The sequence below is a fragment of the Camellia sinensis genome, chromosome 6 (assembly GCF_055761805.1).
Source record: "Camellia sinensis isolate YWXY chromosome 6, ASM5576180v1, whole genome shotgun sequence".
Lineage (NCBI taxonomy): Eukaryota > Viridiplantae > Streptophyta > Magnoliopsida > Ericales > Theaceae > Camellia > Camellia sinensis.
The window spans coordinates 143,846,980-143,991,158 of NC_138966.1; the positions used below are offsets into that span (position 1 = coordinate 143,846,980).

The window sequence follows — 144,179 nt, forward strand, 5'->3', positions numbered from 1 at the left end:
TTAATTATCTTAGTGCACATCTTTTTTCAACACACGCTTATGAATTTGATTATTAATTAATTTTCTCAATCCACATATTTAAAATTACAATTATACCCTTCACTCATAATCATTGTACACACATCGCTCAACTCTCTTTTCCACACACTTGTTCAGTGACCCTACTTCCAGATTTGTAGACCCATGTGAAGACTATTCAAGACTACAGTGTAAAGTGAAGTGAAGACAAAGTCCTCCATTGAAGACCCTATTGAACCTCCATTAAAAACGCTATTGAAAACTTTTCAAAATATTGTTGAAGATGAAGTATCTTTTTATTTTGTTATTGCATTTACCATTTTCACATCTCTATGTACTCCATTGCCATAAAATCTTCATTTTTTTTTAAAAAAAAAATAATGTTTTTTGGTTTGGAAATTTCAGTACTTGTTTTCTGAAATTATACATTTAATTTGAAACTTAACTTCCGAATAAAATTGATTAGTTCGACAAATTTGTTTTGAAAAAAAAAATTTTAAAAAAAACTTTCGGCAGTTGATGTCCAAATATAATGAAATAATTCGGCAATTGATGTTCAAATATAATGAAATAATTTGGCACCGGTTGTTTGACTGAAAAAAAAAATTAAAAAAATTAAAAAAATCTATGCACAAAACAACTAACATTTTCATTACTAATAGAGTATAAATCTAGAGATTGAAGAAATATGAGAGTCATTATGAAAGTATTGTTTTGCAAGTAATAGAGAAGTATAGAGTGTTTAGCAAATAAAATGACAATAATAAAAAAATTAGGGTTTAGTTTTTTTTTACTCAAAAGGTGTACATTTAGAATTTTTTTTTTTTTAAAAGATGAATATAGAAAATATTTTCATATAATATTATGGGTGTTAGTGGATGTGAATGATAATCATTTTAGTTTAGAGTATAATTATTATTAAAATAATATTTCATTAAAGTATGTGCACTGAGATAATTAGGTGCGTGTGAAAATAGAATTTTCCATACTATTTATTTCAATATGAGTTAGCTTCATTTGGTAAAGTTCATTTTCTGATTTTTTTTAGCTTAAGTTTTAATAACTTGTGCTGTTTGTTGTATTTTGATAATGAAGAATGTTTGGCAAAACTTTTTAGCCCAAATAATCTCAAAAATTTAAAATTTTAAAATATGAGTTTAGCACCTTTATTATTATTATTGTTGGTTGTTGTGTTTCACACATGGTAGGATGTTAGTAGAGTTCAATTATTGTAGCAGACTAATACCACAGCATTGATCTGAACCTAATATCTCCCTTTACTGACTTAAATAATTGTACTTTCTAATTTTTTATAAAAACAAATATAAAAAAGTAGAGAGATAATGTGACAAAAAAAAAATGTACTTATATAGTGTATCCCAAACCAAGATATTTACCTTCTAGATGCGTGATGAGTAGTTTGGGCTCAACCATGTTTGACTTCGCAGTATGTTTATGCGTAAATAGTTCACAAACAATCAATTGATACTCTGGTTGGGGGATTTGAGAAATGATTTGGAAAGGAAAAGAGAAAATGAAGGTGAAATGTGAATAAAATATACTTATATTTTACTTAATTTCACACAACTTTTCTCTTTTCTTTTCTAAATCCCTTCTCAAATCTCCTAACCAAACACACCATTCATTTGAGAAAGTCACAGGCCTAATCAGTAATCTCACAATTTGGCGAAAAAATGATTGAGCTGCAAGACATGCAATCAAGCTCAAGCATGAAGGATTTTCCACTATCACGATAATTTTATTTGTTAAATCAATCTCAAGAACAATATCAAATTTGTCTATACTCTTGCTAATTGTGAGCAAAAGCATTGGTTTATTGGCCTCTCTATTAAAATGAAATATACTAGTCATGGTTGGCAGGCCAGTTTAATTATATAAATAAAATAAAAAAAAAATCAACCTCAAGTTATTTGCTTTAATAAACATCCTTGTTAAGCCTAGATTGAACTCTTTATTTATTTGCATTATGATATATAATTAATAAGAATAACATATGCAGACAATATGTGGTGGTGTCTATTATAAATTATAATGGACCACTTGATTGGGAATAAATATCTTACATACTTTATTATTATGAGCAAAAGAAGTTTTGAGAGCAAAGACAACTCTCCAATGATTGGAAGGATTGGAGATACAAGGATGAGTTTCTTTTAGTTTGTCTTCTTGTTTAATTTTTTAGCATGGAATAAACTAAATTTGATACCTTTTATGATAAATAAACATTTGTTTAATTAATTTATTAATTAATATTTGGTTACTAATTTATTTTAGAAACTCAAACCCCAATTAACACGCCGGAGATGAATAAGTCCATTTATTTAGTTTTACATTCCTTGCACTTATTGTATATATATTTACTTAGATATAAACTTCGATTTATATTAATTAGAATCGGCTAATTGGCGTTGGATTGGTGTTATATGCTAATATTGTTATGCAAGAGAAAAGTGTGTCTGTAGAAATGCATTTAACTAAACAAATATCTTGAGTGTTGTTTGGTCTATAATGAGAATATGATCACATGAGTATCTTTTTTGTGGGTCTGCATAATTTTTTAGTTTTGCTAGGAACAGTGTGTTACACTTGTGCCCTGTTTATTTCAACGAAAAATATTTACCTGTGAAATTTTTTTTAAAGAAAATATTTTCTATATTTGATTGCAATTTTAAAATTAATATGTAAGTAGTTGCATTAGTAGTGGTGGGGTGCCAATGGTGATACGGCAGCGGTGGTGATGGCAATGGCGATGGTAGTGTGGGTAAGATTTCAATTTAGAAAATGTTTTTTACCTTTCAAAAGCGAAAGGCATTATGCGTCCAATTAAGCTATTTTTTTTGTAATTTGGTATACATTTTCCATTAACTCTGTTGTTTTCTTTGTACCAAATCCAGAAGCTGTGTGAATCATTTTCGTGGTGTTTATTTCTGAACCCATGTTTACTTCACTTCAAAAAATATATATATATATATTCCTCTTTCATTAAGCAACATGCTAATACTCTGATCTAAGACATAATGCAAACCAAAACTTGGCAGTTTCCCAGCTAATAACATTTTGGGATTTTTGTTGTTGCGAAAAATTGTGACAGTCGGGGGACTGAAGGGGGAGATTTCACAAATCACTAATGTTAAGAATCATGAAAAAAAATATTACGAAACGCATCATGAAGATTTTTCATCATTTAATTAGTATGTGATGTTTTATTGTATATGTAATATAAAGATGGAGAATCTTTCATGATCATTTTCATGATATTTCTTTCATGATCTCTAGCATTACTCTTCCCAAATCAAGTATAGCATTGGATCCTCAGTCTTTAAAACATTTGTTACCGTCTTTAATGCACTTTTAACTATACGAGATTCGTATATTCTAAGAAATTCTCATCTTATCATATAGTTGAAAGTGTATTAAGAACAAAGAGATGATTTTGAGGAGATTGGATCCCTTCTATGTATTACGACAATTTATTGTGTAATGACACAAATATCTAAGAAGCTTCATAAATTACTTGTGAGCTTTGATATTATAGAGAATGAAAATAATAAAATTATCTATAATCTATATTTTTAGCTGAGATAGCTAACAATTTGACTTGAAATTTTAAGCCTTAAATCAAGATAATTGAGAAGTTGAGATGGATTTTGAATTATCGCCAGTATTATTGAGGCGTACAAACATGACAAAAGACATATTGTGATGTTGAATATATATAGTCATGCACGAAAGTGATTAGTGTTTGGTAAACAAAACCAGTTTATAGTGACAGGTTTAAAAAACGATGATTTTATATTAAGGGCTGAGCTGTGTTGAATCCATTAGAAGTTCTTGAGTATTCAACTTGACTACCCATGACATGATGTTGTTGTTGTTTTTATTTATTTATTTATTTATCTATAAATAATATGATGTTGTTGATGTGTTATTTGACTGCAAAAAGTTGATGTAAGTAGCAGCAAATTATATTAGTAGTACCAGAAAAAGGAGTACTCCCTCCGTCCCAAAATATTGGTCCTTTTTGGGGAATTCAACTTTTTTTGGTAGTACACTTATTGCATTTGAAAAAAGTTAGTTTTCCAAAATTACCCTTTTGATAGTACATTTTTTGGGAATATCAATGTCATAATTGTACTTTTTAAATTGTTTATTAATTAAAAAGAAGGGCAAAATAGGAAATTTACATTATTTTTGTACTTGATTTATAAAGAGGGACTAATATTTTGGGACAATGAAAAATGGAATAAGGGACTAATATTTTGGGACGGAGGGAGTACTAGAAATTACTTCTTTTTTCTTTCTTTCTGATAGTGAGGATACAAGAGTTACCACTACCAATAGCCATGTATGTGGTTGTAATAGTTTGCTTTTAAAGCTCAGTTGGCTCAAAAAAAGAAAATGTTTGACGTATATCCCATGCCATAAACAATCATTGGACAACATTAACATTGTATTTGAATTATAAATTTAGATAAGAATTTAAAAAGAAAAATAGATAATGTGTGGGTGAATTTATGGCTATATCTTGAATTTATGGCTATACCTTGAACTTCTATACTTTCTCACCATTCTCTTTTGCCACTGTTCTTGATTCTTTTTCCTTCCCTGTATCTCTATTGTTTCTGAGTGCTATACCTCTGTTCTTGAATCTGAAACTTCGTCTTTGTTTTCTCTTTTTTGTATCTGCCCCAGATCTGTGCCTTCAATCTTGATCTTCATAGTTCTTAGGTTTGGGATTTGTGCGTAGAACCTTCCAATTTAGGGAAAACTGAAATAAGCCTTATCAGCCATTTCTTTGATCTTTACCGAGGTTCTTGTAACCCTTCCTAAAAACGCCCATCTTCTGAAACATATTCTAAATTGACATAATGGGTATGTGGAGGCACAAGGTAAATACCCCAACAAAACTTGAATACTTTAGGCAGGAATTCTCTATCCCAGCCGATGTTCATCTTAAACCGGCTGGGGACAGTGATACCATCATGCCCACAGACCATACGATGCCCTTCCCTATAGTAGCTTTCACCGAATGTGGACTCCGGCTTCCACTTCATCCCCTTTTCCGTCATGTTCTTTATTTCTATAAGCTGAACCCCATGCAACTTACTATTAACTCCTATAGGGTGATCAATGGTATTATAGCCTTAGCTAGGCAAGAGAACCTTAGAATTACCCTGGCCGACCTTCAATACTGCTATACCATGTGCCCTCTTGACCTGAAGGATAGGGGTTTCGTTTATTACCTTAAACCGAGATCTACTCAGTACAAAATCGTAGCCGACCTCCCAGACTCCAACAAGGGGGCTGGAGATGATTTTCTCATCGCTTCTGGAAATTGGGAATTTGGCCCAGATGAAGATGTCCACCTCTACCCTCTTCCTCGAACAATTACAGAGGGCAAGAGTAAGAGCCCTGAGTCAACACTTAGTTGTTTTTATTTAAGTCCTTAATACTTTTTTGTTTCTGACGTCTGTTTCTTTGTCCTGCAGATCTTCATCAGCCACCGAAAAATTTTCGTCAATCCTTCTTCCCAGGAACAGATCTAAAAACACTCCTCAACCTTCCAATCCATAAACGAAAGGCCCCACTGTTACTAAACTTCATCCCCACATACAAATCCACTTTACCCGACGTCCCAAGAAAAAGAAAGAAGAGTCTTTCTCCACCCACAGCCACAACCTTAACTGCTTCTACATCCCGAACGGATCAAGAGTCCACATCTGACCCAGCCGATCTTCCATCAACCTCGGCCCCCTACTTAATACCAATTCCTGAACGTAAACGTCGACGAAGGCTTGTAAAGACTGCCGAAATGGTTCGTCCAAGGCCTGTTGTTCAAGACCTTCTCGCCGACCTTCCAACTGACTCCGAAGCCGCACCAACGCAATCAATGCTCCCACCCAACCAAAGAGAGTAAAAAAGGCTCAGCCTAAGGCCAAGGCTACAGATGCCGAGGCTGAGGATGCTTTGCCGATTTCTAAACTAGCAGAAAGCAAAAAATCAGCCTCTACTTCAACCAAGAGGTCTGCTGAGGGCCAACCCTTGGGGTCTACACAAACAAAGAGGCCAAGGTCATCGTCTGCGACGACCTCGGCGTCAAAGAAGCCCGATGTTCCATGGGCTCCTGAACTAACCCTGGAGGACAGGCCTATCATGGCCAGTGAAAGTGCCGACGATATTAACGTTGGTGTCGCCCTTAGCACAGCTCTCCTCCTTCCAAATGATTTGGAGCGAAATGCTAAACTTAGTGAGTATGAGAATTATGCTCTCATGCTCCAACATTCTGTTCATGTAAGTATTTCTGTTTGTATTTGTGTTTTTTCCTTCTGTTTCTTTCTGAGAAAATTTTCTGACACTTCTGTTTTCATTCAGGCTATCTAACACGCCCATTCATTTTCAATGCAATCCTTTGAAAATCGTCAAAGATTGGTTGATATGAAGAGGGAAGCATCTTCAATGAAGAGAGAGATAAAGGCCCTTGAAGCAAAAATGAAAAAACTGGAGGATCAGGCCGAGGCTGCAACGAAAGTCCAAACTTTAGCTCTTGAGAAGGCCGAGGCTGCTGAAGCCGTTAAAAAAGTAGCTGAAGCCGAGAAAAGAGAGGCTGAGGCTAGGAAGGCTCAAGCGGAGAAAGAACTCCAGCAGGCTCTGGCCACCAAAGAGGCCGAAGTCAAAGAGGCCGATGAAAAGGCCTATGCTCAAGGCATGGCCGACGTCGCAGAAGACTACAAGCTTCAAGTCAGGCAGGCATGCAACAGGGGATTTTCCCTTGGTTGGATGTCCTTGATAAAGAAGCTTGATCTTCCTGCTGACTCGCCATTGCATCAGGCCAACGCTATTCCTTTACCATTTCCTCCACCTCCTCCTGAAGGTGAATCAGAGTCTGAGGCCGATGCCGTAGATGAAGATGAAGAAAAAGATGATGGTGAGGCCTTGGTGAGAAAACCCAAGGATGTTGCCGAAGCCAAGTCTCCTCCTCCGGCTGAGCAGGTTATGGACTTAACTTTGGATGAGGAGGGTGATGAGGTTGAGGGGGTACCCAAGGAGACTACCACTGGGCAGTTATCGTCTAATCTTCTCTTGGTAGAAAGAAGTGTTGAGTCAACAATCGCAGAGATTGATGCCGAGATACAAGCGGAAAAAGTGGCCGACGAGGTACCACCAGAGTCGTCCGAGGTCCCAGTCCCTGCAGTGGCTAACACTGAAGAATCTTGAAAAAATTGCCCTTTTTACTTTTTTCCTTCTTTTTCTGTTTTTTGTGCTTTGTACTTTTTTACTTTCTGGATAATGCAAAACTCTTTCTTTTGGCCGATGTGGTTTCTTCAATATGTAACTGCAACAGTTCTTCCTCTGGATGTTTTAATCCTGTGATATTCTGTTGACTGCTTCTGCATAGTCTTGTACTTAGAAAATTTTTTTTGCATGTTTCTTCATGTTGCTTCCTTTGTGCAATCTTCTCGGGATTACATATCTCGGGTATAACCGTAAGACTTTTACTTTGGCAAGATACTAACCTGCAAACTTTTCATAAATTTCAACAAGTATAGAACATATATTTCGGAATGTAAACTTTGCAAGCTTCTTCTCAATTCTTAACAAGTACTGAATGGTAATCTTAGTCTAACCTACTTGTAAATTGCTACAAATTTCAACAAGTAATGAACAATATACTTAGCCTTTATTTTAACCTGTAACTTTCTGTATACCTCAGCGGGTGGTCATATGTCGGCTTAACTCCAACTTGTAAATTGCTACAAATTTCAACAAGTGTTAAGCATCTTTCCTAGGGTTTAAACAACCCACATATTGCTATGAGAACTTTAAGCAATAACCTCGGCCTATCTTCGACTTGTAAATTGCTACAAATTTCAACAAGTGAAGATAAGGAATCAGCTTAATTCCAACTTGTAAATTGCTACAAATTTCAACAAGTGAATTAAGGAATAATCTCGGCTTAACTTCAACTTGTAAATTGCTACAAATTTCAACAAGTGAAGATAAGGAATCAGCTTAATTCCAACTTGTAAATTGCTACAAATTTCAACAAGTGAATTAAGGAATAATATCGGCTTAACTTCAACTTGTAAATTGCTACAAATTTCAACAAGTGAAGATAAGGAATCAGCTTAATTCCAACTTGTAAATTGCTACAAATTTCAACAAGTGAATTAAGGAATAACATCGGCTTAACTTCAACTTGTAAATTGCTACAAATTTCAACAAGTGAAGATAAGGAATCAGCTTAATTCCAACTTGTAAATTGCTACAAATTTCAACAAGTGAATTAAGGAATACCATCGGCTTAACTTCAACTTGTAAATTGCTACAAATTTCAACAAGTGAAGATAAGGAATCAGCTTAATTCCAACTTGTAAATTGCTACAAATTTCAACAAGTGAATTAAGGAATACCATCGGCTTAACTTCAACTTGTAAATTGCTACAAATTTCAACAAGTGAAGATAAGGAATCAGCTTAATTCCAACTTGTAAATTGCTACAAATTTCAACAAGTGAATTAAGGAATAACATCGGCCTAGCTTTGCTTGAGTTTGATATGTCTTTAATAAACATCCATGCGTAACTTTATCAATCATACATGTTGAAAGGATTCTGAAAAGACTTTATTGATGATACCGGCCAAACAATGATGTTTATCTAATGATAGAAAAATTTCAAATTACAAGTATTCCAAGGTCTGGGCAATGCTTTGCCCTCATTGTCCTCAAGCCGATATGCTCCATTGCCTAACACTGAAGTAATTCTGTAGGGTCCTTCCCAGTTTGGGCCAAGCTTGCCCTCCCTGGGATCCTTTTTGTTCCCGACGACTTTTCTTAGGACTAGGTCGCCAACTTGAAAATCTCTTGGATTAACCTTCTTGTTGTAAGCTCTGGCAAGCTGTTGCTGGTATGCTGCGAGCTGAATTGCAGCTTTCTCTCTTCGTTCTTCTAATAAATCCAGGTCTCGGGCTAAGAGTATGTCATTAGTGCCATTCTCTACTCCCTGGGTTCTGATCCCTGGGATGCCGATCTCCAATGGGATGACTGCTTCTGTGCCATAGGCCATGGCAAAGGGGGATTCTCCTGTTGATCTTCTCGGCGTAGTCCGGTATGCCCAAAGTACGTTGGGCAACTCGTCCACCCACTTTCCTTTTGCTGCCTGGAGCCTCTTCTTTATTCCATCTAGGATTACTTTGTTGGATGCCTCTGTTTGCCCATTGCTTTGAGGAAAACTCGGTGTTGAGAAGTAATTCTTGATCTTGAATTTTGCACAGAAGTTTTTGATAAGTTTGCTGTCGAACTGTGTTCCGTTGTCGGTAACTATTGCTCTTGGAATCCCAAATCTTGTGATAATGTTTCTCCATATAAAATTCTTGACGTCCACATCTCGGATTTTGGCAAGAGGTTCTGCCTCTATCCATTTTGTAAAGTAGTCTGTTGCTACCAGCAAGTATTTTCTCTGCCCAGTTGCCTGGGGAAGTTGTCCAACCAGATCCATGCCCCATTGGGCAAATGGCCAAGGGCTGGATACTGGGTTTAGGTCGGCAGCTGGCTGATGTATCAAAGGTGCAAACCTTTGACATTGTTCACACTTTTTTACATAGGCTTCGGCATCCTTTTGCATGTAGGGCCACCAATACCCCTGGGTAATGGCCCTGTGGGCTAACGATCTGCCCCCAGCATGGCTTCCACAAATTCCTTCATGAATCTCGTAAAGAAAATCTTCAACCTGCAAAGGGTGTACGCACCTTAAAAGTGGTCCAGTGAACGACCTCCTGTAGAGATGGCCTTCCGCTGTTAGACTGAATCTGGCCGATTTCAGCCTAATTTTATGTGCTTCTTTATGGTCTTCTGGCAGCTTCCCCTCTTTTAGGAATGCAATGATTGCATCCATCCAGCATGGTCCAAAGCCTACGCACATTGCTTCCTGTTCGGTGCTCTGTTTATCTATGCTCGGGGCCGACATGTAGTCGATCATAATTGTCCTCGTTTTTCCAGTTTGAATTGAGCTGGCCAGGTTGGCTAACGCGTCGGCGTGGGTGTTGTCATCTCGGCTAACTTGGAGTAATCTGCAGTTCTGGAATAGGGCTGCCAGTCGGATGACTTCCTTTGCATATGCCGACATTCTTTCGTCTCTGGCTGCAAATTCTCCTGTTGACTGGTTAACAATCAGTTGTGAATCACAAAAAACAATTACCTCGTCTGCCTCTGCTGCTGCTGCTAGTTTTAGCCCTGCAATTAATGCTTCATATTCTGCTTCATTATTGGAGGCTTTGAACCCCAGACGGATGGATTGTTCTACAATTTCTCCATCTGGAGATATCAGTAGTACTCCTGCTCCTGCTCCTTGGCGGTTTGAACTTCCATCCACGAATAGTCTGAATGAATCGCCGATGTAGATGCTGCATGGTCTGAGCTTTTCTTTCTCTTGCTTTTTTGTCTTTGACTGGGATTCTTTTTGCTTGTTGGGGCGATGCTCATCCTGGCTCGACGGAGCCCGAGGTGTGATGGCTTCAGGTGTGAGTTCTGCGACGAAGTCGGCCAAAACTTGGCCCTTTATTGCTGTTCTTGGCCTAAATTCTAGGCCAACTGGCCCAGTGTTACTGCCCATTTTGCTATCCTTCCTGTTAAGTCTCCTTGATGTAATAAGGACTTCAGTGGGTGCTCTGTTAGGACCACAATCTTGTGTGCCTGAAAGTAATGGCTCAATTTCTTTGAAGCCATTACCAAGGCTAGAATTAATTTTTCCAGTGGTAGGTATCTTGTTTCTGCGTCGGCCAAAGTCTTACTTACATAATAGACAGCCTTCTGCTCCCCTTTTTCCTCTCGGATTAGCACTGCACTGACTGCGTGTTCAGAGACTGCTAAGTACAAAAACAATTCTTCCCCTGGAATTGGGTTAGAAAGGACCGGGGTTGTGGTCAAGTACTTTTTTAGGTCGGCTAGGGCAGCTTCACATTTTTCTGTCCATAGGAAGTCTGTGGCTTTTTTCACCAGGTTAAAGAAGGGTCTGCACTTGTCTGAGCTTCTGCTGATGAATCGGTTTAGGGCTGCGGCCCTTCCAGTGAGTATTTGAACTTGCTTTGCCGATGTCGGACTCTGTAGTTCCAGGATGGCCTTGATTTGGTCTGGGCTGGCCTCAATGCCTTTTCTTGTTACCAGATATCCTAGAAATTTACCTGACCCAACTCCGAAGGCACACTTTGAGGCATTGAGTCGGAGCCGATATCTTTTGAGTATGTCAAAGACCTCTTTCAGGTCGGTAAGATGACCTTTTGATTCTTTGGTCTTTACGACCATGTCATCGATGTAAACTTCTACTGTTTTGCCAATCAGGTGTTTAAACATCTTTGTCACTAATATCTGATAGGTTGCTCCTGCGTTTTTCAGCCCAAAAGGCATTACCTTGTAACAGTACAGGCCTTTTGGGGTGATGAACGCGGTCTTCTCCTCATCTGGAGGGTACATAGCAATCTGGTGGTACCCTCTGTATGCGTCTAAAAAACTCATCCTTTCATGTCCCGAAGTGGCGTCTACTAGTTGGTCGATTTTGGGCAGAGGGAAGCTGTCTTTGGGGCAAGCTTTGTTGAGGCTGGTAAAGTCTACACAAACCCTCCACTTGCCATTCTTCTTTTTTACTACTACTGTGTTGGACAGCCATGTTGGGTACTGAACTTCTCGGATGGCCCTGGCTTCAAGGAGTCTGTCTACCTCTTCCTCTACTGCTTCGACGTGCATTAACGTCGGCCTTCTGGCTCGTTGAATCACTGGCTTTGCCGATCTGTCGACGTTCAGACTGTGGCAAGTGACCTCGGGGTCAATGCCAGGCATTTCATAGGGTGTCCAGGCGAACGCCTCCATGTTTGCCCTTAGAAAATCTTCTAGTTCTTTTTCCTCTTCTCTAGCTAAGCCTGAGCCGAGAAGAAAAAATCGTTCTTCGTCGCCCTCCTGGACGAGGATTTTCTTTAGTGCCTCTTCGCTCTTCTCGGCTGGTTCTTTCCCGACGTCTTCTAGGACTTCCATGTTTTCATCTTCAACTTCTGCTTTCTTTGGCTCCCGTATACTACAGGTGGACTTTATTGCTGCCATGGAGCAATTTTTGGCTTGTAGTTGATCCCCTCTGACTTCTTCAATCCCATGCTCTGTTGGGAACCGGAGTAGTTGATGCAACGTCGAGGGAACTGCCCCCATTGCATACAACCACGGTCTTCCCAAGATGATGTTGTATGGTGAAGGCATGTCAATTACCAGAAATTCCGTCCTGATCTTTTTAGTGCCGGCTTGTACTTCTAAACTTGTTGCACCTAGTGGCCATGTCGGTGTTCCATTAAAGCCGACCATCGGGCCGTTTGATTGTTCTAGGTCATCGGGGTGCAGGCCTAGCTCTTTGTAACATCTGACATACATGATGTCACAGGAGCTGCCTTGATTTTGTAGGATGCGTTTTACTTGGCACTCCCCAACCTGGAGGGATACTACCAAGGCATCATTATGCGGATGTTGGACCAGTTCTAAATCGGCTTCAGTAAAGGCTATCATTGGCCCTTGGCATTCTTCTGGCCGATGTCTCTTTTCCCCGACTTGGTAGATATGCTGTAAATGTCTTACCCTCTGGGTTTCTCCTCTGACTTCGTTTTCGTTGACCCTTGAGCGGATCACATTAACCACCATCGGTTCTCCTGCTTGTGGTAGCTGTGCTAGGGGAGGGGGTGCTGCTGGTGCTTGAGGCAACCTTGCCTGCTCTTCCCTTGTTCTGGCCTCATCGACCAGGTCCCTCAGAAGGCCTTGTCTTACTAGGTCCTCCAAGTGTGCTTTTAAGGCTCTGCAACCTTGAGTTGGATGCCCTTCTTCATTGTGGTAGACACAACGTCTACCAACGTTCCTTCCCATGAATTCCCCCGGTGCTCTTGCCGGTGCCCTGAAATATGGTTGATTTCGAATCCGATCTAAGATTTTATGGATTGGGATCCGGAATACCGTTGTTACCGCCTGTTTATTTCTTAATTCTATTTCTTGTTTGGTCGGCCCACTGTTGACTCGGCCTCACTTTGGCGAGCCGTTTCCCTTTTCTTGTTTCACCTCTTTGTTTCCCGATGTATCTTCCTCGGCCCTGGCGTATTTCTCAATTCTTGCCATGAGTTCTTCCATGCTTTTTGGCAATGTTTTTGCCAAAGACTTCCGTAGTGGGCAGTCATCTTTCAGGCCGTTCTTGAAAGACACAACTGCTACTTCCTGGTTGCATTCGGGTATTCGGTTGAATACCTCGTAGTACCTCTTCGCATAGGCCCTAAGGCCTTCTTCCTTGGTGATTCTTAGAGCCATCAAAGCATCAACCCTCAGGGGTTGCAGCTTGTTGGTCACGAACCTGGCCACAAACATCTCGGCCAAGCCTTCCCATGTCTTTATGCTTCCTTTTGATAACTTATGGAACCAATCAGATGCAATTTTCCCAAAGGATGAGGGGAATACTTTGCAGAGCAACGGCTCGTTCCCGCTATATAATGTCATTGAATTTAGGTATAGCCCAACATGAAAGTTTGGATCTGACTTACCATCATAGATTTGAAACCTCGGCATACTGAATCTCTTGGGCGGTTCGAATTTGTCCAGTTCCACCGAGAAGGCTGTCTTCGGTTTTACTGGGGAGTTTACCTCGGCTTCTGCATTCTGCTGCCTCCTCTTGAGGTAGTCCCTTAAGTCTTCTTTGCTCCTCCCTGGAGCTCGGCTGTCTTTAGATTTTAGTCTTTTTGGTACACTGCTTTCGGCCTCGTGGTGGGTTCGTTTGGATTTTTCTTCATGGGTTGTGTCAAAATGGAGTACTTGCCCCTGAACATGTCGATGTTCTTTGGGGTCTGGATTCTTCATGTGGTGTGTCCTTCGGGACTCTTCTTGCCTCGGTTTTTCCCGTCCGACTTCCCTGGAAGGCCGATGAGAATGCCTTCCGCTCCTGGTATGCTGAGGGACCTCGGGGATTGTTTTTCTTCCACCCTTCTGGGTGTTGGCTGCTGGCATCGGCGTATCTTGCAGCGGGTATGGTGGCTGCATAACATTATTCTGCATCATGAAGTTGACGACTGACTGAAGGTCTGACAACTTGTTCACCAGTTCTTTTACTTCCTCATCCCTCCGTAGGCATCTGTCCCTCCATACCTGGAGGTTATCTTCATTGTAGTACTTTCCTTGGTTTGCTCTTTTTGACGTGTCGCCTTCTGGGATGACGTCGTTCTCTCTGTGACCCTGGTCATGGGCTTCTGCATTGTGGTTATCTCCTTCAATGTCAAGGTCAATTGGTCTGCCACTCCCAGTGGGAGCGTCATCCCCAATATTTTCCTGCTGTCCGTTACTGGCCATCTATTCTTCCTTCGTTCCCACAGACGGCGCCAAATTGTGTGGGTGAAAATTTGACCACACTGCCCATTTAGTGATCAGCTGGAGAGCACAGGCAGAATAGATGGCTTGGGCAACCTGAAACAGAAAGAAAAAGCTCCGGCGGTGGTTCTTCCACCCGGGGGCACTCCGACGATCAAGTCAGTATATCTCTCAAAGATAATCAAGTACTAAACTGAATACTCAAAACATAAATTGCATACCTTAGACCCACGGGGGTGCCTCTCTTTTATAATATACTCAATCCAAGTCCCACTAGAAGTATGACTTCTATGAACTCTAATTTACTGTTTACTCTGGACTCTTTAAGAGATAGAGATAAAACTCCCTAAGAGTTTTATCCTTATCTTGGTTAAGTCCCCTTTTTGCCTTAGGACTCTTGCCCCTTATCTCGGATTCCGATATCTTCGGAGATGACCTCGGCTTCTCCAAGATTACCTCGGCTTAACTACCAGGGCACGTGGCACCTCGGCTGACACGTCGGCGTCACCATGCCACGTGTTGGTATTCAGAAAATATATCCCCACAGATAAAATGAAGAAAAAATTTAATTTATATTTCATTCACATTACTCGCATTTAAACACAGCTTAATAATAACAATAAAATGACATTTTAAAACCATGATCTATTCGGAGATGGGGTCCTTGCTGTCGGGGGGCATAACAGGCTATGCGGTTAAATGAGCCCATTTCGTGGTCCATTTTAATCTGAACTATTCATATTTTAGAGTACATTGAGTAGAACTTACCTATAAAAAATCATATTAATCAGATATCGTTAACCATTTTATTGAATAGCATTTGTATCTACAAAAATAAAGGACAATTGTAATTTGAAGTATAAAAATAAATAAAAAAGTGAGTGAATGAAAGGGTTAACGATATATGATTAGTTTGATTTTTTACAGATATGTTCTACTCGATGCATTCTAAAATGTAAACGTTCAGATAATCAAACATAAACTCCAAAATAAGCCCATTTAGCTACACAATAGTGCCCGCCACATTTCAATATTTCTATGTTAGATCATTTTTGTTATGTTTCTTTCATTTTCGTTTTGCTAGTTAGGGAACTACCTACTGTAGTTGTACCCTATAGGGTTGGGTCTATTTTTTTTCATAATAAATCATGGTAGTAAATCTTAAGGGAAGACAATTTTGATGATTAACATAATTTAAGTTTATATATATTTTTTAACTTTTGAGTGTTGGTCAATTGTTGAGAATATAATATAAATAATAAAGTTGTCTCTTTATCTCTAGTAGTTTAAGTTTTTAGATAAATTATAGTTAATAATTTAAAATGGTATCAAAACAACTAATTGATTTTGTGTTTGAACCTTACCACCCACTAAATAATAAAAAATACGAACAGTTACGGCTCTCTCTAATGACTTAAGCTAGGGCAATCTCTCGGATCGTTACCCTAGAAATTAACATAATTTATAGTTGAGATTAATATCTAATATTTATTTATATTTTAACATTTATTCGATGACTAAGCAAAAATATTTTTATATATCAACATTCCCATTACAGCAAGCACTTGTTCATATAATTAAGAATCGAATGAAGAAACAGATGAAACCTTTGGTTTAGATGAAATCTAAAATCTAATCGCCCGCCCTTGTACAGTAAAACTTATCTATCTCAAATAATATTATTGCTTTTATCGTCATCTCCTTGTTTGTATATGCTCAAAGGAAAAATATTTTGTTTTGTTAATTTCCTTGTACACGATTTTATTTGCTATTAAATAATGGAAATTCCATTGTGCATATATTTTTATCTCTAGGTATAAATGTTTTATTCTTTGCCAGACTCATTGTAATAAATATTTTAAATGGTGATATTGACATATTTAGTGTTCTCTTGGTTTATATTCTTGTCCTCTTTTTGGTTCCCCCTAAAGGTTGGGTGCATTGGAGTTACATGCTACCCACAGTCAACAATAATGACCATAGAAATAAAAATGAAACATAGGCCATCCAAATTTTGAGTTAAATTTGGGCTCAAACTCGGGTTTAGTCAAATCTCTCTACATTTTAGACTAAATCTAAATAGATTCTCAACTCGTTCAAGTTACATGAGAGATTCTCAACCCGTTTGTGTTACAACCCTTATGAAACATTGTTAACTAGAATTTTCAAAAGACTTTATTAGTGTGATTAGTGATTACATTTGGGTATAATTTAATGACACTAACCATTTTATGTAATAGCCTCACACAACACATGTTGTTAGTAATAATATCATTTTAAATGTCATATTAAAAAATACTTTTAAATTGTGATCGTCTTAACATTATCGATTTCAGATTTAATAGACTACGCAAACTAGTCTTATAAATCAAGACCCAAATGAAGATTATAAAATATAGTTCTTCATTTCTATCAATAGATATAGCTAGCTTGTGTTAGTTTTGGACATTGTACTATAGACCTATATATTTTATTACATATAAAAGCCTAAGAAAATTTTTATAGTCCATTTGTTATAGCATTTTAACACCATGAGTTTCATTTGTACCATCTATTTGTCAGTGTAGCCAACCTCACAAACATGAATATACATATATTATGTTTTCTTATTAAAGAAATACATTATTGTACTTTAAATATTTGCATGACAATGACCACATAATGCTTCTAAAACCATAGATTTGTTGTACATGCCCATTCCTCTCATTCTACTAGAAATTCAGATGGATTTGAGCCTGCAAAGGTGTTTGAGAACCAAGAGAGCTCCATAACCCATGGAGAGAACTCTCTTCACTCCAAGAGAAACACACTTTTCATTCTCCTCCAACCACCACATCATCCATGGTCATCCAAACATGCAAAGCACCAATAATCAGCCCCAAACTAGCCACACATCGACTAGTCGGTCTTCAGATTCCGGGGAGCCAAACACAGACGGAAAATGGGCTTCAAGGCTTCTTAGGGAGTGTGCGCGAGCAATCTCTGACAAGGACTCAACCAAAATCCATCACCTTCTATGGATGTTAAACGAGCTCGCCTCTCCCTATGGTGATTGCGATCAAAAGCTAGCATCTTATTTCTTACAAGCCCTCTTTTGTAAGGCAACTGAATCCGGCCTACGATGCTTCAAAACCCTAACTTCTGTTGCTGAAAAGAACCACTCCTTCGATTCAGCAAGGAAGTTGATACTCAAATTCCAAGAGGTAAGTCCATGGACAACTTTTGGTCATGTAGCATCAAATGGGGCTATATTAGAAGCCTTAGAAGGAGAGAGCAAACTTCATATAATTGACATAAGCAACACACTTTGCACTCAATGGCCTACTTTGCTAGAAGCCTTGGCCACAAGGAATGATGAGACACCGCGATTGAAGCTCACCGTTGTGGTAACTACTAGCATTGTAAGCTCAGTCATGAAGGAGATAGCCCAAAGAATGGAGAAGTTTGCGAGGTTAATGGGAGTACCCTTTGAATTTAACGTGATAACTGGTTTGAATCACTTGGGAGAGCTCACAAAGGAGGGACTAGGTGTCCAAGAAGACGAAGCTATAGCGGTGAATTGCATTGGGGCTTTGCGAAGAGTCGAAGTAGACGAAAGAGGGTCAGTGATACGGATGCTCCAATCCCTTCGTCCTCGTGTTGTGACTGTTGTTGAAGAAGAAGCTGATTTTTCTAGCTCTAGAAATGACTTTGTCAAGTGCTTTGAAGAGTGCCTTAGATTCTACACATTGTACTTTGAGATGCTAGAAGAGAGCTTTGTCCCAACTAGCAATGAGAGACTAATGCTAGAAAGGGAATGCTCAAGAAGCATAGTTAGGGTTTTGGCTTGTGATGACGAAAATGGTGTATTGGGAGATTGTGAGAGAAAGGAAAGAGGATGTCAATGGTCTTTGAGGCTCAAGGAGGCTTTTTCACCAGCTTCATTTAGCGACGATGTTGTTGATGATGTCAAGGCACTGCTAAAGCGATATAAAACCGGGTGGGCTCTTGTGCTACCGCAAGGAGATGACTCAGGACTATACTTGACATGGAAAGAAGAACCGGTAGTATGGGCTTCGGCGTGGAAACCCTAAAAAATGGTCAGATCACCATTACTACTACCCTATGTTCAAGCTTAGAATGACATTGTTGATTTATATTTGGAAGCCATGAACACATATAGACTACTAGTTGATGCATAATTGTAATTTTATTTTTCTATGGGTCCAGCTTTTCCCATGCTTTGTGCTTGGTAGTTTGTGCTGCTTTTTGTTTTTGCTTTTCTTCCATTGTAGTTGTTTGAAAGTGTTTGCACCTTGTGCTTGTGCCTCTTTTATAAAACTCCATATCACACTACATTTCTCATTTGGATTGCTTGATTTGATTCTATTATCCCTTCACTCATTATAAGGTTTTTGTTTCTAAATCATGGCATAGTTGTAAATGGCTAATTACACTTGTGGTGTAAATGGATTATCTTTCGCTTCACGAATCATCTTCTCCATAGATATAGATTGTTTGAAATGAAATCTGATGGCACATTCAGTTCACTAATACGGAAAATAGAAAATTTTGGTTCACAAAACTTCTGGTTAATTATGTAAACTTATTGCTGATGACATCTTTTTATTTTTTATTTTTTATTTTTTTTAGTGATTCATGCTAGGTATTTTACATACCATAGAAATGACTATCTAGTTCAATCATAAGGAATTTGATCTATTAGTATCAATTTGTGTCGCAGTTGCTAGTTTAGAAAATGGGCATGTGCACCCAAAAATTTAATAAAAAATTAAATTAAATTAAATGGGAGATAATTTTGGAACTAACAGTTGAAATCAGAACCTAAACATATTAAGCAAAATATAAAATTTGAGAGAACATTTAGGATATAATTGTGAATATTAAAGATAAATCTTTAGAAAAATGTCCAGATGAATATAAAGCTCCAGTAAAACGATTATCAAAAATCATCATTTTGATACTCTTTTGAACAAGTGATAAAATTTTTATTAAAAAGGGCGTCGGGGGGTTGGAAAAAAAATCCAAATATGAGCTATATTACTTAAGGAAAAGTCTACAATGTGCACCTTATAAAAGGGCATATGATATGCACTTATTCTATGGCCCATATCGTGCCACATCATAAACAATGACCCTGAATTTCAAATAAATGTCGTCATGAAGTTAAACAATTAAGTTTGAGAAACCAGAAAAAAGAAAAAAAAGAAAAAAAGAAGAAGGAAATAACACAACCCATGAAAATTGTAACTTAATGTGGATAATAGGTTTGTTGTAATTAGGGGTGCAACTCGATCGGGTTAGGAAGTTATCCAAACCCAGCTTAAGTTGTGCTGAGACTTGTCCAAACTCGAATTGTAACCTGATATTGTCTGCCTAAGTCTAACTTGAGTTAAATCCGAATTGCCCGAATTGTAAATAAATTTCAATTTTTTTTTTTTGTGTGTGTGTGTGCGCGCGCGCGCATCTACATTATTAAATTATTAAAATTTGACTCTATTTACATTTTTTTTTCTATAAAAGAACATTAATACCATTAAAATAAATAATTTATATAATATCAGCGAGATGCCGCTATAGTTATCTTTACAATTTATGAGTGAAAATAAAAAAAAAAAGTAAGATCTTATGTTATTTGTATATATAATATATATTCAATATGATTTAATAATCTAAATTACTTTAAAATCATGTAATGGCAAATAATTTATATGTATATTTAATATTTTTATATTTCTATACATGTATAATTCGAGTTTCGGGTTGCTCGGGTTGTTTGACGTCTTTACCCAAACCCACCCAAATTTAATCTGGGCTTTTGAAGTTTTGCCTAAACTCATACCGAATTTGAAAATATCTTCTCTAAATCCTAAAAAAATCAGGCTAGGTTTTGATTTGCTCGGGTTGAGCCCGTCCAAGTTGCGCCCCTAGTTGTAATTGAGTGACCGGCACCAATTTTAAAATGACTTATCTGGAATTTGTTTTTAAAAAAAATCATATGCATGAATTAGTAGTTCAATTATATGAATCTAGTCTTTAGTTTGTCATGCCTTTTTTTTTTGATCGGCAAAAGAAAACTTTATTGATGGAAAAGGAAAATTACATCAATAAAGTGAAGCTTGGAGCTAAAACAAGCTCCAACCTCCAAGTTGGTGAGAAACCAACGAGCAAAACACAACGGAGAAAAAAACCAGCAAAAACAGACAACTTAGTCACTACAATCACCAAAAAAGGCACAGATTTTCTGAGCTATATGCCATAAATTCTCACAGCTCAAACAAAGCATACCAAACACCTTGCCTTGAACAGCTGTTAAGATGCTTCAAATATGAACTCAATGCTTCGACCCACTCAACTCTAAAACAAGATCTTCTCCTTGGAGTAAATAGCAACAGCAGATCCACTATGTGTATCAAATCTCAGAACCAGCATGCAACAGCAGACCAATTTTGAAACTTCCTCCTCTGCACAGTCCAACCCAGAAACAGAATTATGCTACAAAATTCCAGCAAGATTCAACCTGGGATCTAAGAAGTCAAACTGATAGTAGCCACCATAAAGTAGGCCGAAAACCAGAACATTGAAACTGATAAGCCTCCCAATCAAAACAGCCCATGAACCAATTGCCTTCAGCCTTCCCACTATAGCAGACCATAACTCATCCATAGCAGACCAAAATTCAAACACAATTAGATCAACACAGCACATCCCCAGAAGGCACCATACCAGAACAACAAACTTCCAAAATTGCTAAGCCTAGTTACTCCACACAGCACAACCCTCAGATGGATTAGCCCCCAGCTGAATCAATTAACTACAGCAGCTGGCAGAAGAGGATGGGGAGACCACCTTACCTGTCCACAGCAAACCAGTGCACAGTCAACTGCTAACCACTACTACAACACCATTGGCTGAGATTGATCAACAAACCAATTCAGATCACCAATTCAAAACCACCTAATATGTGTTAGCCATCAGAAGCAATAACTCCAACTGCACTCCAGCCATACAGCATTCATAGCATAACATACTATTCTTCCTCCCACACAGATCAACCAGTAACATACCCTTTCATCACACCGGCAATTGAAACCTCCTCTGCTTTACCCCACCAAAGCTGCAGAAAGTCACAAAGATCCCATTCAAACTGCTGCAAAAACTCCTAAGCCAAGCATCTTCTAATCTGTTGCAAATTATGCACTAGGTCATTGACAGTGAAGTTCAGAGCTGGGACATAGGACTTAATCCACAAAGCAATTCGAACCTCAATAGATTCACACAAAGCTATAAAATTAGGCTCCACCCCATTGAACACAGAGTCATTCCTCTGTTTCCATATGGACCAGAAAATAGCATATGGAATTACACTCCATAGCTTCTTTTCCATTTTCCTCATGCTACAACCCGTCCACCACTGAATAACACTCTGAACAGAACCTGGTGAAGCCCATTGCCACCCCCACCTTCTGACAAAATAAGACCAGATCAGCCACACACGAGGGCAGTGAAGTAACACATGGTTAATAGTTTCCTCCTCTTCTTTGCAAAAAACACAACAAACATCAACATTGTCATTTAGGATACCAATTCTGCGCATATAACTAGCAGACTTGATTCTACCCTTCCCCACCAACCAACCAAAGAATTGTGCCCTTGGTGGAGCAGGAGCCTTCCACAAAACTCTAGAGATCAAACTATTAGACCCAAATCCCAATTCAAACCACTGATAAACAGATGAGACACTAAAACAACCAGCTGTATTTGCCTTCCAAGTCAAACAATCTGCCACATTAGCTCTAAGCAAAGGAGGCCTACTCAGAAGTACTAGTAATCTACTCAATTCTGCTTCCTCCCAAGCAAAAAGTGGCCTCCTAAAATTAAACACCCAATTCCCATATACATCTCTATTGTCATGCCTTGTGCTACCATATTTGGTCATGGTGACTAGTTTTGGAAGTGGAAGATGGTATTCGAAATGAAAGCTTATGTCAACCTTAAAAATAGAGCAAAAACAAGACAGTTTGGAGACAACTGAGAAATTTATAGATGAATCCATAGAGAAAATATTTTGAAGGATATATAGTTCAAAAGAAACCGATAACAAAGGCATATATATTCTCTGTCAAGATCAGTATATGACTCCTAAAATTCCAAATATATGAACTCAAAATACAAGTGCCTTGGTGTATGAAAATTCCGTAGAAAATCACTTTATGTTTTAAAATTTCATTTCAAATAAAGTGTATCCTAAGCTTTAAACAGCTTTCTGAAGAAAACTGAAAGAACTTGAGTTTTGGACAGTTCATATAATGCCATGCATACCTCTTTACATCTATAATTCTTCCTTAGAATCAAAGAAATTTTTAGCATTAATTACAAATAAATTCCCTAAGAGGGCATATATATTTATATATTGACGTGGGTCGGGTGTATTGAACTTGCATCTACCTTGGAAATATTTCATTTACTTTGGTTTAAGTTTAGGGTTGATTAGACCAAAAATTCCTCAACTATTTACAAAAATCATCTTGTCCCCCTCGCCTATGAACCTATGCATTTTGTCCTCTTTAACTATAAAAATGTATCACTTTGACTATCTCTTACCCCTTTCAAAATGGACATTTGTACAGTTTTTATAATTTAGTGAGTCAAAATGTACAAATTTATAGATGAGGAGTTAAAATAATATTTACTAACAATTAAAAGACTTTTAATATAATTAAACTTTAAGTTTACATATATGCATAAACTTACTAAAAAAATGTTAATAATAAAATATAAATAATACATGAAACTGTGGTTAAAACTGAGTCCCAAGGGAGAAGATAATATTATTAATTGCTTTCTTATTGATATGGCAAACTATATCATATATAATTAATATTAAAAAAATAAAAAGAAGCTATATCATTGAGAAGAAAACTTCATAGGCTATAGGTTATATAGAGTGTTGGAATGAAGTACAGAAAATTGACAGTCACAAAGACGAGAGAAAGAGGGACCCAAGAACAAAAAAGAAGGGGGCTTGGTGGCAAACAGAAGTAGTACCAACTAAATCCCATGGTTTCCTTTTTGTCTATTTGATAGGAATAGCATATTTGCCTTTGATTGCTACACACATTGCATGAAAGCAACCGACCTTATGCCCCAACATTACTAAGTGGAAAACAACTTTTCTAGATTTAGATAAGACTTATGCTATATACTATACAGTCCATTTACACTTTAGCTACTTTCTTTTTATCTTATCCTCTTGTTAGGAAATGGGTGTACTGCTACTTCATAATAATAAAAATTCCTTTGAATAAAGCTAAGACAGCCAAACAAGATGATTCAATATTTTGTGTTGTGTCACTTCATCCATTACATTGCAAAAAAAAATCAACCAACCCTTTCAATAATAAATGAATGGATAAGTGCCAAAAAATATACGAGGAAAATAGCTCAAAATGTAAATGAAGGATGTATTATTGGGTTTATGTTGGATTAAATTTAAATCACATATTGATTTTTATGAATAAATATTCTGAGGTTTTGTATTACGGTAAATGAATTTGTCTAAAAATTAATAGCGGGTAATGGGGACTATAAATTCTTACCCACTTAGATTCTCTTCATGAAATCCTTCCTTCTAGCTTTAACTACTCAAAGATATACAATAATTCTAAGTATCATATAAATTTATCAAAATCTTACATGAAATTAAAATGTAAGATATAAGTTTAAAGTTAATATATGATAGACCATATGCAAAATGAATCTTATTTACATATTTAAATTTTTGATAAAATTCAAATAACTTTTCTACGTAAAACAATCAAAGATATACTCTCATATGTCAAGTTTGAGGCCCAATGGGCATTTGCGTTGTTAAGTATAGTGGATGGGCTTTTCATTTTTTAGGCCCGGTATTGCTCAAGATTTATTTTTTTATTTTGCAGGAAGCTCAAGAATTTGTCGCATGCAATTTCTCAAAATATTTTCAAACAAAAATGTTATGAACTCATCTTACCAATTTATAATTTATCTCAAATGTATTTTTGTAACGGAGATTAAATTGATAAAGTGCGAGATTCATGAATAAAATAAATTTAAACTATTAATTTATTTTTTTGCAAGAATTTTGAGTTCATAAATTTAAATTTATAATGTTGTTGATTTTAAAGTTTTTTGCATATCTTTACAAGTAAGCCCACTTGATGTGCATTAATCCATTATTCCCGATATGGATAGGAGTGTAAAAATGGCCCGCGGTCCGTGGGCGGCTATGGTCTGGGATAGACCCAGCCTGTTTAGGCCCGTTTGGACCCAAGCCCGAGCTCAACCTACGCCCCAAAGCCTAGGCCTAAGCCATCATTTTGAAGCCTGGCCTATGGCCCAACCGACCGGCCCACTTGAGGCCCGGTCCGCCCGACGCCCAATGTTTTTTTTAGTAAAAAATAATAAACTTTTGGTAGAAAAAAATGGTCAGGCCCACCCAAGGCCCCCAGGCCCACCGAGCCAGCCTGCCTGAGACTCGAATACCCCTGGGCCTGGGCCTAATTTTTTGGACCGTGAGCCGGTCGGCCCAGCCTGAATTTTAGCGGGAGCCCGCAAGGCCTAACATGAGTCAGGCCGGCTGGACCAGGTCAGATTTACACCCCTAGATATGAGAAAGATCACTTGTCATTTTCTATTTAACTTCAAATAAAAATCAATTTAAAAAAAAAGTTAAAATATAAAAAGTCAAATATAAAAAATAAACAAATTGTTAGCAAGTATTTTAATATTATAATGTGTTATTGGTTTCCTTCCTGTCTTATCCTTTCAAGTCTTCCTAGTCTCCCCATTCTTATCCATCCAAATCTTCCAAGATAAGGTTTGCCAAGACTTATCCATTCAAGTCTTCCTAGATAAGCTTCTAAGGTCTTGGTCAAATCTCTTGTTATCTTATCCATAAAAAACCTTGCCTATTAAGTTTCCTTTCTATATATATTGAGCTTATCTCCTATCTTGACACGTACGAAAGAAGAAGTTTTGGTTATGTTGTTATGTCTTGAGTGAGATTATCAGGAAAATAAAAAGGGTATGTGTGATAAAGCTTTGGGTTCAACCAATTTTGCAGTATTGGTGAACCATACGACTTAGTCGGGCTGTTGTATCCTGGATGGGACAAGTCAAGGTTTTTTCTGTCGCACCGGTGTGAGGCTTTGCCTAACCGCAGAGGGCTTGAATCTCTTTAAAGAGAGCGAATTTCCCACGCCTCAGCCCTTATATTAGTTATTGTAACTTTTATTATTTGTATTTTCTGATGTGTTATCTGTAATTATCACCAACAATTTTAAGGAGATTCAACTAGCAAAAGTTCATGGAGCCAATACTGGAGAAGCCCAACGAGAATACCGGCGATCTCAACAAGCCCTTCCGGTTCAAAGGAGCTCATTTCAAGAGATGGAAATGCAAGGTGTTTTTCTACCTCAATCTCCTCAAGGTGGCTTATATCCTGACCGAGAAAAATTCGAACAAAGTCCCCACTGAAGAGATGACTGATGAGGAGTATGCTGCTCATTTTGAAAAACTCGAAAAATACAACACAGATGAGTATAAATGTCGATACTATCTTTTGAATTGTCTTTCAGATCAATTTTATAATTATTATGATACTACTTACACCACTACCAAGAAAATTTGGAAAGCCTTGCAGAACAAATATGACACTGAAGAGGCAGGAGCTAAAAAATATGCTGCAAGCCGTTTTTTCCGCTATCAGATGATAGATGAAAAATCAGTGGTGGAGCAAGTTCAAGATTTTCAGATGTTAGTAGCTGAAGTTAGATCTGAAGGCATCAAAATTGGAGACAATCTTGTTATAGCAGGTATTGTTGACAAACTTCCATCATCTTGGAGGGAGTTCCAGAAGTCAATGCGTCACAAGCAAAAAGAGACGTCATTGGAGACTCTAATCACACGGATTCGGGTGGAAGAAGAAGCACGAGGACAAGATGCGCTTATGACACAAGAGCATTCCACTGCAAAGGTAAATTTAACTTTTGGAAATACTTTACCTAGAGGTCGATTTCATAAAAATAGTCATTTGAAACTAGTTAAGAAAATTTGGAAAAATACTGGAAGGCCACAAAATAAAAATTACCCGAGGGAAAAGAAATGGAACCAAGAACCCCCTTCACAAGATCTGACAAATGTGACATGTTTTGTGTGTGGCAAAAGTGGGCATATTGCTCGAACTTGCAAATTTCGGAAACAACAGTCTCGACCACAGGCTAATGTTACCGAGGAACCATTTGTGGCTATGATCACAGATATTTTTATGGTTCAATCTGTAGAAGGGTGGTGGGCAGACTCTGGTGCCAATAGGCATGTCTGCTATGATAAAGATTGGTTTAAAGATTTCACTCCTTTTAATGAGGAGAGGACTGTTATGCTTGGTGACTCCAGTTTAACCAAGGTGCTCGGGTGTGGGGATGTTGAGCTGAATTTTACCTCTGAGCGTGTGCTTGTTTTAAAAGATGTGTTGTATACACCGTCCATGAGAAAAAATTTGATGTCAAGTTATTTGCTCAACAAAATTGGTTTCAAACAGACTATTGAATCTGACCAATATATAATCACTAAAAAAGGCATATTTGTGGGGAAAGGGTATGTCTGTGATGAAATGTTTGAATTAAATGTTGAGAATAAGAAAGCACATGTTTCTGTTTACACGTTGTCTTCTATGAATTTTTGGCATGCTCGTCTGTGTCATATTAATAGCCGATATGTGGGAGTCATGAGTAGTTTAGGATTAATTCCCAGACTAACAAATAAGTTTGAGAAATGTGAAGTTTGCAGTCAAGCAAAAATAACTAAAAGGCCTCATAAAAGTGTGGTGAGGAATACTGAATTGTTAGAATTAATTTACACTGATTTATGTGAATTTGAAAGAATTTTAACACGTGGTGGAAATAGATATTTTATCACTTTTATTGATGATTTTTCAAAATACACTTATGTATACTTGTTGAAAAATAAAAGTGATACTTTTGAAAAATTTAAAGAATTCCTTCTTGAAGTTGAAAATCAATTCGATAAAAAAATTAAAAGGTATAGGAGTGATAGAGGCCGGGAGTATGAATCTTTTGGATTCAACTCGTTTGCTCAGTCTTTGGGAATAATCGATGAAACTACTCCACCATATTCACCTGCATCCAATGGTGTAGTAGAAAGAAAAAATAGGACTTTAACTGATTTAACAAATGCTATGCTAATTGAAGTAGGTGCTTCTTCAAATTTGTGGGGAGAAGCAATTTTAACTGCATGTTATGTTATGAATAGAGTGCCACATAAAAAAACAAAAGATACACCTTTTGAGTTGTAGATAGGGCATAAGCCAAATTTGAAATATTTGAGGGTTTGGGGTTGTCTACCTTTTGTTAGACTTGTGGACCCTAAAAGACCTAAATTAGGTGTGAAAGCTGCCACTTGTGCTTTTCTTGGATCTGCAACAAATAGTACAGCCTATAGATTTTTTGATATTGAAAACAAAATAATTTTTGAATTAGGTGATGCAATTTTTCATGAAGAAAAATTTCCTTTTAAATCTAAAAATGGTGGGGGTCAAAATTATCAAGAAAATATTTTATCTGAAACCGGTTCCTCTACTCCTCTTTTACAAAACTAAGATACTGTAGTTTTTGAACCAAGAATGAGTAAAAGAGCCAGATTAGAAAAAGATTTTGGCCCTGATTATCATGTTTTTAATGTGGAGGAAACTCCATTAACTTTACAAGAAGCTTTGGCATCTTCTGACTCTGTTTTTTGGAACGAGATTGTAAATGATGAGATGGAATCATTATTATCCAATAAAACTTGGGAATTAGTAAATTTACCACCAGGTTATAAAACTATTGGCTGTAAATGGATTTTGAGAAAAAAACTTAAACTGGATGAAACTATTGATAAATATAAAGCATGGCCTGTTGCAAAAGGTTTTAAACAACAAGCAGATCTTGACTTTTTTGATACATTTTCTCCGGTTACTAGAGTTACATCCATTAGATTATTAATTGTAGTGGCTGCAATTCATGATCTAAAAATTCATCAAATGGATGTTAAAACAGCTTTTTTAAATGGAAACCTGGGTAAAGAAATTTATATGGATCAATCTGAGGGTTTTGTGGAACCCGGTCAAGAAAGCAAAGTGTGCAAGCTAGTTAAATCTCTATATGGCTTAAAACAGGCCCCTAAACAGTGGCATGAGAAATTTGATTCCTGCATGATTGAGAATGGCTATAAAACGAATGAATGTGATAAATGCATTTACTATAAATCTGAAGAAAATTCACATGCCATTATTAGCCTCTATGTAGATGATTTACTTATATTTGGCTCTAATTTGCATATCATCGTGGAAACTAAAAATATGTTTAGGCCCCGTTTGGGGACTTACCTTTTTAGCCAAAAAGTAAAAAAGTTACCTTTTTAGCCAAAAAGCCAACAATTCATACAAAAAAGTAAAAGATTTTCTTTTCTCTCTACTTTTTGCACATTTTTTCGTAATTAGCCAAAAAGTCATCCCAAACATATAAGTTTTTTTACCTATTTTTTTAGCCAAATAGTCAAAAAGTTACTAAATTAGCCTGTTCCCAAACGAGGACTTAGTAGCCATTTCGATATGAAAGATCTTGGTAAGGCTAATTATATTTTGGGAATGAAAATTACCAAAACCTGTGATGGTATATTTCTTGATCAGTCGTATTGTGTTGAGAAAATTTTGAGAAAATATAATTTTTATAACTGCAAGCATGTTCTTACTCCTTTTGATCCTCATGTGCGTTTATTTCCTGTTGAAAATGATGAGGATGTAATTAATCAAAAGGAATATGCTAGTATGATTGGTAGCTTGCGTTATGCGACTGACTGTACTAGATCTGACATTGCCTATGCAGTTGGAGTACTTAGCAGGTTTACTAGCAAGCCTGGCAGTGATCACTGGCTAGTTATTGAGCGTATTATGAAATATTTATCTGGTACTATGAAATATGGCTTGTTTTATAATAAGTATCCTACAATACTTGAAGGTTACAGTGATGCCGATTGGAATACCTTTTCAGGTGATTCATTATCAACCACTGGTTACTTATTTACATTGGGAGGTGGTGCTATAAGTTGGAAATCAAAAAAACAAACCATTATTGCTAATTCAACAATAGAGGCTGAGCTTATTGTTTTAGCTACAGCTAGTGAAGAAGCAAATTGGTTAAGAGATTTGTTAAATGAAATCTCTTGTTGGGAAAAACCGATTCCACCTATATTAATTCATTGTGATAGCACCGCAGCAATTGGTCGAATTAATAACCGTTATTATAACGGTAAATCCAGACCTATCAAAAGAAAACACAGTACTGTGAGATCTTATATGAATAATGGCATCATAAATGTGGATTATATTAAATCTGGTGATAATCTTGCAGATCCATTAACTAAGACCTTAGCAAGAGATAGAGTCTGGAATACATCGAGGGGGATGGGGTTGAAGCCCATTGAATATAGCAGGAGCCATGTATGAGGATACTCAACCCAGGGACCAGAGATCCTGTAACTGGGTTCAATGAGAAAAACGATCATATGGTGGCCGTGAGAAATGCACTAAATTACTTTTTTTCCATCCTTATGATGTAAGTGCATTTATCCTGTAACGTTGTAGAGGCTGAGTTATTAAAAAAAAAAAACTCTTAATGAATTTTTGTAGCTCTTATTGAGTGGGGTGTCATAGTTACAGGAGCACCCTTGACAGAATTCACCTATGTGAGTATGGTAGTGGGGCCGCTACCTATGAGATTTGAGCTAATTCTCAAACACACTCATGAATCCTGGGATCGCACAAGACCGTAATGAGCTAGCTTTTAAAGCTTATGTGAACACTTGGAATATTATGTGTGTGCAATAATTATTTATTTCCCTTAAGTAGTCATAGTTCAATGCTGAGCATACTATCGGCTCTGGAGTAAATATTATTGTTTCACTAATGGAGGTTCAATGCAGAGCACACCTACCATGATGCGTAATATCCTTATTTGCCTAATAATCTCAATTTTTGTTACCTATCATATTAAAATAGGCGGGGGAATGTTAGCAGGTATTTTAATATTATAATGTGTTATTCGTTTCCTTCATGTCTTATCCTTTCAAGTCTTCCTAGTCTCCCCATTCTTATCCATCCAAATCTTCCAAGATAAGGTTTGTCAAGACTTATCCATTCAAGTCTTCCTAGATAAGCTTCCAAGGTCTTGGTCAAGTCTCTTGTTATCTTATCCACCAAGAACCTTGCCTATTAAGTTTCCTTTCTATATATATTGAGCTTATCTCCTATCTTGACACGTACGAGAGAAGAAGTTTTGGTTGTGTTGTTATGTCTTGAGTAAGATTATCAGGCAAATAAAAAGGGTGTGTGTGATAAAGCTTTGGGTTCAACCAATTGTGCAGTATTGGTGAACCATACGACTTAGTCGGGCTGTTGTATTCTGGTGAGATAAGTCAAGGTTTTTTCTACTACACCGGTGTGAGGCTTTGCCTAGCCGCAGAGGGCTTGAATCTCCTTAAAGAGAGCGAATTTACTGCGCCTTAGTCCTTATATTAGTTATTGTAACTCTTATTATTTGTATTTTCTGGTGTGTTATCTGTAATTATCACCAACACAAATCAAGAAGGAAAGTAAAAAAATAGCCAGTGCATAGTAAATTTTACCTTTTTATTTTTGTAAATAACAAAAGAATTTTCAAGTATTTGTTAAACAAATTAATTAAGGAGAATTAAGACATTGTTTATGCTTAATGAAATGGCTCTTTCCTGTATTTGCATTGGAAAATATTTATATATAAAATTATTTCCAAGAAGGAAATCTCCATGCATATACAGAAAACATAAAATTTTTGGTATAATGAATTTGCTATCATTTAACCAAATAGCTATATTTTTAGCCTTGAATTGTATGGAAGTATGGTTGCCATCAATTCCAGTAATCAAAATTGAATGTTTCATTAATGTCCATTTTTCCTTTGGTATGGCATTCCATTTACATGAGCTAACGGTAGCTCCTGTGTCTATGAGAACACTGAGGCTATAGGGTTTATAACCTGCAAATTAAATGTTCCCAATACATATGTATATCTTCTTTTTCCCTGGCTAGGAGAAAAAATAATGTCATCATCTTTTGTTTGAAAATGATACATATATGCAGACTTAATATGTTCTAGTTTCCTTGTTCTTGAAAAAATAAGAATTTGAACATTGTTTGAAGTAATAGATTCTTGATTAGAATTATTACTTGATTCTCCAATGCTTAACTTTGAAAATGATTTGTTAGAAAAATCTTTTTCAAATACAGAAGTTGATCTTTTAATTTTTGGAACTGTATTTTCAATATATAAATTTTTTCCTGATGCCTGCATTTGTAATTGTGCAGGTTTTTTTGTGTTAGAAGATTCTCCTTGTCCCACCAGGTCTTGGATTAACCATTGTCGAGGGACTTCTAAATCGCTCCAATTCATTAGACGAGGTTGTATTACCGTGTCAAATGGTCTTGGTTCAAAGATTTCAACGATTTTATTATTGTTTGATCTTGTTTTTGTTTTAGGAAATTTGGTTAATTCGTGAATTATTTTCCAACGAATAGCCAAATCATGAGAATTTGATTTCATTCCTAATCCTTGTATTTTAATTCTTATTCTGACTGTATCTTCAAGATTAGGATCATATATGGAAATAAAGAAATTTGGTCGAACATTAAACCAAACTACTTCATTAGCCAAATTAGACTAATGATGAGCAAGGAAGCAAGAAATATCTCAAGAAGCAAATAGTATATCTCAAGATGAAATAACTATGGTGCAATATTTAACCCAAAAGGCATAACATTCCAGTGGTAATGTCCTCTAGGTGTACTGAAAGCTGTCAATTTTTTTGACTCTTTAGTCAATTGAATTTGCCAAAATCCACTTTTACAATCAAATTTGCTAAAGATTTTTGATCCTTTGGTTAAGTTAATCAAAACATCTTTTCGTGGAATAAAATATCCATCAAATTTTAAATTTTCATTTAGCCGTTTATAGTTGACTACCATTCGGGCTTTTCCTCTTTTAATTTCAGCATGGTTTCTTACCATAAAAGCTGGACTAGAGTGAAGGCTTCTAGTTTCTTCAATTAAGTTTTTGTCTAAAAGTTCCTGGAGTTGAATATCAAATTCATCTATATCATGTCTAGTATAGATCATTGGTCTTACTCTAATGATAACATTAGGGCCTTTCAATTTTAAACTACAATAACGTGGACTACGTTGCTATAGTTTTAATGGATGTTCACTAAAATTTTCTTCTAAAATTTTATAAATCCAATGTGATTTTACAATTTTTTTAATGTCACGACCCAAACCCGGCCCTATGGGTTTAGCACCGTAACCGGCCAGTAATCCGAGATTACCGAAGGCCTGCAGGACAGTAGTACAGTAAAACAGAGTACAGGGCCTGGCGGAAGCCAATACAGTAAATAAACAGTGCCCAATGAGCTGTGACAGTCTGTATGCAAAAAGACTTCTCATACATTTATACATAAACAGTATGCACAACATGTACAATCACACAGTACAGGGACTTAATCCCTGATAACAGTACAGTAAACAGTTGACAGTCTATACAGAACAGTAAGACAGTACAGAAGGGGAAAATCTAAAACACCCCTAAGCCTTAACGGTTAGGCTCGGAACCTCGCAGTGAGGCTCATAGGCTGGCTTGACAAAACTGGAGGAATCCCGACGCTCCTAGCCGCGGTCTGGTGCCTGTACACCTACATATATATATGAGCCGTGAGCTAAAGCCCAGTGAATAACATAATGCGTAAAGAGGTTAAGAATGAATGTCCTTACAGTATGAAAACAGTTCATTTCAATCAGTCATTCAGTTGTTCAGTACAGTAAACAGTCATATGTGGTACATCCGTTAGCATAACAGTAAACAGTAGGTCTAGAAGACCGAACAGTAATGATGGCCATCAGTCAGTAAACAGTAGTGGTTCCAACAAGGGAACCGACAGAGATCTCTGTAACAGTAACAGTAAACAGTAGGTGCTAAGGATGCCACAATACAGTTCAGAATATAGGACATACATTCATTCATTTAACAGTAATCAGTTCAGAAAACAGTACAGTTCAGTTGTTCAGAAAATAATCATTTGTGAACATATCTTTACACAATCGTTACTCACAGAGTTCGGCCTACAGTATGCTAGAGCGTGTCTCCCCAGTCGCCAACCCTACACAGTTAACAGATTGAACACACTAAGCTACACAGTTGGGAAAGATAACAATTTAATCCCTAATGCCTCGGTGTGTTCTACATCTATATCCTCAACAAGATGCCTTAAACTAGGCCTAAGAATGCCTAGAATGGGATGAGGATGCAAAGATGCACATTTAAAAGCATTTTCAAGATTTTCAGAAAAACAGAGTCCCGCTCGAGCGCAGGTTTCCCTGCTCGAGCGTACAGGCAAACAAAGGTACACGCTCGAGCTTAAACTTTCCCGCTCGAGCGTACTGTAAAAGTACTGGATGGGTGAAATCCCCGCTCGACGCCCGCTCGAGCTTGAGACATGACTCCGCTCGAGCGCCCAATCCTCCGCTCGAGCGGACTGTAAAACAGTGCAAGATGCTGGAAGCTCGATTTTCCCGCTCGAGCGGCACTTCCCCCCCCGCTCGAGCGGACGACTGAAATCTAGAAATCCCAAATTCGAGCTCCAGGTTCAAAACCAAGCTCAAAAACATCAAAACCAATCCTCTTGGGCCCATTTTCTGGAAAACATTTATAAACACATAGAATAACATGTTTCAAAGCTCAATTTTAAGAAATCAAAGCCCAAGGGTGTTTAATTCAAACTCAATTTAAACCATTTTTCAAGCACAAGATGAACATGCAAACATGCATGAATTCAAACCATTTCAAAGCTTCGATTTGATGCTCTAAAGAGCCAATTCTTTTCAAAACATGATGAAATCATGGACTACACTCAAGACATGAACATGCATGTAACATTTTGCCATGAAAACAACTCAAAATCCAACAATACTACCATGCATGCAAAGATTGGGCTTCAATTCACCATTAATGAACCAATTCATGACTTAGCTCTACAATTGGACATGAACCATGCATGAATCAACTTAAACACAAGTCAAAAGGATGAAATTCATACCTAGGTTCCTTGCATGCAGGTCTAGAGGTTCAAATTAACAATCCACACTTCAATCTTCAAGCAATTCTACCAATGAACTCAAGATCCACTCAATTCTCTCTCACTCTCTATCTTGGTCGGTTGAGTCTAAGGAATGAGCTGATGGAATGTGTATGAATGAGTGTAATGAGGCTCAAAGATGATTCAAGTAGTGGGCCACTTAAGTGGCATTAAGGTAATTAAGCCTAACTCTTTAATTAGCTTATTTTAATCTAATCTAATCATACCTAATCAATTTTCAAATAAATATACCATAAAATTACATTAATTATGGCACTCATAAAACATCAATCGGTTACTAATTCGGCCGCCGATAAGGCCTTCAATTAAACGCTCAAACATGAACAGATAAAATAAACAATCAACAGATAGAATGCAATTCAAACAGATGTATTCATTCAATTCAGTTTCAATTTCGATCAGTCAGTTCAGTACTTTAATCAGTTCAACTATCAGTCATAATCAGTCTCGGTTAACAGTAATTAGCAGTTAATCAGTCATTAATCGGTAAACAGCGTGAGGGTTGTTACATTTAAACACTTGTTGGTTTCTTTTTTCGAATATACTTTTTCTTTTTTGAAAAAGTTTTGTTCTTTTTCCATGGTTTCCATTTATATTTTCTATGCTTTTTGGAAAATCCTTTTCTTTTAGGAAATGTATTACAACCAATTTTCTTTTAGAATTTTATCACAACATTTTTGACCATACGGTGAGTTAGAAATTTGATTTTTCATTTGTTTTTTCGCCTTTGCTTCTATAGCGATCCCGGTTGTCCCTTTACTGTTCTGTTGTATTCCGGACTCAGTTCCGTGGAGTTGGAAGTTGTATCTATCTTGTTGTCGTCCTTTAATTCCATTTGTTTGAGTTTTAGGATGTGTTGGGCATGTTTCGAAAAGGTGGGTTGAACCTTGGTCTAAAATCCTGTTGCCAGGTTTTTGGTCGTTCCGCTCAAGCGGGCCTTGTTGCGCTCGAGCGGAGATTGCACACTCCCAGTTTTTCGTGTCCCTGCAAAACTTCTGCAGGTGTGATTTTTACACTCAAGCGAGTTTCTTTACGCTCGAGCGGTCGCGCTCGAGCGGTCGCGCTCGAGCGGGTACTCTGGCGCTCGAGCGGGTAGTACTTTTGGTGTAAGTTTTGGGAGGGGGAAATCTACGCTCGAGCGGACTGATTTTCGCGCTCGAGCGGATGTACTTTATTCTTGTGTCCTGGCGCTCGAGCGGGCCTTCTTGCGCTCCCCGCTCGAGCGTACCTAGTTTTTTGTTCTTGACGCTTGAGCGTTGTGTTCTCCGCTCGAGCGGGAATGTTGTATATCAGTTGGCAGCTGGGCATTTTAAAATCACTTTTTACATTCTCTCTCTCTCTTACTTTCTAAAAAGATATTTTGAGGGCTCCTCTCTCTAGAAACTTCATTCTCTCTAAGGTTTGATCTAGTTAGAGTGTCTTACTATCCTCCTGCCTTTGTAAAAAATGTGTGGATCGTCGAGAGCTTCATTTTGATCCGTGAATTTTTGAGTTTGAAGCATTTTGGTTTTCTTCAACTTCCCCGTTTGAGCTCTAACTTCAAGGTAGGGATATCCTACTCCTTCTCTTGAGTTTTGTCTTTGAATTTTAGGCCAAGTTTGGGAAGACTAAATAAGTGCACTTTTTGACTTTTTATAAAATATGGGTTGGGTTTGGGTTGGGTTTGAAGTGATGTGTTAGAGAGGTGATGTGACTTAAATAAGATGATATGACTTAAATAGGATAGTGACTTTTTGACTTTTTATCTTTTTTTAGTCATGCCAAACTTGGCCTTAGTATTTTGATGAGTTGGGGGTTGTTGGGTAATTGTGAGAAAGTTTGAGCCTTTGTGTAATTTTACAAAAGTTGGGGTTTTGTTCATATAAACTTATATACATGTTTGGCATAGAGAAATGAGATCAATATTGGTTTATTGGTGAAAATGGAACCTTAGGGTTGTGATGTTAATTATGGGAAATACTCTAATTACATTGATAAATTAATTGGTATAATTAATTTGAAGAAAAGAGGAATTAAATTGAGAATGTTAGAATTGGATGTGTATGGGATTAATAGGTGTAGTTAGATTCGTTCATCGCTCACCTAGTTGAAATGTTGATTATATATCCATTTTGTGCATTTATTTTCAGTATAAAAATAACTGCTTTGGGCTATCGTGGAGGACAGTCTTGATTGTTGTAGACAATGCATGATGATTAGACAAACTAAAACTAATCAATTAAGTAAGCCGTTGAATATGGTGGTCAGTACAATACAGCACTAAAATGTGTATTGATAGATTGAATTTGTATATGATAATTGTTTATATACATTGTATTGTGTGGGAGAAGAAAGGGGCTGTACTCCACGGTTTATTGGGAGAAAGGGGCTGGACCTCTAAACCGAATTTTGTGTGACAGTGATACAGCACTACAATGTGTATCAGGCTGCGAATTTGAAGTGTTTTTGTTTCATTAATACAGCACTACAATGTGTATTATTTGAGATTTATGGAAGTGTTTGAATTGATTCGATATAGCACTAAAATGTATATCGTTATCAATTGTAAAATATAGAAGTGACTTTATGTTATGTTGATACAGCACCGAAATGTGTATCTTTCGCAAAGTGTGAGAATGGTTTATGTGTTATTGATACAGCATTAAAATGTGTATCCCTCATGAATTTTGAAAGTGTTTTAAAGACGAGTCTAAACCTCATTAAATTATTTGGCTAGGTGTTGAGCCTTGTTTTCAAACTCAAAGTTGGAAAGGACATGGGAAATGGAATGTAACATGAACTTAATGTCATGAAATCAAAATGTGATATATGTGGATGTATCTGTGTTGACCATCTATCAACTGCTAATCTTTTAGTCATTATTCATGGCTGGTTTAGTGTATTTCTACTGGGCTGTGGCTCACCCTTTATGGGACATCATTTTCAGGTACAGGTAGCATGTCACCTCCAAGGACATAGCTTGGGAGGCTAGAGGCAGACAGACTGCTTTGTTATTTGCTTTCTTTTGATGTATTACATGTAAATTCAAGCTAAGGGCTTAATATGTATTGAGTTAGCACTCTTTTTTTTGTAACCAAGTGTTAACTTGGAAAGCTGTAAGCCCGTAAGGCATTTGCTTTTGTTGTTAACATGTAATACTTTACTAAGAACTACTCTGATAAATGGGAAGATGGTTGATTTCTTTTATGTCAATGCATGTCTAAAGTGACGGGTTTTATGTATTATTTTGAGGGCGTTACAACTTCTAGACACCGATCTGCTATCAGTCTTAGAACATAATTTATCCGAAAACCAAGATTATCATATTCTTCCTTCCCCATTTTTTTTGAGAAAATCAGGATATGTTTTAATACATAACTCATCCCATGGATTAGGGAGTTTATGAAAAAATTGATCTAACCAGGGTTGATTTGCTGGTGGATCAATAAGATAATAATATTTTTTAAAAGTTTGAAAATAATCTTCAAAAAGACAAATATTACATAATTCTAATTTAGTCAAAATATAATTTGCATCTGCTTGCAAATTAGTATCTCCTGCAAAACCACATAAATTTTCTTTTATGATTTTTGCAAATTCAGCTAAAATTGTGTCAAGTGTGAGAAAATTTGTTAACAAAGCCGTTTTTTGACTTTTTCCAACTTCAGATTTTTCCCACTGTCTTAACCATTGCAACACATCTCCCTAGAGAATTGCTGCAATAATTTTTCCTTTGACCAACTATTTTTATAATTGGTAATAATGATGGACAAGGATTGTGCCCAATCATCTATTGCTTGTGGTTGATCCTTAAATGGAACATGAGACAAGTCTAAAAAAGTACCATTTTGAGCAATTGGATACTTATGATTATTATCTTTGCTAGATATTACTGGCTCAGGTGTAGGATTGGAGGTACTTCTAATGTTAGTATCATTTTTAACTTCATTTGTTTGAATAAAGTCAAAATTTTCTCCATTTCCCCATGTGCCAAATAATTCGGGATCAATTGGCTCTTCTGCCTTTCTTTTCCCTTTATTTATTTCTGATGAAATATCTTAATCCATTATTTCTTCAGATTAGGATGATTGGCTGTCATCATCATTAGTTGACATATTAATATCATAATTAAAGTGTTGTAAAAGGGTTTCATTTTCTAGATAAGTTTCTCTTATCTGATCTAGTAGCCTATTTCTTTCATCAATACCTAAGTCTGGGTCTTTATATAATTTTCTCCAATAATCCAATATTTCAACAATATTTTCATATTCAGTTCTATCATAGGTATTGGTTTGAAGTACCATAATATCTTCTGTACCATAAAATAGCCTAGGGATATAACTATCTTCTGGACTATTCATTCCATCATTGTTTATGAAGGATATAGTTTCTAATTTTGTCACCAAATTATTTATTTGATTTTTTGCTTCTTTATTTAAGTCAATATTTATTATAGAACCCAAATTGTCTATTTTAGATTCTATAGACTCAACTTTAGTCTCTAGATAATTTTGATTTATTTTTTGATTTTTATCTAATTTGGAAAATCAAGAACACATAATATCAGTAATATTATTTAAACTATAACACACACTATTTATATTTGCAGACTCTTTAGTAATATGCAAACTATGATCATATTTATTATTAACATTATTTTTTGTATTTCCAAAGCATATTATATCGTCAGAATTAATTGCCATTTTAGATTGTTGTTGGTACCTAAGACCCTCATAGTATATTATCTGGTGCCTAAAACCTCTCTTTATGATCTTAAAGACTTAATTATGGCCAATAGTCAAAAGATCTTAACGAATATATGGGCTTTGACATACACTAAGTATATAGTTTTTACAACAACTATAAATGAAACAAATAATTATGAAGATATAAAATACAAAAGATACAAAAAAAAAACTTAGACAATTTTTTTTTATTTTTTTATAACATAAAACACACCATACAAACTTATATATGTATCAAAAATTTATACATAGATAGAATTACTTACATAGCTTGATCTTGCTTTCAAAAGCTTTTCACCAAGCTCTGATACCAATTACAAACAAAAATGGAAAGGAGCTTTTTACTATTTTTATTATGGAATTATGGTGGAGTTATGAAATTATGATAGAGAAGTTAGAGACAAAAGTGGAAGCACAAAGATGGAGAGAGTATGGAGAGAATTTACATGCTTCATTATGTTGGCATAAAGGCCAATATATAGACTACAAGAGGGTGAATACAAACAAAAATACAACTTAATGCATATCTAACATATCTAACTTGGCAAGACTTTACGGCCAAAATTTCTAACACCTTAGGCAGGCCTAGTCATAGGCTTTTTGAAAAGTCTTCAAAAAAAGTAAATACAAAGAGAAAAATAGTTAAAGGAAAAATTACAATTATTTGTTCTGTGCTACAGCTTTTACAATTATGTACACATTTGTAACGAAGAAGGTCACTATGTACCCGAATGCCCAAAAAGGAAAAAAAGTGCAAAGAAAATGATCAAAATCCTTGAAGAACAAGATTTTGAAATAATATATGGAGAAATTTTTTTTGATGAAGAATAAATCTTATATGAAATTTCTAGTGATGATAATCTTGGTTTTCGCATAAATTATGTTCTAAGACTGATAGCAGATCGGTGTCTAGAAGCAAAGGCAAAAAAACAAATAAAAAATCAAATTTCTAACTCACCGTATGGTCAAAAATGTTGTGATAAAATTTTAAAAGAAAATTGAAAAATTGGTTGTAATACATTTCCTAAAAGAAAACGATTTTCCAAAAAGCGTAGAAAATATAAATGAAAACCTTGGAAAAAGAACAAAACTTTTTCAAAAAAGAAAAAGTATATTCGAAAAAAGAAACCAACAAGTGTTTCAAAAAAGAAAACTTGTAAATGTTACATTTGTAACGAAGAAGGTCACAATGCACCCGAATACCCAAAAAGGGGAAAAAGTGCAAAGAAAATGATCAAAATCCTTGAAGAACAAGATTTTGAAATAATATATGGAGAAGAAATTTCTGATGAAGAAAAAATCTTATATGAAATTTCTAGTGATGAAGAAAGTTCAGATGAAGAACTAATCTTCATGATGACTAATAATAGTCAAGAAATATCTCAAGAAGCAAATATTATATCTCAAGAAGAATTACAGGCAATTCGACTTGGAGATATAATTGGAGAAGAAAAAACTTTTACCGACGAAGAATTAGCAAAATTTGAAAAAATGCAAGAAGTTGCTGTTCTAGAAATTTACAAACTTTCAAAATTTAACTTCTTTTCAGCAAGAGTGTTTGAACAATACAGTACTAACACTCAAGCAAAATGGTCAGAAGAAGGAAATATTGATATTCCTTTTTTTGAAAAGAAAAAGGTTGCAAGATGGAAAAAGAAATATCCTGAAATTCAATATATTCATATTGGATTAATTCAAGTAACCATAACAGCCTTATTTCGCCAAGGGATAGATACTCCTATTTTGGCAGTAATTCTTGACAAAAGATTTTTCAACCCAATGAAAGCAATCATTGAAGGAATTCAGTCTAATTTGGCTAATGGAGTAGTTTGGTTTAATGTTCGACCAAATTTCTTTATTTCCATAAATGATCCTAATCTTGAAGATACAGTCAGAATAAGAATTAAAACACAAGGATTAGGAATGCAATCAAATTCTCATGATTTGGCTATTCGTTAGAAAATAATTCACAAATTAACCAAATTTCCTGAAACAAAAACAAGATCAAACGATAATAAAATCGTTGAAATCTTTGAACCAAGACCATTTGACACGGTAATACAACCTCGTCTGATGAATTGGAGCGATTTAGAAGTCCCTCGACAATGGTTAATCCAAGACCTGGTGGGACAAGGAGAATCTTCTAACACAAAAAAACCTGCACAATTACAAATGCAGGCATCAGGAAAAAATTTATATATTGAAAATACAGTTCCAAAAATTAAAAAATCAACTTCTATATTTGCAAAAGATTTTTCTAACAAATCATTTTCAAAGTTAAGCATTGGAGAATCAAGTAATAATTCTAATCAAGAATCTATTACTTCAAACAATGTTCAGATTCCTATTTTTCCAGGAACAAGGAAACTTGAACATATTAAGTCTGCATATATGTATCATTTTCAAACAAAAAATGATGATATTATTTTTTCTCCTAGCCAGGGAAAAAGAAGATATACATATGTATTGGGAACATTTAATTTTGCAAGTTATAAACCCTATAGCCTCAGTGCTCTCATAGACACAGGAGCAACCGTTAGCTCATGTAAATGGAATGCCATACCAAAGGAAAAATGGACATTAATGAAACATCCAATTTTGGTTACTGGAATTGATGGTAACCATACTTCCATACAATTCAAGGCTAACAATATAGCTATTTGGTTAAATGTTAGCAAATTCATTATACCAAAAATTTTATGTTTTTCGTATATGTATGGAGATTTCCTTCTTGGAAATAATTTTATATATAAATATCTTCCAATGCAAATACAGGAAAGAGTCATTTCATTAAACATAAACAATGTCTTAATTCATATTCCCTTGTTAGAACAATATAAATATATTTGTGATACAGAGTTTGCGCTCGTGCCGCGTGGTGATTTAACTCCCATCAGCAAAACTATTGATGAATCACATTGGATTTATAAAATTTTAGAAGAAAATTTTAGTGAACATCCATTAAAACTATGGCAACGTAGTCCACGTTATTGTAGTTTAAAATTGAAAGACCTTAATGTTATCATTAGAGTAAGACCAATGATCTATACTAGACAAGATATAGATGAATTTGATATTCAACTCCAGGAACTTTTAGACAAAAAGTTAATTGAAAAAACTAGAAGCCCTCACTCTAGTCCAGCTTTTATGGTAAGAAACCATGTTGAAATTAAAAGAGGAAAAGCCCGAATGGTAGTCAACTATAAACAGCTAAATGAAAATTTAGAATTTGATGGATATTTTATTCCACAAAAAGATGTTTTGATTAACTTAACCAAATGATCAAAAATCTTTAACAAATTTGATTGTAAAAGTGGATTTTGGCAAATTCAATTAACTGAAGAGTTAAAAAAATTGATAGCTTTCAGTACACCTAGAGGACATTACCACTGGAATGTTATGCCTTTTGGGTTAAATATTGCACCACAGGTATTTCAACGGTGGATGGATACAATTTTTAAAGACCTTAAAGATTGTTGTGTAGTTTATATTGATGATATACTTATCTTCTCTAAAACCAAGGAGGAGCATTAGAAACATTTAAAATTACTTTGTGAAAAATTCCAAAAACATGGAATTATTTTGTCTCCAAAAAAGATTAAACTAGAAAAAGAATCAATTGAATTTTTTGAAATAATTTTAGACCAGAAAGGTTAAAATTACAAGAACATATTTTGTCAAAAGTACGAGATTTTTCTGATATTCTTGAAAATATAACACAATTACAAAGTTTATTAGGCATTTTAAATTATGGACGAAATTTTATCAAAAATCTTTCAAAAATAGAAATTCCTTGGTTAACCAAATTAAGGGAAAATGTTATTTTTGAATGGGCAGCAGAAGATGCTGCTTTAATTAAACAAATTAAAGAAAATGTTAAAACTTTACCGGATGTTTATCTTCCTAAAACAGGTAATAAATTAATTTTAGAAACAGACGCCTCAGAAGCATGCTGGGGATGTGTTCTTAAAGCTATACCCAGTAATTTATGGCATGATAAAGAGATACCTTTATCAGAAAATGGGATTAGACTAAGAAAAAGTTCAATACCTATAAAATTACAAAAAGAAAAATTAATTTGCGGATATAATTCTAGAACATTTAAACCAAATGAACAGAAATTTATTATTTTCGAAAAAGAATTACTTGCAATAAAATTAGCAATAAAGAGTTTTCATATTTATTTAGCCCCATAAAATTTTATTGTACGCACTGATAATAAGGCAGTAAGAGATTTCTTAATCAATAAAAAACCTATTGAACAAGGAAGAAGATTAGCCTGGTATAATAAAATTTCTGAATATACTTTTGAAGTAGAACATCTTAAAGGTACTAAAAATTTTCTTGCAATTTTCTTAGCAGAAATTGTTTCAGAAAATTAAATTGCTAAACAAGTAAATTTAATTTTTGCAGAAGACCTCTAGACCAAGAGGAAACAATGGATAAGGGTAAACAACCCGCTCAAGGAGATTGGGTGACAATTGCTAAAAAAGCAATCCCCAGAGAATAAAAAGTTTATGTTGCGTTTGCAAGAAGACAACTTGGAATTTACACAGACTGGAACGAAGCCAATCTGCAAGTTTGTGGATATTCAGGAGCGAGCTATAAAGCATATGATAGCATGACTAAAGCCAAAAAAGCTTTTTACAGTGCACCCGCTATGCCAGTTTATCAAAAGAATTTTTGTCAAATGAGAACTAACCCAGTTCCAGCTAATATTCAGACATCTAGACCAGATAAATCTGAAATAAAAGATTTTTTCAACCTTGGTATATCCAGAGAAATTTATACGGAACTCAATAGAGTTTGGAAAACTCACATTGTAGACAACAAAGTGAAATTTCGAAAATACATGGGAGTTCTAGCCAACAAATTAGCTAAGCAAACAGCTAAATTAAAAGATTTGCAAAATCTTTGTTTCAATATTCTTAAACAAATGAATTGGAATGAAGATTTTAATTTTGAAAAAATAAACAATTTTCTTCAACTATCAGACATCATATCAGATGAGTTTTCTGATCTAGTTGTTGAACAAATAAAAAGAATTTGTCTTTTTGAAAAAGCAAGAACTTTGCTTCCAAAAGAAATTTTTATGTTAATCAAAAATCGAGTTGAAGATCATCATGATAAGATTAGACAAATCTTAGAACGATCTTATGATAAATTAAATTTAAAAGATGGAATTCCCAAAATAACCATCATGGCAAACCATGACATGTGGTTTTTTGAGGATATAGATTGCGGAATAACTAATCAAGTTATTTTTCAAATTTTAGATCCAATCCAATGGATAGATTATCCAATGATCATCAAAGCAATGCTCTCATGGATAGTAAAAGGCTTTCGATGGAGCAAATATTTTACTTTCTGGATCTCCAGCACTCTTGGTTGGCGAGAACGAGAACATTTTTTCTAACCATACCAGATTTGATATCTTAAAGAAACTGAAGATTTTGAATTTGAAAATGATTATTTAGATGAAGATCACCGGAGAGAGCGATTGGAAAATATCAAAAAACTTTCTTTGACAGAATATTGGATAGACAGTCTAATATCTGTTTCACAAGCAGCGTCCAACATCCATGGCTCAACAAAATTGTCATTCATGGTTACAGATGGTCGAATATTATTTGTAACCCATTTTCCCATAACATATCAAAGATCTCCTACACAAATTAATGAGGCTCTTGACATGTTAATAAATCTCAAAAAGAGAAATAATTTGGATCTTCCGTTGGAACTAGCCATGATCGCGGATGATGCAGAATATTTCCGGAATGAGCAATACAGCCAAGATCCGGATTCCCCTCCATCAGAGACTGATGAAGAATATCACAATCTCATCAACAGGATAGAAGCATAGTGGACCCCACTATCAAATACAGTTGTCTTCTGATCGACTCCAACCTTATCTAGGACACGAGGAGCAATCTGTATTATTAGGTGGAAAGTGATCAGACACATCATTTCAGCCGACGCTACATGACAAAACAGCTCAGCCCAAGCTTATCTACAGCCGTCTATCTCTTTGAAAACCGAGGAGGGTAGACAGTGTGTATATAATTGTAAAAACTGTAGCATAGAGCAAATAATTGTAATTTTTCCTTTAACTATTTTGTCTCTTTGTATTTACTTTTTTGAAGACTTTTCAAAAAGCCTATGACTAGGCTTGTCTAAGGTGTTAGAAATTTTGGCCGTAAAGTCTTGCCAAGTTTAGATATGTTAGATATGCATTAAGTTGTATTTTTGTTTGTATTCACCCTCTTGTAGTCTATATATTGGCCTTTATGCCAACATAATGAAGCATGTAAATTCTCTCCATACTCTCTCCATCTTTGTGCTTCCACTTTTGTTTCTAACTTCTCTATCATAATTCCATAATTCCACCATAATTTCATAATAAAAATAGTAAAAAACTCCTTTCCATTTTTGTTTGTAATGGTATCAGAGCTTGGTGAAGAGCTTTTGAAAGCAAGATCAAGCTATGTAAGTAATTCTATCTATGTATAAATTTTTGATATATATATAAGTTTGTATGGTGTGTTTTATGTTAAAAAAAAAAAAAAATTGTCTAAGTTTTTTTTTTTTTTTTTTGTATCTTTTGTATTTTATATCTTCATAATTATTTGTTTCATTTATAGTTGTTGTAAAACCAACATGCTTAGTGTATGTCAAAGCCCATATACTCGTTAAGATCTTTTGACTATTGGCCATAATTAAGTCTTTAAGATCATAAAGAGAGGTTTTAGGCACCAGATAATACACTAGGAGGGTCTTAGGTACCAACAACAATCTAAAATGGTAATTAATTCTAACGATATAATATGCTTTGGAAATACAAAAAATAATGTTAATAATAAGGTCAAGTTTGGGAAGACTAAATAAGTGCACTTTTTGTCTTTTTAGACTAAAAAGTTGAGGTTGAAAATATGAATGTTTGGGTTAACTTTTTGACTTTTTATGGAAAAATATGTAATAAAAAATTGTAAAAATTAGTTTGTAGGGGAAAATTAGAATTGGGAATTGTGCAGCCGTAATTGTTGACTTTTGGTGAATAGTAATGACTTTTTAACTTTTTGAGTAACTTTTTGACTTTTTGGCTTTTTTTAAACTATCCAAACTTGGCCTAAATATGATCATAGTTTGCATATTACTAAAGAGTCGGCAAATATAAATAGTGTATGTTCTAATTTAAATGATATTACTGATATTTTGTGTTCTTGATTTTTCAAATTATATAAAAATCAAAAAATAAATCAAAATTATCTAGAGACTAAAGTTGAGTCTATAGAATCTAAAATAGACAATTTGGGTTCTATAATAAATATTGACTTAAATAAAGAAGTAAAAAATTAAATAAATAATTTGGTGACAAAATTAGAAACTATATCCTTCATAAACAATGATGGAATGAATAATCCAAGAGATAGTTACATCCCTAGGCTATTTTATGGTACAAAAGATATTATGGTACTTCAAATCAATACCTATAATAGAACTGAATATGAAAATATTGGATTATTAGAGAAAATTATATAAAGACTCAGACTTAGATATTGATGAAAGAAATAGACTACTAGATCAGATAAGAGAAACTTATCTAGAAAATGAAGCATTTTTACAACACTTTAATTATGATATTAATATGTCAACTAATGATGATGACAGCCAATCATCCTCATCTTAAGAAACAATGGATCAAGATATTTCATCAGAAATAAATAAAGGGTAAAGAAAGGCAGAAGAGCCAATTGATACCGAATTATTTGGCACATGGGGAAATGGAGAAAATATTGACTTTAATCAAACAAATGAAATTAAAAATGATACTAATATTAAAAGTACCTCCAATCCTACACCTGAGCCAGTAATATCTAGAAAAGATAATAATCATAAGTATCCAATATATCAAAATGATACTTATTTAGACTTGTTTCATGTTACATTTAAGAATCAACCACAAATAATAAATGATTGGATACAATCCTGGTTCATATTATTATTATCAATTATAAAAATAGTGTTAACATGGGTAAAACAGGTAAATCAAACAAAATAAAATTCTAGGGTTTTTACGACCTTCACCTTCTTCTGAGCTCCAAGGAACTAGGGTTTGGTTTGTGCCAACTTCAGCTTCACCAGAGAAGCTCTCAAAACCTGAAAAACAAAAATGGTACTTTCTCTTTCCACCCCGTCTCTTTCTCTCTCTCTCTCTCTCTCTCTCTCTCTCTCTGTATATATGTATATATTTGAGATCTCTATTTCTCGATCTAATGTTCAATAACTTCATATCTTTTTTTCGATTGAATTCATCAATTTTAAGCTAATTTGTGTGCTTCATTTCAAATTTTAATTTTTCTTCTCGATCAATGTAAGGATGATTCGCAAGTAGTGTTTTTGTTTATATACAAGTTGATTCAATGTTAAGTTAGTGTTAGAATTCTTTCATTTGAAGTTTGGTTGCTGATTTTGGAGCATTTTGTATGCATGTCTATTTGTGTGTGTTTTTACACCTGTATATCTGTATGTGTTAGTGAAGCTATGTGCTTGTGTTTGTGTTGGTTTGGGCGGAAAATATTTTTTGAAGAGAAAATTTTCGGATTCGTTTCTTCTTTTTCTTGTTGATCCAGGAAGTACAAATTCTTAGGACTTCTTTCGTACAAACAAGCAGGCATTTTTGCAATTTGTCTTCCACATTAATGGAATTTGTATCATATGCCATGTGCCATTTTTCGTCCCTTTACTTTTAGAACCTGTTTTAATTTTCTTGAGAAAAAGTATTTTCAGTGATATTTACTCTGGATTAGCCTACCTCGATAGAAATGCAATTCACCGTAACTGAATTTTTAACTTTTACTTTAGATTTGTCCAATATTAAGTTGCTAAGTTGCTTAAGGGATTAATCAAGTTCAGAACAATTCCTTTTAGACCTTCTATCATTATTGTGTTTACAGTTAGTGTCTTCCAACTGTTTGGATGCTCAAAACCGTTTTTTTTTTCTAGAAAATTTTCTACTTTTTGTTATGGTGTGTCTTTGTCTAGAAAATTAATCTGTTACTAATGAACAGTCTCTGCAGGATTCATATTGCAGTTTTGTATGATGGTTCTCTTTGTGCTCAAACCAGTTATTTATTTGCACCCTTAAAACTAGTTTTTGATGCAATTGAAGTTTCACATTTTCTGTGATAGTCGGGTCCAGCCTTTGACTAGAAAATTATTCTGTGATTTGGTTAGCCCAGATTTGTAGCTGATGCTTTTGCAAAGTGTCACCCAAATATGAGCTAGACCATTATGATTGATTTGTTCTGTGAGGTATCTGCATGGAGCTTGAAGCAGTGTTAGATCAAGTTCCAAATGATTGGCTCTTAGGTTCTTTTATTTTTCTTCAAGTTGTGTTGTACAGTTTTCAGTACTATATCCATGTAGACTGAGCTGTTTTGGTTTCCATTGTACATAGGGAAAAAATTTAGGTTGTTTTCTTTATTAATATTACTTATAAAAAAAATAAGTTGTTGCACTGTTACTAAGTAGTAAATAATTTGGATCCCACTATTTTAGAATCATTCCAGTTTAGTAGGATAAGAAGTTTTCTTTATCATGCAAGTTAAATGAGATTATGAAAGAAAGGAGGATTTTCTAGGGTCATTATTATGCAACAGCCACATTCTGTATTGCCCATTTTGAAGTTTCCTGATGACTATCGTTGTTCATGAATTAAATCTTGACCCCTTCTTCTTTGCATAAAGTTCTTGAATTTTTCCAACAAGTCATAACTTGCTCATGGCTGGTAGTTCATATATATATATATATATATATATTCACTATCAATGTGAAGAGTTTTGTAGTAAGGCTAACATTACTAAGTTTTTAAATTTTATAGAAGTTCTTTTGTGTTTTGACTGGAAGAGATTATATTCGATCTTATAATAGCTTTTACATCAAATCAAATCCTTGCTGCTTTTAGGAGCAGCTGGTTTGTAGTTTGTTTATCATTGTATATCCCAATTTTAATCAATATTTGGAAGCTCAGATATTACATTTGTTTACTGATTTTGCTTTATTTTGGATGTCTTTTTCTTGCTAACTCTCTCTCTCTCTCTCTCTCTCTCTCTCCATCTGTCTTTTCAATACACAGCCGAAGCAAATCCATGAGATCAAGGACTTCCTTCTAACTGCCAGAAGGAAGGATGCACGTTCTGTGAAAATCAAGAGGAGCAAAGATGTTGTCAAGTTCAAGGTTCGTTGTTCCAGGTACCTTTACACACTGTGTGTGTTTGACTCAGAGAAGGCTGACAAGTTGAAACAATCCCTTCCTCCAGGTTAGTTTTTAATTATATTTAAATTAATTGTATTTCTCTCTGTAATTATGTGATATGATATACTATCTTATTGATGTCCATATTGTTTGTTCATGGCATGTTGCACATTCATTGAGATACATTTATGTTTTTCGCTTCTCAACTGAAGTAAAAACATTCAGGGAAAGTGGCCCTAGCTAGGACTGGATTGATGTTTCAGATAATATTAAAACTATTATTTGAACAGTGTGAAACTCATCTAAATTGCTGCCCATAACCACAAGTGCTTATCTATCATAAACAATTGAAATAAAAACTAAAGAGTTGATCACAACTATGAAATTGCTTGAACGATGACGCATACAAAAAAGATTGTACATGCTTCAAACCCAAAGTAACAAAGAGGTTTTTTGGATTCCCCATGTTTCTCTAATTATCTCATATGTTTTCTTGTAACTGCAAGCTATCTTTGTGCCTATCATATATTATCTATTTTTTGTCTATGGACTGCAGTTCAATTAATTTAGTCTCCTTATTTATTTGGTCATTATTTTGCAGGTTTGAGTGTGCAAGACCTGTGAAGCAAGCTGAGACTGAGTTCAGAGAGTACCAATTTGAGGACCTTTTTTTTTAGTGTTGCTTGCAGTATTGGTAAAAAAAAATGTTTGTGATGGTTTTGTATTTTCTTCATTCAAACTACTGTTAAGCTGTGTTTTATTTTACCAGCTCTGGATATGTTGACCTGGTTCTTCCATGTTGCTGCAAATTTTTTTTTATTTTTTTATTGCTTAGGGGTTGATGTCTTATTTTATGTTTGTTTTTTCGAAATGAGGAAAAATTCCAAAAGCTAATACTAAAATAAAGGGTTAATTACAATTTACCCCGTGTGGTTTGGCTTTAAAATGCATAACCTCTTTGTGGTTCGGAGTAAAATACAAAATTAATGGAATCTATTTATGTTTGATGAATTTAGCATATGAAACTTATTCCTCCACCATGGTGCCCTCCCCTTGCTCTCATCTCTTCACACTCTCTCTTGATACACTTTACTCCAGGCACATCCAGCACCTTTTTCTCTGTCTCCTTGTTTTTCTTTCATGGATGCCCTAGGAGCCAACACAAGTTGCTCCACAACCTACAGCAGTATGTATATTGACAAAGCAAACTCACCTTTAAATCCAGGTAGCTGCTTTACGAATCTGGTGTTTGGAGGAAAAAGAAAATGCAGTATGTATATAAATTTTCTTTTAGAAATTTTAAATTCAATTGCAGTTTAAAAAAATTGCAATTGATCAAGTCAGGTCAAGTTGAATGAGTGTACCTTAGCCTGTAGGTCCTGAAGCAAGGTTAGAACATCCAGAGTGATATCTCATTGATGGCTTGAGCCCCTAGAAGGGAAACATAGATCTAATTTGTTTTTATTTTTTATTTTTTAGGGACTTTTGTAAGCAAACCTCATTTAGTAGCGGGGGGAGATGGGCATAAGGTGTCTAATGATCTAAAACTGTGATGCTAAAAGTCCAACCCAATTTGTTTAATCAATGGATGTCTAATCAAATCCGAGCTATTAATACCATGGAAGTTCTAAGTAACAAAACTTCATTATTTTTTCAAGTAGTACTATATGTATCAATTGATATATCAATTAGTATATTAACAGATGGTATAACATAATTTTAGAGGTTTTAGGTATTTGTAATTTGTATAATAGGTAAGGTCAATAATAATGTCATAACATATGTTGATACACTAATTGGTATATTAATTGGTGCACGTAATACTACTATATTTTTTCTTTGAAAAATTAAGTAAAAAGTATCATTTTTTGTTTGTAAAAAATGTTCATATAATCAAACCAAACACCATTGCATGTCCCAAGCAGCAGCAGCAGCAGCAGCAACAAAAAACAAAAATACATTAAGATCTTCCATTCAAAAAGTTGTCTGATAATATATGTCTGGACTGGAGCCCACGAAAATAGAGCCCAACAAGCTTGTTGTAATGGGCCTGTGCAGGCCTGCTTCTCAGGAGCCAACCAGCAGGGTTCCTGAGTCAGCCCATGGGTTTAGCCCATCCGTCTCACAGGTGATGATGATGACCTCCTTGGTACATAAGATTTTTACAGGGGTAAAATAGGCAAATAAAATATATGAAATTTTAGGGTTGAATTGAATGAGATTGAGCTCATGCTATATACATACATAAAGTCCTGATTCTCTTCCGAGGTTACAGACGGGGTTTGGATCATCCCAACTTCACCAGCGAGAGACCTCGAACCCTAAAAAACCAAAATGGTACTCTCTCTCTACTCTTGTGTAGCTATAACCCAATCAAGTTGGTTCATGCATTCTTTCGTTAATTGGTTCGTTTTGTAGTCAAGCTAAAGATTACTATTGCTGTTTTTTTTCTTTGAATTGTAATTGAAACATAAAAATAAAATCTTTGCTGCTTTTGGGGAATGTGGCTTGTTCATCATTATTTTATATATCCTGATTTTAATGAATATTTGGGGGACTCAGATTTTACATTTATTTGCTGATTATTCTTTTATTTATTTGAATCTTTTATATATGACAGCCTAAGCAAATCCATGAGATCAAGGACTTCCTTCTAACTGCCAGAAGGAAGGATGCACGTTCTGTGAAAATCAAGAGGAGCAAAGATGTTGTCAAGTTCAAGGTTCGTTGTGCCAGGTACCTCTACACACTTTGTGTGTTTGATTCTGAGAAGGCTGACAAGTTGAAGCAATCCCTTCCTCCAGGTTAGTTTTTAAATTAAATAAATTGCATTTCTTTCGCTAATTATGTGATATGAATGCCTTGTTGATGATGACCAATGGGTGTTTTTTTCTTTGTGAAAGTTTAGATAATGTTAGGATAACATTTGAACAGTTATTTCAATTGTTGCGGATAATTCTAAGTGCTAATTGGAAACAATTGAAATAAGAACTAAAGAACTGATCCCAAGTGCTTATTGTAAACAATTGAAATAAAAATTAAAGAAATGATCTTTATTACGTAATTGCTTGAACTATGCATGTCAAAATGATTATTATGTCCATGCTTCAAACCCTATATAACAAAGTCCCTTTTTTGCCACATGTATTTGAGGCCTTTTCTTTTTTCTTTTCCATGTAATATTTGTACATTTTGTTTTGTCATTTGTTACCCCCGAAGGAAAAAAGAAAAATTGAACACCTTTAGTTGCTTGGATTGTCATCTGGGGCAGTACCCCAATTATTTGATTGTGTTCATTTAAACACCCTTGATTTTTTTTTTTCTTTGGGCAAATTTTACGGTACCCCCTTGTGGTTTAGCTCAGGTGTAGATGACTCCTTTGTCAATTAAAAATAAGCACTTTACCCCTGTGGTTTGTGAGCCCCAAAGTGCATCATTAACTTCTGTTGACATCCCTTATAAATCACCTAAATACTTTCATCTTCTTCCTCTAAATTAAACCCTAATATATATATATATATATATATGTATGTCTATACAAATCAACTAACAATCACCATCATACCCTTCCCTACCACCACTACTTCCCTGCCGATCCCTAACCCAGCCAGCTGCAGCCCATTACCTCTATTTGGGTTTGCAAATTATGGCAGACAAAACCCGAATTCACCGGGCTTCTCACTAGGTGTCTCTCTTCTAGTGAAATGGAGCTTTCAGAGGACTATACTTGTGTGATTTCCCACAGCCCAAATCTGAGAACAACCTATATATTTGACAATTGCATAGTTGAGAGTTGTTGGATCTCTGCTGCGAGAAAGGAAGTTGGTTTTTATGTTTATCTAATCAATGAGCTATCCATCTGAGTGTTTTCTCAACTTCAATTACACTTGCAAGGATGTTGGAGAAGGGAATGGAAAAATGTCGTGTGATGATTGTGGAGAAATGGTCTGGAAATACTCTTCGATCCTGAAGGACGTTCCTAATCCTCAGATTGCCACCTGAAAAAGGGATTAACACTCCGGTCGGGGTGCCGGAATTAGTACTTCGACGGACAAGTTAGTATATATTCTCTCGTTTGCTTGTGTCTTAAGTTTCTTTAATCTGTTTTCACATACCTCTCTTTGGTTGATGCTCTTCTCATTTATACTCATCCCTGATCTCGGGACTCGAGCCCACTTTTAATCCAGCGCATAACTGCTCACTCGACCATTCTGTCGTGTGCCTATTCGCACTCGACTTCTTGTACGACTGATTCTATGGCCGATTTAGTTATTCGGTTTCAAGATCCCCCAGGGTGGAGCCGAATAGTTTATATCCTGATTGTCTTTAAATTCATTTGGCTTTCCTACATATAAGATTATTCGGCTCCCACAATTGCCCCCCAAATGTCCTACCAATACCAGTTAGTCGGCATGTTTGGTCTTGAACTTGGAGAGTCAAAAATACGGTGGTTACCCTCATTCCAACACAAACGTCAGAACGCTTATGCTTTTTAGGAATCATTATAATTTCTAGCCCCTTCGTACGCTTCATTCATTTAATGCGATTTGAAACTGTGTTGTCCCTTCAAATGTATGTTTTTTGAATACACAAAGCTTCTTGGTTGCCTGTCAGTATACCTCCCTCATTTTATGACTTCTGCAACTTCTTCCCGTTCTTCATTGTCCTCTCTACTCCTTGTAAGTTCTCATCTTCTCCATTTCGACTTCCATTTCCTTGTTTGTTTTTAGTTTAGCGTACTTCCTATGCTGGCCGGGATGGCGAAACATTTGAAAGCCCTTCTTTCTGCGGATTGAGTTTCTGGTTTTCGATGTCATTTTTTCACTCCTAACGACGTCCATCTGTCACTCGTAGCAGAAAGCGTAGTTGACATGGAGAGGACCGATGAGAGTACAATCATCTTTCCTCTCCTGTCAATCGCTGAGGGCGGAGTTCGTTTCCCCCTTCACTCGTTTTTGAGGGCCGTCCTTCACCACTAGGGTCTAATCCCTTCTTAGCCTAATGTAAACTTTTATCGAAGCATAATGGGAATTGTAGAATTAAACCGACGCCTTAGGCTCAATCTTGGAATCCCTACTATTCGGCATTGTTATGCCTTTGGCCAAATCTTCTAGCTGGCAGGGGCGCTACTTTTTCAGGGCTAAGGACACCGACCTTCATTTGGTGACTATCCTTGCCAGCTCTGGCAAGCGTGTTGACGATGTCATGGTCGTTGTCTGAGGCAATTGGGAATTCGGCGAGGACGAAGATCGCCTAGATCCTATGCCTAGACGAAAAGGCAAATCAGGTGGCTGTATAGTCCCCCATTTGTATTTGTTATATATTTACCTGGCTTAGATTCTATCCACTTACCGTTTCATTTACGCAGGTAACGATTTGAAAAAAGTTCTCGTCTCGGACGACGACGTACTTGCGCAAATCAAAACCGCGCTCCAGTTCTTCGGTCGTCCAAACCTCCAAAAGCAAGGGAGGGCAGCCCACGTACTTCTGAGATATGAGCTAACTTACGCTAGTTTTCGGCCGCAGATCACATTCCGATTCCAAAGGGCGAACAACAGTTTACGGCGCTTATTTTCCCGAACTTCAAAAATCTTAGGGAGATTGGTCTTGAAGCTTCAGATTCAGAGCCGGCGGAGGAACAAATAGCCGAAGAAGTCGCTGAGCAGCCGAATCAGTCCACCTTGGACAGATCCGATGGTCTCGGGGAGGAGGTTGACGCGACTCTAAATTTGGATTTTGAGGAAGCCGGCTTGAACCATCCATCCACTTCAGGCCGAGTAGACGTCTCGTTTGAAGATATTTTCACTGACTTAGGGGACATTCCCAGCGCATATCCTGAGAACATGGCTGGGGAGTCGCTCACGCAGATGGCCAGGAGAAAAAACGCCGAGAGGATGGCTGCCCAGAGGAAGGCCGAAGCCGACCGATTTGAACCTCCACTCGTTGCCCAAAGATTGGTCTTCTCCGCCTGCTCTTGTTGAAGAAACGGCGCAGATTGATATTGTTGAAACGGAGCACCTTGTCGTTGATCAACAGGACAATCAGGAGGCTGAGCACAAGGGGGAAAAACGTTCTGCCGAGCATGAAGCCGACTCTTCAGAAAGCCTAACTGATAAACGGCCGCGCATAGAGGAGTCGGACCTGGTTGTGCCGTTTATCATACAACCAAGGATAAAGAACGTGTCGGTTACTTCTGATGCGTCAGCTGTGAAAGACGTTGCTGTGGCCTTAAGCGTGGCCTCTTCAATTTCTCTGCCGGTTGACAGTGCAACCTTTCGCGCAGAGCCGAATTTGCTATCCATAGCATTAGTCGCTCAATCGGCGAAATTGGTACATGACTTGAGCCTTGTTTGCAGTCTTGCGTCTATATATATATATATATATATTTTGCCAGCTATCTTACTAATTCCTTATTTTGCAGGCGGCGGGCAGGATAGCTGAGATTGGCTGCCGTCAACATGATGCTATCAAACAAATCAGCTTTCTCACAACCGAAGTTGAAAATGAAAAGAGCAAGGCTATAGAGGCCTCTCTTAGAGGCGAGTCTGAGGCAATGAAAGCGGCGGAAGAAAGAGCAAGGGCCGATGCCGAGGCAGAAAAGACCAAGAGTTCCGACCAACTGAGGTTGGCCGCCGAAGAAGGGCGAACACGAGCGATGATGCACTTAAGTTAGCCAAGGAGGTGATTGCCAAACTGGAGGCTAATTTGAAAGCATCGAAGAAGGTAAAGAAAATTGCCGACTCCGAGATTTTCAAGGCATTCCAAGCCGGGAAGGACGCCGCCTTAGAAAATTACGTGGAGGAAGTACCTAAGTTCGAGAATCGGGGCTTCAAACACGGCTGGCTCAAAGCCCTCGTTGTCGCTAATGTGACATTGGAACAGCTGATTCCATACAAGCAGGTGGACGTTGAGCCGCTGGAGTCTGACTCTGACTCTGACTCTGAAGATTGACTAGGGTCAAAGTAATTTTGATTTTTGTTTGGTATGTTGTGTGCGTAGTTTTTATAGATTTTTGTTTATTTATTTCGGTTAGAAGTTAAATATAGGATAATTTTCATGTATAAAATGACTACTATTTGTACTCAATTTATTAATGAAAATTGCCTTTGTCTTTCTGTCTGTATGCTGCATGTGCTAATTAACGGCTAAGTAGGATGATGTAAAATCATGAAATGAGTAAATTAATTCGGCGATAAAATAACTGTGCGTAGCTTTGCGATTTAGTCGAATAGATTAATGAATCTGCCCTTGCCTCAGCTGATGAATGAATGGAACCGCCGAATATCAGTAGTTCATGGATTGGTTGGGGCACACTAACTTATCGGCGGAAAACGATGAGGCTGGGCCGAATATATTAATGAATCTGCCCTTGCCCCAGTCCCAGTTGATTAATCAACGGAACTGCCAAATATCGGTAGTTCATGGATTGACTGGGGCACATCCACTTAGCGGCGAAAAACTTTGAAATTTAGTCGAATAGATTAATGAATCTGCCCTTACCCCAATTGATTAATGAACGGAACCGCCGAATGAATCTGGCCTTGCCCTAGTTGACTAATGAACGGAACCGCCGAATATCGGTAGTTCATGAATTGGCTGGGACACATCCACTTAGCGGTGCAAAGCTTTGAAATTTAGGCGAATAGATTAATGAATTTGCCCTTGCCCCAGTTGATTAATGAACGGAACCGCCGAATATTGGTAGTTCATGGATTGGCTGGGGCACATCCACTTAGCGGCGCAAAGCTTTGAAATTTAGCCGAATAGATTAATGAATCTGCCCTTGCCCCAGTTGATTAATGAACAGAATCGCCAAATATCGATAGTTCATGGATTGGCGCAAAATGTTGAAGAGATCGCTTCGGGAATGCTGCACCCGTAATTAATAAGTGGGGTGGGGGTTGCGTGTGCGTAGGTTTCATTTTTATGTTCAGATTCAACAAATTGCGAGAGGGAAAAAAGCATTGTGTCGAACCAAGCTGGACCAATTTGGATGTCAAGAAGACTATTCTTTAACAGTAGAGGGGAGGGTAAGACACTAGCTGAACTGGACTCAGAAATGAATCGAGGTGGCGATCCTATGCGCACGGGGAGTAGGACGTCGGGGAAGCGTGAGAGGCGTCACTTCCCATGTCGTCAAAATAGGTCACCCAGGAAAGAGAAGCAGCAACGAGGTAACTCCCCCCGCTCGCGAGGCGAAACCAGTAGGCCACCGCGCCCGTTGAGTTTTTCGGTCTTTGTTGGGAACAAACCAATTACGGAAGCGGATTCGATTATCCGCGATCCAAACGTGGTAGTCGAGTTTGCTCGATAGATTTTTCCGCCAGAAGTCCAATAGTCGATGGTCGGCTAGCCTGATTACGAAGTTTTTTGGGAGGGCGTCCATGGAGCAGTAAAGGGGTTATATACCTCTTATGATATCGGCATGCGTTTTCGTGCCGCGCGAAGAAAGATAGAGCAGAAAGATGGTCGCATTTGGAGCTTGGAAGCTCGTGTAAATAAAGTCGAGAATGAGCTGAAGAAAGCTAAAACTTCTGAAACTCGGTCAGCGAGTCAAGTAAACCCGATTGTCGTGGAAAGAGTAAACTAGCGAATTTTGGATCATGCGATTGCCGACCGTGAAATGGCGAGCATGTTCGCAATAGAAGTTGCGAAGACCAGGTCCTATGAACAAGGCTTCCATGACGGTCGGAAAATTGGAATAGATAAGACGAAGGAAAAGCTAGCCGAGGAAGTCTGTCGATGCGAAAATCGTATATTTAAGCATGGGTGGATCAAGGCTCTCCAGGCCGCAGGCGTTGATTCAGCATCGCCTTTATATTAGAGTTACAATTTTTCCTTCGAGGCTTTCGACGCCGAGGAGACTGACAACGAAGATGGTGCTGAATAAAATTTATTGAACAGATTGTTCCGTTTTGATGCAAATCATGTATTCACGATCTATTTAACGAAACATTTTATTTCGAATGTCTGTATATTGTTTCAATCGATGTTTGTAAATTAAGTCAAGACCTTCATCTATTACTTTATGTCAATCGTGTTTGCATTGACCAATCGTGTCATTCACGGATGGGGCTCCGAATTCGGAGGCTTTTGTCTTGGCTAATCGTGATATCCACAAAAGGCATTCCGAATTCGGAGGCTTATTCGGCCCAAACATGTCATTCACGAATGGGGCTCCAAATTCGGAGGTTTTTGTCTTGGCTAATCATGATATCCACGTAGGGCGCTCCGAATTCGGAGGCTTATTCAGCCCAAACGAGACATTCACGGATGGGGCTCTGAATTTGGAGGCTTTTGTCTTAGCCAATCGTGATATCCACGAAGGGCGCTCTGAATTCGGAGGCTTATTCGGCCCAAACGTGTCATTTACGGATGGGGCTCCAAATTCGGAGGCTTTTGTCTTGACCAATCGTGATATCCATGAATGGCGCTCCAAATTTAGAGGCTTATTCAGCTCAAACGTATCATTCCCGTATAGGGCTCCGAATTCGGAGGCTTTTGTTACCAAACCAAAATTCGCAAAGCAGGGAGAAAAAAGGCATTGCATTGGGAAAATGAAAGCTGTACATTTCGAAAATTTAAAACAAGCTACCATGCCATACAAGTTGGGTTAATGATAAAATTTACGCAAATGCGTGGAATTCCATGGACGTGGCAAACTTCTTCCAGACATGTCTTTGAGCCGATATGTCCCTGTTCTTGCGATTGAGTCAACCTGATAAGGGTTGTCTCAGTTAGGACCTAACTTTCCGTCAGCGGGATTCCTAACAGCGGGAAACACTTTCTTGAGGACCAAAACTCTTGGTGTATAATGACGTAGTTGTACGCGTTGATTATACGATTTAGCGAACTGTTGCTAATACTGTGCCATGGAAGCAAGCGTCTTGGCGTTCTTCAATCAGAGTCAAGTCTAAAGCCAACATCATATCATTTCGGCCCATGTCAAAAACCTTCGATTTCATAGTGGGTAAGCTGATCTCCAAGGGTTGCCTGCCTGGGTTCCAAAGCATAGAGCAAACGGCGTTTTTCCAATGGATCGCCTTGGAGTAGTGCAATGAGCCCATAACACGCTAGGCAGCTCTTCGACCCATCTGCCTTTAGCTTTCTCTAGCCTCTTCTTGATGCCGTCCAGAATGACTTTGTTGGTGGCCTCCGCTTGACCATTGCTTTGTGGTTAAGCCGGCGAGAAAAAGTAAGGCCGAATACAATACGTGTTGCATAATTCTCGGTATACGCCACAATCAAACTGGGTATCGTTGTCTGAGACAAGCGCTCTTCGTATGCCGAATCTCGTTACAATGTTTTTCCATACAAAACGCTTAACGTCGGCATCTCGAATATGTGTTAGTGCCTCCGCTTTGACTCATTTTGTGAAATAATTCGTCACGACAATTAAGAATCGCTCGTTCCTTGGAGCCCGTGGTAATGGTCTGACGATATCAAGTCCTCATTGAGCGAACGGCCAAGGACTAGTGATAAAGTTTAACTCCTCGGCAGGCAGATGAGTTAAGGGGGAAAACTTCTGGTATTGTTCACATTTCTTGACATAAAATTCGACATCTGTTCGCATGGTCGGCCAATAGTACCCCTGTGTTACAACTCGATGGGTCAAAGAACGTCCGTCCGAATGGGCACCACAACTGCTGAGAGGGTGATTTATGATCCGGTGTTGGGCCGAGGTATAGACCGAGCAAGTTGAGGGCCCAGCAGAGCAATGGGCCGAGATGATCGACTGTTCACCCGGAGATGGGCTACCAGAACTTGGGCCGGGCAGAGTTTGGACTGAGTGTGTGCTGCCCCGGACCGTGCAGAAGCTGCTCGGCCAGGAAGTGACCGGTCAGACCAGGATGCTCGGTCCGAGGATGGTCGAAACCAGACAGACCGAGAGACCGGCGCTCGGAAAGGCGCGGTCAACCGAGGTAGTTGATTGACCGGCGAGAAGGCCGACCAAAGGAGGAGCCCGGGCTAGGCTTTGCCGAGATGCCGCCTAGCCCGGTCCTTCATTTGTTTATCCGGTTAGGCGCTTAAGGTATGAAGCATGGTACAACCGAGGTAGGGCAGCTCGGCTGCCGAGCTCCAGCTGTGCTGACAGGCAGTTGAGAGCAGGTGATGAATGGCATGGTTTATGCTGACAGATGGGATAGCAGAGCCACGTGTCAGGAGATGACAGGGAGTGGATATGGGGCTCAGAAGGTATATAAGCATGTCTGCGCCCCCCATACGAGACGGACGAACACTCTGTAAGGAATTTCTTACACTCAAACACTCTCTCCCTTCTCTCTATTCCCTCTAAGGTGTGTGCTAATTTGACCGTCGGAGGGTGTTTCCGGCCACACACCGCCGGGTAGCTCACCGTTATTTGCTCGCAGGTGATCGGATATCGACGGAGCTCGGAAGAAAGGAATACGGGCACGCCGGAATATTTGCTCCCCGTACAATTGGCGCCGTCTGTGGGAATCTTGACAGACAAAACCTTGTCTTCCAGGTTCATCTGATCGCCGTCCATGGCGAACAACGACGAGTTCCCGTTGTCCGCCATCGACGGAGCCACCCCGGAGTATACCCGAAGGAGAGAGGGACCACCTGCCGTCCATCCAATGGCTGACTTGGGGACGCCCACTGGAGGACAGTCAGGAGATGCGCGGGATAAGCGCGGAAGGAGTCATGGGCATTCACGGAGTCCAGACGGTGACCGGCGGAGAGACTCACACGCCAGGCGACTGGAAAGCAAGTTAAGGGACCAAGACGCTGTCATCAGGCGGATGGCGGCGGAGATGGAGGATCTTAAGCGGCATGTCAAAGGGAAAGGTGTAGCTAGAGTGGGAGACCACAGTGAGCGCACCCCATCCCGCCGGTCAGGCGATCAGAGTCAGCGACGTACTCAGTCCATTTCCATCACCAGGAGTTACCAGGTTGGTGATTCCGACATGCGTGCAGAAAAGTCTAGCGCGCAAGACAGCACTTACAAACCCTCACGTCCGGCGACGACGTCGAGGTACTCTTATTCTGCTCAGTCAGAGGACCTACGGGCAGTGTTAAGGGAGCGGGCTCGCCGGCGCGAAGCTCAGAGAATACCTGCTTTCCAGCGGCTCTCCTACGGGGTTCACGGCAGCGAGGAGGTCGGAATGCCTCCACCCCGCCAAGCAATGCCAATATTCGAAGATACAGACTTGGCAAGGCTGAGTGCCACTCCTTTTTCCCTGGAAATAGAAACAACGCCGCTTCCGGCAGGCTTCCATCAGCCTAAGTTCACACTTTACGACGGAAAAACCGATCCGTACATGCATGTGAGCCACTTCCGACAGGTTATGGCCGGACATCGGCGCAATGACGGACTTATGTGCCTAATCTTCCCGTCAAGTTTAGGCGAGCTGGGCCTAAAGTGGTTCAAGAGGTTGCCGGAAGGGAGCATACAAAGGTGGCATCAGTTGGCCGAGGCGTTTGTTACGCGCTTCAAAACCAACACAAAAACGCCAAAGGAAGTCGATCACTTGCTAAGTGTCAAGATGGAACCGTGCGACACACTGAAGGCGTACAATTCGAGGTATTGGGAAACCTTCAACGAGATCTTAGACTGCCCGGTCAACCTTGCTATCACGCAATATAAGCGCGGTCTCCCGGTCGGACATAGACTGCGGGACTCACTTACCATGCACCAACCGACCTCCATGGGCCAGCTCATGCAGCGCATCAATGAGCACATCCGAGTAGAGGATGATGCGTCGGCTTCCACCGTGAAGGCCACTCCGGTCGGAACAGACAAGAAGACAGCAGGCAAGGTGCACGCAGTTGGGCAAGAGTCCAACCTCTCAAATGACCGAGCAGAGGAATCAGACCGAGGTTCAAATCGAAAAAATCGGGGTAGAGGACGTCGGAATAACCGGGATGATTACCCCCGAGATGACGTTGAGGACGCAAACAGAAGAATGAAGGCAAGGACTGGAATAACCACGGTCTTCAAGATTCCAATCTATCGCATACTTAGTGAAATTCGAGACGAGGAGTATGTCCGGTTTCCTGCTAAGTTGGGCGATGGACAAAAGGGCTACAATCCGCGGTATCGTTGTACGTTTCACCGGGAGAGGGGCCACCGGACTGAATATTGTTTGCCTCTGCGACAACACTTGGAAGAACTGGTTGCGGCCGGGCATCTGGACCTTTACATTGATGGCGGAGTGAAACCGAATCAGGCTCCGGTCGATCCCAGGGGACAGGACGACCGAGATGCACCACCACAAGGAGTTATAAATGTCATCCACGGAATCGTGGAACCGGAGCGTGTTTGCGAACTCCGGGGCATGATTAAGAAGGCAGAGCATATGAGGGAAGTTTTGTCAGTACAGCCTGCCATCAAAAGGGGGAAGACAGAAGAGTAAGACGTGATCAGTTTCACCTCAAGGGATTTAGAGCGTATCCAGACGCCGCACAACGATGCTCTTGTCGTAACACTACGCGTCAAAGAATTTGATGTTAGACGGATCTTGATCGATCAGGGAAGCTCGGTCGAGATCATGTATTATGATGCGTTCAAACAGCTCAAACTCCGCGAGACAGACTTGGCTCCGGCCACTTCGCCACTGGTTGGATTTAACTCGCAGCTGGAGTGGCCATTGGGAAAGATTATCCTGCCGGTCAAAGCGGGATCCGTGGTCAAGCAAGTAGAGTTTTGGGTGCTACAAGTGCCTTCAACATACAACCTTATCCTTGGAAGAGGATGGTTTCACGCCATGCAAGCCGTAGCATCGACTTACCACCAGGTGATGAGATTCCCCTCGGCTATGGGGGCAATCGAGGAGATTTGGGGAGACCAGGTCATGTCCAAGCAATGCTTCGTGGCGGTCAACGGGAGCCGGGCTGCCAAAGGATTCGTTCAAATGATCGAGGGACTGGAGGACCAGAGTGTCTTGGATGATGTTGGCACCAAAGCCGAAGACAAGGCTGTTGAAGAATTGGTTGAGGTGCGGATAGATGCCGAGCAGCCGGACAGATTCTTCTTGCTCGGTTCGAGTCTCTCGGCTATGGAGAGAACCGAGATGATTGAGTTTTTGATGGCTAATATCGAAGTCTTTGCATGGTCGCCCTACGACATGCCTGACCTTGACCCAAGTTTTATCTGCCATCACCTCAATGTCTTCCCTGGAGCAAAGCCAGTCATCCAGCGAACAAGGAGATCGGCGCTGCATCACGCCGAGGTAGTAGCAGAGGAAGTAAAAAACTTACTTGAGGCACGAGCAATACAGGAAGTGCACTACCCTCGGTGGATTTCCAACACGGTAGTGGTGCCTAAGAAGAATGGAAAGTGGCGAGTTTGTGTCGACTACAAGACAGTCAACCGAGCTTGTCCAAAAGACAGCTTCCCTTTGCCGCGCATTGACCAGCTAGTGGATTTGACGGCTGGACACAATCGGCTCAGTTTCTTGGATGCGTACCGCGGCTATCACCAGATTGCCATACATGGGCTTGACCATGAGATCACCTCTTTCACGACTCCAAGGGGACTCTTTTGCTATCGAGTTATGCCTTTTGGTTTGAAAAACGCCGGGGCAACCTTTCAGAGGATGGTGACCAAAATGTTTGCTCCTTTGCTCGGTCGGACAATGGAGGCTTACATCGATGATATGGTGGTAAAGAGCCGACATGAGGCAAACCATTTGTCCGACTTAACCGAGATGTTTGCCATTCTGAAGAAGCACAAGCTGCGCTTGAACGCCTCTAAGTGTGCCTTTGGCGTGGGATCCGGGAAATTTTTGGGTTTCTTAGTCACGAACCGAGGCATCGAAGCAGACCCCACTCAGATTAGAGCCGTGCAAGAGTTGAAGCAGCCCAGCTCGGCTAAGGACGTGCATCATCTGGTCGGGATGGCCGCCGCGCTCAATCGATTTATAAGCCGGTCATCAGATCACTGCCGCCCTTTCTTTCAAGCATTGAAGTCAAAGTTCTCATGGGATGACGAGTGTGACCGAGCTTTAGCCGAGCTCAAGGATTATTTGTCTTCTCCGCCACTGTTGGTTACACCAGAGCCCGGTGAGGAACTCTACCTTTACCTTGCCGTCTCCCAGCACGCAGTAAGTGCGGTGTTAGTCCGGGCTGAAGGGATCAAGCACCTCCCAATTTTTTACGTAAGTAAGACCTTGCTGCCAGCTGAGACGAGGTACTTGCCTCTGGAAAAGCTTGCGTTGGCACTGATGATGGCTTCGAGGAAATTGGCACATTATTTTCACGCCCATACCATCGTCGTACTGACCGAGTTTCCCCTCAAAGCCTTGTTTGAGCGCGCAGACTTTTCAGGCCGAATTTTAAAATGGGCGGTCGAGTTGGGACAGTTCGATGTGAAGTTCCAGCCGCGCACCGCAATCAAAGCCCAAACCTTGGCCGATTTTGTTGCCGAGTTCTCACCTGGTACTCATCCGGTATGCCCGGTCGATATTGCCGAGGCAGATGATGAGACGCACACAATGCCAACCGAGGAACAACCAGCTGAAGAAGGTCGCGCCGCGGAGTTAGCGCGCACCTTCGAAGTTCCCTCAATTTGCACGGTAATACCACCCGGCGATGCGATGACGGAGTTATGTATCACCAACCCATCCACTCTGTCCGGCACCGCATCACCAAGGGGGGAAGGAATGATTCCACACAGCTCAGAACTTGATGATTCGCCTACGGACTTGGGCATTCTGCACCAACTCGCCGAGTCCGGTGCCGAATCATCAAGGGGGAAAGGAATGGTTCCAGACAGCTCAGAACCTGCGGCCGGCTTCACACCGCAACCTGGTGATTCGCCTACGGACTTGAGCATTTCAGATAAACTTGCTGAGTCCGGTGTCGAACCACCAAGGGGCACTGAATTCGAACCGGTCAACACCAAACTTGACACCGCACAGCCGAGCAGTTGTGATCCCATTGCCCTTCGCAACTCTCAGGACCCATCTGACTGCTGGAAGCTTTTTGTGGGGGACATGTGGAAGCTTTTTGTTGATGGAGCGTCCAACCGCCATGGTGCCGGCCTAGGTATTGTTCTTATATCCCCGGACGGCCTAACCATTGAGCATTCTATCACACTTGGCTTCTCGGCGTCTAACAACGAGGCTGAGTACGAGGCGCTTCTCGCCGGGCTCAAGAGCGCGATTCAAATGAAGGCTGCCGAGCTCCTGATATACAGTGATTCCCAGCTTGTGGTTAACCAAGTTTCAGGGATTTATGAAGCGAAGGACGATAGGATGGCGAAGTACCAAGCTCTGGTCAGGGACCATATCAAGCAGTTTGAGGCAATCAGAGTCCAACGGATTGGCCGAGAAGAAAACAGCCGGGCTGATGAACTCGCCGGCCTCGCTTCCATGGTCAATAGTACGTCTCCAAACCCATTGTTGATTGACTTTCTTCCGCGGCCGAGCATTGAAAACGCCGGGCAGACGGATGTACTCTGCGCCGAGCTAGGCCCTTCATGGATGGACCCCTTGATCTTGTTCCTCAGAGACCGGACTCTTCCAACAGACAAGAAAGAAGCGTACAAAATTCGGGTGAAGTCAGAGCGGTTTTGGCTCTCTCCATCTGGCGCGTTGTATAAGAAGTCCTTCACCGGTCCTTATCTCAAATGCGTGCACCCGAATAGTGTGGAGGCCTTCTTGTTTGAAATTCATGAAGGCATTTGTGGCAGCCACATCGGGGGCAGGTCCTTAGCCTACCGAGCTATTTCGCAGGGATACTGGTGGCCGTGCATGCAGGCCGACGCGCAAAAATATGTCCGCAAGTGCGAAAAATGCCAGAAATTCGCCCATCAGATCCACCAGCCTGCCAGGGAACTTCTTCCCCTCACCAGTCCTTGGCCTTTCGCCATGTGGGGGCTAGATATAGTGGGACCACTGCCAACAGCACCGGGCAACCGGAAATTCTTCATCGCGGCCACTGATTACTTCACAAAGTGGATTGAAGCTGAGCCCTTGGCAACCATCAAAGAGAAAGACGTGAAGCGATTTGTCTGGCAGAACGTGGTCACGCGGTTTGGCGTCCCCAAGATTTTGATCTCCGACAACGGCACCCAGTTTGACTGTCGGCTATTCAGAGGATTTTGTGAAGATCTGAAGATAGAATTCTACAACTCCACCCCGGCCTACCCGCAGTCCAATGGTCAAGCCGAAGCATCAAACAAGACTATACTGGATGGGTTGAAGAAACGGTTGGAAAAGGCTAAGGGCAAGTGGGCTGAAGAATTACCTAGCGTCCTTTGGGCATACCGAACAACCCCGCGACGTTCGACCGGGGAAACTCCATTTGCTTTGGCTTACGGCATGGAGGCGGTCATACCCTTGGAAGTTGAAATGCCTACCCTCAGAACTGAGAGTTTTGCGCCCGAGCTAAATGCCGAGGCTATTGCCTTGGAGTTGGACCTAGCGGAAGAGCGCCGGGAGAAAGCCCTCATCCATGTGGCCGCCTACCAGCAAGAGCTCTCCAAGAAGTATAACAAGACAGTGCACCCCAGACCGTTCAAAGTTGGGGATTGGGTTTTGAGGAAGATTATGGGCAACACCCTGGTGCCAGGAGAAGGCAAACTAGGGGCAAATTGGGAAGGACCCTACAAGATCACTGGTCTGGCTGGCAAGGGGGCTTACCACTTGGAGGATCTAGAGGGAAGAGCCATACCCCGGCCATGGAATGCGGCCAACTTGAAACTGTATTATTTTTAAGCTTTTACTTTCCTCTTTTTGTAAAGAAATTTTTTGGCTTGCAAAGCAGAATGTAATTCTTTTTGTCAATTTATAGAAGTAATTCCGCCTAGCACTAGCACTTGGATTGTTCTTTTGATGTTTAAAATCGAGATGATGTACTCCGGTTGGAAGAGTTGGTGTTTTGTCCAACTTAGGATCCCCAACCGAGATGATGTACTCCGGTTGGAAGAGTTGGTGTTTTGTCCAACTTAGGATTCCCAACCGAGATGATGTACTCCGGTTGGAAGAGTTGGTGTTTTGTCCAACTTAGGATTCCCAACCGAGATGATGTACTCCGGTTGGAAGAGTTGGTGTTTTGTCCAACTTAGGATTCCCAACCGAGATGATGTACTCCGGTTGGAAGAGTTGGTGTCTTGTCCAACTTAGGATGCCCAACCGAGATGGTGTATTCCGGTTGGAAGAGTTGGTGTCTTGTCCAACTTTGGATTCCCAACCGAGATGATGTACTCCGGTTGGAAGTGTTGATTTGTTCAACTTAGTTACAGCCGAAGTGGCTATTTCGGTTCATGAATTTGTCTCGTTCTGCTGAAGTACTTAGACCATGTTATGTATTCCGGTTCGATGAGTTATACCGAGATGTTTTGCTGAAGACAGAACTGATTACAACCGTGCGTACACTTGCAAAAATTCAAAATCTTTCATTGATAAAGAAATTCATTACAAAAGGTGGGGACAGAGCCCGGTTACATCAAGAGTATTGAAAGCAAAAATACAAAGAAAAGAAAACTAAACCAAGGGGGATAGATTGGTGAATTCATCCTCGGCAGCCTCAAGGTTGATGGTTGGGCTCGCTTCTTGGGCACCGGGCTCAACTTGACCGGGCTGCACTTCCACTTCGGTGTCTTCCGCCTCCGAATCTGTCTCATCACTTCCTTCTTCAAGCCCCTCCTCGGCCTCCGCTTGAAGCGCACTGAATACATCATTTGCGTAAGGCACGAGGTAGACCGGTAGCTTGGCGGGAGGAGGATTAGTAAATACATCGGTGTCGGAGCCCTGGCCGAGGTGCTCGCAGGCGGACTTCCAGCCAGCCTTGAAAAAGATGTCTTGTGTTGCAAAGACTTGCTTCTTGTAGTTCTTCTCGGCTTCGTTAAAACCGGCATTGTTGGCAGCCCGGCAAGCTTTCCTCTTCGTATTCTTAAAAGCGTCCACCTCAGTCTGGAGCTCACTTTGTTTTTTCTCGGCCGCCTCCAGCTGGCCGAGCAGTCTGTTATTGTCAGCGTTGGCTATCTGGAGGGAAGCCTTAGCCCGGCCCAGCTCGGCTTGAAGGCTCTCAACCTGGCTGGCTGTGTCGTTTGCCTTTTGCCTAAGCCGGTGGATGCGCTCCAAAACCAGATGCTGTTTTTGAATGGCCTGCAAAAAACAAAGTTGATGAGAAACGTAACCGGGCAAACACTTCGGAAAATTTTCAGAGCTGCATTGGCTTACCCTGGCCATGGACTTTACTGATGACTTGACTAACCGAGTGTCAGGGACGTGGTCGCTGCCAACCACGTCGCTCGGTAGTAGGAATGCTTTGGACAGATCAAAGGCGAGCAGATGCTCTTTGTCAGCCTTGATCGAAGCCGTTGCCGGGATGTCCTGACCCCGGTGCTTCAGATGTGGGCGCCAGGCTGGCACTGGGGCGGGGGCGTCCGTGGGGTGCTCGGTGGCGAGCTCGGTGACTAGCTCGGCGGACGGATCTGCCCGAGCTCTTTTTCCGGCCCGCCGCGCAGAAGGTTCTCGGCTGGATTGCCCGGCGGATTGAGTGGCCAGGGCGACCACGGCGCCACTGGATTGACCGGCGGTTGGCGACCGGGTTACCACGCTCGGCACCTCGGCAGATGTGGCGGTGAGCAGGTTCTTGATTCGACTTCTCTTGGCCATTTCTTGCTCGTCTGTTAACCGGATTAACGGGACGTCGGGAAGGGTTGGATCTGGCGGTGGCGAAGGAGCTCTGAGGAAGTCGGTTACTTTACTCCGGCGGGGAGCGAAATATCTATATGTAGGACTGTAGCCGAGTAGTTGGTTACAGTCACGATCCCGGTAGCGAAGCGCGGTCCTGATCGCTTCTACGTTGGGGAAATTGTAGTTGGCTTGCAAGGCTTGGATGGCTGCAAAAGAAACAAGAGAATGATTAAACTGCGGAAAACATAAGTGTGTAAACCGAGATTATTTGCGCAGCTTACATGTGCTCCCAAAATTTTTGCTAATCATCCAGCCCGGTGTCTCGGCTGTTTCATAGTTACCAGACACCCAGAAGAAATCATCGTCATGAAGATCCTTGTCTGGTGTGTCGGTTACGATTTTCTCTCGGCCCGGTCGAATCTTCAGGTAATAGGCGAGACCGTCGCCGGTGTGACCAAGTGTGTATTGGCGTAGGATCTCGGCTAAACCTAGGCTTATGCCTAACCGGTTATTTAGCTCATGCACGCCATTTATTATCCTGTACGTGTTGGTGGACACTTGGGTTGGCGCTAGCCCGGTTCGGCATAAGAACTCGGTAATCAGCGGGTTAAGAGGGAAACGAAGGCCCCCTTCGACAATGGACAGCACGGTGAAGGGGCATTCCTCCCTACCCCAAGGCGTGGTTTCTTCTTCGGCCAGCTCGAGATGGACGTCGGCCGGGACGCCGTACTCCTCTCTGAAAGCGGCTAGCGCGGCCGGAGTGTCCACTAGGAAGCGGAATTTCCCCATTTGTGGCCGACTTACTATAGCCCGGTTGATGGGTTGGGCACGGTGGTAATTGGCTGCAGCTCGGTCCTGAGAGGTTCAGGAATGGCAGTGGTCCCCTTGGACTCTGCAGGAAAAGGATGGCAAGTGTAAGTGAGCGCGGTTTCGCATTAGGAGCTAGACTTCAGCTCGGTCGGTAAGGGTGCCAAACCACCTCGGTTGACTAATTAAGGAGCTCGGTCGCCCAAGCAGACCTGATTTTAGCCCGGTTAAGCGATCAAGTAATTGGGTTATCTCGGTTTGTGCCGTGGTTATTACAAACATGTTGTTTGCCCGGTTTGGTTGGTTTTTTGGATCAAAAGAAGGCCCAGAGCCCGGTTCACCCCAGTTCTTCAGCGTTCTTCAGGAAGACGAAGAACGCCAAGAACAGTGGGAGGTTTGTGACGTTTTCAATGGTCAATGCCCTAAAAGCTACGTTTTTGTGCCCTAATGTGTGTAAAATAAAAGAAAATAGCAACTAGGGGGATCGAAAACCTTACCTTTGGAGGAAGGGGGCTGTTCTTCCAAGAATGAAAAACGGCAGTCGAGATAGAGGAGAGGGCTTGAGCTCTGGATCGTCAGATAGTAGAAAGGCAGTAGGAAGAAATGGCTTGAGGAGGGTGATGTATTTGTAAGGGTGAAAGGCCGCCCAAATTCAAAAATTTGACAAGAACGGCGGGTTGGCTTCTCGATGACCAATGGGAGCTCGCCACGTGTCCCCATTTATGGCTACGTCAGGATTGAAGCGACGGGATGAAGAGACGAAGAGCCAGCCGAGCTACTTTCGACGAAAAGGCTGTAAGCCGAGGAACATGACCGGGGAAGGATAGCAGATTAGCTCGGTGAAGGCTTGGCGACTTGACGACCGGAGAAATGTTATCTCGGTCGAAGTGAGTAATCCCAGTCACGCTTTCGCGGACGGGATTAAGGGGCAATTGAGAGGGTGATTTATGATCCGGTGTTGGGCCGAGGTATAGACCGAGCAAGTTGAGGGCCCAGCAGAGCAATGGGCCGAGATGATCGACTGTTCACCCGGAGATGGGCTACCAGAACTTGGGCCGGGCAGAGTTTGGACTGAGTGTGTGCTGCCCCGGACCGTGCAGAAGCTGCTCGGCCAGGAAGTGACCGGTCAGACCAGGATGCTCGGTCCGAGGATGGTCGAAACCAGACAGACCGAGAGACCGGCGCTCGGAAAGGCGCGGTCAGCCGAGGTAGTTGATTGACCGGCGAGAAGGCCGACCAAAGGAGGAGCCCGGGCTAGGCTTTGCCGAGATGCCGCCTAGCCCGGTCCTTCATTTGTTTATCCGGTTAGGCGCTTAAGGTATGAAGCATGGTACAACCGAGGTAGGGCAGCTCGGCTGCCGAGCTCCAGCTGTGCTGACAGGCAGTTGAGAGCAGGTGATGAATGGCATGGTTTATGCTGACAGATGGGATAGCAGAGCCACGTGTCAAGAGATGACAGGGAGTGGATATGGGGCTCAGAAGGTATATAAGCATGTCTGCGCCCCCCATACGAGACGGACGAACACTCTGTAAGGAATTTCTTACACTCAAACACTCTCTCCCTTCTCTCTATTCCCTCTAAGGTGTGTGCTAATTTGACCGTCGGAGGGTGTTTCTGGCCACACACCGCCGGGTAGCTCACCGTTATTTGCTCGCAGGTGATCGGATATCGACGGAGCTCGGAAGAAAGGAATACGGGCACGCCGGAATATTTGCTCCCCGTACAACTGCCTTTATGTATTTTAGATAAGAGTTTCTCGACTTTATCCGGGTGAACACATTCTAAGTACGGCTCAGAAAGGGATTTTTTGTAGAGCTTCCCCTGCGGATCCAAATAGTATCGTAGAGCTTTGTTTCGCAGTTTGTGTGCTTCTTTCTTATTCATCGGGAGCTGCTTTGAGGATAGGAATGCAGCAATAGGGTCCATCCAACTTGGACCTGGTTCAATAACGTTGATCTGAAATGATTCTAAAAAAGCAATGCTCGGCTCAGGGACGAATCCTACTTTGATTGCCCGCTTAATTTTTGAGTTGATGGCAGAGGCTAGGCAAGCCAGGGCGTCCGCATGCGTGTTTTGATCCCGGGTTATTTGATTTAATTCATGGTGATCAAATTTCGCGAGCAAAGAATTCGTCGTTTTCATTTAGGTTGCCATGCGGTCATTTTTTGCTGCATATTCCCCTTTCAACTGCTTGATTACTAGCTTCGAGTCACAGAAAACAAGCAGACGCTGCGCACTGAGGTGAAGTGCATTCCGTAGGCCAGTTAACAATGCTTCGTATTCGGCCTCATTGTTTGATGCATCGAAGCCCAGTTTGACAGTCTGCTCAATTATTGCCCCTTCAGGGGTCATGATTACTACGCCTGTCCCACTGCCACGTTGGTTGGATGACCCGTCACAATACATCTGCCAAACGTCTCCAATATATATTCTCCAGTTGGGCTTAGGTTGCACTTGATCAGACTTAAAGTCGGCGAGGGATCCCGTAAATTCGGCTACAAAGTCGGCGAGCACTTGTCCCTTGATGGAAGTTCTGGGTAGAAATTGGATATCATACTGGCCGAGTTCTAAAGCCCATTTCGAAACGCGCCCCGATGCTTCCGCGCTGCGGAGCGCTGACCGGAGGGGATAGTCTGTTAGTACCCCAATGGTATGCCCCTGAAAGTAATGCATCAATTTTCTTGCAGCCATGACGAGAGCAAGGATAAGCTTTTCCAATGGAAGGTAATATGTTTCGGCGTCGGCCATTGCTTTGCTCACATAGTAAACTGGTCGTTGCTCCCTAAGTTCTTCCCTTAACAATACGGTGCTGACCGTCCGGTCAGATACCGCCAGATACAAAATGAGTGAATCGTCTGCCGCAGGTGTTGCCAAGAGCGGTACTGATCGAAGATAAATTTTCAAGCCGTCCAAAGCGGCCTAGCACTCGGGGGTCCATTCAAAAGCTCTGCCTTGCCGAAGTGTGTGAAAAAATTGTCGGCAGCGATCTGTGGAACAGCTAATAAACCTATTGAGCGCAGCGGTCATTCCCATCAGCTTCTAAACCTCTTCGACTGACCGAGGGGAGCCAAGCTCTAGAATTGCTGTGATTTGTCTCAGGTTGGCTTCGATTCTGCGGTGGTTAACGATGTAGCCAAGGAATTTGCCGGATCCGATGTCGAATGCGCACTTCGAGGTGTTCAGTTTCATTTTGTACTTTCAAAGAATGCTGAATGTCTCTGACAAATTGGCTAGATGGGCGTGCTTTTCCTTGGATTTGACCACCATATCGTCGATGTATACTTCCATGGTACGGCCGAGTTGTTCCTTGAACGTGACTAAACATGGCAGTCACTAGTCTTTGGTAAGTTGCTCCCGCATTCTTTAGCCCGAAAGGCATGACCTTGTAACAATAGGTTTCTCTTGGGGTGAGGAATGCTGTTTTTTCTTGATCCTCCGGATGCATGGCGATTTAATGATAGCCCCTGTCGGCATCCAAGAAGCTCATGCGTTGATGATGTGCCGTTGCATCTACGAGTTGGTCTATTCTGGGCAGGGGAAAACAATCCTTAGGACAAGCTTTGTTTAAATCCGTGAAATCCACATAAACACGTCAAAAGCCATTCTTCTTCTTTACAACCACAGTATTGGACAACCATGTAGGATAAGTTACTTCACGAATTGCCCCGGCATCAAGCAACCGATCAACTTCTTCAACAATGGCCGAAGTATGCTCCGTGGCTAACCGTCGACTTCTCTAAATAATTGGCTTACATTTCGGATCAACGTTTAAGCGGTGTTGGGCCACAGATGGATCCACTCCTTGCATCTCGTATGGTGACCATGCAAACACATCGATGTTGGACAACCATGCAAACAATCCTTGGGACAAGCTTTGTTTAAGTCCGTGAAATCCACACAAACACGTCAAGAGCCATTCTTCTTCTTTACAACCACAGTATTGGACAACCATGTAGGATAAGTTACTTCACGAATTGCCCCAACATCAAGTAACCGATCAACTTCTTCAACAACGGCTAAAGTATGCTCCGTGGCTAACCGTCGACTTCTCTAAATAATTCGCTTACATTTCGGATCAACGTTTAAGCGGTGTTGGGCCACAGATGGATCCACTCCTTGCATCTTGTATGGTGACCATGCAAACACATCGATGTTGCCGAGTAAGAAGGATACAAACTCTTGCCTTTCAACTTCATATAGGGAAGCACCGATCATGAAGAACTTGTCAGGATTCCAGTCAATTTCGACCCGATCCAGGGTTTTGGTTGCTTTTTCACTTAGGATCTTCCCAATGTCTTCGTGGCTCTCCCTATCCGGTACCTCAATTGAATGCACTTCCAGCTCCCTTGGTCACTTTGCAGCAAGAAGATAGCATGCCTGTGCCGATTTCTGAGAACCTCAAATTTGTTCGATACCGTACTCAGTTGGAAAATGAAGTAGTTGATGGTAGGTGCTTGGCACGGCTTGCATAGTATGCAACAAAGTTCTTTTCATGATAAGATTATATGGCGAAGGAAGCTTGACAACCAAAAATTCTACAACTATTGATCTGGTGCCTGCCCGAACTAGTAGTGTGATTTTGCCCAAAGAATACTCCGGGTTAGCATTGAAGCCGAATAACGGATAATTAGCCGGAGACAGATCCGAGTAAGTGAAATCAAGTTTAACAAAAGTTTTGTAATACATTATTTCTGAAGTGCTTCCCTAGTCAATGAGAACACGCTCAATGGTGAATATGTTTACGCGTAGCTCGATGACGAGGGGATCAGTGTGGAGGTGAGTTACTCCAACTAAGCCAGTGTCATCGAAACTAATTCTCCCAGTTTCATGGGGCCGTTTCGCTGGCGTGATTAGCCTATAGGGGCTGGACTGCAACTGAATTGTATGTACCTCAGATGACGTCGACAAGCTTTATATCATATTAATTACACCAAGTAGAGTTGAATCTGGCCGTAGAGCTACTGGGTTTGATGAATTGTTCTTCCGGACGTGTTATGTAAGCCAGGCGTCTTGCACCAACTCCTCCAGGTGATCCTTTAGTGCATAACAACTGTCGGTGTCGTGATCGTGGTCTTTATGATACGCACATCGTTTATCCCATCTCCTTGTATCGAGAGGTCCTATCGTCTTGGGCGGCCACTTGAAGAACGGAAGGTGTTGAACTTTCAACAAGATCTTACTGATCAGCTCTGTTAACTCAATGTATTTTTTGTCTGAGCACCTTGTGCGCCTGCTATCCACTTAATACTGTTCATTAGCTCAATGTGAACATTGATCAATTGATCGGCGCAAGTCATGCCTTTTGTCTCGTTTAGCCTGATTCCGTGGCTTGGGACTTCTTCATGGCACGACGCTAATCGGCTGAACGATTCCCGGCGGGGCCGTCTCAACGGCTTTATGCTTGGCTTTGATCTGCAGGGCATCGTCTTCCACTTTGCAATACTCTTCGACCTTCTTCATTAACGCCCAGACTGTTTTGGGGGGCCGTCTGGTCAATGAACTGCGGAGGGGACTATTAGGATGCAATCCCATCTTGAAAGGCGGTGATGGCTATGAAATCATTGCAAGCATCATCTACCAGATTAAAGCATTCCCAATAGCGTGCTGAATATTCACGAAAGGTTTCGCCTGGTTTAATTTGCGTCGCCCTGAGGAAATCGGCTTGCTTTGGCTAGAACTCATTAGTGATGAATCTTGCCCTGAAGGACTTTTGGAGTTGATGGAAGCTCTTAATCGATGTCGGCTATAGTTTATAATAACACCTTACGGCCAGTGGTCCCAGGCTGCTTGGAAATATTCGACACATGAGGGCTTCATCGTCAGTATGAAGTGTCATTACTTGCTTATAATGATGAATGTGATCAGTGGGGTCCGATTTTCCGTTGTAAAGGGTGAACGATGGTGCTTTGAACTTTTTGGGTAGCATAACCCTTGCAATTCATCGCACAAAGGGGTTATGCTTATCTTCCTCATCCGAGTCATCGCTCCTCTCTCGTCTATGTCGTACATACGGACTTCCTTCAGATGAGCTGGATACATCAACTCGTCCTTTCTTTCTGGGTTCCGGGGATAGTGAGTCAGAATCACTGTCATTATTGCGTTTCCGAAGTCGACGTCGTCGACCATCTCTCTTTCCCAAAGGTCGACCCCGATTTTGGCATGCGGCTTGTTGGGATTTTGCCACCTCCAAGGCCAAATCTTGGCACAAGTGCTCGTTCTTAGCCATTATGTTCTCCAGTTGCTGTTCATTTTGCTTTGCTTGATCCATAATCGTCTACATTGTCTCGTGCATTGAAGTTGAGGGTGAGGTCTGAGCTACTGAATCGACGTTCAAGGCCCGCCGTGCGGCGATATTCTCCTATCCAAGCATGTTTCTTGAAGTGAAGTCGTCTCTTGGCGTAGTTTCGTCAGTGACTATCGGAGGATCTTCTGTGACGCCCGCCATAGATTTGCTTGAGTATTCTCACAGACGGCGCCAATTGTGGAGAAGTGGTTTGGAAATACTCTTAGATCCTGAAGGACGTTCCTGATCCTCTGATTGTCACCTGAAAAAGGGATTAACACTCCGGTCGGGGGTATCAAAATTAGCACTCCGACGGACAAGTTAGTATATATTCTCTCGTTTGCTTGTGTCTTAAGTTTCTTTAATCTGTTCTCACATACCTCTCTTTGGTTGATGCTCCTCTCATTTATACTCGTCCCTGATCTCGAGGGTCGGGCTCACTTTTAATCCAGCGTATAACTGCTCACTCGGCCATTCTGTTGTGTGCCTATTCACACTCGGCTTCTTGTACAGCTGATTCTATGGCCGATTTAGTTATTCAGCTTCAAGACTCCCCCGGGACGGAGCCGAATAGTTTATATCCTGATTGTCTTCAAATTCATTTGGCTTTCCTACATATAAGATTATTTGGCTCCCACAATGATGTTCATGGGGTTTGCCACTGATAGTTTTTCTCCATTTGTTTCTTTCTTGTTTCAAGCTAAAGCAAATCCTACCAGCTTCACTAATTTCACATCAATACCAATAAAATTTTCTACACAAGGCTATCAATCAATTCTAATTTTTATTTTGAAAGTCCATCAATTATGCATATGGTGGTTGTGTGTAAGGTGAGAGGGGTGGGTTTGGTGTCATGGCAGCCGAGTGGAGAGAAATAGTAGAGGGAAAGAAGAACGGCATTTTTTTTGTAAATTTGAAATGTATAAGGGGGTATTTTTTGTCTTAAAAAATGGCTTTGGATGGAAAAACTTACAGTTACACTTTGGTTCACAAACCATAGGGGTGAACTGTTTGTCTCCAAATTATAAAGGGGGTCATTCGCACATGGACCAAATCACAAAGGGGGGTAAAGTGAATTTGCCCCCTTTTATTTTGCCATACATACAAGGAGTTGAATATGCAATTTGAAGTAAATGTCATGATATTTTTGATTTTTTTTTTACCGATTGACAAAAATCAAGGAAAAATTATACAATTTCACTTGAGACGAAAGAGTTGAATAAAAAAAATGTTATGTTGACCATTTGACAAAAAAGTTGTTTCCAAACAATAATAAATGTCTACTTTGCCAAAAATACTTGAAGCCTAAACCGTGTCGTGGTATGTTTCCTTGCAATTGTGAGGCATCTTCATTGCCAGTCATACATTCTTTGCCTCATGCCTCATCATATATCCTTTCTATTTTTGCTACTGTTCCACTGGAACATATAGAATAAATTTAAATATAGTTTAATTGATTCCTTTTCTAAATGATTATCTTTATTTATGTGGCCATAATTTTGCAGGTTTGAGCGTGCAAGACCTGTGAAGCAAGCTCTGAGACAAGAGTGTTGAAAGAGCACCAATTGGAGGACCTTTTGTTTTGAGTTGTGCTTTTCATTTAAAAAAAAAATTAAATATTGTAATGGCCTTTGAATTTTCATGTTTCCTAAACTTGGAGGCTGTAGTTGTGGTCCTATTTGACCAGATCTGAACTTGTAGACTTGGTTGTGGTCTTATTTAATTGTGGAGTTTCTTTATTTTCTTGGTCTTTGATATTTTCTTTTTGTTCTTTATTTTTATTTTTTGCGATTCTGAAGCAAAGAGACATTTTTCCATCTTTTTCCCCATTTTGAAATCCGAACATAAAGTCTCTAACCCTAATCCCACGTCAGCGCAACCTCACTCCAACACCCAACCACCTCTTCCTTGCTCCTCTACCATCCCCCTCCACCCCAGCCACCTTCCCCACCACCGGATCGCTCTTCCCCCTCCACACTACAATAGTCATATCACCTTCATTATCAATCATTGTGAAAGAATATCTTGCTGCTCAGTTTCTGTTAAAATTGTTAAAACATGGTTTCAGAAGGTGATAACATGATTATACATAAAATCAAAATTCATGGCATGTATTGGTCTTAATTGGTCCAGCACGCTACCAGCATTGCACTGTAATTGACGGATCCTGCATTTTTATACCAAAATGACCTGAAGGTGAGGTTTTGTTAACAAACCACAAAATTCAAGTTTAATAGTCTGGTTTTGATGATTTGGTGAATTGGAAGGAACATAATTCCTTATAACTCTGATATCATGTGTGTGTTTCTGCAGATTGAAGGAGTGAGTGAGGACTACGAAAACGATAAATCTTAGAAGATGATGCTTTTGTTTGATGTTTAAAGATGTTTGGATATTGAAACAGAGGAGTAGCTAGCAAAATTGTGAAAATGCTGTGTGTATATTTTTGCAGTGTAATGACGTCCATTTGAGAGTTTCAGTGATGGAATAGGTTCCGCCAAAAATTATTTTAGAGAATCTTAGTTCAATTTTAAAAATAATGCGACTTACTAAGATGAGAGAGAATATATACACGGAAGAACATATTATAATTTAAAATTTTAATTATAATAAAAAGGTGAGAGACAATTTAAATTGATATATAGAATAGAAAGGAATTCACCACACACCAAAATTAAATATAAAAATAAATAAAAATAAAAATAAAAAAAGGAAAGAGAAGAAGAAGAAGACGCGGCAAATGCATTGTCAATGATTGGGGAATCCAATGAACTTTGCGACTAAATATTTTCCAAAATTAGTTTATTTTGTGTAAAAAACATATGTTTGATTGCGATATTAAAATTGATATATGATTATAATAATATTAATGTCTTAGGTCAAAAGATGTATTGAAAATATTTTCCACCGCCAATACTACCATTATTACAATATTTTTAGTGTGGCAATCAAACACATTTTTTCTACAAAAGATAGAACTGAAAATTTTTATTTCTAGAAAATATTTAGAAGGAAAGTTCATTGGATTCTCCAATCATTGAAAATTTATTTGCTTGTTTTTTTATTATTAAATTCTCATAATGCAATTGAAGCTTATCAACATAAACAAATCAAGGAGTGGTTTGGAATGATCTAAATAAATATACTTTTTAATTTTTTATAAAATATGGGTTGAGTTTGAAACAATGTAATAGAGAAGTGATGTAACTTAAATAACATAATGTGACTTAAATAAAATAGTAACTTTTTGACTTTTTAACTTTTTTAAGTTTTAACAAATAAGACCTAAATTTAGACCATTCAAAATTCTGAAATTTTATTCTGAATTATATTGTGGTGTCCCATATATAATATTCTCTCTTAGAATCATGAGTGAGTAGGTCCTGATTTTGGAGCGTGCGCTTAGTGAAGTGCTGAATTTAATTTTTCTCATAGTTTTGTCGGTGTGAATGACTTTCACGATTTCAACATCATTTACACGCAACTCTTCAAATTTAACTCATTCTCATTTAGGGTTTTTTTTTTTTTTTTTTAATTTTATTTTGTGATAAATCTCTATCTCATTTATGCTATTGGGGGGGGGGGGGGGATTTTAAAAAATTATTTTTCGGAAAAAATATTTCTCTATATTTGGTGGTAGTCGTGGAGGTGGATGTCGTGTTGTTAGCGGCCGCGGTGATGGAAGTGTGGTGGTGGAGGAGATAATAGAAATAATAATATGATGACAGTAGTAAGATTTTATTTTGAAAAATATTTTTAGTATTTTAAAAGTAAAAAATATTTTTTGTTCAAATAGATTTCTTTTTGGGCAAATTACATATACACCCCTCGAGGTTTGGCTAAATTACAAATACCCCCCTGAGGTTTGAGAAATTACGAATTCCCCCCTGAATGCTATATTTGCATAAGAAATTAGGGGGTAATTTGTTATGAAATATAAACCTCAGGGGGTAAATTGTTATGAAAATACAAACCTCAGGGGGCGGGATGTAATTTCCGAAACCTCAGGGGGGTATCTGTAATTTAGCCAAACCTCGAGGGGTGTATATGTAATTTGCCCTCATTGGCTGTTTAACTTTTATTTTTCATTGTATCAAACACCAAAAAATATGAAAACTATTTTTTAAAAAATATTTTTCGTTCGAATAAATGAAGCATTACTAACGTTCATTCTCATTTTGGCTAGGGTCACACGTTGCCAGTGATTCCCAATTTGAATTCTTAAATTCATTTATGATGATATGGTGAAGGTATTAAATTTTAAATAATCAAGTTTCTAATTGTAGGAGAGGGTTCAAGAAAGGAGTTGAAAAATTCGAAGATCTTCAAAGATCCTTGAAGAACAACTTCAAATTCTCTAGAATATGATGAGAGGCTTAGATTCTTCAATAATCTCAACTTAGGAACACAACAACAAAGGAGATGATGGAGATAAGAGATTGGGTGAAGAAGAAGGCAAAATGGCTAGAGAATAGAATAATGGCAAGGCTCTCCCATTGATCTCCCACTTTCACTTTCAAGGTTGATAATGGAAAAGGGAAATTAGTTCTTTCCCAAGAGTTAAAAATCTCCAAAATCCATCCCTTGTAAAGCTATGGGTGGGTGCTATTTATAGGCACCTCATGATGTAGGATGGAGCCCATGTGCAAGGCACATGGGGAATATTCTCTCTAACCACCTTGTCCGAGGAGGTGACTTCTCCGAGGAGATGACTTCTCCGAGGAAGAGAAAACCCCGAAGAGGAGATCAATCCCTCGGCGAACCCTTCTTCTTAGCCACACCTAACCAATGATCCCCAATCATCCCAAAGGGTCAGGGGTAGTCCCAGAGGACGTCCTGCCGCAAAATATTGCCGAGTCTCATGGACCCCCCGGGGTCGTGCCACCTCGACCCGGGTATAGGCTAGTTTAACCGAAGAGTGAATTTATCTCCACTCACCGTCTTCGGGATCGGGTCCTTTGTTCGGACTCCATTACGCCCATGGTTCTGGTACGTAGACCCCGGAAAGCTCCGAGCCCGCAAGTGTTCTGGGACTCATTAACGGAGCGACTTCTAGATTGCGTCTGAATCCGTTCGAAGCCAAGTACTTCGGATCTCTAGATTCGTGGATCCGAATCCTTTCGAGTCCGAGTGCCTCGGATCTCTAGGCTTGCTTAATACCCTTTCGAGTCTGGGCCCGAGTAAGTCTCTAGGTTCGTGGATCCGAACCCTTTCGAGGCTTAGAGCGATTCAATCCGTTTGATGGCGATAAATCTGGGCCCACCGATTCTTGGACTTGCGATAAATTCGGGCCCACTAATCTTGGGCTATTGGGCTTAAATAATTTAGTGGGCTCAAATTAGCCCCTCTTACATTTGCCCCTTGCGTGTATGAGAAATTTTAAATTTCTCAGACATGCATACGGTCATTTCTTCGACCCTGTTTCGCATCACGTTCCCCAAAAAAAAAAACGTTTTGTCACGACAGAGCCTATGGATAAAGTTGATGACGCACTTCAATTTACAGAAAAAATTGACAAGCAAAAATTTTATTTTTTTGTACTTTTTTTTTTTTTTTTTTTTTTTAATATAGATGTATATATTTTTTAACCAAAGAATAAAGAAGCATTTTTTTTTTTCGTTTGGCATACAGCAGATCAATTACCTATATATACATTATTAGAATATACTAATAGAATATTCAAAGATAATGCTCCCTTTCTTTTTCTTTTTCTTTTTGTTTTTTTTAATTAAAGAAAGGCTGACACGTTTTTTTTTTGGCAACCCTAATCAATACCCCCTCCTTTCTTTTTGCCTATAACCACCGACAGCACAACTTTCCTTTTCCTTTCTCTTTTCTCTTTTTTTTTTTTTTTAATCAGTGACATGCACCTTCTCTCTCTTGCTTTGCATTCCATTTGAAGGCCATAGCCGCTGCTTCGGAAGGTGAAGTAAAACCACCAATCTGATTCCCTTCCAGGTGCAATTCTTGCAAGTCCTTGAGCTGAGCAAACGAGGTAGCATTTGGATACCAATTTTCAGGTATGCTTTTATCCCTCCTGTAGTAGAAGAACAATTTAATGACAGTGGAATTGGATGGATCGCACTCGACAGCTTCCCATTGGCAACAGTGTTTATCATACCAGCTTGAGAAAGCAGATCCTACTGGGCTGTTGATGGAGTCTTTTATTTGCAGTAGAGCAGCCCTTTGTTCTTCTAAGCACCCCCAGTTGAACCTAATTATGCTTGCATAGGTGAGCCAAACAAACAAACTCTTTATAATTCTCATCCTCCTTCCTCACACACACACACATACAAACACGCACATATGCACACCTTAATGGCTTATAGGATGAAGTGTTTTTCTGCTAAGTGAAAACAAAAACAGAGTGGCTAGAGAAGGAAAGCACTACTCAGGTTGTTGAGGAGTATTTTTTTTTTAGGTTGTAGGTTGTTCATCGCGTTGCTGTTAGATTTGTAAATACAAGCTAAAAACCCTTTTTGTCAAACCCATTCTCAGCCCACTCTCTCTAACAGAGACAGATTCGGAGTTCGTCTACTGACCTCTCTTTGCTGCAACTCCGACCACTGTTGACTGCGACGGTTCCAACGCACACCACACACGTTCGCCCTCTCAACGCAACGTGTGTGGTTGCTGACTCTTCTGTGGTACCAGCGTTGCTTCCGGCTTCAACTTGTCCAACGCCGACCACGCACGTTCGCCCACTCAACGCAACGTGTGTGGTCCTGTCTACTGCCGGTGCTATTATTGATTTACTCCGGCTATCTTCGGTACTGGTTCCACCTATTCGTGGCCTATTTTCTGCTTCCCACATTGACTCTAACACAGCCGTGCACTTCCTCCGTTGGCCCAACCTGTGAGTAAGCTCTTTAAGTGTTTTGTTTATTTATTTATTTTATTCTTATATATGTATATTCTTTGTGTGGTGGCAGCACTACTTATATATATATATATATATACATATTTATATATATATAAATAAAATAAACAAATAAATGAATGAATCCAAGCAAGAACTTCCATGTTCTGATACATTAAAAAAAAATAAATAAATAATATCGGTGATTTGAAATCCCAATGTGAATCTTGAATTTGTTTGGGCTTTGTAATAAGTTGTGGGATTTATTTAAACGATTTTTCTAACTTAAAATTTGCTAAAGAAATTCTGGACTATTGCATAACTTGACCCATTGCTGCTGAATTTTGCCCTCGTAATAGAATATTTGCCACTTGAACTGAACAAATAATATTGACTTGGGAGGAACACTCTTGTAATTCACATGACAATCCATTGAATCTTGTTACTGATGAGAAATGTAAAATACTTCGGATCTTGGGCCTGAAATTTGCTATTGAACTTTACTCTGTCCAAATTTTGAGCCTCGTATAAATTGGACCTCTAACATGGAACATAGTGACTTTAAGAAATTGACCCGATTGAACTTTATCATGAAGCGACCTATGACATTGCACCTCTTATTGATGATAGAAGACGAAAATCTATATGTTGATGATGCACCCATTGGTATTAAAATTTGTTGAGCTTGAAGAATATCCGAGAAAATGAATTGTTGATGACGTCCGAAGTTGAATTTGTTGATAAACCCATCATGTTGCATGTAACAATATTCTGAATTTTTAATACGGTCAACTCTTTAATATTTATACTGGTTATTTCAGCCATATGTCTTCTCAAAAGAAACCCGTTGTCTCGGGGTCATCGGAACCGGCTCTCATGAAAGAAAGGGATGTACCTCCGGCATCTGAGTGGAGGAAATCTCCTTATTTTGGTCGGAAGGATCCCTTCTGGCGGGCGGCTACCTCCACCACTTCTCTTCTATCTCCGAGGGCGGCTCCATTATGTCTCACTGAGGACACTGACTCTGGACATGAGGCCCTCATTTCTCCTTCCTCGGTGCTACGCTTTCGGATTGAGCGGGGGGACTTTCCATACTGTTATCCTCAGTTCAAGGCCTTCTCAAACCCTCCTTTTGGTTGGCGAGAGTGGGTCGATGATGTCCTCTCGGACAAGAGCTTCTGTCAGCGGCTTCAAGAGGCCCGACTATTGATCCCAGTGAAAATATCTCGATCCCTATCCATCCGTCGCAACAATGCTAGCCTGGAAGCCATGGCTCTTCGGTGGAGCACCGAGACACACACCTTTATACTTGGCCAGCACGAGATGGGGCCCACCCTTGAGGATGTGTTCATGTTGCTGCGTCTGGAAGTGACCGGCCCTGATGCCTTCGACCCTGAGCAGACACCCCCCGAAGATGATTCTTTGATCCAATCTCTGAAGCTAAATCTTCAAACTTGTGGTCGGTGGAGTTCCGTTTTTGATGGTTCAGCGAGGAGGACTAGTCGAGTAAGGACGGACCGTGCCTCCTATACTGCATGGATCCGCCACTTCTTCAAAGATCTTCAGCCCTTGGCCAGAGATGCTGACCCTGACTCTCGGGAGTATGAGGCCGGTCCGATGTATGGCTCCAGGCTCTATTTCTTGGGATTTCTGGCTTGCTTCCTTTCATTCTTCATTCTTCCGAGCACACCTCCGGATTCCCTCAATCCTTTCGTCTTCCCCTTGGCAGTCAGGCTCTTCAGAGGAGATCGGATCCCTTTGGCTCCACTATTTCTTGGGAATCTCTACTATCGGCTGGATCTACTACATCGAGATATGGTTCGCTCCGTGGGTCGATATGAGCCTGTCTCCTTTATTCACAGCCAGTTCCTGCTATGTTTCTTCTTCGAGAGGTTCCCAAAATTTGCCCCTGCTCCGACTGTATTTGAGGCGGAAGTTCTTCGGGAGATAGTGGATAAAGATGGCATCCCCGTGCTCGATACTGATGGGTCTCGGACATTTGAGAAAGCGAAGTCTTGCCAGCCGTTGATTACACGGTGGTCACGTACCATTTCCACCTTATCCTTGAATACTCTGGTGGATGATCCCCGACGCTTTGTGGCACGGCCGTATGTATGCCCACCTGTGGGTGTGGCCACACCGCTTATCTATCATGGTTCCTCCCGCTCGGCGTCCTTTCCTTTGCCGAAGAACATCCCTGCACCCTTTGTTGATATGCTGATTATGATCCATCCAAGTTCATTACCGGTATGGCATGAGGAAGGCGTTGATAGTGCCGTTTATAGGCCTGACCGTGTAGCGTGTCAATTCGGGTTTGATCAATGTGTTCCGGGGCCAGCACCTCATTTATTATCATTTTCAGAGAGCTACGGGCGCTTCAGTCGCGGGCTTGTACACACCGTGCTTCCCATATCCGGCTCTTTGACGATGCCAGGCTTGAGCCGAGTAGGGGGTTTCACCCCTTCTTTCAGGCGGTATTGGCAGAAGCATATCGATGCGTTTATTGCGTTTGTCCAGAGCAGACCGACCGTATGTTTGCCTCCGCCGATTTATAAGAAGGATTCTTCTCTTCGGCTACCCGAGAGCCGAAAATCTGACCACATGTACGAGGGTTTCTTCACTTCATCTGCTCCAACTGACCCTTCTGCTCGGGCATCTGCTTCTAGCTTGGCAATTACTTCTCCAGAGCCAGTCCCTTTGAATAAGGCCTCTGGTCCTCGGACGACCCGCCTTAAGAAGATGGCTCACAAGAGGACTTCTGATGCCAGTCCTTCCGCTCCTCGCCTTTCCAAAAGGCTTCATAAGGTACCCGAAATTCTTGATTTGAAGTTACTTTCCTTCTTGCGACTATACCTTCTAAAATGAAAACTTTTATTTGCCCATGTTGTGTAGGATCCTGCGATTGTTGACGTTGTCAGTACCGTGGCTCCTGGCCATGCTGCCTCCCCCAGGCCGGACTCAGACTTGGACGACACCCTCCCTTTGTCTGCAAGACTTGTGAAGATGCGCACCCCTCGTATAGCAGTTATAGATGACGATGATGATGAGGCTGAGTCCTCCGATCATTTTTGTGACCTTATTTCACGCACGCGTCGTCACCGCCCTACCGTAGCTGAGGAGGAGCACTACCTTGGTGACGAGTTTATTAGGGCTCACCGTTCTGATGTTGAGATTGCTGGAGGGACTGATGCCACAGGAATTGATGTCGCGGGCCATGCTTCTAGAAGCGATGTAGAGATGAGGTGCGCCTCTGGGAATGGTGTGGAGGTGGATGTGCTAGAGATCTCTGAGACTCGCTCTGGCACTTATGGTGATTCTCATCCTCCGGCCCTCCTTCCTTCTTCAGGGATGACTGCTACTGTTCAGGCTTCATCAGACATTGAGATCGATCAGGTGGTCTCTACACGACCAAGTGACTTTGTTGATGCTAGGAGTCCTTCAGTTGCCCCTGCTTTGCATATTGATTCTCCCTCTGGTAATCTTTCTTTCTGAAGTTTGTCATTTACTTATATCTGTGAGAAATCTTTACTTAAATGACTTTCCTGTTCCCTACCTCTAATAAGGCCTTCTTATCTTTTCTTCAGTGTTAGCTGCTAACGGGGTCTTGCCTTCACCTACCTCAGACCCTGCTCCAGTGTTAGCTGCTACCGGGGTCCTGCCTTCACCTGCCTCGGGCTCTACTCCGACTCTCTTTGTAACTCCTCACGGTTCTCCTTCTCAAGGGGGGACACCTGCCTTTGAGACGACTGCCAGAGGTTCTTCATCGCCAGTGCCTTCGAATATTTTGGATCTGAATCTTAGTGATTTCCACATTGATAGTGATGCTTTTGGTCTTTCCCCTTATCGTTCGGCATTCTCAGGCTCGGGACCTCTGCCGGGAGTTACCCCTCCGGGTGGTTCATCTAACCCGATAGACATTGGGGAGATTCCTGAGACTAGCAGCTTTCCGGCCCCAATTCCTCCTTCGACTTCTGGCAAAGTATCATTTCTCCATTATTGGGTAGCTCCTGAGTTTGCTTCAGTTCTACAGCTTGTGCATTCAAGTTACCCGGAGACCTTTGCTTCATTTGCTTGCCAGTGTCCACTCATTCAGACTGCTCTTCTCGAGTCTTTTGCCACTATCTTATATAGCTTGGACACGCAACGGTTGTGTGACCTTAATGGAAAAGTAGTCGAGACGGCGTATCAGGGGATCTCTGACATGGAGCGTCACCAAGTGGACTTATCATGGCTTCGGAAGCGCCTGGATATAGCTTCGAACGCCAGTCATCGGCTGGAACTTATGTCTGTGCTTGCCTCTTATCGCACCTCTATAGATGAGACAAAGGTAACTCTTCGTGAACTTGAGTCGGGTTATGCTCGGGCCTTGGAGACTTTAGAGGCACATTCTACTGTTTGTCCTCCAGATGTAGATGTGACGGGCAGCTTCTTCGAGGGTGTCTTTAGGAAAGATTGAGTTTTTTTTTATCATTACTTTCTTGCCCCTTTCGATAAAAATGTTTTATCTAGGACAATGCAATGAAATGACAAAATTTTTGTTGTTTGGATATTTTCGCATTGTTTTCTCATTCTACTTGATAAAATATTTATTTCGAATGATACAATGGAAAGAACAATCATATGCACATGTTTATAAAAGCTGAAATATTCTCATTGGTTCTTCAACTTTCTTGACAAAAGTATGATAGATTCACTGTAAGTGATAGGATAAAACATACACCATAGAGAAAACCAGCTTCTTCATAACGTAAGGGAAATACAACTTTTAGACAAAGTAAGAAAGTGAAAATGAATTTCAACATAGATGAGTCCAACTATGGGTAGTAATGCTTGATAAACTTTGCATTGAGCGGGCCAGTTCGGAAGCCGTCTTCAACCCTTACAAGTTTGTAGTACCCGCTTGAGCTCGCCTGAACAACCTTGTAGGGCCCTTCCCATTTTGGAGAAAACTTGGGTAAAGGCTGTCCTCGCATGATTGGGTCTACAATCTTCCATACTAGATCACCTTCTTCAAACTTCCTTGGTACCACAGTCTGGTTATAGGCTCGGGCGATGGACTCATGATACCTTTCCATGACTTTTGCAGCTCTGTCATGCTTTTCCTCTAATGCTTCCAATCTGGTGGTTCGAGGCTCCAATACCATCCCCGAGGCGAGAGCCATTCGAGCAGATGGCGTTTCCAACTCTATAGGTAACACTGCCTCGGACCCATACACAAGGGAGTAAGGAGTTGCTTGAGTTGGCTTTCTCTTCGAAGTGCGATACGCCCATAGGGCTACTATCAACTGTTCGGACCAAGTCCCCCCAAACTCATCCATCATCTTGCTCAGAATCCTTATCAGTGTCTTGTTTGTGGCTTCCGCCTGCCCGTTCCCTTTTGGATAGTAGGGTGTGGATTTGTGATGCTTCACTTGGTAAGTCTCTAGGAGGCTCTTCACATATTTGTTTATGAAGGGAGTGCCGTTATCCGAGAGGATGGTGTTTGGTACTCCAAATCGGCAAATGATATTCTCCTTGATGAAGTTCGCGACTGCAGGCCCCGTAGCGTTCTTCAGAGGAATTGCTTCGACCCATTTTGTACTCAATTCTGTGGCTGCGAGAATCCACTTGTAACCCTTAGAAGATGTGGAGATGGGCCCTATCAGATCAAAAGCCCAGGTATGGAACGGCCATGGCGTTCGGATACTATGCAGGTCTACAGCTGGAGCATGGATCAAATTTCCGTGTTTCTGACAAGTCTGGCACCTCTTCACGTGATGGGATGCATCTGACTCCATGGTCGGCCAGTAATACCCAAGGTGTATAAGTTGCTCGAACAGCCGAGCCCCTCCTTGATGTTCAATCTCGTGGGCTCTTCCGAGGACTAGATCTGACTCCTCCCTAGAGAGACACCTCAGGGGAGTGCCCTCAATACTTCTTCTATACAGCTTGTCCTGATCAAGAAAGTACCGCCTCGCTCTCCTCTTGAGGTGTGCAATGTCCCTCGGGCTCTCAGGTAGTGTTCCCTCTTTGAGATAGTCAATGTAGACTTGCCTCCAGTCAGGGGTATCAATTTCAAAGCAACTCTCATCCTCCCGGATGTATGACTGACACTTGGGGCATTCCTTCTGTAATTGATTCGAGTCCTTCTCCATCTCGGGCCAATAATAACCTTGTCTTTGGATTCTTCTATACAGACTGATATCCCCATCCCCGCAAGACTTTTCATGGATCTGTTGTAGTCGGAAGCTTGCTTCTTGTTGGCCAACACACCGGGCTAGGAATCCGGTACCTCCTCGGAAGTAAAGTTCACCTTGAATAATTGTGAATTGGGCAAGCTTGGCCATAGTCATTTTTCCAACTTTGCTTCTGAGTTGTTCGAGGACTTCTCCTCTCCAGTCTTCCGGAAGGCCTTTGTCTTCGGGTATTATTGAAGGTTCTGTTCTCTTCTTGATAACAATTGTTGCCTCTTCCTCTGGAATGTCAACTCTTGCCCCTAATGTTGCGAGGGCATCTGAAAACTTGTTGTCGGAGCGAGGCACATGCTCTATTTCGACCTTCTGAAATTTGTCAAGAAGCCTTTGGACTGTTGTTCGATATGTGGCCAAGGCAGGCTCCTTTAAGACGAACTGTCCTGAAACTTGCTTCACTATCAGCTTTGAGTCCCCCCGGATCCGAATCTTCTTGATACTGTGCTTCTCAGCTGCTATCAAGCCTAAAATAAGAGCCTCATACTCGGCCTCGTTATTCGAACAATGGAAATCCAGTTTATAAGACAAATATAACTTTTCCCCACTTTTGCTTGTAAGGACTATCCCGGTTCCCCCCTTCCCTCCGGCTGCTGCTCCGTCAAAGCCCAATGTCCAGAAGCTTTCCTCGGAAGCCATAGCTGCATGCACCTCTCCTCTTAATTCTTCATTCACTGGTTCATAGTCACCACTTGGAAATTGAGCAAGGAGATCAGCTAAGGCTTGGCTTTTGATCGCCTTGGGGGCTACACATGTGATCTCGAATTCACCCAGTGCTAACAACCATCTTGCCACCTTCCCGGTTAGAGCAGGCTTACTGAGGAGGTATCGGATTGGATCACTTTTAGTAACAATCTGAATCTGGTGTGCTAAGAAGTAATGTCTGAGCTTTTGGGCAGTGAATACCAAAGCTAAACAATGTCTCTCTACCGGAGTATATCGGACTTCTGCTCCTCGAATCTTCCGGCTGATGTAATACACCGGGCGTTCTGCTCCATCTACCTCTTGGACCAATAATGCCCCTATGGACTTGGGGGTTGAAGTTAAGTACAACATTAGAGGCACCCCGGGCTGCGGGGCTATCATGGTCTGAGGCGAGGTCAAGGCTGCCTTGATTCTCTCGAAGGCCTTTTGGTGCTCCTGGTTCCACTCGAACTTGGCATCTCCTTTTAACAATGATCCGAAAGGCGCAGAGATTTCTGCCAGTGCTGGGATAAACCTCCGAATATAAGACACCTTCCCGAGGAACTTCTTTAACTCCTTCTGAGAATGCGGGGGAGGCCTTGCTCTGATAGATTTGACCTTGTCTTCATCTGCCTCGATACCATGCCTATGTACAAGAAACCCGAGGAACTTCCCGGCCGTCACCCCGAAAGCACATTTGAGAGGATTCATCCTCATTTTGAATTTCTGGCACCTCTTGAATACCTTCTCAAGGTCTCGGAGATGGTCTTCTTCTTTCTTGGATTTCACCACTAGATCATCAACATAATCTTCCACCTCATGATGGATCATGTCATGAAAGATTGCAGTCATAGCCCTTTGGTAAGTTGCACCGGCATTCTTGAGTCCGAAAGGCATGACTGTATAGAAGAAGTTTCCGAGAGGTGTTCTAAAAGCAGTCTTTTCTGCGTCCTCTTCAGCCATCTTAATCTGATTGTATCCACTGAATCCATCCATGAATGAGAACATCTGGTGTCCCGAGGTAGTATCCACGAGGGTGTCGATGTGAGGAAGAGGGAATTCATCCTTCGGGCAAGATTTGTTCAAATCTCGAAAGTCTACACATACTCTGATTTGGCCATTCTTCTTCTTTACTGGCACGATGTTTGCTAACCACGTGGGGTACTGTATTGGCCGGATGAAACCAGCCTGTTGAAGTTTTTCAATCTCCTCCTTAATCTTTTCTTCGAGATCTGGATGATACTTTCGAGCAGCTTGCTTAATTGGCTTGGAGTTTGGGAACACATCAAGATAGTGGGAGACTAGGTCAGGATCTAGTCCGGGCATTTCCTTATATGACCAAGCAAACACATCTGAGTATCGGCTTATCAACTTTAACAACTGTTCCCGCTTCTCTGGGCTAAGGCTCGAACTTACGAATACCGGCCTCAGTGCATCTTGTCCATCACTCAAATCTACTTCAATAAGTTGTTCAGGCTGAGGCTTCGGCCCATCTTGCATGCATTCTGGAGCCACTTCAGGTTTTATTACTATATCATTGTCAGGAGGCTCTTCTTTTGACTCGGAGTCGGTGACTGAAGAAACCGACTCCCCGCACCTTCATAAATAGTACACCATCTTGCCTCCTTCTCGAACTTTCATCACCTTCCGAGGAATAGGCGGACTTTCTGGTCTAGACATCGCCCGCTTACTTGACTCTGCCATCGGCTCCTTGTCATCTTTGATATCCTCCCAACGAGGAATTTTGGCCCCTCGAGGCTTAGAGGTGGTGGGAACTTCTTCGACAGCCAGTTCGGTGAAGTAGATGGCATCAGAATAATGAGCTTCATGGATCTCGAACGGCCTTTCTGTAGCCTGAATTGTCACCGTCTTCTTTCCCCATTTAGCCTTAACACACTGATGATAACTTGATGGTACAGCCCCATATCTATGCATCCAGGTCCTCCCTAGAATGATGTGATAATTTGCCTCAGAATCGATAATATGGAACTTGGTAGCCGAGCGAATCTCTCCAACGGCTAAATCAACTGTTACGCATCCGATAGTAACTCTCCTTTCTCCACCGAAGCCAGTGATGACTATCGGCTGCTTCACAATGCGTTCTTCAGAGATTCCAGCTTTTTCTAGAGTAGCGCGAGTCATAATGTTGATAGAGGCTCCACTATCTAGAAAGGCCCTTTTGAACTCAACCCCGTTAATAAAAACAGTCACATAAAGCGGGCGATTGTGAGAAAAAGGATACTTTCGATCAGCCTCGGAGAAAGTAATGGCACTAGATTGCTCTTTTGCCTTCCTCGGGATAGACCCCTCAGTCGACATGCATTCCTCATGGTGTGCCTCGGCTATATTAATGATAGACTTGGTGATTTCCGTTCTTGCCTCCCTGGAAAGTCCAAGCTGGTCAAAGAACTGTTTGAACTTTACACAGTCTTGCAGGGTTTTGGCATAGTGATCCGGATCTGTTTCCACTCTTGGAGGCTCGTAGTTAACCATCTCCTCGGTCTCCTCAAAATAAGATGCCACATAAACATGGTGTCATCCTCTTCCATAGTATTCTTCTCCTCCTTCTGGATCAAAGGGATCTTCGCCATGAGTCATAAATGTTCTGCCCTCTGGATCGAGAGCACTTCCATAGTAAACTTGCTCACCCTCTGGCTCGAGGATGTCGTCCAGATAACAGTCATCGTCATCGAGATTAGCGATAGCCTCGATCATTGGGCCTTCATAAGCTATCATAGCAACATTCTTGCCCTTGTCTCGGTGTTGAGGATATGGTTGTTCTCGGATGTCTTGAGTCCCTCGCTTTTTGAACCTCAATTCGTCTGCCTCGACTTTATCTCTGAAGATTTTCCTGAGAGTCCAACACTTCTCTGTCGGATGTTTCAATGTACGATGGTAGACACAAAATTCAGGGCTCTCACGGTCCTTTTTTGATGGCATTTCTTCAACATAAGGCAATTTTAGCTCTCCGTCAGCCACCCATTCCTTAACTAGAGCTTTTACTTCCTCGATTCCACATGGATAAGAAACATTCCCCTTTTCACCATTATATTGCTTTCTTTTCTGGCCCCTATGACCTCCTCCTTGTGAATTTCGAGTATCCGGGGCAGAGGCAGCAGCAACGATAGGTCCACGAGATGACTTGAAACTAGTCTTGTAACTGGCTTTAAATCCGGACTCCTGAGCCTGAGGGATGCTAATGTTCCGAGCTGCTTCTATTAATGCCGAGAAGGTGGGTAGCTTGTGGTTAACTAGAAACATTTTGTACCTGCTCAATGCCCCTTCTAGACAAATTTGAACCAGATAACTCTCCTCAACTGCTTCATGACAATCCACGGCCTTGTCCTGAAACCTTTTGACGTAGTCAAGGATGTCTTCACTTTCTTGTTGCTTCTCTTTACACAATGTAAGTGTGGTCACCTTCTCCGCCACTTGAAAGAACTTGGAGTGGAATTTGTTAACCATTTCCTCCCAACTTCGGACAGAGTTTGGGGCCAAATTAACATACCAACTATATGCTCGGTCGGTGAGGGACTTAGAGAATTCTCTCAGTCGGAGGACGTGGTTTGAACCATGAATACCTAGAGTCTCGATGAATCGCACAACATGTTCTCGGGCATTTCCTTGTTTGCCGTCGAACTTGATGAACTTCGGCACTGTATACCCCTCAGGGTATGGATAGCTCAGCATCTCAATGGGGTAAGGCGGCTTGACGTCTGGATCAGGCAAAGAGGGTAAGGTCCTCTTGCCCCGTTCAAGATCGAACATGGCCTGCACATCGGCGAGAGTGAGAAACTGTTGAGGGAGAGAGTTTGATGGTGGTATTCCCGGGACTTGGCTTATGTACCCGAAGACTGAGCTAGGGGCGTCTTGGCCATTCTGGTGCTGCGAATTCATCATTGGTGAGGACATTTGACGATACTGGCCATCAGCGCCTATAGACAAGCCAGTTGGTGATGGGATATTGAATTGAGGCCCGTAAAGTCCACCGTACGGCGCCGCTATACCGGGTTGTGCTTGCAGATTTGTTGTCGGCACCAAAGGAGGCCCGCTTGGTGCTTGGGTAACATTTACTGGTGGCGTGACAAGATTATGTACGGGCAGAGCTCCCTTTTGCGCCATCACGCTCCTTATGTTTTCCTGGACACCAACAGTCGCCGGAGCACCATTCATTACACTAGAAACTCCCCTAGTCACCATCGGATCTTGGCTTGGCACGCCATGGAGCCCGGGTATGGGCAAACTGCCGCCGCCTACTGTGGTTTGAGCATGTGTTACTGTGGCCGTGTTGCCATGAGCCATAGGCTGATTGGGGCCTACTTCTCCTTGGATTTGATTTTGCGCTCCGGCGAGAATAACTCCACCACCAGTTTGATTCCCGTTTGGCGCCGGTGCAAAGTTAGAACTCATCACCAACATGGTGTGAGTGAGATTCTGAAGAGTGGTAAGAATCTCTTGCTGAGTATTCTGAAGTCCTTGAATGGCTTCAAGCAAAAGTGGTTGATCTGGAGTCATGGTTCTGTCATCACCACCATTAGAGGATCCTTGTTGGTGAACTTCATCTTCTTCCGCCATCCTTGTTGGAGTTGTGTGGATTCCAGATCTCGTTGAGACCATTAACCAATCCGCCTCCCCAGCAGAGTCGCCAAAAATGTAGGAGAGGGTTCAAGAAAGGAGTTGAAAAATTCGAAGATCTTCAAAGATCCTTGAAGAACAACTTCAAATTCTCTAGAATATGATGAGAGGCTTAGATTCTTCAATAATCTCAACTTAGGAACACAACAACAAAGGAGATGATGGAGATAAGAGATTGGGTGAAGAAGAAGGCAAAATGGCTAGAGAATAGAATAATGGCAAGGCTCTCCCATTGATCTCCCACTTTCACTTTCAAGGTTGATAATGGAAAAGGGAAATTAGTTCTTTCCCAAGAGTTAAAAATCTCCAAAATCCATCCCTTGTAAAGCTATGGGTGGGTGCTATTTATAGGCACCTCATGATGTAGGATGGAGCCCATGTGCAAGGCACATGGGGAATATTCTCTCTAACCACCTTGTCCGAGGAGGTGACTTCTCCGAGGAGATGACTTCTCCGAGGAAGAGAAAACCCCGAAGAGGAGATCAATCCCTCGGCGAACCCTTCTTCTTAGCCACACCTAACCAATGATCCCCAATCATCCCAAAGGGTCAGGGGTAGTCCCAGAGGACGTCCTGCCGCAAAATATTGCCGAGTCTCATGGACCCCCCGGGGTCGTGCCACCTCGACCCGGGTATAGGCTAGTTTAACCGAAGAGTGAATTTATCTCCACTCACCGTCTTCGGGATCGGGTCCTTTGTTCGGACTCCATTACGCCCATGGTTCTGGTACGTAGACCCCGGAAAGCTCCGAGCCCGCAAGTGTTCTGGGACTCATTAACGGAGCGACTTCTAGATTGCGTCTGAATCCGTTCGAAGCCAAGTACTTCGGATCTCTAGATTCGTGGATCCGAATCCTTTCGAGTCCGAGTGCCTCGGATCTCTAGGCTTGCTTAATACCCTTTCGAGTCTGGGCCCGAGTAAGTCTCTAGGTTCGTGGATCCGAACCCTTTCGAGGCTTAGAGCGATTCAATCCGTTTGATGGCGATAAATCTGGGCCCACCGATTCTTGGACTTGCGATAAATTCGGGCCCACTAATCTTGGGCTATTGGGCTTAAATAATTTAGTGGGCTCAAATTAGCCCCTCTTACACTAATAAATAAAAAGTTAATATGTAATTTGTGATATTATTGTGAATAAAGTAAAAGCAATAACTTAGGATGCACTTGTTTACTTGTATAGAAATTAATTACAAAACTAAATATAATGCTCTTACATGATATAAAACCCTTAAAAAGATAAAATGAATTTCATGTGAGAATTTTTATGTCTGATTATGTGATCATTTTATATATTCTTAAACTTTTCTTTAATATAGATATAACTAATATGTGATCACAAAGAATTAAAAAAAGAAAAATACATTTCTCATAAATATCGGAACGCTTTTCAAGGATTTCATAATTTTTCACTTGCTTTGAAATTTATTTTTCACTCTATTCTCGATACTTTACAATGCCGCAAAGGTAATTACAATCATTTCCTTCTAATATTTATATAATCATGGAAAACATTTTGTAAAATTGATGAAACAAAATTTTTCTCTCTATCCAAAGAACAACTTCAACACTTACAGACGTTTTGCCTAACAAAAATATATAATAAAAAAAATTATATATATTTTTTGCATAATCACTTTGCCTAAAATATACTCTAACAAATCTCTCTACTCTTGAAATTTTGTTTCACTTTTCAAAACTCTCCAAATATAACTAACGAAGATAGATAACAAAAAATCATTCTAGAGGATCCGAATTTGATAAAAATAATAAAAATACCTATTGTGATACCTATTGTGTAGAGTTCCATTCTGTAATGACATCATACAAATTTTTTTTTAAATATATCCCTTATTAAAGATGCTCTAAGATCATCTCTAATGGTTCATCAAAGATGTCATCAAATTTAAATTTAATAAAAAATAGTTTCTTTTCTTACTCCAACGGTTTCATCAAATACGTATCAAATCGAAAATATCAAAAATGTTTCACCAAATAGAGAACGTCTGGGGACCTTTCAGCATTTTAATGTTCATGGCCGTTGTTTTTTTGGCACCGGACGACTGGCCAAACGTCCGGCCAGATGTCCACCCAATCATCCTCTTAATTGAAAAATTCCCACTATAAAGCATAATTGATTGATTATACTGATCGTCCTCCCGGTCAACCGGTATTTTGATGACAACCCTCAATGCTTTGTTGAAGAGTTAGATATCAAATAGAATTTTTACTTAAAATAAAATAAATGATACACCGTTGGAGATAATCTAACAAGGTAGAATCACCTATCACAATGCCTTAGATTGGCTTCTCTCCCTTGCTACCACCCTTTCATGAAATTTTGGTGGACTTGTGATTCATACGTATTGAGGGACTATTAGATATGTTTCAAGGAATTTTTTTCACCTATGAAAAATCGTATCATGCACACACACACAAGAAAACAAAAATAAAAAAAGCAAAAGTAAAGAGAGAGAGAGAGAGAGAGAGGTGTTTAAATTTTGTTTTGGGTATGCATATCTTTGTTAGTTGAAAAAGATGAAGATTCTCTCCTTGTTAGTTTTCCTAACAAACTTTGTTCCTTAGTGATTTTAGATAGCTTCCTAATGAATGTTGTTAAGAAGCTTAAACTTGATGCTTTCCTAAGCTCCAATCTTTAATTGTGACTTTATATAACAATCATTGCTGACTAACTTCTTTCTCTCAATATAATTATTTATATAATGTTCCATTATCAAATTATTACGAGTGCTTTATTCACAAGGAAGCTCAAGGCAAATATTATCATTAGGTAATGAGTCACCCACTATGTGTCGGTAGTTAGCTTATTGTGTTGTGCCTAATTATCGGAGGTTAGATATTATAATAAGCTCAGCCCAAAGTATTTTGAGACCCCGAAGATTAAAATGCGACTTTAATCCTTACATTAAAATCAAAATGTGATTTTAAACTTTAATGTAGATTTTGGTACACTTGACTAAAATATCATGAAATAAAATCATCATTCTTTAATCAAACCTGAGAATCAAACTAACAAAGGGAAAACTAAAATGATTGTAAAAACTGATGTGAGAAAAATATATTTTTACCTTTTTAAAACTTTGGATTGATGCAAACTATTTTTTTGTACAATTCATTTGGTAACATTTTGCCCTTTTTTGGCTTTTTGATCAGGTTTTTCTTTTATTGTTATCTGCATTTTTTAGTTAACATTCTTTTCTTTTTCTTTTTCTTTTTTTAAAGGCATTTAGTAAACTCCAAAAAAAAGTAGAAAAATCATCACTAAATGGAGCTCTATACAATTGGCAGTGAAAAAAAATAATAAAAAATAAAGAGGAAAAAGAAAAATCATAGTGAGAAAAAAGACAAATTAGATTCTTTTAGAGTTCTAAAATATTTTCTTATTTGAAAATATGCCAATAAAATATAAATCAGTTTAAAGAAGCCCAAAAAAAGGGGAAAAAAAAAATCCAAAAAATTGTTGCCAAACAAAACTGCTCTTCTATGATTGAGATTGGACCTTTGACATCTATTTCATAGTTATAAATTCCAACCTATAACTTCACTCAACAAGCCACCTTTTTTGTTTCTTTTACACTTTTTTTTTTTTTTTTTTTTTTGGCTTTCTGTCACATATTTTTGTAAAAAATAATAATAATAATATCATCGATTGTTTATTACTAACAGCAGTGAATCGATAATGATTTTTCGGTTTTATTTTTCTTGTTTTGTGCTTAAATTTCATCAGAATTTAATGGGAAAAAATTTGTTGAAATAAAACAGAGGGCAGATTAGCTTTGATTTCTTGATATTTTTGTAAGATTATTATAACCATGATATCATGAATATGCATGTGAAAGGGAAAAAAAAAATGCTTAAGCAGCAAATAAATTATATAATAAAGAATTAATGTATATTGTTTCAAAGTCACCATATATCATGATCTACATTACAACTGCTCCTGATGCTAAATCTTGGGGTTTGACTTGCTATTGCAGAGTTGCTTCCAATTTGAATCGATTGACTTTTTTTTGTTTATTTAATTTTTGGCTAAGTTGAATTGTTCTTAGTTCAATTCATTTTTTTTTCCATATTTATTTTATTTTATTTTAATGAAACAAAATAGTTGCTATATTTTTTTGTCGAGTGTTAGTTAACAAGTGTCATTCGACCACTAATTAACAAACATTTTTTTAAAATATTATATTTTATATCTTGCAATTAAAAAATTGTAGTTTTTATTTTCAGGTTCTTCTAGCTGTGTTCATTGTTGAGCTTATATATATTAAATTCTTCTTACACCTCGCAGCAACAAAAGCTTGTTGTATTGGACTGTTTGCGTTTTTATTAATCAAAATAAAACGGTGAATTCTTTTTGAAAAAATAAATATTTTATTTTAAGTTGTATAATTAAATTATATGGAGTTAATGGGCCCATCTAGTGGTAGGGCTTCTAGTCCCTACTATCATTAGTAGGTTTCAATTGCTGTCAACAACAACCCCTCCCCTAACAATGTACCTAATGTTATTCTTGAGACCAAAATTAAAAATTAAAAAAGTATAAATTATATGAATGGTTTTTAATGTTTCCCTATATTGATAATAGAATTTCAAAAAAGCTTTTAATTGCGTAAAAGAAAAAGATTTCAATACATTAATAAGTTAGTAGTGTGAAGCAAAAATTCTCAAATAAATCGGTGACATGTGACATTGGATCTTTATTTAATTATTAATTATGTACATGGACCTCAAACGATTAGGATAGTTAATTTATTTTCAAACCACGTGATTTTAAATTTATCCATTTTGTTTAATAATATGCTAGTACTTTTTCTTCTTTTTTTTTTTAATGAAAATTTAGTATAAATTTTAGGATAAATTACAAATACACCCCTTGAGATTTAATTAAAATACGAATAATCTTCTGTGGTTTTAGAAATTACATTCAATCCCCTGAGGTTTTTAATTTCATAACAAATCGCTCATTTTATTAATAAATTATCAAGTCAATTAACAGTTTTTAATGATGTTAAAAATATATTTCAATTAATAATTTAGGTAATTTTATTATTGTATAGGAGAGCAATTATGAATTTCATTTTTTTAGTTAATTCTGTTAAATAAAAAATGTTAATAATGAGGTATTTGTAATTTTTCAAAGTATAAAGAACAATCTATACTTTAAACAAACCTCAAAAGATATATTTATAATTTATCCTAAATTTTAAGTTTAGTATTGACTATGAGATTGGTGTAGGTGACACGAATATTATAAGGATCATGCTAATGGGATGTCATTAAGAAACACAGCATACAAAAATAAATAAATAAATAAATAAAATTAAAATCTCAATAAAACTTTTTCACAATTGAACACATTTTTACATTATATATATATGTATGTATATATTTGCCTCCATTTGGGAAGTGGTTTGACTTTTTGACTTTTTAACTTTTTTGACTATTTTAGTCTGGACTAAAAAACTTAGTTTGGGAAGGTTTTTTGCTTTTTTGATTTTTTTGTGAGAGAAGAGTGTAATGATTATGAATTAGATATGATGTTAATTTATTTATTGTGGCTAAAATACCCTATTTTATCTTTTGTGACTAAAATAGCTAAAAAAGTCGCAAACTCATCTTCCCAAACGATGCCTTCATATGTTTAACATTAGGAGTTGTTTGGGATGTCCTAAATTAGTGCACTTTTTGTCTTTTTTGACTAAAAAATTGAGGAAAAAAATATGAATGTTTAGGTTAACTTTTTGACTTTTTATGAAAAATTGTGTATTAAAAAATTGTATAAATTAGTGTGTAGGAAAAAATTAGGATTGAGAGTTGTGCAGCCGTAATTTTTTACTTTTGATGAATAGTGATAACTTTTTAACTTTTTGAATAATTTTTTAATTTTTTAATAATTTGCCAAACTTGACCTTAGGCATTTTTCATGTAGCTTTTTTCAGAGTACAGTGACAATATTGGTCAGCAAAGGCAATGTGACTTGTGAGAAATGAGCCCAAGCTCAGTCTAAAAAAGAGGAAAAAATGAAAGGGTAGGTCGGGTCACATTGGGATAACTCCCAAAAAAACAAAAAGGCACATTGCTAACGAGTCCAAATTAAAATAATAGTAATAATAATAATTTAATTGTAATATAATTCTCAACTACAGTAGGTACTAGGTCACTAAGGCTGAAACATTTTGGTGGCAATGATTAACCTGTTGGGTTGGGTTGGGTTGGGTTTTATAATAGTAATATACAAACAAAAGAAATTATCTGAAATTACATTTATATAAAATGATATGATTTATTATAATTTATTTATCTAGCCCATCATATGATCATAATTAATATGTATATCATTGACACATCATTTTAAAAGTAATTTTTGTATAAAAGCATGATAATTTAATATTTTCTTATGTTTTCCTAAGTTTTCATAAATATTAGTGAAATATAAAATCTATTTTACTAGAAGGAAAAAAAAAAAGAAGTGAGCTGTTGTTAATAATAGAATTGTCTAATTTCACTACACTAGCAAATAAAATTATTGTACTTTTACTATTTTGTATACTCAAAATTTAAAGTAATATTCATGAGAATTAACTTATTTTACCCCTTTTCTTTTTTTGTTTGGTTACTAACTTATCTATCGCCCTTACTCTATTCAAGATTTTAAATGCAATATTACTTTCATCCAATACCAACATATAAAATGTTATTAATAAGCTAGAGTTGCAATTAAGTTTCTAGAGGTAAATTCCAAAAACGAATAAAAAAAAAAAAGAATGTTGATGATCAGGTTGAAGCATATCTAATAGAATGTTATAACTTTTGTCAAAGGTAAAATTTAGCAGATCCTTAAAATTATAAATAAATAAAAAAATTAGAAAAAATTCTTAAATGTTGTGTCTGAACTCTTGTCAAATTTCGGCACTGCCAACTATACAAGATTTGACAAATTGTCATAACTGGATTTCTTTTATGTTAGTCATCTCAATTTGATATAGTATTTACATTAGTAAATTCATTTTAAAATTGACTTCGGTGATTTAAACCGCTCACTTTTTAAAAACTTCTACCTCTCTCTCATGATGAAATTCATAAATATCATTTTTATTTGACATTTTATGGGGAAAAAAAAAACTATATTAATGAAATAAAATTATCAAAGTTTAACATTTTGATATTATAATATATTAAAATTTAATTTTACAATTGTATTATAAGGGATAAATGATAGGTCCCGTATCAGTCATATATAAAACCCGTCATTTTTGTCACATCTAATTGTATGCCTCATTTTAGTAAAAGTTATCTCTACATTAATTACTTCTAATTTTAGAGTAATTATAAATATATCACTTAAAATTTACTTAAAATAAACATTACTCTCTATGATTTTGAAAATTACAAATACTCGTTTGTCAAAAAAAAAATTATTTAACATTATTAATTAAAAAAAATGAAAATTTCTAACTATTCTTGTATACAATAATAAAATTACATCAATTATTAATTAAAATAAATTTTGGGTATCATTAAAAAAAATGAATTGACTTTATGATTTATTAATAAAATAGTTTATTTGTTATAAATTAGAAATTTCAAGAGACAGGATGTGATTTTCAAAATTATAAAATGTAATTTATATTTTAAATAAATTTCAGAAAGTGTATTAACAATTTACTCTTAATTTTAATTTTACAATTTTGATCAAGGATGGATTTTGGGGGTGTAGGCCGGTGTGGTTGCACCCCTAAAATTTTTAAAATTATGTATATTACAGTAGTAATTAGTAAAATAATTTTAATCTGGAGTACTTTGCATTCCCAAAATTTCAGTAGTTCGTATTTTTTAAAAATAGTTTCTAAATTAATTTTTATCAAATATTGATTTATTCTATTTGTTATATTTATATATTATTGAGAGTTACTTATATTTTTTTATTTGATACTATTCTTATTTTCTACTCATATTTTTTTGTTTTACTTTTATAAATCACACTTTAATTTGCTTATGCATCTTATTTTGCATTTCATTCTTAAGAGCAACTCCAACCACACTCTCTACTTTTCACTAGCTAAAGTACAAAAAAAGTACACTCTTTATTTTACCTAAGTACTTTAGCTATTGTGTTCTCTAACCATACTTTTTATTTTAGCTAATCATTTAAACTAACTTAATTAATTTTTAAAATAAAAAAATACTAATTGTTGATACTTTACTAATATAAATTTGCAATAATATACAAACATACAAAACCTGTAGAATGAGGAGAAAAAAAATACAAAATCCAAAATAATTTATTCTGTAATTCATCAAATAGAATTGAAAGAATATATAAAATTGCTACACACACACATATATATATATAATATAAAATCCCAAATCCAAGACATAAATATACAAAAATCTAAAATATACACATACATAATTGTTTGGAGAGCCTCTGGGGCTCTTCAATTGTAGCCACCAAAAAAATAGGATGGTAAAGTAGCTAGCCCAATAGCTAATCCATTGGAGCTCAAAATTAGACTTACATTGACTAAAATGCTTAACAGACCTTGTTTAACTATCCCCTTGGAGATGCTGAGTATTATCTACTTTAACATGACATTCTTAAAATAAGTTCATAAAATTTAATACTGCTTATTCAAACGGATTATCATTATACTCATAAAAATATAAATTTTCAATTAAAATTTTTTTAAAAAAATTAAACTATGTAATAAGATGAAAGATGATTTTATAATAAGTTACTTGATCATATTTATTGAGAAAGATATTAATTAATGTTTTGATGTTGAGCTTATCATAAATATTTATATATATATATATATATATATTATAAAAAAATAATGATTACAATATTTTTAAATAGTTAATTTTATTAGACGGAGACATATAGTAAGAGTTAATATTTTGTTAAGTTAATACAAACAAAAGAAATATATTCAATTATATTTTTGTTCTCAGTCATTTTGACAAAAAAAATCCCATTAATAGTAATATTATTTATTTTTTGTATTGATATAAATTAAAATTTTAAATTTTATAATAATTTTTTCAATAAAAATTACATATATTTTTGTCCTCTCAAAATTCAGATCTTACATCTGTCTCTGATTTTGATATCAATTAATGGAGATGATTTTAGCGGATTAGAGGTCAGTAAATAAGGTCACATAACCAGCTCAAGCATTATGTTCCAACCCCCCGGCGGTGAGTGGTCCATGATCCACCACTTCATGAACCACATGTTGACAATGACATGGTCCTTTCTTTGGAGGAACCATCCTTTATGATAACAGGAGAAAATCTAATATTTGTAGAGAGAGAAAGGAGGGATCCAACGCCGATGTTTCGACGGAATCTGACTCCATCACCTCCACAAAATTTGACACATCCATAGGTAACCGACAAACCCATTTGCCAGCTTGCACATGCATCCACACTCCAGTTGTATGTTATATATATTTTAAGAAGGGTCTACCGTGGCTCAGGTTGAGTTCAAGATTGGACCCGTCAAGTCCAGTTTATGGGTTTATTTTTAGAATTTGTTTTTATAATCTGAATCGTTTAATATGTAAAAATTGTCGAGTATTATATCCTTGTAAAAAATCAAATTGATCGGATATAGATACCTATTTGATTGGTTCCGATTTCTGTCAACCGTTTATTTTTTTACCGTTCATTTTTTAATACAAATCTTATCCGATCAAATAGTTATTAATATCCGATTAACATGATGTTCTAAATGGATATAATACTCGACAAATTCTACATATTGAACGGTTTGGATTATCGAAACGGGACCCAAAATGGACCCATGGGCCGAACTGGACGGGTCCAGTCTTGATTTCAACATGAAACAAGTTGGACCCTATTAAGAAACCGTTAGGGTTCTCTCTAGTCCGTGATTGAATTGAAATGTATTGTTAGATTTGTGGAGGTTCATCAGAGATTCTATTTCAATAATTCAAATCGTTCAATGTGTAGAACTCGTCGAATATTTTATTTCTGTAAAAAAATTACGTTAATCGAATATCGATAGTTTGTTGATTGGATTAGATTTCTCTCAATGGTAAATATAATTTTTAAAATAAATTGTTAACAAAAATCTAATCCAAACAAGTAGCTATCAATATCAGATCAATGTTATATTTTACAACGATAAAACACTCAATAAGTTCTACATATTGAACAGTTCAAATTATCGAAATATAATCCGTGATGAGCCCTACGTAAACTAGAGACAAACTGCCCCCATTAAGAAAATATTTGAGGTTCTAATAAAATCTTCACAATTTTAATCACAAACATGTAAAATGTTGTGTTAATTTTTAATTTGTCACATATTTAATTATGCAAAATTTTATATTCTTATCACATAATGGAGTATATATTTAGAGTGACATTACTCTATATATAATATACACACATATAAATATCATTTAATAATCAAATTCATCTTACCCATATTATAAAATTGGATATTAAACCAAAACCAAATAAATTAACATATATTATCTATAATTGGATATTAAACCAAAACCAAATAAATTAACATATATTATTATAGATTGTTTTCTGTAAAGATTCTCCTTCCACTTCTTGGCACAATTGCTGTCTCTTTCGCTTCATTAGCTATGTTAAAGTATTTATGAAATAAAAATAAATAAAAATTATTTAATTATTAATGAGTGACAAATGTGTATTTTTATTAATATATGTTTTTTAATCATTAATTTTCAACTTTAAAAAACAAAATAAATCAAAAAAAAATGAAAACCCACATTTTATTTTCTTTCTTTTAATTCTTGGTTTCTCATTTCATTGTAAAGAAATAATTTAACTACATTTTTTTTTTATTCAAAAAATAATTTAACTACATGAAACAATATAGGTGGTCTCATACATGATGATCAAAAAGTGGGTCAGCTTCCAAATTAGTGGACACGTATGTTTGTGTCAGGTACACTGTTTTGGATCATCAATCATGCAGTGACTCTCTCTCTCTCTCTCCCTCTGGTATCAGTTATTTTCTGTTAAACTTTTTATATCTGTTTCAAAAAAACAAAAACAAAATCAATCTTCTGAAAATTCAGCACCTCCCATGTTCAGACATTTTAAATTTAAACACTTATCAAGGTTGCCTTCTTATCTTCTAATACTAATGCCCCTTCAAGAAGTTGCTTTTTTGCACATCTGAATACGGATTTTGCTGAGCATTTCAATACCAGTTTTGAGTTGTAACCCATCAATTATTTCCCAACTTTATTAATTTTTCTATCTGGGTTGCAGAAAAATTAATATTTTATTATCTATTATTCACATATTAAAACAACAAAAAGCCCAAAGGCCTCTCTGTCAAGTCATATTCTCTCTCTCTCTCTCTCCCTCCCTTCTCCCCTCCCCCTCTCCTCTCTCCCCCTGTGGTCATAATTTGTACTAGAAAAGCTTTAAACCCTTTCATTTTGAATAGGTTTTAATTACCCAATGCATTTTTAGTTACAAATTTCTTTTTTTTTTGGGGGGGTAGGGTTTAAGGTTACAAATTTCAATTGGGTTGGTGTGTACTCTACTTTTGTTTTGTTTGCTGAATCTGTACACCATTAGTGCTAACGCTTTAACCTTTTCATCTGGGTTGTTGAATAGTTTGATTTTCTTTGTGTTTGGTTTTGTACGATTTAACTTTTCTGGGTAACAACTTTCATTTCCCCTCTCTACTACCTGCCAAGATTCATTTTCAGGGTGAAAACCCTTATTTTCCAATGCCTCCTTAAGATTTATTGTGTTCTCATAGGAGAGATTGAAATTCTCCATCTGGGTTTTCTCAGAGTGATGCATATTGAAGTCCCCAACAATGGCTACTTTGGTCCCTGGTGTTCTATTGAAGCTTCTACAGCATATGAACACAGATGTGAAGATTGCTGGTGAGCACAGGTCATCTCTATTGCAAGTAGTGAGCATTGTCCCTGCACTAGCTGGTGGTGAACTCTTCCCAAACCAAGGGTTTTACCTCAAGGTATCAGATTCATCTCATGCCACCTATGTTTCTCTACCTGATGAACATGATGATCTAATTCTTAGTGATAAACTCCAATTGGGTCAATTCATACATGTTGAAAGGCTTGATGCTGCCTCCCCGGTCCCCATTCTTCGAGGGGTTAGGCCGGTCCCGGGGCGCCACCCTTGTGTGGGAAGCCCTGAAGATATAGTTGCAACCAGATCTTTGGGATTCCTTAATAATAACAATTTTGAATCTTCTTCGGGTTCAAAACCCTTAGATAAATCAAAATCAAGTGCAAAAGTATTGGGTAATAATAGCCATAGCCATAGCCATAGCCATAGCCACGTTGGAGGGAAGGATAGATTAAATGGTGGTGCTAGGGAGGATAAATCAGATAATAAAACACCGGTGTTGAGTCGATCAAAGTCTCAATTGTTGAAACCGGGTTTGAATTTGATAGAGAAGAAGGAATCTTTGGCTAAATTGAAGTCATCGAATTCAAAGTCAATCCCTTCATCTCCAACGAGTTGTTATTCGTTGCCCACTTCTTTTGAGAAGTTTGCAAATGGGCTTAAGCAGCAAGCGAAGATCAAAGGGTTGGAGAAGGCAACGGCTAAATTGGGATTGGGGGAACGGGCCAGTTCAGCTCGTGGGGCAAGTCTGGCTGCAAAGAGGGCACCCGCTGCGAATGCAATCAAGAATTGGGTTCAGGGGATTGAGTTGGGTCCTAAAGCTTTGAGAAAGAGCTGGGAAGGAAACATGGAAATGAAGGGTCGAGAAAGTCCAAGATTGAGGGGCACCAGGCTTGATTTGAAGCCTGAGTCTCGGAGTACTTCTGTAAGTCTTCTTTAAGCCCTTATCATCATATGTTCATTAAAAATTAATTGAGATTTGTCTGGTTTATTATTTGGTTATTGATTTGTACTCTAGATTGATTGAAATTGATTTTAGTCCCCTCTCTCTAATTAGCTTTCCAGAGTCTACTTGATCCTTTTCATATGATTTGTTTAGTTAGTGGTTCTTTTGTTGGCATTTAAAGATTAGTTAGAAAACTTGATTAGCATTTATTTCCGGGTTAAAACTTAAAAGATATATGAATTACGAATTAAATCTATTATGTTGTCTTGATTTAGTGCGAATGTAGAAATGGATTTGAAATTTAGATTTTTTTTTTTGCTTCTTTGAGTTTTGTTTCTCTCTCCCTTTTTTTTTTAATGGGCCATGTAGTCATCGTCAGACTGGTTTTATTTTTAGCCTTCTAGCAAGTAATCTTGTTTTTCTGCACTAACTGAGTAATATTGACCAGGTTCCTAGAAAATCAACCAGTGAAAGGTTGCCATCTAAAGAGGAAAACAAGGTCCAGATATCGATGAAACCATCCAAAGAGGAAAACAAATTTCAGGTTGCAAAGAAAGTTACTGCAAATGGAGATTCGGATGGTGTTGACAAGTCAAATAAGCAAAGAACTTCTGCTGGAAAGAAATCATCTGGTGAGGCTGCTAATCATGGATTACCAGGAAACTTGGTCAAGGTTTCTCTTAGTAATAGGAGATTAACAGATGGAAGTGTTTCATGGGCTTCACTCCCATCTTCTCTTGCAAAGCTTGGAAAGGTACAACCTTTATAATTTCTTACATAAATGATATCTCGATGTTTAAATTATGAAATATATAGCTTTTTAATTTTAATTAGTGTTATATTACTTTCTTTTTTTTTCTCATTATCTTTAATGAACTATTCATATGTTTGACATATAATTAATTCATGAAAATATAGATTTTTAACGTGTCCCAAGCATATCGTGCCTTGCATTTTCTTAAAATCATTGTATCGGTTTGTCTGTGCCATGTCATATGTCTGTGTCTATGCTACTTAGCCAATCAACAATTTCAATTCTAGGGTTATTCAGTTTTTTGTTGGTTTAGGGTTGACCGCTTCAAAACTGTACATTCACATGCAGACCCTCAGTTTTATTAACATTTGGAGCATATAAGTATTACTGCTCCACACATCGATTCTCATAACAAAAATTTGCATACTGAATTTTACAGGAAGTTTTGAGGCACAGAGACGCTGCACAAACAGCTGCAATAGAAGCAATGCAAGAAGCTTCAGCTGCAGAGAGCTTACTTCGATGTTTAAGGTATTTCTTCCTAGGAAAGGAAATTAATACTTTTGGTAAATGCAGAATTACCTCTTGTGTGATTCAATCATTCAAAGGCATAATTTAATTTAATTTAATTTTTACTATTCAAGAATCCATCTGCATTGTATTCCATGGAATGATTTTGGCGGCAATGTAGTACTTTCAACATTACTCGGATGGTGATAATCACAAATGGTAAATTGAAGTTATTCAATCATCCTTAAGGAATCCAATATCCAAGAACACTTTGTTAATGAGGTTATCACTATCATTGGTAGCCAAATGGTTCCAATGTTTCCAAATCAAGTATGGAGGACAGTTTAGTCTCAAGACATTTACTCCGAAATTTTGCTGTGTCAAACAAACATACACTTTGTTCTACTGACAAGACATTTATATCTGGTTCCAACCACTTGTCTCCAAATAATTAATTTTAGGGTAGGCACACCTCATGTTTATGTCAGATGTTGTTCCTCCATAGTTTGCAGGGCATGATTCATTGCTTGATAATTTATAAATTAGATGCATGTGTCAGCTTGTTGTCTGGCGAAGGATTTATAGATTATAATTTAGGTTTATAACTCTTATACTGTTTGTAGTCTAATTTTTAATTGGCATCTTCCTGCTTCCAGTTTATGCTAACTGTACCCGTAACATGTAAAAAAATAATTAAAAGAGAAAAAGGAATTCTGGTTTAGTGTAAATATGAGATTATTAAATCTAGTAATATTCTTAGTTTGTAAGCTTTACAGCATTTCCAGAATTATTAGCACAGGTCAAAAGATGGTAGAAACAAGTTTCTCTCTCTTTCCTAAAAATGAATCAAATCGAAAAATGAGCTCTGAAGTTACCTTATAAAATGATAGATGTGCTTCTCCATCCCCGTCTCACATGCACCAAACTAAATTGTAAGACCCTGGTATGGACAGTTACGTGTAGAATTGTTGATTAAATCTTTAATATTTGAACTCGATTTATATTTCATAGTTTATGTTTAAGACTATCTTCATACTTTCATTATTTCTTTACAATGTCATGTTTAGATTTGTTGAATGAGTTGAACTTCTCCATAGATGCTTGTCATTTACTAATATTAATAATCATTTTATAGTTGAATTGTTTTGAACTCATGCATGCTACAATGCTGGCTGTGATACTAAAAACTGCATTCATGTCGTGCTTCTTCTTTTTTAAATTATAGTGTCAATATATTTGTGTCATGTTTGTATTGTGTTACATGTACTTGTACATACTTCTTAACTATTTACAAGCCAATTTTTGAAGAAGTGAAGCTTTTTGTTGTATTTTAGTGTGCCTTTCTAGTCTATTATCTGACTCTAACTTGTAATAGCTTTGTGAATATGTTCATTCATGGTTTATATATAGACAATATCCAAATTTATAAGCTGATCAGATACAAGTACCAAGTTGTCTCCATAATTTTTGTGTTGTCCATCTTATTCAGACTTAATTCTTCAGATATATTCTCTATATGGATACTTTTTTGTCCTAAATTTATCAGGGTTCACATCTAGAAGTAGTTTTGTCTTCATATTTTCATAACCAATTGATTTCTGTTGATGATTATTTCGTTTCTTTTCTATTACCTTTTCACTGTACCAATATGCCTCTGAAGAGAAAGAAATGAGACTCCAGAAAATATATTAATTTATCAGGCATTGCCTGTTATCTGTGAAAGGTTGAATGTTTTGAAAGGTTGAATGTTTTTACTCTATCTTTGAATATCAAGAAATGCAGATATTATTTCCACTGAAGGTTTGATTTTACTGTAGTTGCAGGAAATTCTGAGGTAACACATTCATCATTGTGTGTGTTTAGTCATTTGTGTAGGCTATAGTGACCATCTTTTCATTCCTCATAGGATAGAGCTCCAACATCATCCTTACCTACATCTCTTTTCGTAAACCTCTTGCAATGCTGATCCATATCATGCTATTAGGATGTTCATTTTAATTACTGCTTCTAAAATTGTTATCTGGTTCAGTTTTTCATTTCTCATGCACTGAAAAGAGAAATGAAAACTGTTTATAGTTCAGTCCCATGTCTAGTCAAATTATATGAGATTTGGCTTGTAGATTTAGTGATCCTTGAAATTGTTTTTTGACACCCCAAGCCTTATATTTAGAAGTTTGGCCTTTAGTTTTTAGATTTAACAATCCTTAATAACATTGTAAATATATTTCTGTAAAAATGTATAATATTCTGTTACATGGAAGATTGACAACTGATATTTGATATGCTATGATAGGAAAACATAGTGATGTAAAACATGTTATAGCATTTTTAATTTTCTTTTGGTGTTTCAAATCTCGCTATCATATTCACAGATCATCTGGCCAGTTATTATTTGCTTCTTTTCATGTTGACTCTTCATAATCCTGAAATATTTTCCTCTGGCAGCACATATTCTGAGCTACGTTTCTCTTCTAAGGAAGATAACCCACAGCCTGCAGTGGAACAGTTCTTGTCTCTCCATGCAAGCTTGAACAATGCTCGTCTCATCGCTGACTCCCTATCTAAAACCATTCTGATCGGTTCATCTCCTGATCCTGAAGAAACCCCCACAGAAGAAGTACTTAAGATTGCAACAGACAGACGGAAACAAGCAGCTTCGTGGGTCCAAGCCGCATTAGCGACCAATTTGTCATCCTTCACGGTATTTAGCAAAAAATCTGCTTCAACCCCAGTTCCATCTCCTACTCCTGCTCCTAACCCCAAAACCGTCTCTGGAAATCAACCCATAATAGTTCTCGAGAACTCTGCAAAAAGTGCTTCAACAAAAGTTCAAGCCAAAGCACGCCAATCAGTGAGCTCTAAGATTGCCACCCCAGGAACTCCACGCAGACTAGTGGACGTGCCAGCTGTTAATCAGAAGCCGCCGGCCCCACCTCCAATAGAATGGGTCAAAGGAGATGGTCTAGATGAAGCTGTTGACTTGGCAGGAAGGTTGCAGGTGGAATCTCAGGATTGGTTCTTGGGATTTGTAGAGAGATTCTTGGATGCTGATGTGGCCACCTCGGCTTTATCGGATAATGGTCAAATAGCGGGCATGTTGACACAGCTGAAGAGCGTGAACGACTGGTTAGATGAGATTGGATTGAGCAAGGACGAAGAAGAAACTCCCTGTATCTCGCCAGAGATGATTGACAGGATAAGGAAGAAGATTTACGAGTACCTTCTTACGCATGTGGAATCTGCTGCAGCTGCACTCGGTGGTGGCCCACAATCATCACCGACTATGGAAATCAAAGCAAGAAGATGACAATAATTACTTTCCGCTTGGTAATATTGAATCAGGGCCCTTCAACTGCAAGTAGTTAAAGGAGCTCAGTCTTTTGATTTATGTATATATAAATCCTACAGTTGGGTTCAGTTCAGGTATAGATTAAATAGTTATTGACAATCAAGAAGCATATTTGACATGGAGTTTTTCAAGGATTTCTTTTTCTGTTCTTTTTTTTTTCTTTCTGTTTTTCTGTTTTTCGGTTTCTATTTGGAACTTTCTTCATTCAAACCATACAAACTGAAAGAGTTTGAATAGGATTCCCTTAACATGTATGTGTATGTTCTACTATTTCAATTCAGATTCAAAGGTTGATATGTTTTCTACTTTTTTAGTTTGATGGAAAAAATTTGCTTTTATTTGGTGGCTAGAAGGGTACAGGAAGATGCAAATTCACTGTCGACATCTTAGTTCCATGAAGTTCTAGAAGGTCAAGCGTACTTATCTTTCCTTTTTCTGGTGGATAACAATAATTATTGGAAATCTTATAGGAATTCGTGCAAAATTCTGCAATTTGGATGTTTTGTGTCTTTGAAACTTTAGTTACCAGTTTGTGTTTGTGACTAGTTTGGTTATCAGTATGCGAGTAATTCTGGGAAAAGAGACGTGTTTGTTCTATTCTCTTACCTTCCATTGTTTTGTCTTGATGATTGGGACTTGAGACGTGTGTTTTTGTGAATGTCAATGGGCTAAAGGTACTTGGAATTCAATGGCTCTGTGGTTGTATCACATGATTTGCAGATTTTCTGATTTTCTGTACTTTCTTGACAATGGTTTGAAGAACATCTTCCCATTCCTCTACTTTTGGATGATGCTGATCGAGGTTGGATTCTTTTTGCGTGGTGTGATTGTCATTGTTCTTTTTATGTAGAGGAATTGCATAAAGGTGAATGCAATGCAAAAAGAATATTTTGAGTCATTGTTCTTTGTACGGTTACATGCTTTGTTTTGGTAGCCAGGAGGCAATGAAACAAAGAAGTTGATTCTGTGTTTAGATTTCAAAGAATTGGTATTGACAACTTAAATTAATGGGTTCGGGATGCTTGCTGTGTTTGGTTGAGGAATTTGAAGAGGGATTTTGAAAGGGAAATGGAATAAATAGGTGAAATGGAATAAAACATACCTATATTTTCCATAATTTCACACATTTTTTCCTTTTCCTTTCTAAATCTCTCATTAAATTCCTTAACCAAACATAGCGTTAGTATATAACTAAGGGAGAAAACTCAAATACACAAAAGAAATTGTTTGTATCAATATATTAGTGCAATGGATTATATATCGTACTAATACACGAATGACATGCAAAAAGTTACGGTTTGTGAGTTCATCATAGATCTTACTCTCATAACACATTCGTTAGTTTTTTAAAGACAAATACAATTTAAAAATATGACTATAATTATTAAATTAATTTAATTTTCTCTTTTCATAAATAATATATTCCAATTCAGAGAGTAGATTGCGGAACAGGGTATGAAAGAAAGACCAAGAAATTCAAGATTGTGATCCACAGTTTTTTATTCTAGTGATTGGTTAGTAGAAAATGGAAGACTCTGGAAAAAGCAACAGGTCAACACAATTGAGTCTCGGAGTCGAGTCCTATGTTTCTTGGAATTTGCTGGATTGTTGAATGGGAAAGGAAGGGTGTGATGAGTTTCCAATTTGTTCATTTTTTCCAAAGTCTAGAGAGAAAATGGTTGAATTTTCAAAGTAAACGATGCCCCCGTCAAGACGTTTGCAAGTGAAAGAATGCCCACTGTTTTTCAACTAAATTACATGACTTGGGTCTTTCCAATTGAGACTCGTGTGGTTAGTTTTTTTTTATTATTATATTATTAATAAAAACAATAAAAGGCCAACTTTACTTTTGTCCCTTATGATTTGGGTGATGTATGATTTATCTTCCTAATATTTATAAACGATCATATACTCTTTTTGTGATTTGTGAATTGAAATGCATCGTTAAATTTATTAGCAATTTAATTAAAAAAACTAAAATACCTCTCTATATAAGTAACTTAAGTGTGTAAACTATGAATATTTTTGTCATTTGTTTGGAAGACAAAGCGTACTTTAAACCCCTATACTTTATTCCATGTGCGGTCTATCCTCTTGAAATTTAAAAATGAGTATATAATCTCTTTATGTCTGCCACGTATTTTACATTTTTTTTTAGTTGAACAGAATGTTTAATGGTGTATTTTAGTCCATATAATCGCGTAAGGGCTATGTGATTATTGCCAAATGGCTCAAACCACACTAATAAAGTGAAATTTGCTCAAAAATAAATTAAGATTGATTATTTTATAGTTGCCAAAGTTCACAAGTTTATATTATTTTGATTCTTAATGTTTAAATTTTGTTGATTTAATTCTTAATAATGTGTAAAAAGTGTTTGGATTTGAATCACAACCTAACTCCATCCATATTTGTCATTAAATCCAAGAAGAAGGGGTGTATATGCAATTAAGAAATTATATTTGACTTCACAAAATATGAAATCTGTATCATTTTTGTTTAATTATATCGATTTCAGCCCAATATATAAAAATTGTCTCAATTTATTCCAACTTAATTCTGTCCCAATTTATTCCAACTTAATTCTATCTCTCTATCTGACCAATAATAAACCATGAAAAATATAAATACACATAATAATTATAAATAATAAAAAATTAGTTAACATCTATTGGTAAGATGTTTTGATATTTTGGTAATTTTACAATATCAATTATTCAATTGAAAAATACTTGGGAGCACTAATTAGTGCTCCCACTAATTAGGTGGCAGTGGGTCCCGCCATTAATGATGTGATGTTTTGGTCTTGGAGTTGTATTTTTTTTTTTTTTTTTTTACTTTTTTAATGTATTAGTGCTATTAGTGGTGATGTTTTTAGTGGGATGAATCATTGTTGTATTCAATTCCACACTACTTTGTATTTGGTGTTTCCATTTGTGTGTGTGTGTGTTTTTTTTTTCTTTGGACAAATTTTGATGGTAGGCTCTATATTTTAGTCTTTTTGTCATTTTTGTCCCTATAATTTCAATTAACTTGATTTTAACCTTGAATTTATGACTTTGTTTTAATTTGATTTTTTTTAATCGGCAAAAGCCAATAATTAGTTACTAGATTAGCACTTTGAGGAGTTAAAACTCACACCCATACACTTTTATCTTGCCCTTCCATTCCATTCTTAAGAATGGAACCTAAGACCTCCCCTTACGAGAGACTTGGCAGTCAAAAAGCTAGCCAACTAGGCTAAAGCCCCTTGATTTTAATTTGATTTAATTGATTACAACTCTTAATATTTTTTATAAAAAGTACGTATATAAATGGCATATATTATATTTTTAACAATAAAAAATTATAAACTTACTCAACTAATGAGTTTACCTCAAACAATTCAGCTATTATTTTTTTTCAAAAACGCTAACGAGATTATCAATTGGATCAAATTGACACAAAAATTAAAATTAAGAATTAAAATTGAATCAATTGAAAGACCAAAATAATACACAAGGCAAAATATAAGGATAATTTGCCCCTTTTTTATTTTAATTTTATCAAAATCGGAGTCAACAAGGGGTCTTGCTGTAATAAAATGAAAATACGTGGGCACTTAAGAAGGCCTCATCTGCTAAAATACTCAATACTCTACTCTCATCTCATCAGACTGCCCAAAAATGTCAGAGTTTCAGCTGATCAAAGCCCTTAATTTTCTGCTTCTGCTTCTACTCCTTCTCATAGATTCTGCATATTCCGAAATTATCTTCGAAGAGAGATTCGATGGTAATAATCTCTAACCTCTTTCAACACACAGTCTTATAGTTCCTTTCTAATATTCAAAATTTTGTGATTCAAAGCAAAAAAAAAAAAAAAAAAAAAAACTTCTTTTATTTCCAATTTCAACTGTTTGGTTGCCGGGAAAATAAAGAAGAGGAAAAAGTGGGAGTAGGCAGCGACTGTATGTGTTTCTTTTAATCTAAGAAAGTTTACGGTTCAAAAATCTGATTTATTTGTTTGCCCTTTCTCACCTACCAAACTGAGCTTCAATTTATACTAATTTGACTATCTACATTTCATAACTTATTGGGTTTCACCATTTCCTATTTTCTTGGTGACATTCATCTATTGGTGATCAAATGAAAAGAATTGTTAATCAAACCTTCTCTCCCTAAAATTCAGTCTCTCACTATATTTGTGGGTGTATATGTATACATATTTCTGCATTTATATATCTGTATTGGAAGTATTTGTGTTAGTGTTTGGTTGATATGAAATGGGTTTCTTATTAATTTTTTTTCTTTTTTTCCTGTGAAAAAAATAAAAAGATGGATGGCAGAGTCGTTGGGTCCTATCGGATTGGAAGAGGATTGAAGGAAAAGCGGGTACCTTTAAGCACACTGCGGGAAAGTGGGCTGCTGATCCTGATGATAAAGGTAATCTTTTCACATATTTGGTTGTGAACTATGATTGATTTTCTCATAGAAAAAAAAAATCACTTGATGGGTGCTTATATTCATGTAGTTATTAGTGCAATTTGATTAATTGCTAAAACTTGATTTGTGTGAAATTATCTGTTTTGATGATTGTTGCTATATTCATATTTTAGTTCAATTTGAATATTACGCAAACTCATAGTGTTTGTCTGATTATATCATTCTATGAGTATTTGTGTGTTTTCTTGCTACTCGTTCCATGTGTTGCTTGCTGCCCATTCCACGTGTTGTTTGGAATGTTGGATGCAATAAGTTGCTAATGCTAACTCATAACCTTTACTGTAAAATTAGAGTGACGTGGATTTAACCATAAATTTAATTATGATTCAATACGATTTTCAACCAAAATGATTTGATTTGCATAGTTGAATCTTAAATTGAGTGCATTGTACTACTAAATTCTGATTCACTATGATTCGGTATGATTCAAGGCGATTTAGTTTTGTTTGCATAATGCATGAAATTGCATTGTTTTCACAAAATGGTTTTTTTTTTATATGTTAAATTCAATTATATTGATATACGTGATTTTATATGTATGTAAATATACAATTTAGTTCTAAATGTGTACTTTCTCTTATATTCTCTTTGTTGTGTTTTTGGGTTGCATGCAACTCTGAGGTGGTAATAAAACCTAGAGCCTTTACATAACTGTTGTGTATTTAGTTGAGTAGCATGCTAAACGACTACAGTGGTTACACATACTATCTCGAAACCTTTTAGGTATTCAGACGTACAATGATGCCAAGCATTACGCCATATCTGCAAAGATACCAGAGTATAGCAACAAGGACAGAACTCTTGTGTTCCAGTATTCTATAAAGTTTGAACAGGATATTGAATGTGGTGGTGGTTACATTAAGCTTCTTTCTGGTTATGTCAATCAGAAGAAATTTGGTGGTGATACTCCCTACAGGTATGTCATTACCTTATTTTTCATATAGTTTTTCTTGTGGAGCTTTTGATGGTCACACTTCATCCCTTTAGAATCTGTCTGTCTTAGGGTCAAACTCTCATGTATAAGTACCTATATTTTCTGTCCTCTTGTGTTCTCTATTTTTTTATTTTTATGAATTTCTATATGTGTCTCATATTAATAAACAAAACGATATTATGTGTTATTTTTTCATCTTTAAGATGATCACTGTAGGATAATTTCATGAACATAGCAATATTTGCTAAAAGTGGCTTTTCTTACCCAGTTCTCAAAACCTTACTTTTGGTAGCTGATGTATCATGTTTTTCTTAAAACTGTAATACCATTATTTCTCATGTTATTGGTGGGTTGCTAGGGACTAAGAGTTGACTTTTGGTACCAAGAAGCATATCCTTTGTAGTAACCTCTACATGTATTGTAAAGGCTATTTTATACAAGCTGTGAAACATGGACCAAACATGTATTATATAGCCTTGGTTCGTGTCTTGCCATAAATGACATTGTGTTGCACAAAGAATTTTTGCTTGTTTGATTTTTAAATTTTTTCCCCTGACTTGTAATTTCAATTCAATAGTATAAAAGATAGCTTCTCTCACTGCTCCTTTTCCGTTTTTCAGTCTAATGTTTGGACCAGATATATGTAGCACGCAAAAGAAGAAGCTCCATGCTATAGTTTCATATCAGGGCCAAAATTATCCCATCAAAAAAGAAATACAATGTGAAACAGACAAGTTAACTCATTTCTACACATTTATCTTGAGGCCAGATGCAAGTTACAGCATCTTGGTCGATAACCGAGAGAGAGAAACTGGAAGCTTGTACACAGACTGGGATATCCTTCCTCCACCGAAAATCAAAGATGTCAATGCAAAAAAGGTTTCACCTCATTACTGGAATATCTGGAGCATTTATATGTCCAATTGTCCTAGATCATGGAAATTTATTTGTTGATGATTACGTGTCCAAATTGTGTTATGTATTTTGTTTCGTTTTAACTGAAACTCTCAATGTATCCAATTTTTTTTGTCTTTCTTTCCACCAAAAGGATATTTTGACTTTTCTTCTCTTGCAGCCAGCAGACTGGGATGATAGAGAGTATATTTTTGATCCTAATGATGTCAAACCAGAGGTATTGTACTCTATATAGTGATAAAGTTTGCTTATTTATCCAAAAAAAAAAAATCTGAAAGAAGTTCCACAATTTTTATGTTTGGACTTTGATGTGTAGGGATATGATTCAATACCAGCTGAGATCCCTGATCCAAAGGCTAAAAAGGTTTGTTGATCGCTCAAGTTTTGCTTTCTGCAGATGCCCCTCTCTCTCTCTCTCTCTCCAGCAATTGGATGATTCCTCCTCTTTTGGAGTTCAGCAAAAATACTGGAGTCACCAAAAAGATTCCATCTTTTTTATTCATGTTACACCAACAAATATTACTTGTCTCACACTGGAGTCACCAAAAAGTTTGTACCCCTTTTTCTGTTTATTTTGTTGATAGGATGATCCATGTAACAAGAACTGCTATAGTTTTTTTTTCCTGCATATGATGAGTACAGGATTTTATTGATAAGTAATCAAACTAGGGTAATTATTTTTTTAAAGTGCAATGACATCCTGCTGCTTTTTTTTCTAGCCCGCTGATTGGGATGAAGAAGATGATGGGATCTGGAGAGCAAAAAAAGTCCCAAATCCAGCATATAAAGGACCATGGAAGCGCAAGGTGCTTAAATGCTACTAATGTAAAGGTGGATGATATTTTTTACCCCATTTTGTTGCAGTTTCTAATTTTAGATTTGTGGTGCTTCAGAAAATCAAGAACCCCAACTATAAGGGCAAGTGGAAAACCCCATGGATTGATAACCCAGGTACAGTCCTGTTCTGAAGAAATTTAACTGGTAACATGGGCAGTGCTAGATGTGTCATTGGTCAATAGTAGAGAAAGTTTTCATGGTTAATGTACAGCCCTGTGTGTCTGAAAACTGTAGATAGTAATGTCATAAAGTAACTTCATTGATCAATGGTAGAGAAAGTTTTCAGAAGATGCTGTTAATTTAGATTCTAAAATGACTAAGATAGTGGCAATAGCATTGCATGGTTTTTATGGGTTAGGTTTGCACTTTTGAAAATTTCTGTGAATTTGTTAATTTTTTAAGTTATGCTTATCACTAATTGTTTGGGAATGTAAGCTAATGAGGTGGAAATTAAAAATAAAAGGTATGTCGAAGCAACCCGGTTATCAATGGATCATTATCTTTCAAAGGAAATTAGACTTAAGACCGGACTAATGATTTACTGACATAGGGAACAAAAAGAATCGGGAGGAGAGAAATGGGAACCAATCCCAAATCAATATCCCAAGCTAATGCAGTGTCTCATTACTGTTTAGTGAAGGATTTTTGCTATTAATCATATTAGTTCTATTATTTCATATTTGAAATGTTTGCTTCAAAGACCATGACAACTGGATCTCTGGGTTTAATTACAATACTTGTTTGTTCCCTGCAGAGTTTGAAGATGATCCTGACCTTTATGTGTTGAAGCCAATAAAATATGTAGGCATTGAAGTTTGGCAAGTAAGATTCTTGACTCTCTATTATTAAAGTATTGTTATTTCTTCGAATTGGGTCTATGATCTTGCACTTTCTGATTCAAGCTGAGTCAGTGAACCTCTGTTGTTATGAAGTGAAAAGGTTGCAATGCTTTATTGTCAGTTTCAGGACTTCGGCCAATTTTATTGATTTTTTTTTTTTTTTGAAAAAGTTGTTCGTGCCATTGGTCTGAAACCCAATTTTCTTTTTTCCCAAAACGGAAGAAGAAAATGTTGACCCTATTTGTTTTGAACTTTTCTAATCTGGTTTTTAGCAAATTGTGGGCCCTTTAAGAGTTGCTACCAACTATAATTAGTTCATTTTCGCTGTAAATTTTTTAGCTTTGCCTGGAATTATTGGAGCTCTTTTATTGCATTGCAGGTAAAGGCTGGTTCAGTGTACGACAACATCCTTATTTGTGATGACCCAGACTATGCACGAGCAGTTGTGGAAGACATATGGGCTAAGAATAAGGAGGTGAGAATCACTCAAATATTTTATTTACAAGTTTTTATCATGTGAATTGCTCTTTATAGTTGATTTGATAGTTATATTATCTAATTTGCAAGTTTTTATCTTTATGAAATTTCAGATCGAAAAGGATGCCTTTGAGGAGGCAGAGAAAGCAAGAAGAGCTAAGGAAGAGGAGGTGATTGACAAGGAATTAAATTATTAATTGAGTTTTGTGGCTTGACCTAGTGTTTCTTCTGAATATTCTCCTACTAACTAAAACAATGATGTGTGTAGGATGGCAAAAAAGCAAAAGAAAATGGTGACAAGAAGAGAGATAGGGGGCGCCATAGAAGGGTATTAACCTATAAATTCTATCCTTTCTATAAATCTTAATCTCCACCTGTCTTCTCTATTTTGTTAGAGATTAGAATAATCACGTCAATTTAAATATAAAACAAATAATGTTATGCTCTTTCATCTTTTAATGAAGTTAAGCATAAGTGATAATTTGAAGTTATATATTAGGTTTATTGGCTTTGTCATCGCGCCAATATAGAACTTTGTTTTGATGTATTTAGCACTTACGCAATCGAATTTGTATTGATAGAAGATATTATTAAATAACTAGTGCATGCACGCCACCACCCCAATATTGTTTAACATTTGGAACTTCCCATTTCCAAAGGCTACATTTGGTAACAGGAATGGTTGTTGGAATGTGATGACCATTCCGTGCTCCATTCCATGTTGGTTCCAAAAAAAGGTCAGATTGTTCATTCCAATAGAATGGCTATTCCCTCGAAGATGGGATTAACAATTCCTTAGCTACCGTAAAGGAATAGTCGTTCCATTTTCACGAAAGAAACCAAGAGTATATAATTGTTTGTTTAGATTAGACATATAAATTACAATGAGGTTGATATAACATCTATAATGTACTGATGATATCATAACATTGTACTTATTAAAAAAGAGAAACACAAATACTCAAAATTTCATTCCATTCCAGTGAACCAAACGTGGCATAAGTTTATAATAGCATACATATAGCAAGAATGAGTTGTTTCTAATGATTAGTGCATCCAAAAGAACATAAGAAACCCAAAATTTGGAGGGATGTTTTTTTCGTTTGGGTGCTGGGGTGGCTGTTTGGTTTGTTATCCTGGTGAGTAATGTCTTTTTGGATCCCAGGCAGACTCAAATTCATGAACATGATGTTACCACCAACAAGCCTTACCAGTATGCTAGCTGGTATTTTTATATTGAAATAATTTTCTTTGAATGAGGTCAAAACACACAGAAAATTTTCCAAATCTTTACTATTCGACCTAATTCTTGTAATGTCATTTAATGATGATTAATTTCTAGTAAGTGCTATTCTTATTTATGGAAATCTAACTCAAGAGACCTTCCTCTGCAGCATGATCCCCATGACTACTTGGATGACTACCATGTAAGCATGAACTCTCTCTCTCACTCTCTCTCCATTTATATATTTTTTAATGTCCAACAAGGGCTGTTGTTTGCTCAAGGAAAAAAGACACAAAGAAAGAAAGAAAGAAATAATAATAACAGAAACAAGAGGGGGAAAATTTCTGGGTAAAATTTATCTAGAAAAATACCCCGAAAAAGCATTGGATGGTTGAGATTCATTTCAAGTGTGAATCCCACTATATGATAATTAAATCTAAGCCACACATCAAGTTTCTGGGTAAATTTCTGGTAAACTATTCTGGGTTCTTAGACTTTCTGGGGGAAAAAATGAACTGTTCCATAACCATAATTTATTTTCCGGACTCTACATATATCTAAGCTAATTTTAAGCTTCCCTTTACTCTCTGTGTTCTTCAGGATGAACTATGAGAGCTGTCTGAAGGCAGCTAATTTCAGTTTTGAGCTCCATCTAAGAGAAAAGGTGAACTGTTCTACAAGGCTAAATCAGCATTGCTTCGCCATGTATGTTTGTTCATTCCCAGTTGTTGTATAACAGTTACGATATTTGTAACATTAAAATTGCATACTGTGGGAACCTGTTAATTGATCCCTTGGGGCTTCATATGAGCCCTATTTTTCGCTTTTGTCAAAAATCTGTTTGTAATCTGGAAGGTATGGCAATCTACCTTGTTATTGGAGTTTGGAGTTGGATAGGAATTACATTCGAGAATTTAAACTTCGCTTTCAATTGTGTTTACAAGTGATGTTGCTTACTAATTTTGTTTCTGTGCCTAAAATGTCCTACTGCATAACTTCTTGACTGATCTTTACAAGGGAATTGCCATAGATGTCTTTGTGCAACATTTTTATGTTTTTCTATATTTGGCCAGATAAACAGTAACATCACTACTAAGATTTTCACCCAGAGAGGAGGGTATTTTCTATGCTCCTCCAAACTTGTTATAAGTTGGAGAAAATGGGCATGATCAAATCTACTTCCCTCTTTCAGCGGCCCAGTGGTCGGTTTGGGACACCCTCTTTCCCCCTTTTCTCTTACACTGTATTTGGTTGGGGAATTTGAGGAGGAATTTGGAGAGGAAAAGGGAAAAAGTGTGTGAAACTAGGTGAAATATAGGTATGTTTTATTCACATTTCACCTACCTTTTTCATTTCTCTTTCCAAATTCCTCCTCAAATCCCCTAACCAAACACACCATTAGTGAACTTATATAATTGTTTTTGGTTTTTGCTCAGCAATTTATATAATGTTCTTAATCAGTTACCAGATATTGAATTTGAGTACTAAACTACTATGTAGGAATGTGTGAGACATCGACATTCTTGACCAAAAAGCCAGCTTCTGATTTTCTGATTAATTTTATTAGGCTTTTAATGTATGATGATTTTTGTGGAATGTATCATAGAATCAGTAAATCATGTCCTAATCGTGAGGTAGCCGTTGAAATAAGTTTGAATAGGAAAGTAATTCTTAATTATCTATTTCAACATGAATAACATTCTAAACTAAATAGGAATTTGATTTTTTCACATCTCCACGAGAATCTCACATTTCAATAAGATTATTAATCAACCGTCGGGGGTGATGGCCTGATGGTAAGTTGACTCTTCACATTGTAGGAGGTTATGAAATTGACACTTGGGAGTGCATTTGCGAATGCATTGTATTCCTGTTGTATAATAGCTTGGAACACCTGTTGTGGTAGGATAGCTAGCACCCACCAATGTCCTAGTAGGGGTCTCTTTTTATGAGTTGGGTTAAATCAAACTGGTAATCGGTTATTTCGGATCATGATGTTCCGAGGGAGCTCTTTTTTTTTTTTCCTTCAAAAAAAAATAAAAAATAAGATTATTAATCATTTAAGAGAAAAAATAATAATTGAAGCATAACATTTAAAATTGTATTATTTTCATATTAAAGATTTTTAACAAAATTAAGGCTTCATTTAGGAATAAATTATTTTAATAATTTTTTAATTTTTTATAAAAAAATATTTTAAAAAAATAATGTAATAATTTTTTAATTTTTTATTTAAAATATAATATTTCCAAACAAAGCCTAAATGTTGGCCATTCCTACCTTTATGCCACAATGGCAGCATTTTTAAAAAGAAAAATAAAATAAAATAACAAGAAGGAGTTTAGGGCTGAATCATAGAGTCTACTCTTTTCCGAGAGAGAGAGAGAGAGAGAATGTGATGAGTGACGGTGAATAAATTGTTTACCAAAAAAAAAAGACAGTGAGTAAACTGATAAGACCATCTCCAACGGTGAACTAAACCTGGCATCAAATTTAAAATTTAGTGAAAAAGTCATTTTTTTAAGTTCCAACGGTTTCACCAAATCGATATCAAATCCAGAATTCAGCAAAAATGGTACCAAACTGAGTGCAGGCGAAGCATTTCACCAAAGCACTGTTCCTAACCGTTGGGATGAGACGAACGGGTCGACCATCCGGTTGACCAACCGGTTAACCAACCGGTCGCCCCGGAGAAAGTTCAGACCGTTCACAAAAAGGTTCAAACCAGTCAAAAAAAAAAAAATTGCCTAGGTGGTCGACCACCCGGTCGACCACCAAAAGTTCAAAAAATTCAAAAAAAAAGGTTCAAACAGGTAAAATATATATATATATATATATATATATATATATATATTTTTTGCCGTTACCGGTTGCCCAGCGCAAATTTGATGAAACGGATTTGATGTTGAACCGTTGGAGCGCGAAGTATCAAATTAAGGAAATGACCCATTTTTGACTCAGATTTGATGAAACATTTGGTACACCGTTGGAGATGCTCTAAAGACTTCGTTTGGCAATTTGACTTGGGTTAGATTGAATTGGATTTGAAGTTATTTTAGTTAAAAAAAATAAAATAGATTTTTTAATTTAATAAGATAAAATATTACATTTAATATATAATCATTACATTAAAAGTCAAAAAGTTAAAAAATCTATCCCAAAAAATTTATTCTAAATTAAAATAGTAAAAAAGCCAACTCATTTCTCGAACGAACTCTAAAATGTACGAAAATAAACAGAAGAAAGAACCAAGGGGGAATTGTATATCAGTGACAATAACTTTTTTTGAAAAAAAATTAGGAGCTCTAATTGTGGAGCTCTAGAGAGTTCTAATGGTGTGTGGGTCTCACAATAATATGATGTTTATGTTTTGTGTGTTTTTTTTTTTTTTTTTCTTCTTTTTATTATCAAATCATTAAAACTCATTTTTTACACAAACGTTGACTTGCATTTCCACAGTTTTTCAAGCATTTCATATTTTTTTATAATTTTTTGCATCTTACTGTATTGTAATTTCCCCAAGAACAAATCGAGGTGCAGACTCTCGTCCAAGCCTGGCCTGAACTAATTTTGGGCCTATAACTGTTTGTTTTGGATAGTAGAAAAAAAAAAAAAAATTAACTTATTAGTTATTTTTTATGTACCAAAAAAAAAAAAAAAAAAGTTAAGAAGTGACTGTAAGAATTTTTACAATATATGGCTTAATGTGGCTTATGCACGATTATACTAGATTCATCTCATTAAGTAAGATACATGTATATCAATTAGATGGTGACTAATTATTGATGAATGCACCTATATATACAATGTATAGAAGACTAATGCACATTGAATGTGATGGATTCATTATGAATGAATCTTAGAGATGCACATTCAATGTGATAGATTCATTATAAATGAATCTTAGAGATGCATTATGTATCTATTATGAATATGTAAGATACATTAATCTTATCTAATGAATTCATTAATATAGAAGATGCATTATGTATCATGAATGTATAACATACATTAATCTATTTAATGAAATTCATTGAATGAATGGTTCTTTGATGAGAAGAATATTAGTATAAATAGTGTAAGGTCCCAAACCATACTCTCAATCAAAAACTTAAGTTGTCACCACAAGAAGGCTCCCATCGCCTAGAGAGAGAGAAGTGGTTTGAAGATCTTAGACAAGTCAAGAACTTAAAGATCAAGGTTTTCCATTCAAGATTTCTCTTTCTTGCAAGAGGATTTCATACTATCATGGATCAAGGTATGTATTTACTTAAATTGTATTGTAGAAATTCATATAGTTTTCATGTATAGAATTGAATCCTTAATGGTTTTTAGTTTATGTTCCGCAAAGTTTTCTATCAATTGGTATCAGAGCCATGGTTCTCAATTTTGATGCATGAAACGTGTAAGTATGAATTTCATTTTATAATGATGTTTGGTGTAACAAGTGCAAAACCTTGATTTACAATTGTCCAATTTTATTTTATTTTTGGCTAATCTTTTATTCTGTTGATATTAAAATAAAAATTAAAAATTATTGAACAAGTGGTAATTAAGATAATGTTTTATGCACTTATAATGTTTTGTTACACACCTTATGAGTTGAAACATTGTTGATCAGCCCAACGGAGGTTCAACACTATGTATGTTTGAACAATCGAGATGATTAGTATAATAAATAAAGCAATAAGTTTTTCTGCCCAACGGTGATAAACTTCTCACGTGCTTTAGTTAATAAAATAAAATAAGAGACATTGAGTTTTTCTACCCAACGGTGATAAACTCATTACGATCTTAATGATTGTTTTATTTTATTTTATGTTGTTTATTTTTATTAGTCATCTCATTTACTTTTATGAATTGTTAAAATATATTGTTATTCGGCCAAACGGAAGGATAACTTGATTTCGTATCTAACTAATTATGTTTTATAGTTAGATATATTTAACTTGTGGTGTTATTTTTATGAGATGTGAAAAATAGTTTTCTTGATTATATTATGTAATGGATATTATGTGTTTGCAGCATTGAATCCTACTTACATTAATAGTTTCTTGTCTGGTATTGAAGCTTTGAGTGGAACTAATTTTAAGAAATAGAAGGAACAAATTGGAATTATTTTGGGAATTATGGATTTAGACTATACATTAAGAGAGCCAGCTCCTACAAAGCCTAATGATACAAGTTATAAGGAACACATGGCTTTATATGAAAAATGGGAACGCTCTAATCGCTTAAGTCTAATGATAATGAAAGGCTCAATTACGCCTGCAATTCATGGAGCAATTCCTGTTTCTAAAAGTGCAACGAGCTATATGAAATCTATTGAAGAACAATTCATTGGAACTTCCAAATCCCTTGCTAGTACTCTCATGATTAAAATGATGACAATGAAATATGATGGTTTGAGTGGTGTTCGTGAACATATCTTAAAGATGAATGACATGGCCTCTCAATTAAAGGGAATGGATATGGAAATTTCTGAAGGTTTTCTTGTTCATTTCATTATGACTTCTCTTCCTGCACAATTTGGTCCTTTTAAGATCAATTATAATACGCAGAAGGATAAGTGGAAGATAAGCGAGTTAATTGCCATGTGTGTTCAAGAAGAAGAGAGGCTTAAAGCTGAAAAGCCTGATATGGCTCACCTTACCATTTTGGGTCCAACCAAAAAGATTTTCAAGAAAGGCAAAAGTAAGAAGAAGAAGAATACAAATGATGAAACTCACAAGGCTAATGAAGAAAATAAGATTCGATGTCATTTCTGTCAAAAGAAAGGTCACATAAGAAAGGATTGTCCAGGTTTTAAAAGTTGGTTGGACAAGAAAGGTAACACTCAATGCTTTGTGTCTTATGAATCCCTTTTGGTAGATGTTCCACCAAATAAGCACTGGATATGTTCAAACTCTATAAAGCTGAAGTTGAAAATCAACTTGGCAGACGAATTAAAAGTGTAAGATCTGATAGAGGTGGTGAATATTATGGTAGATTCACTGAGTCGGGTCAAAATCCAAGTGCTTTTGCTTTATTTTTGGCTGAGAATGGTATTGTTGCTAACTACACAATGCTTGGTACACCTGAGCAAAATGGTGTAGCTGAGCGACGAAACCGTACTCTTTTGGACATGATGAGAAGCATGATGAGTAACTCTTCTTTGCCAGATTACTTGTGGGGTGAAGCTTTAAAAACTGTTGTACATGTTCTTAATAGGGTTCCTAGTAAGGTTGTGCCTGTAACTCCTTATGAGTTGTGGGTTGGTAGGAAACCTAATTTGAATTATTTACATGTATGGGGTTGTCCTGCTGAAGCAAAAATTTTCAACCCACAAATAAAGAAATTAGACCCTAGAACTATAAGTTGTTATTTCATTGGATATCCTGAGAGATCAAAGGGTTTTAGATTCTATTGTCCTACTCATAGCACTAGAATTGTTGAAACTAGAAATGCCGTGTTCTTAGAGGATGAAAACATTAGTGGGAGTATGAATCTCAAAAATATTTCTTTGGAGGAAAATCGTGATTTTACTCCTTCCACGATTATCCAAGAAAATGTTGTACCTGAACCTATTGGTACACAAGAGATTTCTCATATTGAAAAAGAAGTTGTCCCAGTTGCAGAACAACCTTTACGCAGATCACAAAGAGAAAAGAAGCCAGCCATATCAGATGACTATGAGGTTTACCTATATGAGTGTGATATAGGCTTGAAGAACGATCCTGTTTCTTATGCCCAAGCCATGAAAAATGGAAATGCAACTCAATGGTTAAATGCCATGAAAGATGAGTTAAAATCCATGAAAGACAACAATGTCTGGGAACTTGTAGAATTGCCTAAGGGAGTCAAAACTGTTGGATGCAAATGGGTTTTTAAAACCAAGTGTGATCCTAAAGGCAATGTCGAACGATACAAGGCCAGATTAGTTGCTAAAGGATACACTCAAAAAGAAGGGATAGACTATAAGGAAACTTATTCTCCTGTTTCTAATAAAGATTCCTTGAGAATAGTCATGGCCTTAGTAGCTTATTATGATTTAGAGTTACATCAAATGGACGTTAAAACAGCCTTTTTGAATGGTGACTTGCATGAAGTGGTCTACATGGACCAACCTGAAGGTTTTCAGGATGAAAGCAAGGAAAATATGGTTTGTAGGCTTAAGAAGTCCATATATGGTCTAAAGCAGGCATCTCGACAATGGTATCTTAAATTTCATGAAGTTCTCACCAAATTTGATTTTAAGGATAATGTGGTTGATCAATGTGTCTACCTTAAAATCAGTGGGAGCAATATCTGCATTATAGTTTTGTATGTTGATGATATATTGCTTGCTAGCAATAATTTGGGAATGATACATGAGACAAAGAAATTCCTTACGAGAAATTTTGAAATGAAAGATCTTGGTGAAGCCTCTTTTGTCATTGGGATAGAAATTTACCGAGATAGGTCTCGTGGTATTTTAGAATTGTCCCAAAGAGCCTATATCGAAAAGGTTCTTAAAAGGTACAACATGCAGAATTGTTCAAGTAGTGTTGCCCCTATAGTTAAGGGTGATAAATTTAGTGAATTTTAGTGTCCCAAAAATAATTTAGAAAGGGAACAAATGAAAGAAATTCCTTATGCCTCTGTAATTGGGAGCATTATGCATGCTCAAGTTTGTACACGTCCTGACATAGCATTTGTAGTTGGTATGCTGGGTCGATACCAAAGCAATCCCGGACTTGATCATTGGAAAGCAGTTAAGAAAGTGTTGCGATATTTACAAGGCACTAAGGATTACATGCTAACTTATCAAAGAACAGACAGCCTTGAAGTGGTTGGTTATTCAGATGCTGATTTTGCTGGATGTAAAGACACTCGAAAGTCCACTTCTAGGTACATTTTTATGCTCGCTAATGGACCCATTTCATGGAAGAGTCATAAGCAGACTCTGACAGCTTCTTCCACTATGGAGGCAGAGTTCATAGCATGTTATGAAGCCACATGTCATGCAATATGGCTAAAGAATTTCATATCTGGATTACAACTTGTCGATTCAATTTCGAAGCCCTTACAGATTTACTGTGATAATGATACTGCTGTGTGGTTCTCCAATAATAACAAAACTTCAGGAGGATCAAAGCATATTGATATCAAGTATCTAGTTGTTAAAGAAAGGGTTCTGAATCAGAATGTTTCCATCTCTCATATTGGTACTACACTCATGTTAGCAGATCCTTTAACTAAAGGTCTCACACCTAAGCTCTTTCAAGAACATGTTGCGCGCATGTGCTTAATAGAAAGTTTATCATGTTTAGATTTGAAATGAGTGTATTATGTTATGTTATAATCATCTTCTGTTAATAATGATTATGTTTGTTGTTTTCATTCTTCATACTTGTGCACAATTTAGAAGAAGATGTAAACAACGGGACCGTTATAGATGAATTAGCATTAATCACCATTATGTTGCTAATGTCATCTCTGTGTTTTAAAATTCACTCATTCATGTTGATGGAAAATATTAACACTATAACCATTGTACAGTCTTGATCAATGTATAAATCACTGACTACAATGATTTGGTGCTAATAATTTCATTGAACAGAATCTAATGGTGATGGTGCAATCTTCAAGTGGGAGAACGTTGGCCATATTATGATAATCTAGTGACGTAATATAATCATGCAAGCTAAGTGTGAGATTGTAAGAATTTTTACAATATATGGCTTAATGTGGCTTATGCATAATTATACTAGATTCATCTCATTAAGTAAGATACATGTACATTAATTAGATGGTGACTAATTATTGATGAATGCACCTATATATACAATGTATAGAAGACTAATACACATTGAATGTGATGGATTCATTATGAATGAATCTTAGAGATGCACATTCAATGTGATGGATTCATTATAAATGAATCTTAGAGATGCATTATGTATCTATTATGAATATGTAAGATACATTAATCTTATCTAATGAATTCATTAATATAGAAGATGCATTATATATCATGAATGTATAAGATACATTAATCTATTTAATGAAGTTCATTGAATGAATGGTTCTTTGATGGGAAGAATATTAGTATAAATAGTGTAAGGTCCCAAACCATACTCTCAATCAAAAACTTAAGTTGTCACCACAAGAAGGCTCCCATCGCCTAGAGAAAGAGAAGTGGTTTGAAGATCTTAGACAAGTCAAAAACTTAATGATCAAGGTTTTCCATTCAAGATTTCTCTTTCTTGCAAGAGGATTTCATACTATCATGGATCAAGGTATGTATTTACTTAAGTTGTATTGTAGAAATTCATATAGTTTTCATGTATAGAATTGAATCCTTAATGGTTTTTAGTTTATGTTCCGCAAAGTTTTCTATCAGTGACATGATGTAAATAAATCAATATATTGACTTTTTCATATTATCAAGAGAGGCCAAAATGTCTCAAATTCTCCCCCATAGAGGAAAAAAAATTTCTCATATTCGTTCTTAAAATAACATTGCAATCTCAAATCGGCTCAACTAATCTTATTAAATAAGGAATATATTATAAAATTTGAAATTAATAATTTTGAAATAGAAAATGTTTGGAACCCCTATAAAGGAGTACCCCATAACCTCCACTGATGTATTGACTATTGATATAATTGAGTTTTTTTTTTTTTAAATTGTGTCTGGCTGTGATATAAATGGTTCATATCATTTTGAGGGTTGTGGGGGATGTGTTTTGTGGGGATCTCTATCATTACTGTTTTGAAATTGAATTGACACAAAATCTTTATATTCATTACACATTAAACATGTATATTTTCCACCTTTATTTTTAATAGAAAAATAAAAAGAAATAAATTTTATATGCATACTAATACATTGTTAGTACATTTTTGATTCAGTTCTGCTGGAGACCCCCAGCAGAACACGACCCCCAGCACCCCCACCTCTACGTGGGGGGCTGCCACTGGCTGAAACCAGAAACCAAAAAAAAAAAAAAACAATTTTCTTGGCCAATCAGGAGAGACCCCCGCACCCCCACTGGGGGTCTTAAACTTTATTCTTTTTGATTTGGACAAGATCGACAGAGGCCAATCAATCGACAAAATTAAAATTTCACTAACAATCAAAAGATCAAGCAAAGTAGTTGAGTTTTTTTTGTCTTGATCTAAATTCATTGACTTCTTTAGAATGTATTCACTCAGGGAAACAAACAAATACTAAAATTGTCTTAATAGAATTGTCCCTTATTACAAATAGAGCTGCAAATGAATCAAGCTGTTCATGAACAAGCTCGGCTCGGCTCGTTAAGGGCTCGACTCGGCTCGGCTTGTTTAGTAAACGAGCCGAGCTCGAGCTCGAGCTCGCATAAACTCGGCTCGTTTATCTTTATTTAAATTATATAATAAATATATTATTTATATATTAAATAATATTTTTTATTTAAATATTTATATTTAAATAATATAAATAATATTAAAAAAAATTATCAAGCCGAGCCGAACCAAGCTCGAGTTTTATTAAAATTAATGAGCCGAGCCGAGCTCGAGCCCAATTCCTTATCGAGCCGAGCTCAAGCTCAATAAACGAGCTCGATAAATAAACGAGCCAAGCTCGAGCTCAGCCAAACTCGAGCTCAGCAAAGGTCGACTCAACTCGATTCGTTTACCGTCCTAATTACAAACATTTGAATAAGAGCAAGAGCAAGAGCAAGAGCAAGAACAAAATACAATAAGTAAGAACAACTAATAACCTAAATTACAAATGAACTATTCCTAAAAAACTCAACTGCTAATGCTATTTGCTACTCCTAAATTTCAGAAGTGTTGTGAGTGTGATTGATGATCCTTTATGTCTTTGAATTCCTTTCTTTTGTTCCTTTCCACTGACGAGAACTACTGCTGTCACGTGTCCTTTCTTGAAACATACAAGTGCTCTCTTTACTACTTGGAGTAATTGTCCACTCACTTCAACTGTCTTCAATTGCCTCTTATTTTATCTGCATGCTTATTTTATCTAGTCACATGCCTTACAAATTTCCAACATCAAGACACATGTTAGTAATACATTTTATATGCATTCTAATACATTGTTAGTAAATTTTTGATTTGGACAAGATGGACAGAGGCCAATTAGCCGACAAAATTAAAATTCCATTAACAATCAAAACATCAAGCAAAATAGATGAGTTTCTTTTGTCTTGATCTAAATTCAATGACTTCTTTAGAATGTATTGACTCATGGAAGCAAAATACAATGCCTTCTTAATGAAATTGTCACTTATTACAAACATTTGAATAAGAACAATAACAAAATACAAGAAGTAAGAACAACTGCTAACCTAAATTACAAATAAACTATTCCCAAGAAACCTAACTGCTAATGCTATTTGCTACCTAAACTTCACTAATGCTGTGTTTGGTTTAGAGATTTTGGAAGGGATTTGGAAAGGGAAAGGGAAAATGTATGTGAAATTATGTGAAATGTAGGTATATTTTTTTTACATTTCACCTACCTTTTCTATTTTTCTTTCCAAATCCCTCCTCAAATCTCTCAACCAAACACAGTATGGCCCCGTTTGTTTGGGGTTATAGGAAAGGGATTGGGACTACTAATACCTTGGTATTACTAATACCTTGTTTATTTTGAGAGATGACCTTTGGATTACTAATACCTTGGTATTACTAATACCCTTGGAAGAGGGATTCATAGTGAGGAGGTAGAGATGGTATTAGAAAAATAGTGAGGGGATTAAAAAAAAAATTTATTATTTTTATTTTTTATATATTGGGAATTTTTTTTAAAATATTAATGTTTAATTTCTATATTTTTTTTATTTGTTTTATTATTTTATATAAAAATAATTTAACAATTTCTCACTATTAATTCCTCACTAACAATCCCCTCACTATTAATTCCTTCACTATCAATCTCTTTTATTCTATCTCTGAAAACAAATGGTAGCTGTAAGTATTGTGAGTGTGATTGATGATCCTTTATGCCTTCGAATTCCTTTCTTTTGTTCCTTTCTATTGACCAGAACTATTGTAGCCACGTGTCTTTCCTTGTTACACACAAGTGCTGTCTTTACTACTTGAAATAACTGTTCACTCACTTCAACTGCCTTCAATTACCTCTTATTTTATTACATACTTAGGTTAAGTTTGGCTATAAAGAAAAAAGTATATTTATTTTATCTTTTTATCTTTTTTGGATCACATTAATTAATATCTTCTCTCTACTTTTACTACACATAATACAAAAAAAATTAAAAAATACACTTATTTAATCTTCCTAAACTAAGCCTTATTTTATTTGGTCATATGCCTTAAAAAAAATTTTTGTATCAAGACACATGTTCACTTTTCAAACTTTCAACCTGAACCTCAACTAATAGCCTCGAGTCACATTAACACCTCTGTCGATAAATCATTTTTCATATTTTAATACCAATATACATATATATACTATGTAATTTATATTTATATAATATATAGTAATTATTGGCTTGAATAAACCAGATTATTTCGGAATGTATAAAAACATTCTCAAATCCAATCTATTTAAGAAACCAACCTAAAATATTTCAACTCATGGTGAACTAGTAATTAACAAAATAAGTAGTATTTAGTATTTTTTAAAAAATTTAAGACAATTTTTATTTTTCAAGTTCATGTAGAAGGATCTAAAAAGTTTTTTTTTTAAAAAAAAAATTCAAAATTTTTTTCTAAAGATAAAATTGAAAAAATTCAATACTCATAACACCTTAAAAAATTATTTTTAATATTTTTCAAAAATTAGTCCCAAAATTTTATGGACTTAAATAAATATTAATATTAATTAAAAAAAATTTGGAAGGACCGTATAGAGAGTAGTAGAGTGAGGAGTCATAATAATTGTCACCTATGCTCTGCCACACTCTGTTATGCTATGCTATGCTATGCTATGCTGGACATAATAATAGCCTCCTACCCACCCACCAATTTAAAATTGAAATTAACTCTTAATTTAATTCAACAACGCGTGGTTCCAGAGCAATCGCAATTCATCAGTCACTCTCACTCATCTCTCTCTCTCTCGCTTTCTCTCTCTCTAAAACTTCTTCTCTACCAAACAAACAGCAGGGCAGGGGCAAATGTGCCTGTGCCAACCCAGACCCACCTCCCCCTCTCGTCTCTATCTCTCTCAATTTAAGGCCAAGATGATGCGTATGCTCTGTAGAGCACCCTCCTCCGCCATGGCTTCCTTTCCTCGCTCTTCTGGGGTTTCTTCTCTCTCTCTCTCTCTCTCTGTATAATGCAATTATGCTGATTTTTTCTAGATATTAATTGACCCTTTTGAGAAAAAAATTGAAACTTTTGATTGTGAAAGTAAATTCGGTGATTAAATTTATATAATCGGTTATCAAGTTTTTGTATTTGTTGTTATTTGATTCAGATTGTGTATTTGGGTAATGGGAATATGGGATTTATACGTATTTTCAGAACTAGCTTAATTGCTTTAGGTTAATATGATTGTTCGAGTTTTTCATGGGCTTTCTCTGTGTTTGTGGATTGAGAACTGAAATTGGAGATTAAGAGCTGAAATTGAATTATTGAATTATTGGGGTGTGGATTTGGGATGGGCAATTGCATTTTACATTGATTTAACTATTTGGGTTGTGTTTTCTTGGACATTAGGGTTTATTGGCTTAATATGTATATATGTAATTGTCATCATATATTGTTCTTAAACTTAAGACTGGGTTTGGATCATGGATTTGGGTAGAGATTTGGAGATGTATTTGGGATGGGCAATAGTTTTTGACAAATTTTCCAAATCTCTACCAAGTCTCTGATCCAAACACAGGCGAATATATATTCATTTTTGTGGCAATAGTTTTTTGGCTTATTATAAATGAGCTGTGTAAGGCCTTTTTGTTTCTAATGGTATTTCGTTTTTTTACATGTTTTAGTTGAGGAGGGGCCTCTGTATATGGCCGGGTGGGAGACAGCTTTGCCTTAGGAAAAATCTATTGTATGGATTCATGCGCTTCTTGTCAATTCCATACAAAACCTTACGCGGAGTTAGTCGATCACTTGGAGTTTCTCACTTTTGTAGTGTTGTCATGACATCTTCCTCGTTGGAAGTTGAAATGGTGAGCAGATCCCTTCATATTCTGTTTTAATGTAAATGATGGTTTGGCTGCACTTTTTGTTTACAATCCATTTTTTTGGGTGCTCTATTCTAGGATTTACTTATTTACCATTATATTGTTGTACCTAGATGTTTCACTTTTCCATTTGACTCTACTGTAGCATATGTATGATAGGTGAGAAGTGAGAACACTAACATGGTCACCCATTTTTGCATGCCCTTTTGGGGTTGCAAAGCATCAGAGTTAGCACATTATTGTTACATTTAGAAATATGTATGTACTTTTGGCATGGAAAGATCCTTTGTTTCAACAAATCAAATGTTTATGGTTAAGCCCATGTGTCCTTTATTAATGGCTTCACCCTAAAAGACAGGAATGTATTTTTTTTTTTCATCAGACAAGTGCTCCTTTGTGGTGTTGTGGATGAGTATATGTAATTTGTGAGCAAACACTTGCTGTCTCGCTCTCTCTCACTCACACACGCGCGTGCGCGCGCACATGCACATGCACATGCACACACACTAACACTAATGGTCGCACACTTTGGCCCTTTTATGAAGTCTTCATTGTCCAAGCTTGTAAGTCAATCTTAAAATTTTGTAACTTATCAACTTAAATCATAAATTTATTTTTCTAATATCTAATATCTTCAACCTTGTAGTAATATTTTGTTACTTTTTTGTATCATCAGATTCCATGTCTCAGTGACAACTATGCATATCTTTTACATGATGTGAATACTGGCACAGTTGGAGTGGTTGACCCTTCTGAAGCTTTACCTGTTATAGATGCCTTGAGTAGGAAAAATCGAAACCTGACCTACATATTGAATACTCATCATCACTATGATCATACTGGTGGGAACATGGAGTTGAAAGAAATGTATGGTGCGAAGGTATGATAATATTCTTTCTGGAAAAGTTGATATATTTTGATTTTGCTTTTTCTAAGACTCTTATTGGACTTGTTTGTACATGTACTACAGAAAACTAATGTAATAAGAATTATCTCATTTTATTGTAGATCGTTTTCTTTCACATTAGATATGCTCACTGAAACTTATCTTACTTGGATTCTACCCCATTGCAACTTAAAAGTGATACTAGATTACAAAGATGCCCTCTGCATTATACAAAATTACTATAGATATAAATAAATAAATAAATAAAACTTTTTTAAGTACCAAAAGTTTCTTATAATATGAGATTAAACCAATAGATTTGAATTGAATAGGGTTCATACATATTGAATTAAATTGTGATATGAGAATCGTGAATCATAAGATTCTAACAAATAGGGTATAATTTTTCTTTGCTCTTGAAGTGGTTCAATTTCATGACGCTTTCAAGTCATTTGTATTTTTCCCTTTTCGATTCTACTTTTAGGTAATTGGATCAGAAATAGATAGGGACAGAATTCCTGGCATTGATATGGTTTTGAAAGATGGAGACAAGTGGATGTTTGCAGGCCATGAAGTGCTTGTAATTGAAACTCCTGGTCATACCCGAGGTTGTGTTTCTTTACTTGATTCCATTACATAATTCTTTGCATTTTGTAATTGAGAAACTTGTTTACCTCATTTGGATGTTATTAAATCATTTTGTGCTACAAATAGATTCAGACTTTTTTAGTTTTTAATTCTTTTGGCTATATATGGTTATTGTTGGAACACAGTGATCAAAATGTTCTGATTCATTGGTTTATTCTAATGTTTCTTCCATGAAGTCCTATTTCCTAAATATTCGAAATTCTTAGGGCAATGTTGACATTTGTGGATCTTGTTAGTGGTACATAGACTATTCTATTCCCTATCTGTATCCATGTCCACCGGATATGACAAGGGTAAAGGTACGAGGCACTTGTCCAAACCCAATTCTCACATTAGACACTTGGATCATCTAAAGTTTTACAATGTTTGATGAACAAGTCACATTTGATAGTAAAGAAAAATATCTAGTCTCTTACATTAATAGGAGATAGAAATCCCCCTTTTCCCTCAAGTCCCATTTTATTTAAGCACACCTAAATAATAAAATTATCTTTTGTTAGAATGTCATATAACATACAATGCAATATATTTAAATGTTCAAAATGTTGTCCATGTACTATATCCAACTTTTCGGTGCATATCCCTTTATCTTAAGATTTAAAGTTTAGGAGGGCTTGATGCAACATACAAATACACACTCGATTCTCGTACCCGAATTCATGTAACATATTTTTTAATGAATTTTTTTTTCATGCATTGATATTCTATTGATTTAGGATTGTTGGTTATGCATAAAATTACTAGCAACAAAAGACAACGGAAAGGAGGTTTTGCTTTGCCTTTTTGTTGTGATTAATTGTGGTGGCTTCTAACTAAATTGTATTTCTGAACTATAACTGGTTTTAGTGGTATTCTATAGAATTAGAAGCCATTGGGGGTGTTTGGTGGGGCTTTTTTGAGCCAACTTATGGCTTTTGGCTTTTAAAAAGTTGTTTTGGACTGTTTGGTTAAACTTATTTCAAACAGTTTCGGATTCTAACAACATATTTTAAGTCAAAAAAGCTAATTCTGAGAAGCTGCTCATCCCTTACTTCTGATTATCAGCTTCTGCTGTGGACATGTTAATTTACGGTTATACTCTTAAATTTTTTTATTTTTTATTTTTTTAAAAATAGAAAAAGACCCAAATGGACTATAAAATATTATTATTATTTTTTATGAGAAATGTAGACAAATAGTGAATAATAAAAAATAAAAAATAATTAAAAAAGCTACTTCACAGCTTATTTAACAAACATTACTCAGCAACTTAAATCTATAATCCAACAGCTATACCAAACAGATTAACAGCTTCTGATTAAAGTCATAATCTATAATCTGTTAAGCTATAATTTATAATCTGTTTTAACAGTTACACCAAACAGCACCATTGTATACTATGTGCATGTGCCCTGCAAACTCAAAATATTAACCCTCCTCATATTTGTCTCCAAAATTTTCTGTCCCCAGCAATGTAATTACGATGGTATTTTATTGTATTGAACATTGTCTCTGTGTCTCATTTTTAATCCCAAAGTTCTGGGTTCAATTCACCCACTCTCTGCAATGTTACTTCAAAATTAACAGTTACATTTATATTCTCTCCTCAGAAACTAGATCACTTTTTAACCTGGAAATTAGTGCTGAAAACTAAGAGCAGTGCTATCGAAGTTGTGACTAAAATTTTCTCAAGGCTGATGATTGGGAACTTGGGCAATCTTAGGCTAGTCAGTCTGTAAGTGTTAAATGTACATCTCTACGTCCAAATTTCCAACCGGTAGTTGCTTGATAGTCACAGCTTATGTTAACTGTGTTCAACATATGAACCATGGACTACTACTTATTATGATTCATTGGATAAGTATGTAAAAAGTGCGTAAACAGAAAAAGAGAAGGCAGAGAAACTGAACTTTCAACCATGCTCTCTCTCAACAAAAATTGGTATAAATGGGAAATGAAAGGCAGTATACAAAGAATTCTGTAAACAGGCTCTCCCCTCCCTTTTCTCCATACTTGTGGATATATATCCTCATTTGGGCTTATCGAGAATGTATATGTGTGTGCATGTGTATATCTTGGATTGGGGTTACTACTTATGGGCATTTTGGAAATTGTCATCATATTGTTGTCCTTTGATATGAATTGACTGTGCCCCATTTTTGGTTTTGGAGTATCAATTAGATATTAGTTAAATATATTTTTACTGCTGCTGTTTAAAGAATGTTTCCTCTCCTTCCATTTCCTTTGTACTTTTGGCCATGAAACATTTTTAGAAGTACTATTGAAATGAAATATTCTTGTTAGTGATTAATTTGTAGGGGTGTAATCAGGTTGAGTTAGGTCAGTTTTTTGACACTTTTGAAACCGAACTGATGCAATCAGTTTTGAAATTCTATAGTGAATCAGATGAACTGCACCAAACCAATGCTTTTTGGTGCAGTGTTGTCGGTTGAAAATGGCTTGGGCCTTGAATAAAGAAGCATCCAAATTAAACACAAACAGAACACAATGAGACTTGGGACAATGGCCACCTATTTAATCAATTGAAGAGGCTGAATTCTCATAATAGCAGTGGCTACGCATAATCAAACTTAAGGCATCCAATTAGTGTTTTCAAATTGGGACTTTCAAAAAAAGGCTTTTCATATGTAGGGACTCGAAATTGAGGGATTTGAAATTAGGGCATTAAAATTGGGCATTTCAAATATTTACATATAATTTAAGTAAAAAAAAAAAAAAATTTGAAATTACTTCAGGATGAGCTGAAGGACTGAGTTAACGGGAGATGAGACTTAGGTGAGATCCAATTGAGAGATCCAGTCTGTCTAAGTGTGACTCTCATCCAGTCTAGCAAGAGTGAGTGATTATTAAGTGAAAAAAAAAACAAAAAAGTGTTGCCAAATGTTCATTACGTTCCTTGTAGTAAGTCGTTATTTTTCTGTATGTTTATTTTCTTGCCAGCTAATTATCTGTCTTGATATGAATTGCAAGCAGGGCATATTAGCTTTTACTTTCCTGGATCACAAGCAATTTTTACAGGAGACACTTTGTTTAGCTTATCATGTGGAAAGCTTTTTGAAGGAACCCCTGAGCAGGTAATTTTTAACTTGAGGCTATTTGCATTGCATTCTCTTATATGCACATATTTTGATTACGTCATCTTGCAAGTAAGTTCATCCCTTTGGTCCTTAGAAACTTGTGACTTGAGCGAAGGTCGATGCAACAGCAACTAGAGATTTGTCATTTAATTTATAATTATAGGTATTATGATAATTTCAAATATCAAAGTTGGCTTGTGTCATGAGATGACGACAGTGGTGTTGGCAGCCACACTTATGTTGTTTGTAAACTTGGATTGAATACAATACCATCCTAGTCTGTATGCAGTAGCAGAGGTGAACACTGTTAATTGCAAAGGTCATGACACAGGTGCGTAGTTGTTTATTCTAGTGGATGATTATAAAGATTCCATGCAATGTGGATGGTATTTACGGAAGTGTGTCGTATGTCCATTGCCCTGTGATAGGGAGGTGTGAGGTGGATATGCTATCAATATTTCGTCAAGTATGACAATATGAGATTGAAATTTGCACCAGACTGGGACTTGCTGCCACTAAATCCACAATTTGTTTCTTTTGAAATATACTATTACCAAGAGTGTGCTCCCTATCCATTGTTGGATTTGGGATTTAGCGACAGCAAGTCCCTGTCTGATGATGAATCTGACTTGGGGTTAGGTGGAATCAGGCTTGCCCCCTGCTCTATGTTGCTCTTTATCGACAATGCTCCTCTTGACTTTTTAAGAGAACCCCCTATGTATTGCCTCAATTTTTTATTTATTTATTTATTTTCTGTAAATAAGAAAATAAAATTAGATATGCGTTTTAGGTATGTGCCTGGCAACTATGATTATGAAACTACAGATCACACAATCTAGGAAAACGACATATTCAATAATGATGTATATTTTTAGACAATGTGCTATTGTATAATCAATGTAAACATCCGTAATATTTTCGTCTTACATTAGAAGGGAAAAAGGTTTGCTAATTAATTTTCTATGCAAAATCTACTATTTGTAATTTATGTTTGAAATCTTACATTTAGGTGCCAATGTCACAGTTACATGTATTTAAATTTTAAAATGCCAAGAATTTTATATTAATTAGATTTGAAGTGACACTGTCAAGGTTACCTGTATTTAAATTTTGAAATTCCAAGAGTTTAGTCCAAACCTTTTTATCAATATGGAAACACTTTCAACATTTTATTGTCCTCAAAAAACTGAAATTCTCACAATTTTTTTAGTAGAAATTCTCTCTTCTGAGATTCAAAACCATGCTATTCTCATAAGATTAATATGTTAAGGTTATTTTTAACTTGTTAAATACCAAAGTCGAAGAATGGTTCAAATGGTAAAAATAATTTCCTCTCTATGTATAGTTACTATTTTGCTTTCTCATGATTCAGGTATTATAACAATTACTTGCCTGTGTTCCAGATGTTTTCGTCCCTTAAAAAATTAGCGTCTTTACCAGATGACACAAGCGTATATTGCGGACACGAATATACTTTGGTAAGCTATGTTTCCTTTCATTATTTTATACCCTTTTCGGCATTTACTCTATCATGTTGACCTTAAAAATCTCAGTGGTCCCTAACTTGATGTCACTTATTTTGACAGAGTAATTCTAAGTTTGCTTTGTCCATTGAACCTGGGAATGAAGCACTAAAGTCCTATGCTGCCCATGTTGCCCACCTTCGTAATAAGGGCTTGCCAACTGTAATTCCTGAACTTTTGTGTGAATTCTTTGTTGTGTGAAATTTGTTAGTTTTGCGATTCTGAATTGATCAGATAACATTTCTGAGTAGGTGTTTAAATCCCTTCCAGAATTCCATAATCTTCAATTTCTTAACCATTCGGTACGACTTTGATTGTGATGTATACTAGATTCCGACTACTCTGAAGAAAGAGAAGTTGTGTAATCCATTCCTTCGCACTTCAAGTATGGAAATTCGCCAGTCGCTCAAAATTCCAGACACAGCAAATGATGCAGAAGCATTGGGTGCTATCCGCCAAGCAAAGGATAACTTTTAGAATTTATCATTATTTGTGTATATAAGTAGTCAGCTCATCAAAGCCTGAAGCAAATACCTTGTTATTTATCGTTCCAAGGTTTCCTTAGAGATTTGTAAGTTTCGGTTATTTTTTCCCTTAAACGTAATCATTTGACAGCAAAATGAGAATTCAAATTTGTTGATGATGAAGAAAATATTTGGTGATACTTGTGAGCAAAGTTGTTTGGGATAGAAATATTTATTGCATTCATTTATTTATTTATTTGTTGTTTTAATATCTGATAATAGTTTGCAATATATGTGTCATGCAGGAAATTACTGGCCTTGAGAAAAGTCCCTTTTGAATAAATCTTACAAATTGCTTTGGAAAATGGTTGTTTACGATGGGGTTGTGTCGGCAAAAAAAACTACCAAAAGACAATAAATTATTCAATACTTTGAGTTTAAGTTTTTTAAGGTGATAGTTATTGATTTAAAGTATGGGATATATTACTTGTGTAGTTTTAAGAAATAAATGAAATTGAGTATTATTTTAAATAGTTTTGAATAACACATTAAGATTACAAAACTAACTAGTCTCCAACCTATCTGCATAGCCCCACCCTGAATGTCAGCCAATATGATTCGCGGTCGAGGTTAGGTACTACAACCCCTTCTCTGCCCTGCCCTATTGCCATACCGAATCCTTATCAGCTGGAGCTGGCTTAAATTTTCTCCACAATGGCCCTATTTGAATAAGTACTTTCTGCTTTCAAATTCTGTGCCACACAAAATGACACTGGTTTGATTCCATGGATTTCCGAAGTGTGCACCAGACAAGAAAATCTGTTTCAGAACATTTATATGGATCCCATAGCTTACCAACCTGATAGTTTTAGAAGCATTTAAATTTTAAATTTTAAATCTACATAGTTGAATTGACATGAGACATATTTCTCAGACTCTTTATTGGCAATGGAGTCAATAAAAGAAGCTAGCAATCAGATTCAAATTTCAGTGAAATGTTGAATTTTTATGCTCTGCAATCTCATAAAAAAGACAATGATTCTCATACCGCACCTGAAATTTTACTGATTGATGATTTGTATTAAGCTCGAGAGTACACCTAACATGAAGGAAAATGAGATTTATGCGACTTGGGTATAGAATTTACATAGAGATTGCGGGTTTGAAGATAGTAGTATTCCTTCGAACAATAGGTGATGCAAGCAACCAGAATTTAGATGGAATGGAACAATTCATGGCAATAGAGTTAAATGTAGACTAACTGAGAGAATTAACAAAATGAAATTTAGAATGATACTAACAATCATGAAAAAAACATTTAACTTTAGACAAGTAGAACTAGATAGGAAGGACTAGGTAATCACAAATGAAGTATACCTAAAGGAAAGTAGATTCAAAAAACAAAAAATACAAAATGTTTCTAAAAAAAAAAAAAGGAAGGGTAGGAGAAGACTAAAACAGAAGTGTTGTGTTGTACTTAGAGTAATAAAGAAAACTAA

The 144,179-nt window shown here is 37.5% G+C and overlaps 6 protein-coding genes, 1 long non-coding RNA gene and 1 pseudogene across 8 annotated transcripts; 7 read left to right on the forward strand and 1 right to left on the reverse strand.

The window, feature by feature from the left end:
- The first annotated feature begins 16,923 nt into the window (after window positions 1-16,923).
- LOC114310015 (protein SHORT-ROOT) lies at window positions 16,924-18,750 on the forward strand. Its single transcript, XM_028255899.2, has one exon. It carries the CDS (start codon window positions 17,181-17,183, stop codon window positions 18,477-18,479), a length of 1,299 nt encoding a protein of 432 aa, XP_028111700.2. The 5' UTR covers window positions 16,924-17,180; the 3' UTR covers window positions 18,480-18,750.
- Window positions 18,751-21,457: 2,707 nt separating this feature from the next.
- Window positions 21,458-22,345, reverse strand: LOC145793662 (uncharacterized). Its single transcript, XM_082876527.1, has 2 exons — window positions 21,608-22,345; window positions 21,458-21,523 (listed from the first exon to the last, which is right to left on the reverse strand). The coding sequence occupies exons 1-2, from the start codon at window positions 22,343-22,345 to the stop codon at window positions 21,458-21,460; spliced, it is 804 nt and encodes a 267-aa protein (XP_082732653.1).
- Window positions 22,346-50,451: 28,106 nt separating this feature from the next.
- Window positions 50,452-78,102, forward strand: LOC114295124 (uncharacterized). The gene is made up of 3 exons (XR_003640792.2): window positions 50,452-51,999; window positions 52,283-52,466; window positions 77,869-78,102. It is a non-coding gene; the product is annotated as an uncharacterized LOC114295124 (long non-coding RNA).
- Window positions 78,103-83,767: 5,665 nt separating this feature from the next.
- On the forward strand, window positions 83,768-87,771 carry LOC145793663 (uncharacterized). The gene is made up of 3 exons (XM_082876528.1): window positions 83,768-83,869; window positions 86,115-86,697; window positions 86,807-87,771. The coding sequence occupies exons 1-3, from the start codon at window positions 83,768-83,770 to the stop codon at window positions 87,676-87,678; spliced, it is 1,557 nt and encodes a 518-aa protein (XP_082732654.1). The 3' UTR covers window positions 87,679-87,771.
- A 17,927-nt stretch (window positions 87,772-105,698) lies between these two features.
- LOC114310012 (GPI-anchored adhesin-like protein, putative (DUF936)) lies at window positions 105,699-112,553 on the forward strand. Its single transcript, XM_028255896.2, has 4 exons — window positions 105,699-107,614; window positions 108,084-108,389; window positions 108,829-108,920; window positions 111,345-112,553. Exons 1-4 carry the CDS (start codon window positions 106,631-106,633, stop codon window positions 112,204-112,206), a joined length of 2,244 nt encoding a protein of 747 aa, XP_028111697.2. The 5' UTR covers window positions 105,699-106,630; the 3' UTR covers window positions 112,207-112,553.
- A 3,230-nt stretch (window positions 112,554-115,783) lies between these two features.
- On the forward strand, window positions 115,784-122,887 carry LOC114310011 (calreticulin-3). The gene is made up of 14 exons (XM_028255895.2): window positions 115,784-116,019; window positions 116,562-116,669; window positions 117,453-117,645; window positions 118,284-118,542; window positions 118,739-118,795; window positions 118,895-118,942; window positions 119,298-119,384; window positions 119,472-119,529; window positions 120,170-120,237; window positions 120,634-120,729; window positions 120,845-120,901; window positions 121,000-121,059; window positions 122,126-122,158; window positions 122,557-122,887. Exons 1-14 carry the CDS (start codon window positions 115,914-115,916, stop codon window positions 122,566-122,568), a joined length of 1,242 nt encoding a protein of 413 aa, XP_028111696.2. The 5' UTR covers window positions 115,784-115,913; the 3' UTR covers window positions 122,569-122,887.
- A 6,666-nt stretch (window positions 122,888-129,553) lies between these two features.
- LOC145793664 (secreted RxLR effector protein 161 pseudogene) lies at window positions 129,554-130,599 on the forward strand (annotated as a pseudogene).
- A 4,220-nt stretch (window positions 130,600-134,819) lies between these two features.
- GLX2-1 (glyoxalase 2-1) lies at window positions 134,820-142,892 on the forward strand. Of its 2 annotated transcripts, none has more exons than XM_028255894.2 (8): window positions 134,820-135,194; window positions 135,885-136,067; window positions 136,759-136,962; window positions 137,453-137,576; window positions 140,590-140,690; window positions 142,097-142,171; window positions 142,280-142,378; window positions 142,468-142,892. In XM_028255894.2, exons 1-8 carry the CDS (start codon window positions 135,066-135,068, stop codon window positions 142,528-142,530), a joined length of 978 nt encoding a protein of 325 aa, XP_028111695.2. In that variant the 5' UTR covers window positions 134,820-135,065; the 3' UTR covers window positions 142,531-142,892. The 2 variants fall into 2 exon arrangements, with proteins under 2 accessions (XP_028111695.2, XP_028111694.2); XM_028255893.2 differs by having other exon boundaries at window positions 142,547-142,892.
- The last annotated feature ends 1,287 nt before the right edge of the window (window positions 142,893-144,179 follow it).

Coding starts and splice junctions, on each gene's coding strand:
- LOC145793662 (XM_082876527.1), bottom strand. CDS start 22,345: ATGACCAAATATGGTAGCACAAGGCATGACAATAGAGATGTATATGGG. Junction 21,524..21,607: donor ACTTCACTGTCAATGACCTA/GTGCATAATTTG, acceptor GACTTTCTGCAG/CTTTGGTGGGGTAAAGCAGA.
- LOC114310012 (XM_028255896.2), top strand. CDS start 106,631: ATGGCTACTTTGGTCCCTGGTGTTCTATTGAAGCTTCTACAGCATATG. Junction 107,615..108,083: donor CTGAGTCTCGGAGTACTTCT/GTAAGTCTTCTT, acceptor AATATTGACCAG/GTTCCTAGAAAATCAACCAG. Junction 108,390..108,828: donor CTCTTGCAAAGCTTGGAAAG/GTACAACCTTTA, acceptor TGAATTTTACAG/GAAGTTTTGAGGCACAGAGA.
- LOC145793663 (XM_082876528.1), top strand. CDS start 83,768: ATGGAACATAGTGACTTTAAGAAATTGACCCGATTGAACTTTATCATG. Junction 83,870..86,114: donor TAGAAGACGAAAATCTATAT/GTTGATGATGCA, acceptor CATGTTGTGTAG/GATCCTGCGATTGTTGACGT. Junction 86,698..86,806: donor GCATATTGATTCTCCCTCTG/GTAATCTTTCTT, acceptor TCTTTTCTTCAG/TGTTAGCTGCTAACGGGGTC.
- LOC114310015 (XM_028255899.2), top strand. CDS start 17,181: ATGGAGAGAACTCTCTTCACTCCAAGAGAAACACACTTTTCATTCTCC.
- GLX2-1 (XM_028255893.2), top strand. CDS start 135,066: ATGTGCCTGTGCCAACCCAGACCCACCTCCCCCTCTCGTCTCTATCTC. Junction 135,195..135,884: donor CCTTTCCTCGCTCTTCTGGG/GTTTCTTCTCTC, acceptor TACATGTTTTAG/TTGAGGAGGGGCCTCTGTAT. Junction 142,379..142,546: donor GTAATAAGGGCTTGCCAACT/GTAATTCCTGAA, acceptor GATGTATACTAG/ATTCCGACTACTCTGAAGAA.
- LOC114310011 (XM_028255895.2), top strand. CDS start 115,914: ATGTCAGAGTTTCAGCTGATCAAAGCCCTTAATTTTCTGCTTCTGCTT. Junction 118,796..118,894: donor CTAATGATGTCAAACCAGAG/GTATTGTACTCT, acceptor TTTGATGTGTAG/GGATATGATTCAATACCAGC. Junction 119,530..120,169: donor CCCATGGATTGATAACCCAG/GTACAGTCCTGT, acceptor TGTTCCCTGCAG/AGTTTGAAGATGATCCTGAC.